The 144,179-nt window shown below is 31.9% G+C and overlaps 13 protein-coding genes and 1 pseudogene across 24 annotated transcripts; 5 read left to right on the top strand and 9 right to left on the bottom strand.

Moving 5' to 3' along the window:
* Positions 1-93: 93 nt before the first annotated feature.
* Positions 94-3,866, bottom strand: LOC123203397 (UDP-rhamnose/UDP-galactose transporter 6-like). The gene is made up of 6 exons (XM_044619761.1): positions 3,710-3,866; positions 2,018-2,265; positions 1,379-1,563; positions 1,097-1,297; positions 796-957; positions 94-711 (listed from the first exon to the last, which is right to left on the bottom strand). Exons 2-6 carry the CDS (start codon positions 2,151-2,153, stop codon positions 394-396), a joined length of 1,002 nt encoding a protein of 333 aa, XP_044475696.1. The 5' UTR covers positions 2,154-2,265; positions 3,710-3,866; the 3' UTR covers positions 94-393.
* Positions 3,867-16,696: 12,830 nt separating this feature from the next.
* LOC123203395 (probable choline kinase 1) lies at positions 16,697-20,396 on the top strand. Its single transcript, XM_044619758.1, has 8 exons — positions 16,697-16,846; positions 17,162-17,561; positions 18,391-18,512; positions 18,594-18,789; positions 19,250-19,367; positions 19,473-19,520; positions 19,939-20,039; positions 20,122-20,396. Exons 2-8 carry the CDS (start codon positions 17,211-17,213, stop codon positions 20,278-20,280), a joined length of 1,095 nt encoding a protein of 364 aa, XP_044475693.1. The 5' UTR covers positions 16,697-16,846; positions 17,162-17,210; the 3' UTR covers positions 20,281-20,396.
* LOC123203396 (dehydrogenase/reductase SDR family member 12) lies at positions 20,378-23,565 on the bottom strand. 2 transcript variants are annotated; one of them, XM_044619759.1, is made up of 10 exons: positions 23,432-23,565; positions 23,262-23,323; positions 22,487-22,606; positions 22,280-22,379; positions 22,036-22,116; positions 21,765-21,814; positions 21,502-21,652; positions 21,364-21,420; positions 20,847-20,968; positions 20,378-20,753 (listed from the first exon to the last, which is right to left on the bottom strand). In XM_044619759.1, exons 1-10 carry the CDS (start codon positions 23,498-23,500, stop codon positions 20,537-20,539), a joined length of 1,029 nt encoding a protein of 342 aa, XP_044475694.1. In that variant the 5' UTR covers positions 23,501-23,565; the 3' UTR covers positions 20,378-20,536. The 2 variants fall into 2 exon arrangements, with proteins under 2 accessions (XP_044475694.1, XP_044475695.1); XM_044619760.1 differs by lacking the exons at positions 23,262-23,323; positions 23,432-23,565 and adding an exon at positions 22,759-22,949.
* Positions 23,566-29,153: 5,588 nt separating this feature from the next.
* LOC123203394 (type IV inositol polyphosphate 5-phosphatase 3-like) lies at positions 29,154-45,372 on the bottom strand. 5 transcript variants are annotated; one of them, XM_044619752.1, is made up of 12 exons: positions 45,169-45,372; positions 36,264-36,301; positions 35,970-36,138; positions 35,749-35,808; positions 34,829-34,910; positions 34,579-34,683; positions 33,534-34,371; positions 32,486-32,670; positions 31,273-31,381; positions 30,230-30,372; positions 29,540-29,777; positions 29,154-29,436 (listed from the first exon to the last, which is right to left on the bottom strand). In XM_044619752.1, the coding sequence occupies exons 2-12, from the start codon at positions 36,297-36,299 to the stop codon at positions 29,395-29,397; spliced, it is 2,007 nt and encodes a 668-aa protein (XP_044475687.1). In that variant the 5' UTR covers positions 36,300-36,301; positions 45,169-45,372; the 3' UTR covers positions 29,154-29,394. The 5 variants fall into 5 exon arrangements, with proteins under 5 accessions (XP_044475687.1, XP_044475688.1, XP_044475689.1 ...); XM_044619753.1 differs by having other exon boundaries at positions 34,829-34,901; XM_044619754.1 differs by having other exon boundaries at positions 29,154-29,464; positions 45,169-45,371.
* A 9,030-nt stretch (positions 45,373-54,402) lies between these two features.
* Positions 54,403-57,821, top strand: LOC123202842 (annotated as a pseudogene).
* A 9,077-nt stretch (positions 57,822-66,898) lies between these two features.
* Positions 66,899-70,465, top strand: LOC123203673 (LRR receptor-like serine/threonine-protein kinase RGI5). Its single transcript, XM_044620119.1, has 2 exons — positions 66,899-69,728; positions 69,873-70,465. The coding sequence occupies exons 1-2, from the start codon at positions 66,899-66,901 to the stop codon at positions 70,253-70,255; spliced, it is 3,213 nt and encodes a 1,070-aa protein (XP_044476054.1). The 3' UTR covers positions 70,256-70,465.
* A 524-nt stretch (positions 70,466-70,989) lies between these two features.
* Positions 70,990-74,268, bottom strand: LOC123203047 (embryogenesis-like protein). The gene is made up of 2 exons (XM_044619208.1): positions 73,671-74,268; positions 70,990-71,260 (listed from the first exon to the last, which is right to left on the bottom strand). The coding sequence occupies exon 1, from the start codon at positions 74,190-74,192 to the stop codon at positions 73,683-73,685; it is 510 nt and encodes a 169-aa protein (XP_044475143.1). The 5' UTR covers positions 74,193-74,268; the 3' UTR covers positions 70,990-71,260; positions 73,671-73,682.
* An 8,577-nt stretch (positions 74,269-82,845) lies between these two features.
* On the bottom strand, positions 82,846-84,893 carry LOC123203276 (hypoxanthine-guanine phosphoribosyltransferase). The gene is made up of 3 exons (XM_044619586.1): positions 84,503-84,893; positions 83,995-84,159; positions 82,846-83,328 (listed from the first exon to the last, which is right to left on the bottom strand). The coding sequence occupies exons 1-3, from the start codon at positions 84,800-84,802 to the stop codon at positions 83,230-83,232; spliced, it is 564 nt and encodes a 187-aa protein (XP_044475521.1). The 5' UTR covers positions 84,803-84,893; the 3' UTR covers positions 82,846-83,229.
* Positions 84,894-86,461: 1,568 nt separating this feature from the next.
* On the bottom strand, positions 86,462-90,226 carry LOC123203275 (polyadenylate-binding protein 3-like). The gene is made up of 7 exons (XM_044619585.1): positions 89,741-90,226; positions 88,428-89,203; positions 88,228-88,305; positions 88,018-88,107; positions 87,570-87,869; positions 86,939-87,121; positions 86,462-86,824 (listed from the first exon to the last, which is right to left on the bottom strand). Exons 1-7 carry the CDS (start codon positions 89,958-89,960, stop codon positions 86,600-86,602), a joined length of 1,872 nt encoding a protein of 623 aa, XP_044475520.1. The 5' UTR covers positions 89,961-90,226; the 3' UTR covers positions 86,462-86,599.
* Positions 90,227-100,971: 10,745 nt separating this feature from the next.
* Positions 100,972-105,578, top strand: LOC123203775. Of its 3 annotated transcripts, none has more exons than XM_044620249.1 (9): positions 100,972-101,397; positions 101,475-101,526; positions 101,807-101,880; positions 102,535-102,636; positions 102,918-103,055; positions 103,859-103,910; positions 104,571-104,644; positions 104,847-104,936; positions 105,250-105,578. In XM_044620249.1, the coding sequence occupies exons 1-9, from the start codon at positions 101,105-101,107 to the stop codon at positions 105,308-105,310; spliced, it is 936 nt and encodes a 311-aa protein (XP_044476184.1). In that variant the 5' UTR covers positions 100,972-101,104; the 3' UTR covers positions 105,311-105,578. The 3 variants fall into 3 exon arrangements, with proteins under 3 accessions (XP_044476184.1, XP_044476185.1, XP_044476183.1); XM_044620250.1 differs by having other exon boundaries at positions 100,980-101,397; positions 102,912-103,055; positions 105,255-105,578; XM_044620248.1 differs by having other exon boundaries at positions 100,981-101,397; positions 102,912-103,055.
* A 5,215-nt stretch (positions 105,579-110,793) lies between these two features.
* LOC123202590 (ras-related protein Rab7) lies at positions 110,794-114,780 on the bottom strand. Its single transcript, XM_044618536.1, has 7 exons — positions 114,378-114,780; positions 114,237-114,263; positions 113,653-113,752; positions 113,397-113,543; positions 112,605-112,685; positions 112,382-112,527; positions 110,794-111,149 (listed from the first exon to the last, which is right to left on the bottom strand). Exons 1-7 carry the CDS (start codon positions 114,428-114,430, stop codon positions 111,086-111,088), a joined length of 618 nt encoding a protein of 205 aa, XP_044474471.1. The 5' UTR covers positions 114,431-114,780; the 3' UTR covers positions 110,794-111,085.
* Positions 114,781-128,173: 13,393 nt separating this feature from the next.
* Positions 128,174-132,211, top strand: LOC123202593 (probable F-actin-capping protein subunit beta). Of its 2 annotated transcripts, XM_044618540.1 has the most exons (8): positions 128,174-128,475; positions 128,801-128,871; positions 129,939-130,052; positions 130,275-130,357; positions 130,442-130,515; positions 130,639-130,758; positions 131,616-131,711; positions 131,830-132,211. In XM_044618540.1, the coding sequence occupies exons 1-8, from the start codon at positions 128,347-128,349 to the stop codon at positions 131,908-131,910; spliced, it is 768 nt and encodes a 255-aa protein (XP_044474475.1). In that variant the 5' UTR covers positions 128,174-128,346; the 3' UTR covers positions 131,911-132,211. The 2 variants fall into 2 exon arrangements, with proteins under 2 accessions (XP_044474475.1, XP_044474476.1); XM_044618541.1 differs by lacking the exon at positions 129,939-130,052.
* A 629-nt stretch (positions 132,212-132,840) lies between these two features.
* Positions 132,841-136,286, bottom strand: LOC123202643 (co-chaperone protein p23-1-like). Of its 4 annotated transcripts, none has more exons than XM_044618621.1 (6): positions 136,137-136,286; positions 133,977-134,163; positions 133,688-133,886; positions 133,555-133,592; positions 133,406-133,460; positions 132,841-133,151 (listed from the first exon to the last, which is right to left on the bottom strand). In XM_044618621.1, exons 1-6 carry the CDS (start codon positions 136,139-136,141, stop codon positions 133,045-133,047), a joined length of 591 nt encoding a protein of 196 aa, XP_044474556.1. In that variant the 5' UTR covers positions 136,142-136,286; the 3' UTR covers positions 132,841-133,044. The 4 variants fall into 4 exon arrangements, with proteins under 4 accessions (XP_044474556.1, XP_044474558.1, XP_044474555.1 ...); XM_044618623.1 differs by having other exon boundaries at positions 133,724-133,886; XM_044618620.1 differs by having other exon boundaries at positions 133,555-133,595; positions 136,137-136,285.
* Positions 136,287-137,632: 1,346 nt separating this feature from the next.
* Positions 137,633-143,464, bottom strand: LOC123203502 (very-long-chain aldehyde decarbonylase GL1-9-like). Its single transcript, XM_044619858.1, has 3 exons — positions 143,306-143,464; positions 142,890-143,211; positions 137,633-138,577 (listed from the first exon to the last, which is right to left on the bottom strand). The coding sequence occupies exons 2-3, from the start codon at positions 143,121-143,123 to the stop codon at positions 138,035-138,037; spliced, it is 777 nt and encodes a 258-aa protein (XP_044475793.1). The 5' UTR covers positions 143,124-143,211; positions 143,306-143,464; the 3' UTR covers positions 137,633-138,034.
* Positions 143,465-144,179: the final 715 nt, after the last annotated feature.

Here is a 144,179-nt window from a genome sequence, read left to right as displayed (position 1 = left end):
GGTATAAAAACTCTGTTCAAGCATAAATAGTACTTGAATATTATTGTACCAAATGGACTTCGGCGAAATACAAATAAAGGTTACAAACGAATATACGTATGGAAATTATTAAAATTGAAAAAAGAATAACAGTGATCGTACCTTTTGATGCTCAAGCAGAAGCAAAGTTTGTAGGGAACCTAAAATCCTAAACAAGAATATATTTTTCCCCCTTGATGGGATTCAACACAAATGCCGAAAAACTAACAATTACAGAATCGAGAAGAAATAAGATAAATTAGAATTGAGAGGGTTGGATCTCTAATCTCAAATGATGAACAAGAATGATTATAATAATACTTTCCTGAAATCACCTACCTTCGTATGCTCAAGTTATCTCTCCTGTATAAATAATTAGACTTTGTCATCATGTTCAGCAGAATCTGTTTTTTGTTGTTTTGTTATTGGAAGCGAGTGGCTGCGACGCTCCTTTCCACCAGGCTTCGTTGAGGCGTTGCTGTACCAGATCATTCCAATTACGGCAATGATCATACCCAGAACTACCTGCAAATTGAGACCCTCTTTTCCGAAGAAGACAAATCCCATGAACAACACAAGGACTGTCTTCATATGACCAACTACTTGGAATGATACGGCTGTGAATCTGCCGATGCAGATGAACTGGCTGAGGTTTGTACCTACTGCAATCGTGCATGATAGGATTATGAATACCTGCAGATAATGCAAATGGGAACTAAGCAGTGTTCTTAAAACACAAATACACAGTGAAGAATATTAAATTTGTGTTGTGCATACCACCGAAGCTGTTTGATAGTCATAGGTGTCGATTCTTTTGCCTATTAACCAATAATCAAGAAATGGGCCTATCAAGAGAAGCGTTGCAGCCTGAGCAGGAGCAGTATGCCCCAATAGATTGAAAGAACTTAACGCATACTTCCGTTGTAGGTGATGTACATACTGCAGTTAAAACATTGAAAACATTATTCATCAAACTCATTTAGAACTCAAGAACTTTATAGAGTTTTGTACAGGCAAATCTATTATTGAATTCGTAAACAAGAGAAAATAAGATAGAAGAAAAGAAATGGAAACTTACATACTGTTGCATAGACGTGCTCCACACTGCAATAAAGGCAGCTACGAAGCCTCTGGCATTGACACTCACATCAGTGATTGTGCAAACACCGACACCCAATAGAACAACTGAAATACTTAGCTTTGTGTCTTTGGAGTATCGAATTTTGTCCAATACAACTTCCAAAAGGCATGATACAGGGATCATACTCAATTTTGCGATCTAAATACAAAAGTTAGAGAACAAGTTATTCTCAAACTATTTTAAAGAACCAATAGCTAAAATTGGAGTATGAAAATCTACCTGATAGAAACCCACTGAGTTCCACATCAGACTAATGTTCATTCCAACAATTGAAAAGTTTGCACACATAATGAACTTCAGAAGCTCTGGCAAGGGTAGATGAGAGGGTTGGATGTATCCCATCCACCTTAGAACAGACGTCATCAAGGTTGTTGTAGCAAAATGCAGACCAGTTAATGTTGTAGCTGCAAGGCATTGTAATCAAACATAAATACAGTGCAAAAAAGAGTAAAACAAAACTTATAATCATAAATACAACATGAAAATGATGACAGATGAAAATAAGAATCTTCATGTTATGAGCTGATAGATTCCCAGTCAAATTCAACAAAAACACATAAAGAAAATAGAAATCATTTTGTTGATAAAAGAGATTTACAAATGGATAAATTGACAATTCAATGAGATAAGGCCTCCCAATCCAACAATTCAAGGAGCAGCCCAAATTAGCCCAAAGGCTGCCTAAAAACCCTAACAACCATTTATATACTCTTATTCCACACCAAGACTTAGGGCATATGTCCCCAAAAACCCTAGGTCCTAACATGAGCTAATGTTAGGAAAAAAAAATGCAACTGTTGCTAAATATTCATAAAAAAATGATAGACAATTTACAGAAACACATAAAGGGGAACTTACCAAAACTAAAGCCATATGTAGCCATTAAAGCTTTATTGACAATGATAATCCCAACAGAAGTGACAACATTGAACATCCAAGCGGCTGCATCTGCAGCTGCCTTCTTATCTGCCCTGCTAGCAGGAGACATTTTCATCTATTTCTTTCAGATGATAAGCCTCGGGTATTTTATCCCTCAACATTCACAAAGTGACCCATCCACCATATAGGAAGTCCAATTCATTTGTCCTTGTTGGCAATGATAGATCCTACAAAAACAAAATGGAAAAAGAATATTAATATAGCATTAGAATGGAACTGAAAATATTGCAAATAATTTTCATCTAATTAATTACAATCAAGAATTACCTGGAAAGAACAGAGAATATGAAACTACAGACACTTAAAAACAAGTTGACAATTACCCAATGATAGCAGCAAACATACAAAGAAATGTTAATACAATATGGATTTGAAGCAAAAAATTGAATGCTTGATGACAACTCCAAAGTGTCACAGGCATTTCAAATGTTGAAAAGGGAAATCTGAAACTCCTGTTTCATATACTTACCTTTTTAAACAAGGAGCTATTACCCGTCTTTCTAAACAAATCATTTTAAACAAAAGAAACCCATTAAATTTGTCAATCAACTCACATAATTATAAATTTTCAACCTCTTGGACAAATATATGATTTGCAATTAACTTCACTCCAAAAGCACCACTTAACAATCACAATGACATAAATTTTACAAGAATTTCATCTGCCCCTGTTCCTTTTCTTGTCCGAAGTTCTTTATAATGGACAATCCTAGCATATGCACTTATCTTTCGCATCTTAAGAGTCCTCCCATTGATTAATTTTATCAGTATCAGGCCTTTAAAACTTTTGGCAATACAAAAAATTTCACATATAAACTGCCTGAGACTAATAATTGTGCACATTTCCTCATAATAAAGATTATAAGAAAAATACCAATTGAAATAAAAGACTGTAAACTCTATGCCTAAAACTTCTCCTAATTACAGACTGAGCCATATCCAAAAATCTACCATCTTTATCACACTGTTTATATTTTAACTTCTACAAAGATAATATCTTAACTAACAATTTTTAACCATTCCATTCAAGCTCATGAGTCATTCTATAAAATAAAGTGTTCCATGTTATAAAGATGATTTTATACTTATGATTCTAACACTAAACGTGATAAACATAACTCTTCATGATACAAATACATTCCATTTTGTCAAAAACTAGTTGCAACCAGCAAAACAGCATAACAAATCCCCAATTTCAAAAACATTTAATAAAAAAAGAACATACTTTTGAGTAAGTACACAATTGATATTTAAAATCATTTAATCATATAATGATACATCAGTAGTGCACTCAATTCAACTATTTATTCAAAAGTGTCTACACATAGTTTCAGTGAAAAAGAACTGCAGCTCTTGGTTCTTGAACATTAGATTAATGTATTTCCCTACAAAATCCAGCAACCATAACCAAACATAATTTTTCTCATCAACCAAACAACCAGATCTGCAAAGCATCATCACATCAACCTATACCAAACAATTAACCTCTAATTTCAAAAGTCAGATCTAAAAAGTAACAAATCGAATCACACGTATATCAAATTCAAGTCAATTAAATTCAGCATCTAAATAACAGATCAGATCTAAAACATATAGAAAAATTGTACGTACTGTGGAATCGAGACGAGAAGGAGTTGGACGTAGTTGAACAGATTAAGAAAACGCAAATGTAGTTACTGTGTTTGATTGATTGTAGCAGTGAAATATGAGTGACGGACAGACTGTGCGTGCTGTTGAAGAGCTTGAGAGTATTAATTTTCAGTTAAGAAATGAGGGGCTCGTGGAATCTAGCAACGAGTAATAACCCGCCAGCAAAGCAACCCAAATCACAATGCCGACGTCGTTTTAGCTTGCATTTCCACTTGCACATGTCTTTCTTTGTATGTATGAACGCCAAAATTTTAATAATTTAAAATTTTAATTTACGTACATGAAATTTTTAGAAATTTAACTTATGATTTTATCGGGCTTGTGAATTGAATGCTTATGTTTGATTTATGAGCTGTTAGTGATATTAATTATATCGCTTTTAACCTAATAATTTCAGAGGATTTTCTGACATCAGCAATTAGATGTTAAATAACCAAGAATTTTACTATTATACCCATATGATTATTGCCCTTTACCATGATAAAAATAGAAGTATGCATAATTTGATTTAAACTATAAAATTAAATTAAATCACTTAAATATTATAATTTGATTTGGTTTATAAAATGATTTAGTTTAGATTAAAAATTTTTCAATTTTTTTTTTCCGTTTGAGCTAAAATTTATACGATTTTTAAATCGAATCAAACTGTAAATTGTATTTTTTTAAATAAATATATATATATATATATATATATATATATATAACTATATTTGACAATATTTTTAATAAATAATTAGATTTATAATTTATTTTTTATATTTATTTTGTCATTTTTTTATATGTATATCATATATATATTTCATATTTATTTTACATATTTATATTATATTATAAACAATTATAATTCAATTAATTTTATTAAATAATATATATTTAGAAGTGTATGATTTTAATAAGTTTAAATAGTAATTCAAACTAAACCAAACCATATTTTTTTAATTTAGTTTGAAACATAAAATAGTTTGGCTTTGTAACACCTGCAAGTATGTTTTAAGGGCAAACTAGTCTTTTATGTGAATTTATACTTAAGTCAATGTGATTTAAAAGTCAAAGTTCAAGTTTTGGATGACACACGAGTGTGTACGGAAAGGTCATGCATGTATGTCATGCTACATCAGTTGGATAAGTTTGATTCCATGTAAAATTTGAATTATGTGATACAAGGTCATATATGGTGGAGCACATACCTGTGTAAAACGTTACGAGTTCTAGTTTAAATAAGGCACGTTGTTGTGTTTTAGGTATTATTCCTAATCCTTAAATGCACGATTTTTCTGGAAAGAGAGATAGCGTGAGAGTTGATTAATCAAGCTCTGTGTTTACAATTCCAACGACTATTTTTCAACGATATGGAGGAGGAAAAGTTAGAGAGAAGAAGGTCTGATTGCATTGTCTTCTTGCTATGAATATGAGGTAAGTAGAGCCTGAAATTATCACCATCTCTAATGAGTGTCTTTGATAAGTTTATGATTATATAACAATGTTTAATATTGGAACTAGAATAGAACTGAATATGATAATTGTTTGAATATTAATAGTTTATTTCTTTTTTGGTTAAGTGACATGTATCAAATGATCAAGCCCTAGTATTGAGTAATTAAAGCCCTATCATGACAAGATATAGACTATATCATTATGGTCGTTTCTAATAATCAGTGTTTGGATGAGAAGTTTGGTTGTTTTGATGATCTAAGTGTGGATGTTGTTGTTTCATATGTTCATGGCGTTATACACTATTCTAATTAGGTTTGAGAATGGTATCATATTAACCTAGACTGAGTGGTAAAGATATTTGAATAGCATGTTGCTATTGATTATAAGTATATTGGTATACTTTGTATCAAAGGGAACGTGTATAGAATAGGCTTCTCGATTGGCTTTCTAGACTTACCACATGGTCGTGTGGTATAGGACACATGATCGTGTGTGCGAATCCTAGATTTCAGGCCGAGTTAGTTCAACGTTTCAATAAACGTTTGGCATCTTTGACTGGTTAGCGATCAAGTAGGACACATGAACTTCTCGTGCATAGTTTTAGTGCCACCGTGCGTAAGGGCAAAATGACCAAATTACCCCTATGAAACAACGCGGTTGTAATGAGTTTAAAAAGGAAAGTAAAATAAATATCTAAAGAGGCATATGCCCATGTTAGTTAAGATACACATCTGTGTATTTATAAATAATAGCACACAAAAAAAAAGCCATAGGGAAGTGGTCATGTGTGAGTAAACTAAGAAGACACACCCCCATGTGTCAAGACATACACACTTTGTGTATAGGGCAAAAGAAAGAAGAAAACAAAGGATTAGACTAGAGATTTAAAGGTCATCTTGAGCAATAGTACAGAGATTGCGAGTATGCAGTAGTACCCTATATGCCTAAGAGTTAAGTCATTGAATAATTCAAGATACATTTTTAGGTGAAAGCGAGAGCAACCCATAGTTAGTTAAGGCTCGAGATGCATGCATACTAGACACCATAAGATAGTTATAAGAGGGCACAGTGAGTACAAATTCCTTACATTGCCCATAATAGGGCATGTCCGCAGTAGGACACCATACCCATAGTAGGGTACTTGCTTGCGGTAGAGCCCAGTTGAGATATAGTCTTGGTGTAGTGGAATAGAAAGATAACTCAGATGGTCAAGGTGTCAATTCCTTGTAATTGATCTAGATTGATTAGCCTAGCATACAATTATAGTTACAATTTTCAGATTCAGATACTTCTATCAAGTTTGGTAGGCTCATGCTAGATAAGAATATGGGAGAGTTGTTCCTTAGTAATCGAATAGGACATAACTTGACCTAAGAGATATGATATATAGCCTAGACAACCTCTAGAGTTTAGTTTGAGTACAAAGTCAGTTTGCAGGAACCGTTATCATACATAGAGGAGTTTGACGTTGACTCCGGATGATAAAGTAAGCATGGGTCAAGTTTAAGGGCGTTTTAAGGTTTCATAAAAAGTTATCAGTATAGTCTTCTACTATTGAGTGTTTTATTACTCACTCCCCTACTTACAAGTTGTAGGTACATGTTATTATGATGGCTACAACATGAGCAGCGATCAAAGGGCATGAAATTTTGAGGGCATTTTTGTCATTGTAGTTTCTTTTTAGATTTTTCCTTTCTATTCATGTACTACACATTATGACTTTCTAGTTTTCGCTTTATAGTTTGAACATCTTTTGTATGCTTCTGACTAACATTTTGATTAAGGGCATTTCAGTAATTTTATAAAGCTTAATAAATATGGTTTTATTCAAATGCTTTTGAGTTTTTATATGTTTTAAACTAATCATATAGTCAAAATAGATAATTTAGTGATTTTTTCCTTCGGAAGACAATACTTTTGGAAAGGAGTGTTACAGACTTAATTTGAAAATTTTTCAAACTATTTTTTTTAGTTTAGTTTGAAAAAACTCTTAAACCGTACTAAATCGAATTATGTACACCCGTACTTGTTCCCATACACAAATTAAATTTTCTCATTTTCCACCATTTTCAAAGGTCGAACGCCACTTGCTTAAGTTGCATTCCAGCCAAAATCCTACTATTTTTAAATTTTAACTTTCGACTTTGAAGATTTACCGTTCTTTAAAAGTTCATCTATTAATTGTACGCAGAAAAATCGTACTGTTTTTTTAATAAATTAAACCTAGTAAAATTATGTATTATTTTTGTGTTAATTTATTGTTTATTATTACATTATTTTAATATTTAAAGGCATTTAAATGATAAAATATATGTTATTTTAAGCTGGTAAACTAAATAAGGATTTAGAAATATATAATATGAAAACAACAAATAAATTCGATGGTCGGTATAAATTTCGCTAGTTCGGAGGCTTAAAAATTATGCAAACCTCCTTATTAGATGATTTTTTTTTTTTTTACATTAATTCATTTATGTCAAAAATTATTAACTTTATATATAATATGAACAAATTAAAAACACATATCCAAAATATATATAAAATGTTATCTTGAAATAAAAAGAGTTACCTAAGAAATTAAGAAAACATGCAAATTGAGTGGATTAGGAGTTCACATAAAAACGCTTATAAGACTATTTTCTCTCTCCACCCTAAATCCTTGGTCGACCCACCCTAAACCATCTCTAACAAGAAAAGAGATCTCTTCATCTCGATGAAGCAACGAAGAGATCTGCTTTAAATCTCTTCATTGGAGATAGTACAGGGTATATTGACCAATAGTTTAGAATAAAAAAAGGGAAGTCATTGGTGTTGGAGATGATGGTTGGAGGGGTTTAAAAAAAACTTAGGTTTGGGGGAAAAAATATTACTTTTTAAAATTAGAAAATTTTAGATAGAAGTAAAGTTGTTAGTTAAAATTTAGTGAGAAAAATATAATGAATTTCATATTTTTTAATATTATTAGTAAAATGATGATTTTATCTCTACTTTTAATAGAAAATTCTAATAACAGTTAGTTCATAGGTGAAATTTTATGTTTTCTAAAACTCATTAGTGTGATTTAAGAACATATCAAAACTTGGGTGGAAATAAGTCCTTTTGCCCATAAAAAAATTATGTGAACAGGGGGTTCATGTAAATTTTTATACGAACAGGGTAAAAACATGAACTCCTGTTTGCTTTTTTTTTTTTTAAATGAAATTAATTAAAGATAAAAACGAGAACAAAATAATATTTAATTAAATTAATTAAAGATAAAAACGAGAACAAAATAATATTTAATTAAATTAATGGATTGAATGGTATAGAATTATAAGGGGCAATGTTAGTGTTTGGTTTAATTAGTGGGTGGTCAATAGACTTTGGTTTGCATTACGAATTAATATTATCAAACAGTTCAAATTTGTCATACTTATACTATATCTTATCAAAGAATAATAGAGTTTCGGCTCAAAATAAACAAATAAAAATTATCTCATGTGAATTGAATCCCATTTTAGATGGATTTCTTCACAAGATGATGGATTTACTAACACCCGTATAATTTTTTAAGAGGCCAAAAGACTTGCTCCCACCTAAGGTATAATGAAATCTTAAAGTTTTATCATTCAACTTTCAAAAACTTAAACACTTACTCATGAATAATTTTTTATAAAAATTTCAATTAAAGTTATGGGTAAAATCATTATTTAACCAAAAAAATTAAAAAGACTAAATTTTTATTATATTTTCCTCTCTTAATTTGAAAATCTCATAATTTTTTTACTAAATTTTTTCTCAAAGTTTAAAAAGTGACTATTTTCCCCTAGGGTTTTCTGTTTCGATGACTCACTCTTTGGTCGACCTTCCCTCTTTCTTCTCCCTTATCGGTTACCTCTCTTTACCCTGATTTTGCCTTTGTCAGAGACGAAGACCGTCGCCTTCATCTTAGAGAAAGACAAAGATCTTCGTTTGAGATGAGACGACGTCTTCTTCTCAGATGGAAATGATGGTCTCCGTCTCTAATGAAGGATGGAAGGAGGTGACCGACTGGGAAGAAATTGTCATTGGAGAAGAAAAAACTTAAAGGAAAATAGCCATTTTTCAAACTTTGAAGGAAATTTTGGGGGAAAATGTGATCAATGTTTAGTTTTTTAAAATTTTTATTAAATGACAATTTTATCCTTAACTCTATCTAAAATTTTTAACAAAAAAGTTATTTATGAGTGGGTATTTGAGTTTTTAAAAATTAGAATGTAAGACTTTAGAATTTTACTATACCTTGGGTGAAAACAAGTTTTTTGGCCTTTTTAAGAGTGAAATCTTTTCTATGTTATATACTATTTTAAAATAGTGTTAATATAGAATATTTATCCTTTGTTACATTATTTTTATATCGATTTGATAAAATTATTATATTCATAGGTGGAAAAATCTGAGCGTATATGAAGGGATTCAAGTAGATTTTGATTAAAGTTGACTTATAATAAAAGGGAAGGGAAATTAAATTAAATACCCATTTTACCTTTTTATTAAGTGAAAATGTCCATTTTCTTTATTCCTAAGCAAAAATACCAATTTTTCTATTTCTAACCAAAAATTCCCTAAAAATTTTTTAAAATACCAAAACTACCTTTCATTATATCTATATAAACTTTCTCACTCTCACTCTCATTACATACACTTCTCATATCATTCAAACACTCACTCTCACTCTCATTTTTACTCAATATCAATTATTATGAGTTCGTTCGAAAGAAAGAAGTTCGTATTTTAGAATTTGAGTCGAAGAAAGTCAATTCTTGAGAAAAAGGTATTTATACGAATCTTAACTCAAAACTTAATTTTATTTATTAAATCTAGATCATATGTCATGTAAAGGGGAGATTTGAATATTTGATAATAATTTAAGAGTTAAATAAAATATTAGAAAATATATGGTGGGTATTTTGATATTACACAATGTATGAAGGATTTAAATAACATGTTAAGAATAGATAGATACGTTTTGAAATAAGACAATATATAAGAGTGTTAAATATAATATTATATAATTATGAAGGGTAAATGAAATGTTAGAAAAATATGATGGTATTTTGATATTAAATATTATAATAATATTTTAAATGAAATGTTAGAAATAAATAGATGCATTTTGATATAGACAACATACAAAGCTGTTAAATGAAATGTTAGATAATTATAGAGGGTGAAATAAAATTTTAGAAAAATGAGGGGTTTTTTGATATTAAACATTATAAAACGGTTTTAAATGATATGTTATGAGTATATAGATGCATTTCTATACAAATCAACATGTGAGGGTATTATATGATATATTAGATAATTATAAGGAGTTAATCAGAATGTTAAAAAAATATGAGGGTATTTTGATATTAAATATTGTAAGACGGTTTAATAGAAAACATGTAAGAGAGTTATGTGAAATGTCGCATAATTATGGGGGGTAAATGTTAGAAAAATATATGGAGTGTTTTGATATTAAACATTGTAAAACATTTGAAATGAAATATGATGAATAAATAGATGTATTTTGATGTAAGACAACATACAAGGATGTTAAATAAAATATTAGATAATTATAAGGGGTTAAGTTAAATGAAATGTTATAAAAATATAGGGGTTTTTTTTATATTAAACATTGTAAACCAGTTTTAAATGATATGTTATGAGTAGATAGATATATTTTCATATAAGATAACATGTGAAGGTATTATATGACATGTTAAATAATTCTAGGGGGTTAATTAGAATGTTGAAAAAATCTGGAGGGTATTTTAATATTAAACATTCTAATACTATTTTAAATGACATGTTATGAGTAGGTTGAGATATTTTGGTAAATTACAGGTGGCATATATATTAATTGAATGGTCATTGTGGATTTTTTCTTATAAATGTTTAATTTTTCCCAAAAATTTGTCATTGTAGGATTTATAATTAAAATAACTGGTTATGCGTCGGTTTGTTTCCAAGGACAATGGATTCAACGTAATGACAACACAATGAAATATGTTAGAGAATGTAAACAATTGATTAAAATTCCATCTGGAACAATATTTGAAGGATTTATTCAACTTTTGGAGGAGTATTGCAGTCTTAATCCAATAAAAAACTATCTTTAACTATCTATAAAGCCAAAAAAAATTGAGCTCGATTGCCCTGTACAGATCCAAAATGATGAAGATGTCCAAGGTCTTATTGATGTGTCTCAATATTTTTAGGAATGTATTTCTGTTTTTGTTATATGTACCCCGATTAAAGGACAACAAGAAAAAGAAGAAGAAGAAAAAAAAATTAGTGAAGTGAAAAAAAAATATGATTTGGAAAATTTGATTGATTTCAGTAACGATATATTGTATATTGTAAACTCATGGGCTCATAGAGAGAAAAACAAGGTTCTCGATTAGGGTGACTTTAAGGGAAACGACATGACTGATATTTCTATTGATAAGGTAGAGTCCGAGCATATATCACCTGCTATCGGGAGTATAAATAGTTTGCAACTTGAAGATCTTATTTTAGGTGATAAAAATTATTCTGGGCCATTTTTTGAAAATGTCTCCACTGATTCATTTAAATGGCTTTCTGATTTTCCTCTACAACCATCAATATCATCAAGTGGTACAAGATCAATCCGAAGGGGGAATGCTGTAAAGTTTGGTGATATTTTTTATAACAAACAACACTTGAAAGATGTTGTGAATCAATTTGCCCTAAAGAAATTATTTCAATATAGGGTAAAGATGTCTGACACGCGACAATAGAAGATTATGTGTGATGATGAAAAATGTTGTTGGAATATATCTCCAACCAAAGCCAAAGTCATTGAAGTCTTCCAAATCATTAAAATGAATTCAACCCACATATGTTCAGTTGATCAAATAATGCAACATCATCGACAAGCTAAGGCTCGAGCTTTAGGTCAATTAATGAGGTAAAAGTTTGTGTTGATTGATCGAATTTATCGGTCTAAAGAAATAATTGTCGATATTGCCAACTTGTATAAAATTGACATTTCATATTCACAGGTTTGACGAGTAAGAAATTGGGTTTTTAAATTCACTGAGGGGCTTATAGAAAGAATTATTTATACTTTTACTAAATTATTGCTATAATTTATAGCGTACTAATCTGAGAGCTGTGATCGTTATTGAAACGGATGATGATCATCTATTTAAGTATTTTTTTCATGGTATTGGGATGTTCTGTCTGTGCATTTAGACAATATCTTCGACGTATTATTTGCATTGATGTTGCTTTTCTTAAAGGTTTATATCTAGGTCATTTATTCCTTGCGGTGGGCCTTGATGGTAATAACCAAATATACCCCATTAGTTTTAGTGTTAGTAAAAAGAAGATCACGATACGTAATGTTGGTTTCTCATTAAGGTTAAAGAATGTATCCATGACATCCCCGAGTTAGCGATAATCTCAGATCGATATCATGTTATATACTTTGTAATAGGCCAAACGATTATTTCCCACCCAAGGTTTAGCGTTTTCTCAAAAGTCTCCCCTTTAACTATGGAAACACCAAACACCCACCCATGGCCGGTTAGATTTAACCAAACCCTAACGGTGGTAGGGGTAAAATCGTCATTTTTGCTATAATATTAAAAATAAACTAAAATAGAATCTAATTTTGCCCCCCTAAACTTTAAAAACTGAAATTTTCCCCCGGCCTAAGTTTTAAAAAACTGCAGTTTCACCCTAGGGTTTGGTTTTGAAATCTCCGGCGACCTCTCCGGCTCCGTTGCCGACGACCGCTCCCTCCCGAAGCAACCTCTCCTTCCGACGATCTCCTTCCGACGATCTCTTTCCTCCCATTTGGAGGTCCGATCGGCGCCCGGAGACGTCGTGGGAGACGAAGAACTTCGTCGGGAAGACGAAGAACCAAAGAAGAAGCTTATTGTAATCAATTGATAATTGATCACTTCAATTCTTCACATTGTGTTCCTCATACACTAATTTGTTTAATCTCTGCATTAGCATCTCAAAATCATCTTCTTTTCTAAGCAAGCTCAGCCATACACAACCATCTTTTGCATTAAACATGTTGCCTTCAGTCAGTTCATTTATCTTTCCTGCTTGCAAAACTTGGTAGCAAACTTCCATCTCACCTCTGAACCATTAAAAAGTGAATCTTTGGCTTTTAGGGATGATCAACTGGTAAAATTAGGTGAGACGCGCCATATTAATAAGCTGGGGTAGGCACCAAAGCATGAGAGTTGATTTTGTAATTATGGGCAATATTTTTTCCTTTTAAGGCCAAGTGTTCATAAATTGGGGTACGCAAAAATTATAACTCATCTTTTAGATATTGGTCGTAATGGTGTAAAAATGTGGTTCATATTTACCTAAGAGTTCACTTGAAGTTCTAGAATTGATGGAATAGATGCTCCAAACAATGAAGTAATAGAACGAGGTCATTCCAAACAAGGCATGAATATTCTAGACGTCACATAAGAAAAAATGATTATTCAAGAGAATTTGTCATTGTCTGATCTAGAAGCATGTTAGTCGTTTCAATAGTTGTTCCACTGGTTGTTTCAAGCATGACAATTTGTGAGAAGTAGAATGACAATGGGAGCAACCACATTCCTAGTAGAACAAATAAGTTGGGAAGAATGGAACTAGTGTTCCATCGAACAACATTGATAAAATTATATTTTGGGTTCCATTGTATAAAAGAAACATTAGGTTATATAGTGTACAATTTTAAACTGTTTTTCTTTAAAGATTAATAAAGACAGTGACATTAGATTATGTAAGAGGACACCCATCCCACAATATAGGATGTCTCTCTCGTCGTGTTTTCAAGGCTAAAACATAATTTTCAAAGTTTAAAGGATACATTATTCCAACCAATGGTTATTTGAGTCATTTTAGTCATCTAAGCCTATAAATTGAAGGCTCTTTGATGGGGAATAGGTTATAGATTACTAATATAAAATCTTATACTCTTTTCCTCTCCAAAAGTCTCTCCAAAAGCTTATAGCTCATATCATTGAGAGACTCCCTACACTTAATATTTGTAACAACCTCATAGAAGCATTTTACACTTAATCTTTCTATATCCAAACAAACTTTGACAAAATCTCGAATAACTATTATGGTGAGTGAAATCCCAGATAATCATTGTGGTGGGCGAAATCCAAGATAACTATTAAGTTATGCACAATCTTGGATCAACTAATGAACGTAGGCGAAATCCCGAAGAACTACTGTAAAAAAAGAATTCTTTACTAATAGAACTTCAAGTGGATTGCTTGAAAAAGTTGATATAAGATGCTTAAAAGAAAAAGCTTTGAACCACTATAAATTTTGAACATTTTCTTTCCCTACTCTTTTTACATTGAGTTTTATATATTGTTGTAATGTTCTTAATTTGTTAAATATTGATTTTGTTTAATTATCCTTGTTAAAACCGCTTAAGTAATTGAGTTTGATCAAATATTTATTTGAGAGTTTTTACAATTGTGTCATGTGTTTGTGGTAAGTTGTTGAGCATAATTTATACCTATATATGTGTTGTATACTTTGATAAGTTTCTGAATATAGTTTGTGTTTAATTGTTTCGAAATCTTATTGAATTTATTTAATCAGTTATATTTGATTAAAAATTTAAATAATCCTATTCACCCCCTCTAAGATTATTAGTTATTTTGGGTTTTTCAAGTAATGTTAATATAATCTAAGTATACAGATAATATATTATCATATTATTAAATGTTATTCAATTTTTAATTTAAAATTATTAAATTATATAATAATATATTATTTGTATATATGAATTATTTTAAACTTATGAGCTATTAAAATATTTTATTATTTTAAAATCAATGATAATATATTTTTTCAAAAAGATATTCCTAAATTCTATTATCTGCAGGCAAATTGACTTGAGAATCTTACGCCATTTATACTTTTAATAAAAAATATATATATAAATATATTATAGAATAACTTTTGAAAGGTATAGTATTATTACTTTTCAGACCATTTCTATGATATTCAATCACTGAAAATCATAAGCCAACAAAAACGCATCAAGTCTACGAATTAATCTACATCACACATATTTCTTTTCCTTGTTTTAGTTAATAATAAAATTATATACATCTATTTTACCTTACGTATATAAAAATATAAATATTTATATATAATATTATATAATTAAATAATTTTAAATTAAAATAAAATAATATTTAATTATATAATAATATGTATAAATATGTATATATTTATATATATATATAAGAAGTATATATAATAATATTATTATAAATATATATATATATAATAAATTATATGAAAAATCAATAAATTTTGTAATATATGAGAAAATAAGGATGAAAAAAATAATCTACATAAATAACAATAAAACAAAACAAAGATCATGATGACAGTTTATTCTTAATTAATTGTCCAAAAAACGTTATGATGACAGTTATTTCTGTTAGGTGAACAGGAAGCAGTTACCAATGTCTTTGACTTTTGACTTTTCTTGTCTGTATGAAATACTATATAGAAACAATCCTGGGATTCATGTTTGAAATGACCTTTTTATCCCCAGTAAACATCATGAAATATCTATTAAGAGAAATTAAAAACAATAATATCATATGCATAATTTTTACACACATATAATAATATCTTATTATATAATTAAATATTATTTATCTTTAATTTTTAATTATCTAATTATACAATAATACGTTATTATTTATATATAAAATTATACATATAATACTACTCAATTAAAAATAATACCACAAAACTTATATTAATGTTATCAAATTCATAAAAACAATATTATATATACATATTTTAAATATATAAATATATATTTATTTGATATATATTATTATATAATTAAATATGACATAAAATATATATTTATTTATATATTTAAAATAGATATATATATATTTATAAAATTTTATTGCGTTTATAAATTCTACAACACATAAATGCACAACAGGATTCAACCTAAAAAAATTTGCCCCAATTTAACAAAAATGACTGTATTTCAGCAACTAAAGCCTGATAACATTATTGGTATTGCAAATGAGTAATATTAGTTTAGAATATCTAATTTATATTTAATTTAAAATTATTTAATGAGATAGTAAAATATTTGTAAGTTATAAAAATTATTAATAAAATTATAAATATATATTTTTAATATATAATTTAAATATATAAATGGTATATAATTATATAATTAAAAAATTTTGAATTAAAAATAAAATAATTATATATAAAAAATTAAAATAAAAACTATTAATAAAATAACTTTGTACTAAAATTATATATAAAAAATTACGTACACATACATTCACCAAAAAGATTGTCGCAGCAAACGTCACTGGATTTTAAGCATGAATGCTGTCCATAGAAAGTGACAACGCAGATTGATTTTTTCTTAGCAAATAAAGGCATGTTCTGTTTAATGCAGTCAAACTGACTATCCCTTCGTTTTTCTATATATATATATATGAGCATGTAAATATAGTTTCGCTATAATTAGTGCAACATTCTCTCTCCTTGTTGGCCTTCTGGGTTTGTTTTTCTTGATGCTTTCGCACTTGTTTGATTCTCAAGTTTTGACTTTTCATGCAAACGTCTAGACTGAATTCAGCTTGCGTTTACTAGGTAATTAGTTGTCTTTCCTTTTTCTTTTTGACGAGTGATTTGATTCTTTTTTTCAAAGCATTGATTTTTTCGCTTCTTTGGGGTTATATCTCAACTGGGTTTGTTGCTTTTGTGCTGCATGTCTATTATGTGATTAAAGTTTGAATTTTCTTCTTTGTTTCAGGTCACTTTTTGTTCTTTTGAGTAGTGATTTGATTCTTTTGTTTAAAGCAATGATTTTTTTATCCTTTGGGGTTATATCTCAACTGGGTTTGTTGATTTTGTGCTGCATGTCGATTTGTGTGATTAAAGTTTGAATTTTCTTCTTTGTTTCAGGTCACTTTTTGTTCTTTTTTGTAATTACTGATTTGTGCTGATAGTAAGGATGGCTATTAAGAGTAATGAATTGATACCGAGTTCTTCGCCAGAAGAATTGAAGAAAGTTCTTCAAGCTGTAGCTTCTGAGTGGGGAGATGTTATTGAAGATATGGATGCTCTGCACGTTACCCCTTTGAAAGGTGCTATGACTAATGAGGTTTATCAGATTCATTGGCCTGCAAAGAATGGTGGTCTTGTTAGAAAAGTTCTAGTTAGGGTTTATGGAGAAGGGGTGGAGATCTTTTTCAATAGGGATGATGAAATTAAGACTTTTGAATGCATGTCTAGGCATGGACAGGGACCACGGCTTCTTGGGCAGTTTGCTGATGGAAGAATTGAGGAGTTCATCCATGCAAGGGTACTTAAATCTGTCAAATTCTTTAATTATTTGATCTTTATGAATGATTTTCAAGTCATGAAATTGTAAGCATGTTTTATTAATTGGCCTTTCGGTGGTGATTCTGAGTATTTGACATTTTATTGAATTGAGATTGTCTGGTTGAATTTGTGTGATGGGAAATCTTGATCATAATTTCATCATATAAAACTATATGGCTTAATGTTGATACTAAGCATATGCTACTGAGTTTGTATTGACTCTTGTTAATTCGCTGAACTTAGAGGCTTTAGTATTACAACTCTCATTTGGAAAATGTACCATACTTCTGTAGTATAATCAAACGCCGCTGTAGGCTGATGCTATAGTTTTGTTAATTTAGAAACAATGAATTAATTTATGTGAGAAAAAGCATTTATTTATTCAGCTTGTGGCTTCTGTTGGGGTGCTCGTACTTGAGGCTTCTCGTTGCTTGGTTTTTCCTGCTGTTTTGCCTAATCTTCTATGAACACTATCAAAAAATCAGACTCATTATGCAAAAGATTATGAGCAACTTTTACAGTTCTTACAATTAGTTTAGTTTCTAAGTACCTGAACTTCAAACTGAGGACTCAACTACTGTCATCCCCCTCCCTTACACTCCATTTGATTCAATTAATAGCAACCCAGTCAGTGTCGATTTTAGTTTCCGTTGTTTCTTTCAGTTTGATTCCTATGGAATATTCAATTTGGGGATTTTTATTTACTTTATATGAGCTTCAGGAAAAATAATTCCAGGCTTATGCTCTTTTTTTATTAGTATAAGTGGTAAATAAACCTCTTGTTTTCTCCCTTTCTGTTGGATTTTCAGACATTATCAGCTGCTGACCTTCGTGATCCTGAAGTATCTGCTCTGATAGCAGCTAAGATGAGAGAGTTCCACAATCTTGATATGCCTGGTCTGAAAGATGTACTTCTCTGGGACAGACTGAGGTACTGATATGTTCGGACAAACTTGGTGCTTTCCATTTTAGAATTGATGATATTTAATGCCTTCATATTTTTTCTCCACAGAAACTGGCTAAATAAGGCTGAAAGTTTGTGCTCCACCAAAGATGCAAAGGAATTCCATTTGGATGCTTTGGAAGAGGAAATCCATATGCTAGAGCGAGAGTTGCCTCAGCCCAACCAAGAGATTGGATTTTGTCATAATGATCTTCAATATGGCAACATAATGATAGATGAAGAGACGAAGGCAATCACTATAATTGTAAGTTTCCTTGCTGTTGTTTAGTTATAACTGTGACCTCTGTATTATTGCATTATCTTCAGTGGTTATTTATTTTGATCTCTTCCTTACTGTTTTCTGTCTTTCTTTTTTCTTCAACATTGGACTTTTCCATTTAATAGTTTCCTTTTAGCCTAGGAAAAGAGCAAGTGTCTTTAATTTGTCTTTGAGGTGAAATATTTCAAAAGGAATAAGACTAATAATTTCTGTGTAAGAGAAATTTTGTGATACCTAAAAACCTTTTGGAGGGCTCAAATCTTATTGTTAATTTGATAAACTTGCTTGTATGCTGGCTTCTGTTTATGCTAATGCTCGGGTGAAACAACACCTAATGCTTCTTTCTTCTTACCCTTTCATGATATGATTAGCAAAACTATTGTCGAGGATCTGTTAAACCATTTTGATACTTATATATAGAAATATTTTTCTGTTCATTATACAGGATTATGAGTATGCAAGCTTCAATCCAGTCGCATATGACCTTGCGAACCACTTCTGTGAAATGGCAGCAAATTATCATACTGACACACCTCATATTTTAGACTACAGTAAATACCCAGGTTAGTGACTAATTATATTTGGTTATTCTTGTGTTTCATTTAATCTCGTGTCAATATGCATATTATCTAGACTGATTAGTTTTCTTGACCTGCATTTGACATTAGGACTGGAGGAGCGTCAAAGATTTATCCGTGTATATCTGCGCTCCGCAGGTTAGTCTACAGTCTCCTCTTCACTTTGCTGTTATGAAAGGCAAGAAGTCACGTTCTGAATATAGATTGATCTTTATTTCTGTATCCAAAATGTTGATGATTGATTTCTATTGAAAATTAGTTTATAATATGAACTTTCTAGACAAAGAGGAAAGCAAACTTACCTTCTGTACATTTTTGCTTGTTTGGTGTGTTAGAATTATGGCATACTAGCAACCTTAGTGAACTGTGCGACAAGCCAAGTCAGCTGTGAAAATGGAAATTCAATGCATATCAAATTATATCATCAGTGGATACTGAACGAATGATTTAAAAAATTGGCGGATACTATTGACCATCTGTTTTATTCTGCCAAGCATTCACAATTATGGTAATTCTAATTTTTTTTATATTTGGTTCTTTCCTTCTTTGTGTATAGGCAGGCAACCCAGTGAAAGTGAAGTGGATGAGCTAGTGAATGATGCAGAGAAGTATACTCTTGCAAACCATGTCTTTTGGGGCTTATGGGGAATCATTTCAGTAAGTAATTCCAGTTCTTATTCGCATGCCCTTTATTGATCTTATGAACATGTATGAATCAATGATTTCTGCCGCTCTACAGGCTTATGTGAACAAAATCAACTTTGACTACATGGATTATGCAAGGCAAAGATTTCAGCAGTACTGGTCCAGAAAGCCAAGCCTCTTGCGCTCCTCAACCATACCAAATCGGAACTGCATAAATGGTCATGTAATATCAGCCAAAAGCAGTATGCCTTAATGACGCTGAAATCTCCCTGTATATAAATATATGCTTGCATTTTTTTAACCTTTAGTATGCAAACTTCACCATGTATTAGCCATGGCCAGTATAAACATGAGAGAAGTTCAATAGTATCTGTATATATGTTTAATGTGAAATTGGCAACATAAAATATACATACATATCTATGAAGAGTTATAATTTGTAACATGGTGAAACTAAAAATAGAACTTAAATTACTATGGAAATATATAAGTTTAGACGAAAGATAGTTCTAATTTAATGGCAGGAGGTTGGCCATTGACCGAAGATTCACAACAATGGAGTCAATTGCAGCATGAGAGCCCTTGGTAGCTGAAAACTTCAGGTGTTTAGGTGCTTCAGCTCTGTCAAAATAAAATGCACCAGATGCCAGTTTTTCTTTTGGTTGTAAAGCCAACCAGACAACAGTGTCTGCACCTTCCTCACTTGTTCTAAGCTTGCCTGCAAACCTGGAATGTACGTACAAGCTTATCAATGGTTGTCGATAAAAGAAGTGAAAATTTCTTTAGTATAACCAGCAGAATTGTCAAAAAGATTCTAACCTTTCACTAAAACTGGGCAAACTCTTAGCTACACCAGGCGTCTCAGCCCAACCGGGATGCATTGAATAGAAACTGATCCCTTTCTCCTTGTAAATTTCAGACCACTTTTCTGTTAGTGCAACCTAATCAATCAAGGAGAAATAGCACGAGAAGTGTCTCCATTCAGAACAGTTAAACTAAAACGATGGATTCAGGCGAATGTAATACATGCGTTAGTTGTTACACAACTATCCTAAAAGACCTGGAATCTTTTTTAACTAGAATGAATAGGAAAGAATTGAGATTCCAAGTTTTCACTTGTCCTTTGACTAAAATTTGAAGCAAGATACTAGTCAGGATGCTAAAAAGAAATCTTATTTGACATTGGCAAATTAACATCTTGCTGAACATTTAGACCACAAAAGTCAATGGTCACGGTGACGAATAATTCCAGTGAAAAATTCAATTTATTCAATGGATGAAACTAATCAAATATATTAATTTATTATAGTGTCATATAATGTACAAATTCACAGACCTGGACCCGCTTGTTTCGAGCATATTGTTCCGCCCCATTGAATTTTCCATTGTTGAACTACATGGAAACAGTTATTTGGGAGTTCAATAAGAATCTGCGACTAAATTGAGGCAGCTGCCAGTTCACACAAACAGGTACCTGTAGATCAGTTATCAAGGGAACTGAATACATTCCACCAGAGGAAACAGTGATCACTCGAGCATCAGGTGCAGCTTTCTCCAGCAAAGGCAACAATAATTCTGTCATGGCATATGTTCCCAATACATTTACAGCAAAATTTGTCTCAAAACTGGAGTAATGCGGAAAACAAAGTAAAAGAGGATTAATTTTCAGCAAGGCCTAAACAAAAGAAACAGATTATATGTGGATTTGAACACAGAACATCAAGAAGCAAGGTGTACCCTTCCGTTGTGATAACTCTGTTTTGCTCCAGTAAGCCAGCATTATTAACCTAGAGACACCAAAATAGAGTAAAATCAGATTTTACAGCAGTTGTACAGTTAACACAACTATAGGTATTAGTTGCACCTGAAGCATAGAAAATGGAAGGTTTAAGTGACAGGAGAAATATAAATAATTCCCAAAGGAGGCAAAAGAAAAAATAGAGAGGATATCAACAAAAAATTATACATTTGATGGAGATACAACAGGCAAAGAGATAAGGAATGTTACCAGAACATGAACTGGAATATTATTTGAAGAAAACCTTGATGTGAAAGACTTGATGTCATTGACAGATGAAAGATCACACACCTGAAAGCAATTAAGATCATAATGCTCATAAATAAGACTAGCAGTTTATTGTTTGAATAAAAAAGTCATAAAAATAGACATGTACCGAGTTTTCATCCAACAAATTACTATGTAAAACGATTATCAAATCGCGATGGAATGCACTACAACTGAAGAAGGATACCTCCAGATGAATATTTGGATTTCCAGTCTTAGACTGAATTGAAGAAAGAGCAATTTCTCCTCTCTCCTTGCTACGGCATACCATATAGACAGTTGCTCCACTGCAAAAGCAATAAACTAGTCGCAAAATATAAATCTATAAGGTTGATCTACACTATTGATCTTCATGAAATCAAACAGCAATTAAAGCACCAAAGCTAATTAATACCGCGAAGCAAGACCCTCAGCAGTCGCATAACCAATTCCAGAATTCGCTCCTGTAACTATGCAGTTTTTCCCTTCTATATGTTTTTCCATATCTTCTTGTTTGAAGTTTTTGGCATGTTCCCTGAAAACCAAACAAATGAAAACTATCATTCTCATCTGCGATAACTAAAGATAGCACTCCCTCCAGTTTACTCTTTTGCAGCAACGGTTTCTTGCAAACCCATTGCACATATAATGCTACAAAGTGTTGTGAGTCTGAAAAACTAACATTACCCAAAAGTGATGATGTATTTTTTTCATCTAAAACTAGAAATCTCAATAAACCAATAAACTAAAATGAGCTACTTTGTGTCTGCAACACAACTTTTACATCTTTCAATGGGAAATTTTACTCTATCCTTCATAAGATTGGAAAAACAACTCTCTTAATGGTTTGAAAATTATCATAAACGTCCTCAAAAATTCATCAAGGCCGTCATTTAATTTTTATCAATTAATCAACCAAAACTTCCTTTTATACCACTTCTACATAAATATCCACACTTTATCAACAATTTTAAGCACAATTCTCGATGTTTTTAATTCATAAATCAAACACGCAAAGAACCAGAAGAATCCCAGAAGTCAAATAAATTATCCATTTTATTATCTCCAATGAATAAATTTCTAAAACTGCAATAAACCCAACAAATCAAACACCCACATACATCACTAACATCAATCATTTTCACACTTTAAAAAATACCCAGATGAAGACAAAGCGATAAATGGCTTACAAGAAACCATTTCTGGTGAAATTCAGGTAACCGTACACTCCAAAGGCCGTCGCCCTCCATGTCTGCTCACACAAAACCGATCAATAATCAAGCTTTAAATTCAAAAACCATCAACTATCTTTCAAAAAGATAACTTTTTTACAATATATTACGTATAGAAGAGTTTATACCTTGATCAGGAACATTGACAGCGATCTGGGTGAGATTTTAACACTAAAGTGGAGTGTTGCATTTTTCATGTTTAAACTGTAGAGGTGAAATCGTTTCTCGTTAAGGAAAATTCGTTGGTATCGTGCCACGTAGCAGCTATACATGCCACATCTTGCTTGGACTTGTACTTTATTTTATAGAATAAATTTTTAATTTCAAAATATATATTCCACAAAACATTTATAATTTATGTTTTTTAATATATTTATTGCAATGAAAATTAATTCAATTAATCACAATTAACTTAAACTAAATATAATCGGTTAATTTTTTTAATATTAAACTAATTTAACCGATAGTTCATACAATGAAGAAAATGTCTACAAATGAAGGACCCATAAAATTTGTTTTTTGTTTCAAAATTTGCATTCTCACCCCCACGTGCCTAATCTTCACCGCATGCCAGTTTTTTCATGATTTTCAGTAGCGTTTTCTCTAATTTTCGAGTGGCAAAAATGACACAAAAGGTTAACAAATTCCTTATCATGTTTAATATATTATAGTGTAGAGATTTAAGCATATTCGTGTAGATTTTGGGTGTTTAGGGTTCTTTCTATCCAGTTTTGAAATTTGCATAAATAGCTTGAATCATTTGCATTTTTGATGAAATTTGTTAGGAGTTTTGTGTTAAAATAGTTGTATAATTGATTGGTGATGAAACTGAGTTCAAAAAATCAAGATTAGGGGTGATTCGATCACCACATGTGATTAATAGTTACCACGCGAATCACATGGGATGAGAAGAGTTGGAGATGAAGGTGTTGTTGTGATTTTTTTGATAATGCAGGTATAAAACGAGGTGTTTTTGTGATTTTTCAAACAGTGTAGGGCACACGAGATCATATGAGTGGGGCCTTATTGTGATTTTTCAATACACAAGGGGTTTTTGAAATACATGACACACAAGGTCAGGTGGTGGGGGTTTTTGTAAAGTTCTAACTTAGGGTTTTCTAATATTTTCCAATTTAGGAGACAAATTGAATTTTTTTTCTATTTTATGATTTTTTTTATGTGTAGTTTTCAAATTTTTTGCCCTTTTTCCAAATAAAATATGTATTATAAAAATTTGATCTATTTCTATTTATTTTCTTAAGGAAAATGGCTTCATGACACAAAAAAAAGTCATAAAATTGAGTTAAACTGAATCACGAATTCAAATCATCAATTTAAGTTATAAATTCTAGTCAAATTAAGTCATAGATTCGAATTACCAATTTAAGCCATATATTCGAGCTGAACCAAATTAAACACCTCCTAGCTCGAGTTCATCTCAGTTTAAAATATGAATTTAATCTTTTAGCTCAAATTCAAATTAAATGAATTTGAATTGAGTCAACTTTTGAGACTAAGCTAGTTAGATTTGAATCCAACCCTAATTGATGAGCATATTCTAAAGTTTTATTAGATATCAGGAGAATATACTTTAAAAAATTCTATACAAAATTTGACAAATAAGGTGAAATAAAAATTTAGCCTTCAAACAATTAAGTATCTAATAACACTTCCACATTGATAAATATCAAGGTCAAAGGACTTATTCACACTCAAGTTTTGATGTGTTTCAAAAATCACATCAATGAGGTTTGAAAAACCCAAAATCTCACGTTAGACTGCATGGTATAATATCTATTTAACCCCTGTATAGTCAAATATTTAATAACCTTCATAGTATAAAATATTGTTTCACCTTATGCATGGTCAAATATTTAATAACACTTCCACATTGATAAATATCACGGCCAAAGGACTTATTCCCACCCAAGTTTTGATACATTCCTAAAGTCACACTAATGAGGATTTAAAAAACCCAAAATCCTACATATAAACCAATTGCCGTTAGAATTTTCTATTAAAAATAGCAATAAAATCGTTAGTTTACTAATAATATTAAAAAATATATAAATTTTATTATATTTCTCCCTAATTTTAAAAACTAACAATTTCACTCTCTGCTTAAAGTTTTCTAACTTTGAAAAGTCATATTTTTCCCCTCAAACCTAATGTTTTTTTCTTCACCCCTCCTACGTCGATAACCTCCTCTCTTAACCATAAACTGTTGGTCAGCGCACGAAATACAATGACCTCCCCTCTAGAGGAGATCTCTTCTCTAACGAAGAGATCTCCTCTAGAGGGGAGGTTGTTGACCAATGGTCATCGACGCTAGAGATAATGGTTAGAAGGGTGAAGAAAAAAACCTTAGGCTTTAGGGGGAGGGGAGAGGGAATGTGACTTTTCAAAGTTAGAAAACTTTAAATAAGGGCGAAGTTATTAGTTTTTAAAACTCAAGGGAAAAATATAATGAATTTTATATTTTTTTAATATTATTAGTAAAATAATGATTTTACCTCTACCTTTAACAGAAAATTCTAATAGTAGTAGGTCTATAGGTGAGATTTTAAATTTTTCAAACTTCGCATGTGTGTATTTGTCTTTGCATTAAAACTCGGGTGGAAAATAGTCCTTTGGCCAAATATCAATTGTGATACTTTTTATTGATGTAGGGTTGGGGATCATATAGAAGAGATGGAGGGTAATTTTAGTATTAAATTAGAGGTTTGGTCATATCCATTTAACACAAAAAAATATGGTTAATTTCATTTTGATGCATAAAATATGGTTGATATAATTAGTTTGCCTTTCTATAATTATAAAATTATATTCAAATAAAAATAGTTTGTTTGAAAAATTATTAAGCATGAAATAATTCTATATTGGATAGAATTAGTATGTATAAATAATTATTATATTTAATTATTAGTTATAAAATAATATTAAAATATTATTTTATTTAAATACCTTTTAAAAATAACTAAGTAACAATTAGTAATAAGTTTAGTTAAATTAAGATACCTTATTTTAAAGCATTTGTTTTGTGTATTTTCTAAAATATTTTCTATATTAATAATATATTAGGGTTATTTTCAAGTTGTCAAATTATTAAATTGATTAATTAAATTATTTCTTTAACTTATTATTTTATTGTTAGTATCAAAGTTTCAAGACTCAAAATAGAGCAAAAACTATTTTAAGATTTGGTTTTAGTTGAACCAATCAAACTATTTTAATTGATCAATCTAACTGAATTTTTAATTTTGTATAAGAACTTAAAATAATTATAAGTATAATTATATGTTCTACAAATTAAAGATTCGATGTTGACTAAAATACATTCATATTCACATACATAAATCTTATACATTAACTCTAACACACATATTGAAAATAAGATCAAATTCATAATAATTCTTGACTGTTCAACATCTTCTTCCATCTTCACCCTTGATTTCTTTCTCTCTCTAGATTCTGCTTCCTCTATTTCATTGTTAACTTGTTTCTCACTTTGGAACACATCAATGTTGTATTGTTATCAATAAAAGTTATCAATGTTCGTGACAGTGTGAAGTTATTGACACTTCAGTAGGAAGAGTTGAATGTTTTCGTTAGTTGGATGCAAAATTTGTTATCGATAGTTATAGGTGGCATTTGAATCGCATGCAAGAATCTTGTGTCGGCTAGATACATTTAGTTTGACGTTGAATATGTTGAAAATTGCGAATGAGTTTAGTTTTTAGGGTTGTTGCGTTTCGTGATTGTGTTGAAGAAATTTTCTAGAAAATTTGCACTTTCCTTTCTGTTTTCACTTATGTGATTGCGTTTCATGATTGCGTTTTCATAGTCTTCTAAAAAAAGCAATAGGTTGTGACTTTATTAACAGTTGAGGCAGAATATATGACAGTAACAAATAGTGCTACTCAAGTTGTATGGTTGATATGGATACTTGAGTTCTTACAACGAAAGCAAAATAGTCCAACAAAAATATTTTGTGATAACAAGTCTGCTATTAATTTGACTAAAAATCTAGTTTATCATGGTTGCAACAAGTACATTGGTATCAAATATCACTACATATGGGATTTGGTGTAGAATAACGAGATTGAGATTGATTATTGTAAGACTGAAGATCAAGTGGTTGATATCTTTATAAAGCCACTGAAGTTGGAGACATTTGTGAAGCTGAAGAAGATGTTGTGCATGCTCAAATTTTAGGAAATTAGTTTAAGGGAGGCAATGTGAGAATTAAACCAATTTTTATTAGTGTATTTAATTGATTTTTGTAGACCTAGTTTCTCAGGATTGTAGCCCTTAAGTTAGTTTTATGTTACAAAGATTATTGTCAGTTCTTTTTTGGAGAGTGGTTGGTTTCTTCCTTTTTGAGCAAGCTTTGTGGTTAGGGTTAAGTAATGCTTTTTTGTAATTGTTCAATGATGATTATGTGCAATGAATTGAAAATTAAAAAATTCTGCCTCCCAGATTTGTTTTCCTGGTAAATATTTTTATTCTTCTGATTTTATTTTTTTGTTTAGCCAATATTTTAGCTCCTTTCAACCTAACCGGACCATGGATGAACCAGAGACAAGCCACAAGTCCCGTCGTGGCTCAATTTGATTTTTAGCCAAAACAGTTTTTTTATATACAAAAGTCGTTGAAATCACCGGTTCACTGTTTGATTGATCCAGCTATAAACCTTGGTTAGTATATTTTTTTCTAAGATACTATTCATGTAAGATGTTATTATAATTAAAATTTTAATAAATATACAATTGTAACAAAATTAAGATTATTTTGATAACACTTAAGGTGGTAGTAATAAAATATTACCAAAATTTATTATCTGATAAGTCAAGTAAAATAATATTAGTATTTAAAAAGGCCAAAGGACTTATTCTCATCCAAAGATTATTTTTTTCTCAAGTTTTCACCTTTTAATTTTGAAAAACCCTTTTACCCACACATAAATAGTTAAAGTTAACTAAATCCATTAGTTTTAAAATTAATCTCTTTTTCCCCCCTTAAACCTTTAAAAATAACAGTTTCCCCCAAGTCAAAGTTTAAAAAACAATAGTTTCTCTCCTAGGGTTTACCCTTCAATCTTCAACCACTCCTCCAACAATCTCTCCCTCTAGATGTGTTCTCTCCCTCCTTCGGCTAATGATTCAAGGCAAAGAGACAAGGACTCTCGTCTTCTTGACTTGAATCACCAACCGGAGGAAGGAGAAACTGCCAGAGGGAGACAACCATCTGGAGAGAGAGATCATCGAAAATGACATTGGAAGAGTGCCCGAAAATTGAAGAGTAAACCTTAAAGGGGGAAGTGTTGTTTTTTAAACCTTGGTTTAAAAGAAAATTATTGTTTTTTAAAGTTTAGGGAGAAAAATGAGATACAATTTTATTTTATTTTTAATATTCTAGATAAAATGACTAATTTACCCTTAAAACTAACAGATTTAATATCTCATAAGTGGGTTAAAGAGTTTTTTAAAGTTAAAAAATGAAAAATTGATAGATGAGCAATCTTTGGGTGGGAATACGTCCTTTGGCCATTTAAAAAATAGATTACTTGTCCTTTGAGTAGCTTGAATCAAAAGCCCCACAATAAAATTGTATATACAATTTTATATATAAACAATAATATATCATCATATGAATAAATATTATTTTATTTTTAGTTTTTTATTATTTAATCACGTTATAATACGTCATTATTTGTACACAAAGTTAGCAGTACTTATATTAAAATTAGAGTAATAAAATCATGGTAGTCTGTCCAACAAGGCACACTAAGTATCACTTTCAAAGCATATTTTGTTTAAATGCGTGGGAATACGGCTCTGCTCTATCAGAAACATCAACCAAAGCATATTGCAATTACACCATCTCACAAAAGCAACAACCTGTCCTGTTTTAACAAGACTAGTTTCAACTTCAGTGCAATTACCAAAGGCTGCCTGGAAATGCTACCCAGTGAACTTTACAGACATTCATTTACAGACATCAACTCTAAATGTAAGGAACACAACAGCTACTATACATCCACACAACATCTGCAATATACATATATCTTAACCGAATAAATGAAAAAAAATCAAATGAATCCATCGCTAAGCTCATCCAAATCCAACGCCTCCTGCAAGTTCTGCCATTGGTTAATCTACCTGCAGCAGAATGGATACATAATAAACATAATATGTAAAAGGGACCTGGTTGAAGTTGGCTGAAGTTTCACTCACCAGATCTAGTCTCAAGTTGCTCAATCCAACATCAATGCCCACCAGGTCGGCTATGACTTCCTCATTTTCAATTTCAGCATCCGTGATTGTCAGAGCACGTTGTAGCTTCTTGTGGGAAAATTCTTCAACCTCTGCCATATATGTGGCGGTCACAGGACGATGATCAGATAATTTAAGTTCAGCCCTTTTGTATTTCAGTAGCCTCATTCCCTTACCATAGGAAAGAATGCGGTCGCACCTAAAATGATGAAAGCAAATCACAGTAAGTTTTGAAAAGAAACTAATCATAAAAATAATCGACTTATCATCTTGAACAGAACAATAAGGTATGATTAGTATCTTAATAATGAATGAGTTAAGACTGGCCTAAACAGTATCTTATAACCTATAGTGTGCAACAGTTTTAGATTTGGTCAGAAGAATCAAATTTCTCCAAATCCCGAACAAGATTCTTGGGGAAAGTCTCAAGAGTAAACATCGTTCTAAAGCAATATGAATGTCAAATCATAGAAGGCATTAAAGATAAACTATATTAGATACATGATTGAATTTCATACTACTATTTGTTAAAAAGACTATTCTCATTTCACAAATGATGCATTAAGAGAAGATAAGTAAGCAAACACAAAAATGGAAATGGGCAAAAGGGGAAGGGACCCCTTGGAGTACATAAGATCTGCAAAAGCTTACCAAGCAGGAGTCCGCCTCCCAGCCTTTGGATCCTCTCCGTAGTACTTTCCTGAGCTTAATTCGTATTTATATGTTGGTGGAAAATTTAAAGTCCCCTCATACCATCCATCAAATGGATGACCTCTCCTCAGTTCTCGTATAAGCTGTCAATAAAAAAGTACCATTTATATTAATGCAACATCAAATATACCTAAATGCACCAAAGATGGTTGGCTATGGAATTTATCTTTTAAAACAAAAACCAAATTTTAATTCTGCTGTGTGTGCTACATTTACAAAAGTAATTATGTTAAGGGAGTAAGAGATTAAGACATACACACGCACGCGCGTACACATACACAATGTCTTCAGGTCTAAGAATTCTTTATGAATAAAGGAGTTATGGTCAAATGATTCCAAAATAATCAAACATGTAGACTGCGGAATTAACCAATAACCTTCTTTTGCGTCTATAAATGATGACAACCCACATAAAACAATTTCATCACATATCAACAAATACAAAAAAAATTTCCTGCATGTGATTCCGCAAAATATAGAAAAAGAATATACAATCAGAATCTTATAGTTCACAGAAGAAGAATAGAAGAAAAAGCTTATGCGATAAGAGGTTCCTCTATGCATCATGAGACTGGATGCCTTACTGCTCTTTGGAATAGCAAGAAAGCAAGAAACCAACTCAAGGTAATTATGAACTGTGTAATTTATTTTCACCAAGGCCAGAAAAAAAATTTAAAAAGAATAGCAGAAAAGAGATGCAAGTGAAACTCCTATGAAACTTGTAAAAATATACGCACAAATCCAAACCATTTGGTATCAACTAGGCCATTCTTTAGATCTCCTAAGAGTTGACAAAGACTAGAAGATTCCACAGCAATTTGATCAAGAATCATCGAGGGGGACTTACATGGTTACCAATATACACCAATAGAAAGTTTATAATATGATAAACAATTATGAGACTTTTCCACTTTACAGTGAATGTCTGAACTGATGTGACAATATTTCCAGTAATTCCAACTAACAGAATGTTACCAAGCTACCTGGTCTTTCTCCATCAGCTTTGACCAATCCTTCTTGGAGATAAGTTCTCTTGTTTTCTCATATGGCAAATTGATGCGATAATTCAGGTCACCCAGCCAAATTATTCTTCTGCAAAAGAAATAGATTTATTTTGTAAACATTTTTCTCTTTCTCGAGATGAAGATTTAATCCCAAAACAAAGAGCAAAGTCAAGTTGACAAGGGAAAAATAAATGTTCCATAACAAAGATGTGAGAATGATAAATTAGCAAGAAATCCAAAAGTAATGCTACTGTAAGTGGTCTTCAATATAAGTAGGAATTGTTTGTAATCTATCTTGACAAATGAAAATGTAGTATTACATTAAAGGCATAACCACCTTCAGAAGGAAAGGAAAATCCAAACAAATGAGAAGATTAATATGGTGCACTCAAGTTCAATTGGCTGGAAATCAACAGAGTATGACACCATTTATAAAGCATTTCAGTCTTCTATAAAATATTAAACCAAAACTTATGACGTAACATAGCAGTGGAAGCCCATACTCATGCAGGGGAGATTAACGAATGGACTAGAAGGAAATGGCCTTGGACATAGCATTGCCACCTAAAGTACATCATGCTTCAACGTAATATATCTAAAGTGTACATTAACTAAATAATGATCAATATGATACATATTATCAATATTTTGGTTTACAATTTACCAACAACTTATTCAAAATCAGGGAATAAGTAGTAATGACATTACATTAATGTTTGACATATTTCTATCATTTTGAAGCTTTTCGCTAAATAGATAAGAATATCTAAGAGCATATTTCAGCAAATTTTCCAACTCTGATGCCTAGTCTTTTTTTTTTTTTTTCTAATTCTTCTATTTGTAAAGATTCAATTGTAAACATGTGTCTCTAAGACTGTAAACTTGTTTCTAAAATTAGCATCATTTTGGAATATCACATAAGATGTGGGAAGGCAAATTCTACAACAAATATTTATTTAAACTCCTGATATTTATATTTGCACGGTGGGTCACTAAAATGTCAAAAAATAGACCTATTTATACTTTTGATGCTTATATATACTGATGATTGTATTGGACATGCAGATATAAATTGACTTAAGTCTCACAAATCTAAAAAAATACAGAGTGAAGGAGATGACAGAACTTGATGAAAGCACAATACAGTGAAGAGAAGCCAATTGAAAACATAATGTGATGCCAATATACTCACTCATGATCGTAGATGCATTTGGGAAGTCCAATTTCAGATTGAGAATAGAAGCGAGTTCTTCGAAGTATTTCATATACATCTGCATTTCTTTTCTGTTCATCTCCCTCTTTTTCACCTGATGTTAGATGAGCACATATAAAACAAAATAGTGTCTGATATATGGACATGCTGACAGATATTGACCCCTGGAAAATTGAAATCATGTCATTCTTTCTGAAAGATAAATTTTTTCATTTAAAAGAAACTCAAAAGGAAATCAAACATCTCAAATTAAAATTTAATGAATTCCTGCATTATTTTACAACAAAGATGAAGAATAATAGATTTTAAGCCATTGGAAGCAGATGCCACCATATATTTGTATGTGAAGAAGCACCAATAATAAGCAAATTATCTCTCATACAACAATGTGTGAGATTAATAAAATACTAACTTCTATGAACTTAACCACTAAAATTCAAATTAGATATAGTCTTTTATTGAAGAAAATTCAATAATTTTAGCTCCCATTTTTGCAAAAGTCACCTACACAGAATACCTACAAAAGTACTTGGGCCGACTTCTATGAACACTGAGTTGTTTCAAACACATATCCTGTCTGGCCTTTATATGGGATATGAATTTTTAATCTTGAGCATCAGAGAGTTTGTATGATATGTGAGTCTCAAGAAACTCATGAACATTTATATAGTCAGCCACAACCTAATTAAGCACAGTGAAATAATTATATTCTGACAATTCCAGGTTGACAGAATAGTAATCAGATTTTTTTTTTTTTTTACCAGAAAGCGGGAAAACCTACCCAACTTCGCTGGACAAGAAAACCCCGGGTGTCAAGTAATTCAAGGTTTTGTTTTGTTATTGCACCTCACTATTCGGTCATAAATTAATCAGTTCAAGTTTTTCACATAAGAGAAAAATCATGCTAGTTAAACCCTAGCCCTTCACAACGGGGTCCTTAAGCTAAACCACTTAAGCTAACCCCTAGGGTCTAGCAATCAGATAATTATTTACAAAAAGTGATGTAACAGTAGAATAAGAATGATACCTTGTTACCAATGTAGCCCATTACACCAACACCAACTGTTGACACCCTCACATTTTGAATATGCCTACGCAAGCTCCTACGCACCCATACTGTGATAAAAATCCCAACCATCTGCTTACTGACTATCCTTACATATGAAGACCTTCTTTTTCGCTTCATGAGGCTTTCCAGGTCAATTTCAGCAAGCAAAGCTATCCCTGATGACCTGTCATTCATGACCGACTTGAAAGAACTATATGCCCTCAAAGATTTGGCTGTTTTGAAAGATTTTATAGATTTGAAGGAATTTGGTCTCTCTAAAACATTTTGATTTACCAAATTTAGTGGAGGTTCTGGCCAGCACAAGCCAATCCTTTCTGACCCACTAAGCATTTTAGTTAACCTGTGCTTGTTTTGCACTGACAGAGCTTCTACATTTCCTTCACTATCTTCTGTTCGCAAACAATTTAACCTGTCTAACTTTTTTGGAGAAGAAAATTGCTTCTGTATATCTTGTCCTACAGGCATGTCTACTTTAGCACCAAGCATAGAGTATGAAGCTGCCATGTCCGGTTCCTCCTTGACTTCATCAAAACTTTTGGTTTCTTCATCCAATGGATAAACTTCCTCACCGACATCACTATCGCTTTCAAGCAATACTTCCTCTTCTATGTCTGGGATATCATCAGCAGGCTTGAACTTGGATGGAGAAGGAGGATCACTGAAAGATTTAAGCTTGGAAGAGGCAGGCCTTATTCTACTTAATGTGTCACGAATAACGTTTTCCCACTTTTGAACAGGACGGCTGTCTTCAGCACCAAATATATTCCCAGCATTTAATGGTACAATCTCCTGAAGACTATAGACATAGACCATATATAATATTCAAAACTTAGCCCACTTCAACATGTAAAACGGGTTAGAAGAATATATAACAGAAATCATCTTAGACAGCGTGTTAAATTTATAATGCTATTAATTAAAATAGTATGGCAGTGTATAATTTATGTGTAAATTCAGCCACCAGAGGAAGTTCAGAACACATGTCAAAGAAACAAATGCTTACCCAAGCACATAGATGTCAGCAGGGTCATTGATATCTACCCAATCATCAATATCAAGGTCATCTGTTGGAATATTGCCTCCAACATTCCATGTACCCACGCATATTCTAGGAAGGAAAAGTAATTGAAAATCAAACACAGGCTAAAGGTTTGATTGATAGTAGTTGTAGATTAGCGCATTCGGCAGTGGCCAAATGTCGCATCCATTATCTGGTTTTGCTATGGCAAATCATTAAGGGAGGAGCATCATACCTGAGTTCCTTTGTATTTATATATTGTGCCCTGAAAGTTTCTGACTTTCGTCTTCTTAACCTTGGAAAAGGATCTGAAGTCCCTAAAATTCACACTACATATGAGTAGAAAAATGAAGCAAATAGTACATGTTAACTTCTCATTCTGTTTATTTAGACTTAAGCGTAAACTTTGGATTGGCAAAAATCATTTGTAGCCTTAATTAAGAATGAGGAAGAATTAACAAAATTTTGACAAAAGGGAAATGGTGACATAATGTAAACCGCTTGGATTGGTTATAACAGTCATAAATTTCATAACCTTTGAAGAAAAAGTCAGTTCTAAAAATCATAGTCTGGTGAAAAATTAAATTGAAATGTATTTTCAAGCTCAGTCATATTATTCTTTTCTTTTTTTACTTTTGTCAACAGACTGAGTCTTGCCTAATGCTACAGGATGTTTCCATTTCCATGAGGTAGCTCTAATTATCTTTCCAAATGTACGACATCCGAGTATCTCCAATTTTAAGCATGAAATTATAAAGAAAAACAGAAAGACTATAATAGCCAATCACCAAAAAAAGGCAGCTAGAATACTTTATTTAATTCCTCCACTAGCTAAATAATATATATATATATATATATATATAGAGAGAGAGAGAGAGAGAGAGATGCTTAAGTACCTAACTTTAGTGACTCATTCAACAAAGTATTAGTCAAGTGAACTCCTAGTTAATCATTAACAAAATACGCAAACCATATGTAGACTTCAAGACGGCCGGCAATAGACAAAGGCAGGGCTATGTTATCCACAATTCATAATTCAGTGAATATAATCTTCTTTTTTTATCCTTTCCTGCTCTCAAGTAACCCAGAAATTCCCACAACTTTCTTAGATAACTCAAGTATCCGAAATTTTCAACAGTGCACCATAAAATTTACCATTAGGGTCAACTTCGGCATCCTCCTCTTTGTTAACTCTGAGCCTTGATTGCCCAATTTCTGCAAAATCCACTTCACATTTAGCCACAAACCCAAAAGGGAATCCATAAAACTCAAACAAAGCACTTCAAGAAAATAAATAGCGCAACCCATAAAAATTCAAACTTTTGGCAAATTACAAACATAAACAAAATAAAACCAAGTGGGGTTAAAACTCTAACCTTCAGTGTTGGAATCAGCATCAAGATAGTCGTCTTCTTCGTCGGTGTCAGCACTGTAATCAGAGTCTTTAGCGGTGATGTTGAACCACTTACGCAGGACAACTCGAGGCCAAAAGAGCTGCAGGCACGAGCAATAATCCAAACAACAACAGAGTTCAGCCCAACTTCTCTGCAAAGTCTCTCTCAGTAATCCGAAATATTAAAAAAAAAAAAAAACTAAAAGTAAACTGAAAAAGAAGTGTAAAAAGCATTAAAAAGCATGAAAAGAAAGAGAGAGATTGAGAAAGTAAATACCTCTGGCTGGGGCTTTGAGCTGTGTTTAGGCTTCATGGCTGCAGAAGACAGTAAGAGCAGAGAGATTCGTGTAATGAAGAAGATGAAGACAATGAATGAAAATGAAAACGAAGAGAAAGCAGTTGAAACTTACTAATGTGAAGAAGAAGAAGAAGAAGAAGAAATAACTAACCGTGTCCTCGAAAATAACGGCTCCTGTGTAATTTATATTTATATCGATTTTTTTTAATAATATAAAATAACTTATATTATTAAAAATTACAATTAAAATTTATTAAAATTATATTTATATTTATGTATAAAATTTCCTTATATGTGACGAAAAATATTATAAAGATAATTATCAGGGAAAGATGATTATGTTAAATTCTCAATAGTTTGAAGTAATATTATTTATAAATATTGTTCAAATTGACTATAATTCGAAACCAAAATATTATTGACCAAGACTTGGGATACTTCATCAAACGGCTGACTTGTGATCCTGATGGAATGGACGGCCCAAGTGGCATATCGTTTAGACCAACTTTAAAAGCTTTTCATTTTATTATCATTTTCTGAAAAACAGAAATCTAAAAATAAAAATTTGTTATTCATATTACCTATAATACTTTGTTAATTACTTGATAAAAAAAATGCCCCGCATCCGAAACGATAAAGATATTGAAAACTATAGAAATTACAGTTGATTTAATATAAATTAAATTGAACTAATCTTACAATCAATTCGAACTCAGATTTAATCTATAATGTCAAATTCAAATTGATGTGTAATATCAAGACAAGTCAATAGAGTAAACTATATTATTGATTAGATAAATTATATCATAAAAAAATAAATTGATATCAATCAAAATTATCGAATGAAAACTTTAATTTAATATCAGTATATTCAAACCAAGTTTTGAATACGGGGCACACGAATTTCCCTTCTTTTTTTTTTTAAGAGTACTTTCTAAAAGTGGCTGTCAAGTCTATTGTTTTGTAATTTATATTATTTCAATGACAAGAAATCATTCTTTAGACAGAAAAAGAAGGCGCCCCACTCTGGCTGATTAATTAGTAATTATTGACAACATCTGCAAATAATTGTGATTTGGGGGCATAATCAACTACATGAATGCAATTCACTCTGCATTAGGGACTAAACAAAAGTTAAAATCTAATTAGTGAATTTAACAAAGTGATTCCAAAATCTTGTGATGAAAAGAAAAAAATAGAGATATGGGAAGTTAGATAATATTAATTATATCTTAAATAATTATTTATTTGTCACATGAATAATAATATAACAAGTTATGTGACAATTTTAATTACAAGAAAAATAGTTGGATATGAACACTATGAATAATATTAAAAAATGTCACAAAAGCTAAATTAGTGTAAAAAATGTCAAATTTTAGCTCAAGCTTAAAATAGCACCTCTGTTAGTTTAAAAACCTAAATACTTATTCATTAATTAATTTTTGTTGAAATTTTTTGTTTGAAATAAAAGTAAAATAGTTATTTTGCCACTAAATTCTAAAACCCTACAAAACTATATTATGTTACTTTTATAGTTTAGAAAATTAACAATTTTTTTAAATTAAATTTTAAAAATTACCATTTCTCTCGTAGGGTTTGAAAATTTTTTCCAACTAATAAATTCAATGAATCGTCGGTGGTCAAGACAATAGGAGGATGGTGTTTGAATAATAAAGTGTTGTCCATCGTTCAAACACCGAAAAACAACACTTTGTCTCATATTTAGATTGACAACAGTACTAGATGATGAAACGTTGTCGATCTAGACAATGGAGAGTGGAGAACGTCGTCCAAATCGATAATATTTCATCATCCAAAAGCATTGTCGATCTAGAGATGATGCTTCATTTGGATAACAAAATGTCATCCTTTAGTGTCTAAACAATGAAATATTGTCCTTTGACGTCTAGAGGAACAATGTTTCGTCGTCCTTTTGTCATTCTGACCACCAATGACTCATTAAATTTATTAGTTGAAAAAGATTTTCAAACTTTATAAAGAAATGATAAATTTTTAAAACTTAATTTTATAGAGAAATTGTTAGTTTTTCATATTATAAAGAAAAAATGATACAATTTTTTAGGATTAGAACTTAATAATGAAATGATGATTTTATTTTTATTTTTAATATTTTTAATTAAAATTAATTTATAAAATGAATATTTAAATCTTTAAAATATTATAAATATTATTTTGAAAAATGAAAAGGACTATTTCCCACCCAAATTTTAGCCAAATTTCAAAGTTACACCCACAGGAGATGAAAAGTCAAAACTCCCACCCATGACCAAACAATCGTCCAAATTTTCAATTAGAGATAGGGGTAAAATCATTATATTACTTATAAACTTTAAAACTTTAAAAATTTATCATTCCTCCCTCTGAGTTTTAAAAATTAACACTTCAACTCATCTTCCAAGTTTGTAAAGTTCAGATTCCACCCTTAGGGTTTGTTTCCTTCTCCGGCCACCACCAACGACCAACGCTTTCCACTGATCTCCCTTTTTTGGCTATAAAGGACGAACCTTCATTGCCCAGATCTAGACGACGAAATGTCATCTAGATCTGAAAGAACATGCAAACAACAACGCTTCGTAGTCACGTCTAGACGATGCGACAAGTGACAAAGGGCAACAAAGCGTTGTCCTTCGTCATCTTCTCTCTTCATCGCATCATACGACGAGGAGATGAAGATCTCTTCATCGCACTACTGTCGTTGCACCAGAAGAAGGAGGAGATTGAAGATGATGTAGAAGACAACGCCGAAAGATGAAGTTAAAGAGTGGGGGTGAAACTGTTGTTTTTTAAACTTATGAAAGGTGCTTGAGTTTTAAAAAATATGAAAAACCTAAGTTTGGGGGTGAAAATGTTACTTTTCAAAGTTTAAAAACTTTAGGTAAAAATGAAATATTAATTTCTAATATATTGGGAGAGTGAAAAATAATAAACTTTATAACTTTAATATAAACAGTAAAATAATTATTTTACCCTTTTCTTTAACAGAAAAATTTAACAAAAGTTTGATCATAGGTGAAAGTTTGCGTGTTGCATCTTTTATAGATATAAGTTTGAGATTGAGCTAAAAATTGAGTGGAACATAATCCTTTTCCCTATTTTGAAATTGAACTACCACAGGGGCCAAAACATAGTCCTTTTAAAGGACGTGCCGTTAGTCTCAGACAAGCGAATGTCAGAAGGCTCCTAAATGAAGCCCCGCTGATTCTAGCAGTAGGAGTCAAAATCAACCCATGTGTCAGAGAGACAGCAATGCCCAACTTAGGATTCCATGTTTATAAAATTCAACATTTCTGTCTATTTCTATAATAGTTAATAAGAATATGACCATATCCACAGGTTTTAATTATTAAGACTTTCAACACAAAAAATGTCATTATGATTCATGAAAAATTGACCCACCATCCCCACGAATGCGACAAACCTTTCAAGAGCTGATTTGATTATTATTGATTTGAGTTAACCTCGAATCTAAGTGTCTTCAATTCAACCTTTATGCTGAACCTGAGTTTATTGCTACCAGTTTAATAAATTTACAAATTTAAATATAATATGAATAAATTTTTAAAAATTTATAACCTTATATTTAAATTCCTAAAATATTTTTTTTCTAACCTTAAAGATAAAAATAATTAACAAATATATAAATTATATAATTTAAATAAATTTTTTGAATTAAACTTAAGTTAGTTATTCATATCCTAAGCTCGAGCAAAAAACTTTCTAATTTAACAAATTTGAGTTTAAGCTTTATTTTTATGCAATTTAATTAAATTCAAGTCAAACGATATTCTAATCGGTTCGATTGCAATTCTAGCATCAACCAGCCATCACTTTCAAACTTTTATTTCTATTTTTTTTCTATTTTCATAAACGACACATCTTTATTGTCATATAAACTCAATTTTGAAATTAACTTATTTTCTTTTTTCTCATTTTCAATACTCTTTTTTGTATGGAAAAATTATAAGCCTTAATCATAATTTTATTTTTAATAGCTTTATCAAAATATAGAAAGTTTATATCTTAAAATTAAACTTAGTATAATAATTGAAAAAAAAAAAAAGAACTCAAAACCCACCTAATAAATTCACATTAAAGTGATTAAATACAATTTTGCTTGACTAGGTAAAAAAGAAAATAAGTTTAACATAAAAATTTCTCATCGATTTAGATGAGCAGGGGCCAGGGAGGTGGGGCACTAAATAGACGGCTGTGATATGGGGAATCATGATTGGTTGATTTATCGCTATCACATGTGATGTACGTGCAGACTTTTGGTTCCATCCATGTCTGCCTTTTCACTATTGTTATATATACTAAATCTTATAATTGCCGTGTGGGACAAAAAGGACTGTGGAGATCGGATTGACACCCTAAATTACAGCTTGCAAGCGACATCGCAGAATTTAGAAAAACAGCCAAAAATTAAAACCCTTAATAAGAAAATTGCTTTCTTAGCCACCAACAAGGATGTCTCAAAACTAGTAACAGACATCACAAAAGTGCAAAAAAGGCTGTCTGAAATTGAAACCTTCTTTTTTTTTCTTTTTTTTTTTTGAGGAAAATAGTCGTAGGGTAGCGTATCCCAATCTATTGACCCCAAACGAGTTTTCTTTATTTAATGTTATTATATTATTTTTAACTATAAATATTATAAAAATAATATTATATATATAATTTTATACATAAATAATAATATATTATTATATAATTAAATAATTAAATATAATTAAAAATTAAAAATAAAATAATATTTAATTATATAATAATATATTATTATTTATATACAAAATTATGCATAAAAATTATAAATATAATTTTATTGATATTATAATGACACTTTAATACAAAAGCGGAATACATTCACTCACCCGATTGAAAACTTTCATTATTTAATTAATATATTTATACAAACTACAGTTGGATTTGTAACAAGTTCAATCATGTGGAGTGTAGAGCTATCAAACTTGAGTTTAAAAATGTTTGGTTTATTTGATTTGTGAGTCCCTGTAAATTTATTCGAAACAACAAAATTGATATTATTATGATTAATAAATATTAAAATTATATTATTTTAATTATAACTGAACTTAAACTTAGTTTGAGAGGAATTCACTAAATTTAAACTTAAATTAAATTAAATTTAAATAACTCTAAAACTCAAATTTAACGTAATTCAAATCTAACATTACTAGAAAGTAATTTGACAAAAAAAAAAGGATTGAATAGCACGACTGTTTAACTTTCTCTAACTTCAAATTTATTTAACCATGTTTTATCTTGTCATGACCCTTCTTATTTTTAAACTAACAAGCAACGACAACACTCCCAAAAGTAAATCACCGTCGTACAAATGTGAGAAAGACTCTGAAAAGTCAAGTCTTATCTTATCTTTCTTTTTGTAAAGGAAAATTGCTATTTTATTTATGCCAGCTATTGAAATCAGTATTTAAATAGTTGTATCATAATCTACCCCATGTCATCAAAAACGCGTTTTAATTTTCTTTCCTCCTATTTGTCGCAATTATTGTCCAGACTTGTTTAAGTTATTTAACATTATTATTTTATTTGTAATGATGTATAATCGTGAATGAGTTTTTTTTAAGGCTAAAAAACTTATTTCCACCACAGGTTTAATTTATTTTTAAATATATATTTATAAAATTTTAAAAATTTAAATATTTATTTATCTGATACATTTTATAATAGTATAAAATAAAATATTATTTAATAAAAAATTTAAAAAATTTAAAATTTATCTCATTTTTCCTCTTAGTTAAAAAATTAACATTTTATTCATTCAAAGTTTGAAAAAAAAAAAAATTTCCTCCCTAATTTTTTCTCCTTCTTCAACGATAATATTCCTTCCAAGCGACAACTAACCTTCACCAACTGTTTCTCCTATTAGATATCGATGTTTGACGATCGTCTCTGTGGTTGGACAAGAATGACGATGTCATTGTCCAAAGAAGAGACAAAAATGTTATCTTCGTCTCTTTAGGCCATGGAGACAATAGATCAATGTCAAACATCTATTATCTTCATGGTCGGATGAAGACAGTTCGTCTTCTTTCAATAACTTTGTTATGGTGGGAAGGCTAATGATGGGAGGAGAAGATGATAGAAAGGGCGATCATCAGTGGGAATGAATTTCGGGGTTAGAGAAAGAAAAAAAACTCTATAAAAAAAAATGAATTTTTTAAAACTTAATCATGTGAAAAATTATTAGTTTTCTAAATCAAGGAAAGAAAATTATATAAATTTTTGAGGTTTTAGAGTTTAATGATAAAATAACGATTTTATCTATATTTCTATCAAAAAATTTTAATATTAGTTAATTCATAGATAAATATTTAGATTTTTAAAACTCTATATATATTATTTTTGTATTAAACCTTGGGTAGCAAATAGTGATTTGGCATTTTTTTAAACGTTTTGGAGAAGATTTTATCCGTTTTATATAATTCTTTTAAAGGGAGAAGGACTATTTCCCACCCATCTTTTGATGCATTTTCAAATTGACACTCACGGCAGATGAAAATCCAGTTTTCTCACCCATGAGCTGTTAAAATGGATGATATCTGTTTGCATAAGGGTAAAATGTCCATTTTACCCTTGTTGGATGAAATGACCAAAATACCCCTTAATTTAATTTCTCAAAATTGATGTGAGGGTTTTACTATTCACCCCCCTTAGGTTTTAGAAACTAACATTTTCACCTTACCTAAAGTTTTTAAACTTTAAAAACTAACATTTTCACCCCCAAACCTAGGGTTTCCATATTTTTCAAAATACAGCCGCCCCCCATAACTTTCAAAACTAGCATTTCACCCCCATTCTTCAACCTCATCTCCCGACGTCTTCTTCGGCGTCGTCACCGGCCTCCTCCTTCTCTTGGTGCGACGGCGGTGGTGAGACGGCGGTGGTGTGACGAAGAGACGGAGATCTCTTCGTCGCACGATGCGACGAAGAGACCTCCTTTCGTCGCTCGTCGTCCAGATCTGGGATGTCTGCTTCGACGAAGGTCTCTTCTCTTCTCTCTTCGTGGCTCGTCGCATCTGGAAGACGCGACGACGAAGGACGACGAAGCGTCGTCCTTCGTCTGTTCTTCCAGATCTGGACGACACTTCATCGTCCAGATCTGGGCGATGAAGGGTCGTCCTTCGTCGTCCTTTGTAGTCGGAGATGGGAGATCGGTCAAATGCGTCGACCGTCGATGGTGGCCGAAGAAGGAGCAAACCCCAGGGGTGAAATTAAACTTTTCAAACTTTGAGGATATGTTAGTTATTAGTTTTTAAAACCTAGAGGGGGGAAACGGTAAAATTTAAAAGTTTTAAGGTTTTAAATAGCAAATGATGATTTTGCCCCTGTCCCTAACTGAAAAATTGGACGGCAGTTTGGTCACGGGTGGGAAAACTGGATTTTCATCTGCCGTGGGTGCCAATTTGAAAATGCATCAAAAGTTGGGTGGGAAATAGGCCTTCTCCCTCTTTTAAATAATTGTATCTAAGACCCGTTAATATAACTTTTCATTGAAGTTCAATCACATGGGCCTTTGAAAAACAAATGTTTAAATAATAATAAAATTAAATGTCCCAATACTTTTTACTGACTTTTTTGTATAAAGGAGTGATTAAGTAATATAATTATTAACTCTTTTTTTCCCTGTAATTTCAAATTATACGTCTAATTATATTCTATGAATAAAATAAAGTGGGTATTGGATGGGTTCGTTCTAGTGAACTTGTGGGCTAGTCAGTTTTTGTTATTTCAATGTTAGTTATTTTATAGAAAGTTTATGTTAGCAAACTATAGCTTATAATTTTTTAAAAAGTAAAGATAAATTAATATGAATGCCTTGTCACCGACCAAGGAAGCATCCTTATTATTTAATTTTGCTTTTACCCTAAGAAAATTGTTATTTATTTATCAGTAGGTATAGACACTTGACTACGCTTGCTATTTTTACTATCTTCATTCATTACCATATCTTTTATTTTTAGTAGTTAAAATAATAGTAAATTCATAATTATTTACCGTTTTAATTTAGTCAAAATTAATAATTATTTTTTACTGTATTAATCTTACTCCAGAAGCAATTTCGTTCATTTGGGGTATGTTTTCTTTTTTATATATTTCAATAGCAATTATTTACAAAATATAAAATTCATAATTAAAACTATGGCTTCGAATTTAAATTTAATTTAATTCAAACGAATTGAAAATAAATTAAATTTAAATAAATTTGAGAATTTTGAACTTTAAAATATTTAGCTCGTGAAACTCATAAATTAAAAATTTTGAAATAAAATAATATTATTTTAAATAATATATATTAAAATAATATTATTATAATAATATTATTATAATAATTAATTAGTAAAAAATTTGATTCAAATTTAAATTCAAACTTTAACTCTATGCAAATCATGCTCAACTTTAAGTTTAAGCTTGACTCAACTTAAATCTAGATTTATAATGTTAAATCCAAAAACAATTTTGATAATCTTTTTTGTATGATACAATTCAACCCTAATTCCGAGTTCTTCATGAAATCGTTATGACTGAAAAGAAAAAAAACGAAAAACAAACAAAACACAAAATTCACCAACTTAAACCGATTTTCAATTATTTTTTTAAGTCAATTCTGATTCTGAGCAACAGAAATCTCAAGAGAGAAAGTTCAGATTCGCAAAAGTGAAGTTCAGAAGTAGAATATTAAGCACCATCTCAACTCCAAATCCGATGTGAGATTCCATTTGAAAACATTTTTAATACGAAAACGAAGAGATCTTACCGATCAAACAAAAAGATCAAAACAATCAACGCAAAAGATGACAGATAATAAAAGAACCAGATGTACCTCACTGTGCAGTCGTCTGATTCTAAACGAAGCTTCTATTTGATTGTAAGTTGTCAATCTTCTCGGCGAGTCAGCGGCAAGCAAAGAAGTAAGAACGCGAGCTTTTTCTTAAGCCTTTTGGCTAATAACTATAGAGATCAATCAATAAGAAAGCGATACTTTGTAAATTGGATTTGTATGGTCAGAATTTGTTTGGATTTATTGAGTGCGAAGACACCTGTTGCTGTTGTTGTTGTTGTTGTTATATAGTGCAAGGAAAATGGCTAAAATTGATGAAGAAGGAAAAAAATTCATCTTTCTCGTCTCTGGTTTGTCAACACAGTTACACCACGTGTCGTGCTGCATTAATTACTAATTTCGAATTTTTCATGTTTTTTGAGTGTTTTTTCCAGGCGTAAGGTCTACATCCTTAACAAACCTTTGGTAAAAAGAGCAATTTGAAAAATTTATATACCGATCGACGGTTTAGGCAATTGTGATACACCCAAATGTTTTTTTATTAGCATTAAAGATAAAATTATTATTTTATTAATAATATTTAAATAATTAAAATTATATCTTATTTTTTATTTAAAAAATTAATAATTTTTCTTTAATATTAAAGTTTAAAAATTCAGTTTTTTCTTTTACGGTTTGATATCTTAGAAATCTAACTACTTTCTCTAGCCAACAATGGCACTCCTCTCCAACATTTCTCTCTCTATAGCACTTTCTCTTGATGGGGTTTCTTTCTTGAAGGACAAAACTTTTGTCTAAACGACAAAGATGTCATTTGAATGATATTTCGTCGTCTAAATAAGATAATATTTTGTCTCGTCTAGATGATGAAGGATGAAGTTTTGTTGTTTAGATTTGGATAACAAACGTTGTCTTTCATCATCGTTTATCATCCTTAGGAGAAGAGAGAGTGGAAATCGGTGGCCATTAGTAATCGGAGAGATGAAAAAAAAGAAAAGGATTTTGAGGGATGGGAGGGAAGTCACTTTTAAAAATTAAAATTTGAGGTGAAATATAATTTTTAAAATTGAGAAAAAAATAAAATTATATATTTTAAAATATTATTATTAAAAATAATATATTTACTTTTATATTTAATCACAATTCTAATAAAAGTAAAATTTGTTGAGGATATGAGTTTTTGAATTATTATAAATGAATTTTTTAAGAGCAGGCTAAAATTTGAGTGGGGATAGCTGGCAGCATACTTGTGCTGTCAAATCAATATTTTATGCACCAATTTTAACTATTTAATTAGCGACAACCAATTTTAACTATTTAATTAGGTTTACTTGTGCTATGAAGTTAATATTATATGACTCAACTTTAAGTATGATGTGTTAAAAATTATTTTATTTTTAATTTAAAATTATTTAATTGATATATTATTTAATTTTTTATTAAATAATTAAAATTAAGTAAATATATTTTTATTGATATTTTCTTTTGTATATAAATAACAAAATTTCTTTATAAGGATTAATTTAAAACTGACATAAAAATCGTATTTAGATGAATATAAATTGTGTTATGATTGATCACAACTCAACCGTTTTGTTAATGATGTTGTAATTTAACTTGCAAACTTATTTAGTGTTAATGATTAACTACGTAGTTATGATTGATAAAGAACGAATGCACTGTAAAAGAGATCTTTTATCAAGTTTACAAAGTCTCTGTTATAGTATTACATTGCACACATTTTTGGTCAATTAAATCAATAAAAATGAAGTCATATCAATCATTTAAACATTTTTTCCGTTTAGAAAATATTAAACTTTTTCACAATCAAAATATTCTAAAGAAAAATAATAATTTACAAAATTAGAAAAATAAAATAGAAACTATATTGTTAATAGACATTAAATAAATGCTGGCAGTAGCAGATTCAAAAAAAATACAAGAAAAAGACATAGTTGGATGACCAAACATGCAAGTTATTTGGTTTTTCTTATTGATAGAGTATATGAGCAACAGTTATCTCCGCTTAAGCATTGGGTAAGCCAAAAAAACGTAGTTAGAGAAAACAAGATCTCATTTAAACACTCATCGACACACCTCAACAACCAACCTCTTGTCATTTTCCGACAATAGCTATCTTGTCATTTTCTGACAATATTCATCTTGCTTTTTCCGACGACATTAACAATGATTTATTTTTCAATTAAGTAATATTCACTTACTTTATTAGTGTCTTGATTTAATCTTTTTTACAACTACTAGGAAATTTTTATTGTAGTTTAATTAGTAAAGAAATTTTGTGACTAACAAACCCTGTACAAAGCACTCTACAAATACAAAACACTAAATTTGTACAAAGTAATACAACCCTTGACTAGCATTTACAACACTAAATTTGTATTATTAAATTTTCATGGATAGAAATAGTTGAGGTATAAAATGGTTCAGTTATCCAATAATTTCGATTCAATTATAAATTGATTAATATATAAAATAATTCAATTTTAATTTATAATTTTTATAAAACTAAAAATTCGATTTGATTTATAAAACCAGTTATCCAATTCGGTTAATCGATTTTGTATTCCCCTAATCCCCATTAATTATACCAGTTTAACATAATTATTGATTTATAAGACTAATCGTTAAATAAAGTTAAAATAATATAAAAAGATTAACGTGGGTTAAATTAGTTAATTATTATAACAATAAAAAATTATAAAATGTCACATCGTTAATAGTTATAATTTGTGATAAATAAATTATTATCCAAATAAAATGAACCTCACATTTCCCTATCAAACACATTGTTGAAAAGACAGGGAGAATTGAAACTTGGAAACTGTCCAAAACATTTGTCAATTATTCAGTTGGTCCGCTACTAATGTTTGTCATATTCTTAATGTGCTGTAAATTCTGCTTTCTGTTCATTGAATTTGTGATGTACTAGTACATCACGTCAAAGTTTCAAAATACAGTAGAATTATAAATATTTATTTTTAATATATATTATTATATAATTAAATAATTTTTATCTATTAAATTTTAAAAATTTAAATATCTATTAATTTATTAAATTTTAAAAAAATTAATTAAAATAGACAATTGGTTTGCCGTGTAAACTTTTTTTTAGCAGTAATTCTTATTTTTTACCTTTTTAAGTAAATTATATTTTTCATATCAAAAATACCCCTTATTTAATTTCTCAGTTTTTACCGTAATTTTTTACCGATTAATTACTTACGTTTCAAATTATACGCATTAAGATTAAGTTTTCTGTAATGAATAAAATCTACAGATGAAAAACAGATTAATTTTTTATAAATTAATTGATTCTTATATACTTTTATACCGTTACAAAATGAAAACGGTACGTTTTTCTCAAAATGATGCATTTTCTCCGAGTGGGTGTTTGAAGGGATGCGACAATTTGGAAAGAGTGCGGGAATTTGAAAAAGGGTGCAGGAAGGGGTGTGCGGGAATTTGGAAAAGGGTGCGGGAAAGTGTGCGGATGCGAGAATTTGGAAAAAAAGTGCAAGAAGGGGTGCAGGAGAAACATATCTCCCGCACCCCTTTATAATATATATTAATATATATTATAAAGGGGTGATATATTATAAAGGGGTGCGGGATCTCCTCCACCCATTTTATAATTCCCATACCTTTCCACATACCCGCACCCTCTACCAAATTCCTGCACCCATTCCCGCACCTGCACCCGCAAGCTTTCCCGCAACCTTTTCCAAATTTTCGCATCCCTTACCAAATTCCCGCACCCTTTTCCAAATTCTCGCACCCCTTACCAAATTCCCACACCCTTTTCCAAATTTTTGCACCCCTTCACGCACCCGCATCCCTTCCCGCACCCGTCGCACCCTTTTCCAAATTCCCGCATGCCTTCCCTCACCCTTTTTCTAAATTTCTGCACCCTTTCATGCACCCGGTCCCCTTACCAAATTCTCGCACCCTTACCAAATTCCCGCACCCCTTCACACACCCGCATCCCTTCCCGCACCCTTTTCTAAATTCTCGCACCTCTTCAAGCACCTGCACCGTTTTGAGAAAAATATACTGTTTTTTACACAACGCACTGTTTTGAGAGCGCGCTACTAAAAAACGCATAGTTTTTGAGACAACGCACCGTTTTGAAAAAATGACCGTTTGAAATGTAAGCAATTAATCGACGAAAAATTACAGTAAACGCTGAGAAACTAAAAGAGGGGTATTTTTGGAATGAAAAATATAGTTTGCTTAAAAAGATAAAAAGTAAGAATTGTTGCCGAAAAACGTTTACGTGCGAAACCGGATGCCTATTTTAATTAATTTCTCTAAATTTTATTATTATTGTTAGGAGAGAATTACCAATTTTTAAAATTAAGATAAAAAAAAAAGATTTCTTTTAAATAAAATCACTAAATATTGATTTTATCCTTTATAGTAACGGTAAAATTTACAAACGGATGAATATTTATGTTTTCAAAATTTAGCAAATAAAAATTTAGAAATGTACTAAACCTTGAGTGAGAATAAGTTTTTAACCTTTTAAATTAAGAATAAAGTAATATTTAATTATATTTATATAATAACTCAAATTTATTTATATACTTCAAATAAATATGCGTAATATTGGACTTCAAAATAATACATAACTTTTATAAAATAATTGAACAAACAAATTTATATAATTTTGAGACTCAACATTGTAATTAGATATTAATTAAATTAAATTGCCAGATGTTTAAGGAAGAGTGGAATGGGGGATGGCTAATCAGCTCTAATTATTTCGTTCCAACTAAGAATTGTGTGACGTGTAGGGTCCAAATTAAGAGATAATTGTTAAATGACAAAATACCCATTGACCCAAGAAAAAATATTAGGGGTTTCGTTAATTTTATTAATAATTAATATTATTTGCATAGAATACTACCAAACAAGCCAATTTCTTTACTATTTATACCAACAGCATTGAAGTAAAGCCAAGCTTGATTATCAATTATAAATTTATTAATCTTAATCAAACAAAAGCCTTTCCTTGTCTTCAATATAATACTAGTTTTGTCTATGTAATCAATCATATGGTAATTTTATTATTATTATCATTGATCAAGGTAATCTTAGATTACCTTCCTCTGTACCCGGATCATTCATAATATATTATTTTGATATCTAATTATTTATTTAAAATTATGTATATATAATATTACTTTACTTAATAATAGTAATAAGGGTTAAAAGACTTATTTCCACCTAAAGTTTAGTGTATTTTCAAACTCTTATCTACTAAGTTTTAAAAATCTAAATACCTATTCGTCAACTATTAAAGTTAATAAAATTTGTTAGTTTGAAAAATTTAACTGTTATTTAATATTTAATATTAAAAAAATAAAATTTCATCTTTTTACATTTTTTTTAATTTTAATCTTTTCCTTCCTTCATTTTTTGGCCAGCCTCTATCTTCGGCCACCATCGCTTTCTCTCCCAATGCTATTCATCTTGGTGCACTCTCTCTCTAACCACAATTAAGAGAAAGTGCACCAAATCGTGATAAGAAGATAAGTCATACCGCATCAAATCTCTCTCTCTCTCTTCCAGTTGAATTTTTCCTAGATCTAAGTTTTTAAAAGTTATATTTTTACCTCTAAGGTTTCAATATTTTTCTTCCTTCATTTTTTGGCCAGCCTCTATCTTCGGCGACCATCGCTCTCTGTCCCAACGCTATTCATCTTGGTGCACTCTCTCTCCGACCACAATTAAGAGAAAGTGCACCAAATCGTGATGAGAAGATAAGTCATACCACATCAAATCTCTCTCTCTCTCTCTCTCTCTCTCTCTCTCTCTCTCTCTTCCAATTGAATTGTGGTGAGAAAATGAACCGTGGTGACCAGAGAGAGAGTGTGTGCTTTCTTTGAACCCTAAATCACACTTTTTCTAGACAATTCGTGTCTTGTCTCTCTTATTCTCTAAACGATCAGAGGTATGCATTACACATATTTGTCAATCGATCGGAGGTTTGTTAGATCATCGATCAGTCTTTTGGGAGGCATAGTACTGACAGAGATGGGAGTTCGACCAGCTCCGATCGCCAAAGAGGAAAGAGAGAAAATGCAAACCCTAACAAGGAAAAAGTGAAGTTTTCAAAACTTAGAGTTGAGGATAAATTGTTATTTTTTAAAATTTAGGGAGAAAAAAAGATGAAAATTTATTTTATTTAATATTAAATAACAATTATATTTTTTAAACTAACAGATTTTATTAACTTTAATAATTGACAAGTAAGTATTTAAATTTTTAAAACTTACCAGATAAAAGTTTGAGATTGCACTACACTTTAGGTGGGAAGAGTAAGTCTTTGGTCTAGTAATAATGTGCTGGGTCATGCTATGAGAAGACTGTAGAGAACATGAATGTGTGCATTTGTCACCAAGTCTAAGATTCCGAACTGCATGAATGTTTAGGGGGCTACGGCATGTGCAGAGACGTGTCACCTCAGCTTAATTATTCAACACCAAGTGAAGGAATGTCTTTTAACAATAGGCTCAAATTAAATTCAATTATTATTCCAAAATATTTTGCCTTTGGTGAGTACAGAATCCAGGAATAATGTGTCCGTCTCCAAGATTTGTCCTCTAATGAATTGCCAAATGTAACAAAATAAAACAAAATTCACCATCATCCTAATTTGTTTTTGGGCAAAACACATATTCCCGACCCAATTATAGTGAAATTACATTCCCACCCTCTAACTTTCAAAAATCCAAACGCACACCCATAAGGTAAAATATGTTAAAATTTTTAGTAAAAATCATCATCTAATAATAATATTTAAAATATAAATATTTATATCATTTTATCTTATTGATTTAAAAAACTAATATTTTTTTCTCAAATTTAAGTTTTAAAAAGTGACATTTCCTCCCACCTAAGGTTTCAAATTTTGTTGACAAATTTTCAGCGAACAATGTTTGATCTCTCTCTCTCCCAATGACATCTCTTTCTGCAGAGCTTTCCTTTCGATTGATAACATCTGGATTTGATAGAATCCAAATAAAGAGTCAAAACTTTTCATCATGGCCTTCATCGTCCAAACAAATTGGTTTCATCAAGATAACAATGACGATCTAAATGAGGAGTCGTTCTCGTTGTTTAGACGAATGTTCAGACGAATTGGCTTCATTTGAATGATGATGACTGTCTAGACAAGGAGTTGTCCTTGTTTAGAGGAGGATGACTCCTCGATTGGATCGTCATCGTCGTTTAGACGAAACTAACTTTGTATCGATAACGAAGATCCAAATGAAGAGTTTCGACTTCTCAGATTTTGTCGAATCCATACGTTGTCAATTGGATGGAAAGCTTCAAAGGGAGAAATGTCATCAGAAGGGAGAGAGATTGACCGTCGTTCGCAAATGAAATTTGAAATGTAAGGGAAAATGTCATTTTTTAAATCTTAATTTTAGGAGAAAATTATTGATTCTCTAAATTAAGTGGGTAAAATGATATAAATTTTTAATTTTTTAAATATTATTTTTAAATGATGATTTTACTCTTAACTCTAACTAAAGATTTTAACAGATTTAAACCTATGGATGAGTGTTTAAATTTATAAAAGTTAGAAAATAAAACTTTGAAATTTCATTATAACTTAAGTGGAAATAATTCTTTTGGCCTTTATTTTTTTTAAAATTATTTTAAATAAAGTCAACGAAAACATTGTTATTATTATTATGGTAAATTCTACACCTACACCTTCATCTTCTACGTGTTATAATTCAATAAATGAAACAAACATTAATTTTTTTCAAAGATAATGCTTAGCTCATGAAAAACGCCTTACTACAAAATATAAGTACCTACTCTCTCATTTTTGTCATTTTACATGAAGCCAAGTTGTCATTAGGCAAGCTTTCACCACTAACCCTAATTTTAAATGTTACCCAAATTAATATTTATTGTGACTTGCAATTAAATTAGTTAATTTCTCTTCATACATCTTCATCGTCTTCACCATGTAGGCATAAATTATAGAATGGAAGTACAAATTAATAATACAAATGATTCTTATATCCGAAGGGCTTATCCAAAAGTCATAATCGATCGAAAACGATAGTTGATAGTTACATACAAGTGATTAAAATTAAACATATTATATAAAATTGATGTACATTTGAATTTTATTCCTAAATATACATCTATTTTAAATGCAAACTTAACCGTTCAATATTTTAACTTCAACGATTTTAAAAAATAATTAAGAAATTTTGTAAGAAATGGTATATATGATATATAGGTCATTTGACACAAAACTTAATATATGGGATTGACAAAAAAAATTAATAAATGAATGGTTGAGTAGTCCTATGTATATAGTTTTGTTTACAAATAATGATGTGTTATTATGTGATTGGATAGTTGAAAATTAAAGATAAAACAATATCCAATCACATAGTGACATATCGTTGTTTATGCACGTAATTTTATTGTTAAGTTTTTTATAAGCTAATCGAATAATTTAGAAAATATAAAACAAGTTTTCTTATGAAGGTTCATGGGAAATGTTATAAAACTTCAGCTAAATTTTATTTATGATTTTCAAAAGTAGACATCTTTTTTAATTTGAGAAAGAATTTTTGAGTTATAATTTGAAAGACAAAATGGGCTTCCAAATTTGGGCCTAAAAGGCTTTACATTGAGCCCAAAAGAGGCCCAATCCATTGAACTCCTGAAAAATGATAATGCAAACCCGGAAGCGGCAATGGATTTCTTAGAGAAGCAAGCTCATGCATTGCCCAGAATAACGGAAGATGCAATCTCTTCTTCATCCTTATAAGTTTCAAACTTTTCTACTATTTCAGTTTTCTGAACGTTAACATAGTTCAGAACAAACCTAACACTCTGAAATTTTGCTCCTTTTCCACGCTTTAGTCATCTTAATCCCTTCTTGTGTTTAATACTGGTTTTGGGTTTTTCGAAGCACTCAGATTCGATATTGCTTTTAAAATATTGGTTTTGATGGTTTTTCGAGCATCCGATTGCCAAAAAGTTCGCAAGTAAGGGAAAATTAGCGAATGATGAGCTATAACTTTTGAATAAGCCTAGTCAAGTAGCCGTAGAAGATAACGGGGTTGTTTCTAAAGTTGAAAAAGAATTTGAAAAGCCTGATGAAGAAGAGGCTATGAAGCCTTTTTTGGAGTTCCTTAAGCCTAGAGAATCAGTGGAGGATGTGGAAGAGAAGGGGAATGGACTGGGAGATAGTGATGAGAATGTTAGTGTGGATGATACTGTGGAGAGAACAAGAAGATTAGTGTGGAGTATTATGAGCCTAAACCGGGTGATTTTGCAGTTGGTGTTGTGGTTTCTGGCAATGAGAATAAGCTTGATGTGAATGTTGGGCAGACTTGTTGGGTACAATGTTGACTACGGAAGTGTTGCCTTTGTATGACAGAGAGATGGATTTCTTGTTATGTGATTTAGAGAAAGATGCCGAGTTGTTTATGGTTGATGGGAATTGTTAAGGACCATGATGCTATAGGTGGGGGCTCAGGGCTGGGAAGGCATGTTGTGGAGACTGGGACTGTTTTGTTTGCTGAGATTCTTGGGAGGACTCTCAGTTGTTGGCTGTTGCATTCAACTAGAAGTTTGTTCCGAAAGATGGCTTGGCATCGAGTGAGGCAGGTTCTTTTCTTGCTTTTTTTTTTTTTTTTTCCTGTATGGTTTTGGAGGTTTTGTTAATTTGATACAGAACTTATAGCGTTGTTATATCTGAAGGTAATATATTGTTTTAGAATGATGTAATCTATCTGAGATATTTAAGTCTGATTTCATTTGAAGGTACTAAGAATTCAGATATTTTTCATCTGCTGCATGAATTGAGATACATAATAGTTTTTTTTTCTTTGCAACTATTTTAGTTGCAACCATTTAAGCTTCAGTCAATGCTACAGGAATCCAAGTTTTACTGTGCAATTTGAGTATTTTTTGATGAATATACCAACTTTTCGACAGATAAAACAACTTAGTGAACCGATTGAGGTTATAATTACAGAGCTGAACACTGGTGGTCTTCTTACAAGAATTGAGGTTTGTTGTCATCGTTGTATGTTTGTTCATTCCATGTGGCTCGATGTCAAGTGTTTATTAATTTCAGATTTTCTTTTTCAGGGTTTACAAGCATTCCTTCCCAAAGCTGAGTTTCTGAATAGAGCTAACAGCTTCACAGAATTGAAAGAAAATGTTAGTTCAAATTCTTTGGAATTTTTCTATGATGTGACTTTAGGCTGCTTAATTGGTTGTGATTTTTGTTTGTAGACATGTGAGGCTTTTACCATTGATAGACATTATTGTTACAAAATTCATGAAATAATTGCCACATTAACAATCTTTTGCTATCAGAGTTGCACTATGTTACATTATCTAGGAATTCATAAGATCACTTGTACCTGTAGTTACACTTTTTACCAGGGGTACCTTAATTGTACTGAGTTTTTTGATAATTCAGGCAAAATACTTTTTTTATGTTTATTTTTTCTCACATTTTTTTCATTGATTATAAGTTTCTTATGCAATTGTTTTCTTGATGTTGTAGGTGGGGCACTGTATTAATGTGCAAATTACTTGAATAAATTAAGCCACTAATGACTTAACACTGAGTGAAAGGGAAGCTTGGGTCAGTTTGAGTCAGTTTCAGTGTAGCACTTATGTTATTCTCTCTTATTGTTAATTGATGTATTCTTTGTTTTTGGTGGGAGGAAAAGGAGGCATGCTGATTTTATCATAAATGTTGCAGGCAGTGTTACATCTTAAGGAGGGAACACTTTTAGATGGAACTCTTAAGAAAATCTTTCCATATGGAGCTCAAATTAGGATAGGTGAGTACAATGAGTTATTCAGAAGGCAAGAGTATTCTGCAATGAAGTTTATGTATATCGCCCAGTTGGTTTGTCCATTTTGGTTGATCAATTGATGAAATACATTAGAAGACGGGAATCCAAGTTAAGCTGATATTGGAACAGTGAGGTGTGGGATAGAATAAAAATAAAAAATGGCTAATGTAATTGTTTTGAGTATAGCTACTTAGTGACGTGTAGCACCAACAGAAGGGAAAAGAAAAGTTTAAGTGAGAGAGATTGGATGAGGAATGTCAAAATAGAGGCCGGAAAGAAAAAAAGGTGCTATTGTTTTTAGTGTGGCTTTGTTGGAGTTCATTCCATGCACCAAAATGGAAAAGAAAAGGGTTAGAGAGAGCTTCAGTAATAAATAAAAAACAACAGTGAAGAAACAAAAGAAGCGGCTCTTTCATTGACCTTAGCTGGAGATTTTCACGTGTACGTTGCTTCAAATTCAAATATTTCCGAATATTATTGATAGAATGAGATGAAGTTATGGCTAAATGCTCTTCCAAATAAACAAAATAAAAGGAGTTGATGACTCAATGACAGAATATGTAACGCAAATTTGTTGTTTGCCCTGTGGATCTCGTAATTTTACACTTTGCATTGGTTGAAATCAAATAATTTTCTCTCTTAAGAAAGTTTTGCTGTACAAGATGACTTGAGGATGGTGCAAATATGTCTGTATTCTTTCCTTTACTTGGCCCAAGTTTCACGTGCAAGTCTCAAGTATATATTTACCCAGTATTTGCTAAGCAGCTTTATTAAATTCTGATATTTTGCATAAATTTCATTAGATATTGAGAGTCTGTGTCTTCTTGTGTGTGTTGAGGTAACGTTGAAGAAATGTCCTAATTTTCTCTATGATTTTTAGCAGGTTGCTTCATGTTTCATCTATGAGCCGCACCCAAGTTACTTCTGTTAGTGACTTACTTAAGGAGGATGAGAAGGTCAAAGTTCTTGTTGTGAAGTCAATGTTCCCTGGCAAAATTGCTCTCAGGCAATTGAGGTTTGGGTTGTTTGGTTTTGAATCTTTTTCATGCATGTTTGAAATTTCCAATATGTTAGTTTTGAAAACAATATTCATGACTTCCTACTTAAATTCCCATCTTGATTCAGAAGTTTTACTTCACATCAATGCATGCATCTTCGTTCATACTGTGTATTATGATGGCCTATGTTTGAAGATTGCTTTTAGTGTGGTATCTCTGACCTCAAAAGTGAGCGTGGCCTCTTTATAACAAACAAAGAGGTAAATATAGTATTTTTTTGGGCATGAAGGATGCTTTCTTAGTTCATTTATTAGATCTTAATTCATATAATTTTGTATCCTTTCAAAGAGAGTATTGTCTGAAGCTGAAGAGATGGCAATGAATTACCAGCGGAAACTACCCGCTGTTTCAGGTCCCAATTCAGAACCCTTCCATCCGACACTCTTCTTTTCCATAATGAAGCAAGTTTTTGCGCAAATTGGAAGTGGTTCAAATTTGAGAAGTAAAAATGAATCAGATTAAACTTGCTTCCATGATTTCAAACTGGGAAAAGAGAGGCAATATGCCTTCTCACACTCTGTGCAAAGGGGTGTGTGGGATATGTGATGCAATGAGGAAGATTCTTAAATTAGGCCATTGATCTTTTGGAGTATCAGAAATCAATTTTTTTTTTAGGCCAATAATTTCTGTTTCAAGTTCAGAATCAAATGGTGACTAATTAGGAAGAGAGGCATGAAATTGTTACAGACTTGTTTAAGCAATTGTTGTACATGTGTAATATAAATCCTAGTTAGTAAATTCATGTTTTATTAGTGTATTATAGGTGCTGATCGTATTTTACCATTTTAAACATGTTTAGTTATATCTTTGAATCTAAAACATATAAAATACGTATTTTATATCTATGTCGTATTAAACCCATATTATATGTTGTCATATTTTTTAATTTGATATATATAATTTAAATAACTAATTATATAATGATATATTATCTGAATACTCAAAACTAGATGTATATATATTTTTATCGATATGATATTAGCAAAGATAGAAGTGTTACTTGGAAACTTCAACTTTAAACTCGAAACAAAAACATATTTTTATATATAAATAGCAGAAAACATGATTTTCCTTTCTGGGGGCAACAAAATCTTTTGAGTTGAGAAGTGTTGAATTTAAAGATGATGGGTGTACAATAAAACTGAAGCAGGATTCCAGAAAATATGTGACTGCAGAAAGCTACACAGTCATTGACAAATCCTACTCTACTATTATATGTATAATGTATTTCATATTTTAAGTATTAGGCTGCCGCCTTCCTTCTTTTTTTTTTTTTTTGGTCTTCTTTACTTTTATTATATTATATGATAATAAATAAACAAACATTATCAATATTTAATATAAATATATAATCTAAAGTTGCTGCTTGGCATGCCCTAAACTGATTAGGGTTTGGGGCTCCATGAATTCAATACAACAAAACCATAAAATAAAAATAGAGAAAGATACCCTCAAAGTCAGTCTTTGTTTTTGACTAAAATAAAATTCAAATATGTGTATAAAATGTTTGGGTGATTACTGATTATTCACATGTTTGAATGGCACCTAAAGATTTTTAAAATATATATATATATTAAAAAAATAAATTTCTAGAAATTGGGACAATAATAACTTTAGGGCCATTTAGTCTAGTTGATGGTAAATAAAAATTATTTTATTAATCTATTTAATATTATTTATATTATTATGTTTCATTTATAAATAATAAAATATTCTGATAATATTTTATTATTAATAGTGATATGACATATAATATAAATAATAATCTTATTATTACTTTTATTTTAGGTATTAAAAAATTATAAAAATAATTTTAATATTTCATTATAATTATATTTTTATTTATTAATTTTCAGAACAAAAATAAATATTTTCAATTAATATAACAAGTAATATAAAAAAATATTTTAGAATAATTATAGTCAAAGATATTTAAGTAAAATAATATATCAATATTCTTTTGTTACTTCTAATTAAACACAATAATTATTTATATCAAACAAAATTTATCAAATTTGATCAAATATATTAATCATTTATATATAGTAATTTTTTATGAAATTTATTTTTAAGGTAATTTTTTAATTTTAGTAATAAAATATTACCCAAATCAAATGCACCCTTCAAGAACTTTAAAGCTTAATCGTGTATATACAATTAGAGCAATGTTATGTGTACACATTTTTAATCATAATTTAGATGCACAGATGATGTATTATTATATAATTAGATTTTATTTTATCTTTAATTTAAAATTATTCAATTACATAATGACACATTATCTGTATACTTAAATTGTGTATCAAAAATATATATACAGAGTTTTATTAATACAATTAATCTATTTGTAATTAGTTCAAATATAAGTAAATTAAAACGAAATTAATGACCAAATAGATTATTATATACTAATAAAATTATGTAAATAAATTATATTAACTTATTTATACAAGCTGATATGACAACAATTGATTGAGTGATATTATTATTTATTTTTTCTCTCATTTTAAAATCATTCAATAACATATTGCTAGTATAAATAACTTAGTAAGACTTTTATTATGTATATAACATATATAACATTATTCCTTATATATCTATATGTCTATATAATGTTCACTTTATTTATTAACTATCATTATGAAAACAGCAATCTTCTGTATACCTAGTTTAAAATAGATAATTAAGTACTCAAATGATATATCATCATATGATTGAACATATCATTTAAATAGATATGACAATTTTGATCATAATTTAGGGTATTTGACCTTCTCTGATTTTAATGGGTAGGAGATTCCCAATAGAAACACGAAGAAAGACTAGGACAGGACAAAAAATATCCCTATAATCAAGGAAGGGGATACATGTCATGTTCTCGTGCCTGTCTCCATCCTCGCCTTTTTATATTAATATTTTTACTTAAAATAGTAACATATCCTTATAGTTTTAGATTATTTATGTTTTTTAATTTATTAATGTTTTTATTATGTATATTAAAATGGTTAATATATGATATTTGTGACAATTAAAATAGTGCTTTGGTTTTAAATTTAGTTAAGTTTGTTATTTAATATATTTATATTGTAATTAAAGAGTACGGGATAAAGATTTTTCTCTATGAGATAAAGATGGGAACTGAAATGGAGAGAATATTTTTCTTTGTAGGAGGAGACAAAAAATTATTGTCCTCTCTGTAATAGAGATAGGTCGGAGATGAGGAGTGATAATTCCTCTCCACCTCTCATCATTGTTATCTCTATCTCTGAGTATCTAATATTGATTGTATATAGTTTTATTATTATTAAAGATAAGGGTATAGGCAAAGGCATATAAAAATTAAGAAGAATCAATAAATTAATTGCGGTGAACTGACTAATCAGAACAGGCCAAGTATTTTTTTCTCATTAACCATTAATTAATTTAAATTTATAATTTAATCAGTGGTTAATGAGAATAAAATACTTGGCATGTTCTGATTGGCCAGTTCACCGCAATTAATTTATTATCACCCACTAATCGAGAAAACAATAGAATCCTAAGTCAAACTACGGTCAAACCCACTAAAAATCAGGTGGATAAAGCATAATAATTGTAATCTTTTAAACAACAGCAAAACAAATTATTTATTTGACTATTTAATATTAGATTTAATTAATTAAATAAAGTTATAACAGTAAACATTGGAGGCTTTTTATATGAATCTTGTAGCTTTGAGAGGGAACTACTTGGGACCTTCCTAATTAATCTTATTATGGCCAAATGACAATTTCTCACCCAAGGTTTGGTATAAAGACAAAAATATATTCACAGGATTTCAAAAACCTAAACATCCAGTCATGGTTTAGTCCATCTCCACTCACCCAAGAATTTTCTATTACGATTAAAGATAAAATCATTATTTTATCAGTAATATTAAAATAAATAAAATTATATCTTATTTTTCCTTTTTAGTTTAGAAAACTAATAATTTTCTTTATAATTATGTTTAAAAAAATTTATTTTTCCCCCTAGGATTTGATATCTTGAAATTCAATCACTTCCTTTGGTGAACGATGGCCTCCTTCTTCTATATTTTTCTCCTAATAATGCTTTCTCCTAGTAGCGTTTCTCTCTCGAAGGACAAAATTTTCGTTTGGATGACAAAGAACAACACTTCATCATCCAGACAAAACATTGTCCAACAAAGGACAATGCAGACAATGCTTCACCGTCAAGATTTGGAAGATGAACGTTGTCCTTAGGTTTAGGTTGAAAATTGACAGTCACTGGTGGCTAGAGAGATGAAGAAAAAACCTAAAGATTTGGGTAAAAAAAACAAATCACTTTTTAAAGTTGACACCTAGGTGAAATATCAATTTTTAAAATCTAGGAAGAAAAAATGAGATAAAATTATATATTTTTTAATAATATTGTTAAAATAATATTTTTACTCTTATATTTAACCACAGCTTTAGTGAAAATTTAAGGATGGATATGTGTTTGGATTTTTAAAACCCTGCAGTATGGTTCTGTCTTTGCACCAAACCTTTGGTGGAAAAGAGTTCTTTGGCCTTTTATCATTAATCCTAGTTAATTAATAAAACTGTAATCCAACGCTTAATATTTATTAATTAAATCTCTCCACATATAAATTAATTAATATAAAATAAAAATAAAATCTTTGAGTAACCTAAGCAAGTTAGGTTGGACATTACTAATTAATGCAAGAGTTAATGATACTTAAAGCGTACTAAATGCAATTAATTGTAGCTTTTCAAATCTCCTAATTATTAATATATTAATAACTAAAAAATTATCATTAATGTATTTAATAATCAATTTTGCATAAAAAATTTTCTGAAATTATGGGAATTTGATAAGTGAATAAACCCTCTAATAATTAGGTAAATACACTTTTAAATGTAAAATTATGGGCACCTTAAAATATGCTCTATAATACTTTCAGAATTTTGTCAATTAAATAATCTAATATTGATTTTATAGAAATTATAAAATATATAATTAAAAAAGAAATAAATATAAATGTACCCATTACACAAAAATAAATTTTGTTAAGGCCAAGGACTTATTCCCACCCAATGTTTAGTGTATTTTCAAACACCTACTGCAAGATTTTAATAAGTTAAATACCCATCTGTCATCTAATTTTTGTTTGATTTTTCTATTAGTACTAAGAATAAAATCATTATTTTCTCAATAATATTATAAAATATATAATTTTATCATATTTTTTCTCAGGTTTTTGAAAACTGACAAATCATTTTTGTCTCTTCTTTAATGAAGACGATGTCATCGTCTTCTCATCTTCTACTAAGGAGAGAGACAATTGATGGGAGGAAAAGGGTGGAGATGGTGACCATAGAGGGAAGAAAAAAATCCCTAGGAATGTGAAAAGGGAAAAAGTCACTTTTCAAAACACAAAAAGTTAAGGTTGGAAGAAAATTGTCAGTTTTAAAAACTTGAGAAAAATAAAATAAAATTATATTTTTTTACTATTACTTGTAAAATAACGATTTTACCTTTAGTCATAATAGAAGTTAGATAATCAATGAGTATTTAGATTTTTCAAACATTATAGGTGGAAGTTTTGAAATACACTAAACCTTAGATGGAATAAGACTCTTGGCCTATTAATTAATGTTGAAAATGTTTGAAGGCCAAAGGACTATTTCACCCCCAAGTTTTAGTGCAGTCTTAGTCACACCTATGAAGTTTGAAAAATTCAAAATTCCACCTATAGGCTAATTTATGTTAAAAAAGTATTGGTAAAATCATTATTTCATTAATTATATTAAAATAACATAAAATTCATTAAGTTTTTCCCCTCACAGTTTTAAAAACTAACAAATTTACTCTTGTCAAAAAGTTTTTTAAATTTCGAAAGTAATGTTCACCCCCCCCCCCCCCCCAAACTTAGGATTTAGTTTTCAGAGGCTTTTCGACCATCGGAGAAAGAGCTTCAACCCACCATCTCACTGGCCACCTTTGAAGCTTCTAGATCGTGCACCAAAGACTCATCTTTGTCACCTCTTCTTCCACTAGAGAATGGCGACTTGGTGGCTGACGAGTAGTGGGTTGAAGTGTTGTCGTCGGTTGCCAGAGATGGTGGTCAGAGAATGTCTGAAAAATAATCCCTAGGTTTTGGAGGAGGGAATGTTACTTTTGAAAGTTAAAAAACTTTAGGCATGGGTGAAGTTATTAGTTTTTAAAGCTTTCGGGAGAAAGTAGAATGAATTTTATATTTTTTTAATATAATTAATGAAATAACGATTTTACCTTTACTTTTTTTAATGGAAGTTAGCCCATGGGTGGGACTTTGGGTTTTTCAAACCTCATGAGTGTGACTTTGAGTTTTTTAAACCCCATAAGTGTGACTTTGGATTTTTCAAATCCCATGAGTTTGACGTTAAAAATACACTAAAACTTGGGGGTGAACTGTCATTTGGCCATGTTTGAAGGATATTTGGTGCGGCTAAATTGATAGAACAGAGTCAAACCCTAGATCAAAAACCCTAATCGTAAAGTGTGCCCTAATTTATTCCCAAATCAGAGAAAATTATGTATTTCATGTGGCAATCTCCACTCCCAAAACGAACCCACTTCCTCTTCCTCGGTAATTTCATCCCTTTTTTTTATCTTTACTTAATTTCACTCCTCTACAGTAGTTTCACTGTCCAATTTTCATTTTATACTAATAACTTTCATAAATCTCATCTACACCCCTATGATTTCGACTAATGTATCATCTCTATTTGAATCGAGCTGAGCCGAGCCGAGCTCAAATTCAAGCTCACCTTGTTGTTCAAGTTTGAATTGAGTTTTTAAGTTTGATTTCATACTATAACTAAACAAAACATAACTAAAATAATGTCATTTAAATACGTATTGATTAAAATGATATTATTTTAATTGATTTATATTAAAATTTTTTAGACACACGATCTTGATGAGTCAAATGTCTGTAAAACTCAAGTTAAAATATATTTAATTTTCATATTTAAATTTAAATTTAAATTTAATAGATTTAAACTTTTCTTCTAACTCAAATAAACTCGATTCAAATATAATCTTATACGCTTACATAAAACTTAATGTGGACTAATTGAAAGGGGTAAAACACTAGAAATAATGAAATGGGGGAGATCATTGTATTTGAAATAATGAGGGGTCTATCAATGCTATTTCAAAATTTTTACAGACACTAAAATAAAGATGCTCCGGTGAAACTTTTCTCTATATGCACGCCTCCGCGTTTAGGGCCAACTGATTTATTATTAAGTATGAAATAAAATAAAATAAAATAAAAAGACAGAGAAATTAAATTAGTTGGTTGCTGTTACACTTTTACTTTAACCTTTCACAATCTCCTAAGCTTTGATCATCAAACTCTTCCTTTTCCAATGCACAACCACAGAAGAACACACTCACTCCTCATTTCTTTTCTCGGACCCTTGTCATTCGGTTTTGCCTTTCAGTATCCCGTATACATAATTTTATATATAAATAATAATATATTAGATAATTTAAAATAATAAATAAAATAATACTTAATTATATAAAAATATAGTAATATTTATATATAAAAGTATGTATATTATTTTTTTACATAGTGTTATTGTTTGCCTCTTATTTACTATATATTAAAATTGAATTATTAATTTATTTAATATAATAATTATAAAATTAATTATTATATATAAAATTTTATTTATTTAGTATAATTGATTTAATCATAAAAAAACGGTTAAACTCAAATAAGATCTTTTTGTTACAAAAAAATCAATTTCAGATTGTTTATTATTTATTTTTGGTATTTTTTATTATATTTTGATACATAATATCAATATTAGTATTGATGATTAATTAGTGTATATATCATTGATTACTGAGTGGTTAAAATTAATAAAATCAGTTAAATTTTAGAGGTAAAATCGTTATTTAATATTAAAAATAATAAACATATTATCAAATTTTCTCTCATAATTAAATTTTGAAATGTTATATTTTTTTCCTATAGTTTTTTAGTTTTTTTTTTTTCTTTTTTCTAACGCCATCACTGACAAACTCTCTCTCTCCTTTTTTCCAACGTCTTCTCTTTAACTTTGTCATTCAATGACAAAACGTCTTCAGTATTAGAAGAAGACAGTGATGAAGATGAGCAGAAAACTCCAAAAAAAGGGGACAAAAAGGGATGGAGAGAAAGTCTGCTAGTGAAAATATCGAAAAAAAGGAGGAAAAAGAAAACTTTAAAAAAAAAAATAATGTTTCAAAGTTCAATTTTGAAAAAAATTATTAATTTTAGTGATTCACGAATGAATATTTAAATTTTTAATAATTAAAGATATTAATAAAATATAATAAACTTTAGGTGGGACTTAGTCGTTTGGCCTTGTTCTTTTGGGTTATTAAGAATTTGACGGGCATTATTAATTATTTAATTTTTATGGACAAATATATTTATTTAATAATTTGTATCTTATAAAAGTAATATATTATGTATTACAATTTTGAATATATAAATGTATATATTTATTTGTATTATTAAATAATTAAATATTATTTTATTTTTAATTTAAATTTATTTAATTATATGATAATATATATAAAATATCTATTTATTTATAATTTTAAAAAATATATATAATTTTATTAATTTTATAAAGATTTAAGCACTAAGTTAATTTATCTTGTTTTTTTTTTAATAAGTAAACACATTGCTTTAAAATAAAAAGATTTTTGCTATTATAATAGGAGTAATACTATGTGTATCTATTTTTAGTATATAATTTATATACACAGTGATGTGTCATCATATAATTAAGTAATTTTAAAATATGTATCATCATATAATAAAGAAATATCTAATCACATGATAATACCTTATTTATGTACATAAATTGTGTACAAAAAATGGGTACACATAGTTTTATTATTATAATAGTTATGCTACAGACCCTGACCGTTGGATTAGTTGCATCGTTAAATGCAGAGTAAATCCTAAGCGTCAGATCCTCAAAATCAGCGATCATTTCCGTGGAGCCCACATGGCTGTTGACATCCCTCAGATCGTGACACATGGAGATGTAGAGACAAACAAGGGCGATGATATGATATAACCGAAAACATTTTAAGGCTTCATTGCCTCTTCACCTGGATAACAAAACCAAGGGCAATTTAGGCCATCGAAAAAGCAAAATAAAAATATAATTTAATTTTTAATTAATTAGTAAAATAAAACAAAATAAAAAGCAGTGGCGCCCCACTCACTCGATTAAAAATCTTAATTGAACTCTGAAGTATTTAAATCCAAAAACAATACAGAACAAAACAAAACAATCAACTCACACCCTCTCAAAAACTTACGCTCTCCAAATCTCTCCTCTCAGAACTCTGCCACCACCACCACCACCACTCAATTCTGAAACCATTCACCCAGTTTGCGTATACGTTTCATGGCATGCATGAGCATGATGATGGAGTTCTGTGCATGCTTTCATCGAGCTTGCTAAGCAGAAGGAAAGGCCTGTATTTTTTTTTTTTGTTTGTTTCTTTTGATCAGAACCTCCATTGATGAAGGTTGACGATTAAAGATTTATCTTTGTTTTGTTTTGTGAAGTATAAGTTTCGAGTTCAACTCTTTAGTGTGAAGCTTAAGTATTGTTATGAATCTCTTTCACATGGATGTTGCCTCCAAGAGTGGACTTTCACCATCTTCTTCAGTGTTACTAAGACTTCCACCATTACATTAACCTTCATTTTCTCATCAATCCCAGTTCCTGAAATTCCATTAGCTTTCAAAGTTTTTTCCTTTTTTGGTTTTGGTTAATTTCTATGGCCGCTTCTTCTCTTTTGTTTTTCTCATTCTTGTTCTTGTTGTCAACAAACACTTTGGTTTCTTCACTTTCTCCTGATGGAGAAGCTCTTCTTTCTCTTCTCTCAGCGGCTGGTCCTTCTGCAAAGGCAAGCTCTTCAATCCTTTCTTCATGGGACTCTTCAAGCTCAACTCCATGTTCATGGCAAGGCATTACATGTTCTCCTCAAAACAGAGTTATCTCCCTCTCTATACCAAACACTTTCCTCAATTTGTCTTCTTTACCTCCACAACTCTCCTCTCTCTCTTCTCTTCAACTCCTCAACCTTTCCTCCACCAACATTTCAGGCACCATCCCTCCCTCTTTTGGCCAACTCACTCATTTGCGCCTTTTAGACCTCTCTTCCAACTCCCTCATTGGCTCCATTCCTCCGGAGCTCGGCCTACTGAAATTGCTTCAGTTTCTTTTCTTGAACTCCAATAGACTTTCTGGAAGAATCCCTCCTCAGCTTGCAAACCTAATTTCACTTCAAGTATTTTGTTTGCAAGACAATGTGCTTAATGGTTCAATTCCTTCTCAGTTGGGGTCTCTTGTTTCTCTTCAAGAATTTAGAATCGGGGGCAACCCATACTTGACAGGAGAGATTCCTCCACAGCTTGGACTTCTTACAAATCTCACCACATTCGGAGCCGCAGCCACTGGCCTTTCTGGTGTGATTCCTCCCACAATTGGTAACTTAATCAATCTTCAAACTCTTGCTCTTTATGATACAGAAATTTTTGGTTCAATACCGCCTGAACTTGGGCTGTGTGTGGAGTTGAGAAACTTGTATTTGCATATGAACAAGCTCACTAGTTCAATACCTCCTCAACTGGGTAAGTTGCAGAAACTTACTAGTTTGCTTCTCTGGGGCAATGCCTTGTCTGGACCGATTCCGGCTGAGTTGTCAAATTGTTCATCTCTTGTTGTGTTTGATGCTTCTGCTAATGATCTTTCTGGTGAAATTCCTGGTGACTTGGGAAAGCTTGGGGCTCTTGAGCTGCTTCATTTGTCTGACAATTTACTCACTGGTTTAATTCCATGGCAGTTGAGCAATTGCTCAAGCTTAAGCACTCTGCAGCTTGATAAGAATCAATTATCAGGTGCTATACCATGGCAGATTGGGAAGTTGAAGTACTTGCAGAGCTTTTTCTTGTGGGGTAATGCAGTGTCTGGAATGATACCTTTGTCTTTTGGCAACTGCACAGAGTTATATGCACTTGATCTTTCGAGGAACAAGCTTACTGGGTCAATCCCAGAGGAGATTTTCAGCTTGAAGAAGCTGAGCAAACTTCTGCTTCTAGGGAATTCATTATCTGGCGAATTGCCTAAAAGTGTTTCAAATTGTCAGTCACTAGTGAGATTGAGGCTGGGAGAAAACCGGCTTTCAGGGCAGATTCCGAAGGAGATTGGTCAATTGGAGAACTTGGTCTTTCTTGATTTGTACATGAACCGTTTCTCTGGTGGTCTGCCCTTCGAGATTGCCAACATTACAGTTCTTGAGCTACTGGATGTGCACGATAACTACATTACTGGAGAAATTCCATCTCAGTTAGGAAAGCTTGTGAATTTGGAACAGCTTGATCTCAGTAGAAACAGTTTTACAGGGGCAATTCCAGAAAGTTTTGGAAACTTCTGTTACTTGAACAAGCTCATCCTCAACAACAATCTTCTTACAGGGTCAATTCCGAAATCCTTTTGGAATTTGCAGAAACTGACTCTGCTTGATTTGAGCTATAATAGTCTATCTGGCCCTATTCCACCAGAAATTGGTTATGTGACAAGCTTAAGTATCAGTTTGGACTTGAGCTCAAACACGCTTACAGGAGAGCTCCCAGAGACAATGTCTAGATTGACACAGTTGCAATCACTTGATATTTCTCACAATATGCTATATGGCAAAATTAAAGTTCTGAGTTCTCTTACTAGTCTCACTTCCTTGAATATCTCCTACAATAACTTTTCAGGTCCTATTCCTGTTACCACATTTTTCAGAACTCTATCTTCCAATTCCTATCTTCAGAACCCCAATCTTTGCATATCCACGGATGGATCTACTTGTTCTTCAGGTCTCATTCGAAAAAATGGATTGAAGTCTGCCAAAACTATATCTTTGATTTGTGTGATCCTGGGTTCAGTGACCATAGCTGTTATTGCTTCATGGATTTTGGTTACTCAAACTCACAGGTACATGGCAGCGAAATCATTGGGAACATTGCCTTCTTCCTCAAGAGCTGAAGATTTCTCCTATCCATGGACCTTCATTCCCTTTCAGAAGCTCAACTTCACTATTGACAACATCCTGAGTTGTCTGAAAGATGAAAATGTGATTGGTAAAGGCTGTTCTGGGATCGTCTACCGGGCTGAAATGCCCAATGGTGATATAATTGCTGTGAAAAAGCTCTGGAAAACAAAAGGAGATGGAGAACCAGTGGACTCTTTTGCTGCTGAAATTCAAATTCTTGGACACATTAGGCATAGAAACATTGTCAAGCTCCTTGGCTATTGTTCCAATAAAAGTATTAAGCTTCTGCTTTACAACTACATATCCAATGGTAATCTACAACAGCTTTTGCAAGGGAATAGAAACTTGGATTGGGAGACCAGGTATAAGATTGCAGTCGGTTCAGCTCAGGGTCTAGCATATCTCCACCATGACTGTGTTCCTGCTATTCTTCACAGAGATGTCAAGTGCAATAACATACTTCTAGATTCCAAATTTGAGGCTTATTTGGCAGATTTCGGATTGGCAAAGATGATGAACTCCCCAAATTACCACCATTATATGTCCAGAGTAGCTGGTTCCTATGGTTATATTGCCCCAGGCAAGAATCTTGTTCATTTCTTTATTTTATGACATTAATTCGAATATTTTTCATGTTTGCATATTGTGATTCAGCTTATTTTAAGTTCTCTGTTCCATATCTAACATGATCATGCAACCAACATTGCAGAGTATGGATACACCATGCGCATAACCGAGAAGAGCGATGTGTACAGTTATGGAGTGGTTTTGCTTGAGATCCTAAGTGGCCGGAGTGCAGTTGAGTCCCAGGTTGTTGATGGACAACACATAGTTGAATGGGTGAAAAAGAAAATGGGAAGCTTTGAACCAGCTGTATCAATTCTAGATGCCAAACTCCAAGGTTTACCAGACCAAATAGTGCAAGAAATGCTTCAAACGCTAGGCATTGCGATGTTTTGTGTGAATTCCTCTCCTGCAGACCGACCGACAATGAAGGAAGTCGTTGCATTGTTAATGGAGGTGAAGAGCCCTCCTGAAGAATGGGGCAAAACTTCTCAACCTCTAATAAAACAGTCCTCAAATCAAAGTTAGATTTCTTATTATTTTTGTTACTTTTATTAGTTCTTTCAACATTGGTAACTGAGTTACTTTCTCATCCCAGTATACAAGGAGAGGAAACTGAGTGGAGGAAGAGCAGCTTTAGATGGTTATCTTGGGGTTTCTTGTACAGTTTTAGAATCATCAATGTGGCCTTTTTTGCTTTATGTTTTTGTTTGTTTTCTTATTTCTTCGCCATGTTTTTGCTCACTGATTCGTGTTACTTTTTTCCTGAATTTTTGCCTGAATTCAGGAAACTCAGAGACAATTCCAAATCCACCAGAATCTCAGCCTGATTTTAGGTTGAATATTGTCAGGGAAAGTATTCCAAGTTCAATACAAGAAAACAAAAAGGCTACCATGAGCTATAACCTTGTAGAGCCATCTTGAAATCTAGAAGAAAGAGTAAAACAAATGTGAAACCAAAAACAATTTCTTGCATACTGGTGACCAGTGATAGCCCTAGTGATAAAAGTAGTGATAGACTTAGAGATAAAATTTTTGGGGTTAACTTATCAAAAAAAAAATTTGGGGGTTAAAGTGAAAAGATATAATGAAATTTAAGAAGGGTTAGTATGAAATTTTAGGGGTTAAGAGGATCCCTTTGAGTATACCACTGTTGGTGACGTAGAATTTAACAGATCTATCTATACAATATGAGTTATAAAGCTACCATGTGATAGATCTATCTATAAAGTATGAGTTATAGAGTTACCGATAATGTTGGATGTGAAAAAAATGTGCTAGCACTATGAGTTGCAGAGTTGCTGTGAACTAAAATGGAGAAAATATTGTAAAGGGGAAAAGCTTGAGAAAGCAACTGATAATAAAAATGGCGGAAGTAGGACCAAAGAAGCAGGGAAAAAGGAGACAAGAAGAAGCAGGGCCATGCCCACTCCCATTCCCCACATGTCAAAGCCAGACAATAGATTTGGCTTTCCCCACTTCTCAGAATCCTTCACTTCACTTGTTCTTGGTCCACACTCTGTTTTAATTTTTCTGCAAAAAAAAGATCTCATAAGATAATAATCACAAACTCATTACTCTCAAACTTTTTTCGCATAAAATACAAAACAATGCAAGATCCAACATCCAGGTGCAGTGTTTTAACCTGGCAGGACATTGTTGTTACGGATATGGATACAAAATATGGAGAAAATATGATCAGGGTTTCTCTTTTAGATGATCAAAGTAAACATGATGAAAAAGAGAAAGGTGGAGGCTTAGGATATTTTGACTCTTGTTTTGGTGCATCTTCAAAGGGGATGTTCCTAGACAAATAGTTACAAGGGACTATGGACCAATAGGCAGTAGAGCCATGAACATCACATGATCAAAGCCTTTTGCCTTTCTCAACAGGAAAACCATTTCCAGCCACATATTTATTCAGCATTAGTGGGATGGACTGAAACCTTTGTGGTTCAGGATTTTGGAAATCACGATTTTTAGATGAAGACAGGAGTAATTCTAGTCTAATTGCGAAACTGTTGGCATCTTATGTCATTAGTGAATGAAAATGAAGTTCTACTTCAAAACGAATAATATCTACTTGATTAAGTTTTGAGGCAAGTAAAAAAAGGACAAACAAAAGAAGAATGAAAATGAAAACTCAATCCTTCCACTATTGGTTCAATTGCTTAACATCTTTCTTCTTTCGCTGAAAGCAACCTTCGAAGCAACCTTTGTCCCACAAAGCCATACTGGTGCATTTTCCAATGTTCCCCTCATGCCTTTTTAGGCTTTCCTTGTCATTGAAAATCTTATCTTCTTTCAAATGTAATGTAACACAAGCTCGAAGATCTGTCTCGTCTTTTCTCAATGATCAACGTTCAGGTTCCATTAGAATAGCAATTTGGTGAGTAAAACATCATTAGTGAAGTGTGTAAATTCAGGGCTTCTTTACATCTAATTTAAATCCAATTTTAAGTTCTAATGAAGGCGATAAAACTGTCTAATCATATGTAAATATCAACAGAAATGGTAATAGATTGCAGCAAAATAGACAACTAGACAATCTACATCTCAGTCAAATGTCACAGGTGATCTCACAGAAAAATTGCTTCAAAATTCTGTGTTGTAACATTATTACACCAGGCATCCAGAACCATAAACCCAGAAAAGTTAGGACGGCAGGGTTTAAGGTTAAACTGTTCTGCAGGATTTGTCATCGTTCGCAGATTATACTTCTGCTCCTGGTCTGTTTATATTAGGCGCTGCTTAATATTATTCCTAGTAATGATTGTTGACATAAATAATTTCCCCGGCTGACAATTTAACTTGTGAACCAAACTAATATTATGGGTGGATTTGAACCAAGTCAAATCCAAACAAAGGTCAATTCAAATTCAAGCTCGAGTTAGCTCGAATGATGAACATTAACACTCAGAAGAAAATGGAGAGTAGTAAAAAAAAGAAGAATCATTAGAGAAGTAATTGGTGCTGTGACGGCAGTGAGCCCCTGAAACCAAGCAGGAGCTTTAGTTTGAGTCTGGCTCATTGAGCTGAATATAAATTCAAGCCCAAGCTGACTCGACTCATATCCACTCATAGGTACCCTACCCTAATGAACCCAGATGGCTTGCTTCTTAATGCTTGTGTCTTTAATTGGAGCCACATTCAAAAAATGATCAGACTGCTCATCTCATTAGGGTTAAGGATAGAGGATTAGAGCTGTAATGAATTTGAAAGTGGGATTTTTTGTCCCCAGTGGATTTTCATCTAGGATTATATAAATCATACTACTTCCAAAGCAATAGAAAGAAAAGCAATTGAAATGAAAGCCAAAGGGTTTCTTGCTTCTCTAGTTCAAAACCATGCCATCCCTGGGAGAAAACTAATCTCGCCATATGCTCTTTAATTTCTCATAAACCTTTCACCCATTGCAATAATTCGATCTGAGAAGAAAGTAACAAATTGAAGTTTGAATCCAATTTGCGATCAACCTATTTTTGACCGATTGCTCTCATTAAATTCTTGCAAGCACATACAATTGGATTTTAGTTTGCATGTTAATTGAGTTAATACTTAAAACAACTGGATCATTAAACTTTACTAAAAATACCAGTATTCCAATTTACATAACTAGGAACTGAGTGCCAAAAATAACATTATAATACAAAACCTGGAGTTGAGAGATCAGTAATGTAGACTCTAGAGGAAGCTCAAGAAAAATTCAAAACTTCATGCATTTTAACAAAATCTCCGGAAAGGAACTAGAAAAGGACCAGTTTACCATTGAGTACAATATTCCAATTTCAAAGAATCCATACATCACAATAATTTGAATCTCATAGAATCATGCATCACGAAACAAAATTGAATGATCAAAATTATACAATACCACAAAAGATTTCTAAAAATTTATTATAAAAAAAATCATCTTTAATTCACTACAATAAATTTTTCCAACCTCATGAGTCAATCAGTCATCCAACTGTTTAAGCTCAGCTTTCAACTGCTCAATCTTGAGCCCCATAGAACTCTGCAAAGCTTCCTTTTCACTATCTTTTAACTTCCCCAAGAGCCCCTCAAACCTATCCAAAACTTCCTTCACAGCAATTCGAGCACACTCAGCTTCCTCATTGAAGTACACCGTCTCTTTTGACTCTATTGCCATTTCTATCTCCTCTCTCGCCTCTGCAAATTTCAGGTTTATCATGTCCACTTCTTTGTTGTAATCCAACTCGGCCCCTGACTCAGCTCCCGACTCAGTGCTGTAGGGTCTAGCAAGATGGGATTTCTGCAAGGTTAACGAATATGGGATTGTGCAAAATTGACGCTTCGAGAATGGGACTGGGTCGGCGCCGAGTTGGGGCTGAGTTGGGATCTGAGAGAGTGAATTGAGGAGAAATGGAGAAACGGGTCTTGGAGAAGACCTAAAAGGGTTCTTGAAGATGGATTTAAAGAGTAAAATTTGTGAGCGTTTGAACATTTTTGAGAGGTTTTGAGTCTTTTGATTCCCAGAAGAAGAACAGTAATTAATGTTAAACCCTACTGAGGACAGTCATCAATCCCAGACCGCTGTTATATGTACGGAGCTTGTTGGCACACGTGTACTGTGGTAACGTAACGCTCAGTATCTACACAAAATTTGAATATTCTAGTTAGGCCAAACGACTATTTCCCACCCAAGGTATGCTGTAATGACAAGTTTCCCCCCTTTAACTATGGAAATACCAAACACCCACCCATGGCCAGTTAAATTTAACAGAACCCTAACGCCTGAAAATTTTATCTCCTTTTGCCCCCCTAAAGTTTGAAAACAAAAATTCCCCCCCAGCCTAAGTTTAAGAAAATGGCAGTTTCACCCTAGGGTTTGGTTTTGAAATCTCCGGTGACCTCTCCGGCTCCGTTGTCGACGGCTTCTCCCTCCCGAAGAATCCTCTCCTTCCGGTGATCGGTTTCCTCCCATTTAGAGGCCCGATCGTCGCCGGAAAAGCGGTGGGAGACGAAGAACTTCGTCGGGGAAGACGAAGTTCTTCGTCTTCCCAGACGAAGACGAAGCCGTCGTCTTCGTCTGGGAAGACGAAGAACTTCGTCTTCCCCGACGAAGTTCTTCGTCTCCCACCGCTTTTCCGGCGACGATCGGGCCTCCAAATGGGAGGAAACCGATCACCGGAAGGAGAGGATTCTTCGGGAGGGAGAAGCCGTCGGCAACGGAGCCGGAGAGGTCGCCGGAGATTTCAAAACCAAACCCTAGGGTGAAACTGCCATTTTCTTAAACTTAGGCTGGGGGGAAATTTTTGTTTTCAAACTTTAGGGGGGCAAAAGGAGATAAAATTTTCAGGCGTTAGGGTTCTGTTAAATTTAACTGGCCATGGGTGGGTGTTTGGTATTTCCATAGTTAAAGGGGGGAAACTTGTCATTACAACATACCTTGGGTGGGAAATAGTCGTTTGGCCTTCTAGTTATGAGTAAAAGACATGAATATTATTATATGAGTATAATATAATAAATAATAAAAAATGTATTTATAAAAAAATTATAAAATTTGGATAAAAAATATGAAATACATATATATGGATTTAATATAATATATTATTAATAATATATTTATAAAAATATAATAATAATAATAATAATTTTAGTAATTTTTATAAAATTTCTAATTAAAATCGATATAATAATTTATATGTAAAATATTTAATTAATTATTATAATATAATACAATATATTCTATACTATAAGGTGAATATACAATAAGATTAATGAATGATCGATGCCTCCAATCCATGATGAAGTTATAAACAAGCAAAAAGTTTATCTTTTTGGGGGATAATGAAAATGAAGAGTTGAGTTTGACAAAAAAAAATACTGATTTGATGTAAAAAAATTATGTAAAAAATATTTTTACTATTATTATGAATATGAACCTAATGTAATGAATAGAGAATTTGGGGATTTGAAAAAAAAAAAAAATTTTGTCGACGTTATAATAATTAATTGAAAATTAAAGGCACACATTTGTACTTTAAACTTAGGTATCGAAACAATGCCATTTAAGATTTTTTAAAAATTAAGAAAAAAGAAAAACGAATAAAATAGATGTTTAATATGCGTTTAATATGGAAAATATGTAAAATACATGTTTAATATGTTTTAGGTTCAAAATTTTGAAATGTCATACTTAATACGCGAATTAAATGGGAATGGAATTATACACAGTTTTACTAACTCAGTTGGCTTATTTGATTCAAATTCAAATCAAAAAATTCGATTTGTTTTTAAAATTAAACCAAACTCAAGTTATGAGGTGTTCAATCCGAGTTCGATTTGAATTTATAGCTCAAATCAGTTATTCAAATTCGTAGTTTGGTTTAGTTCGAATTCATGGTTTGAGAATTAACTTGAATTTATAGTTTGAATTGGGGTTTGAATCGTGGTTCAATTGAATTCGAATTCATGACTTCGAATAAGTGATTTTGTATAAATTTGAACTACAAATTCAAACCATCAATTCGAATAATAAGTTCAAATCAAGCTAAGTCATAAATTTGAATCGCTGATTTAAGTAATGAATTCGAATTGAATCAAATAGAAACATTTTTATTCGAATCAAACTCGAACTATATTTAATTTTGACTCAACAAATTCGAATTAAACTCAAACCAAGCTATCTTTTATTTAAACTAAATTTAAACCAAAAGATGTTCTAGCTCGACCTAGTTTGCATCCGCCCTATTTACAGAAAGTATATATTAATATGATAGTAAGGTTATGTCACTGTTGGTTATACATAGGATTGGAGAGGTTTGCCAATGGTATATGACCTTAGCATAATCAAACATATGCAAATTTTCTTTGTTGCTTTTAACATTCTCCGTATCTCATCAAATAGATATGTTAAAAATTGCTCATTTCACTTTGGTGAGTTAAATTTTGTCTTTTACCTTGTCGATAGAGGTTACATAACTTACTTATTATCTTCCTAAATAAAATATATCTAATTTTGTATACAAACAACGGTATGTTATTATATTATTTGATCATTAAAAATTAAATATAAAACAATTCTCAATCATACGATGATATATTATTACTTATATATAAAAGTTATACACATAATTTTATTTATTAACGAGAGGGGAGTATCAATGGAGGCAGTTGTCCCCTGAACTTGATTTGTTCAACCGTTCCAGGGAAACACAAGTGACCATACCAAAACCAAATCCTCAAAAGCATCTCCCCAACTTAAAGTTTCAGTATTATCAAATCCATCAAACTCTACCAAACCCATTTCCTTGACATATAAATTCCCTCAGTGTCTCAACATAGACTTAACCATCAGGCTTCTCATCATCTCATGGCTCGCCAACTTCACTTCAAACCACCAGCACTGAGCACATCTCAAGGAGGGCTTGCCGCGGCATCTCTTCTCTTGTGTGCTTTTGCATTGTTTATGTGTGCTTCTCATTCACACAAATGGCGCCGTCGCTGGAGGGCTGCCTGTTATGATTTTCTCGATGAAGATCCTGTCATAGAGCTCAACAATGAGGTTGTTGTACAGCAGCAAACAACATTCCAGGAGTATCAACTTAGTAATGGGGATGAAAGCATGTTTAGTTGTGAACAGCAAGGAGTCCCAGTTTGGCAGAAGAACATACTTATGGGAGGAAAGTGCCAGCTACCTGATTTTTCTGGTGTCATCATATATGATTCTGAGGGAAATGTTGTTACTCCTGCAAAAACTCCTCGTCCGCTGCTTACCTGGAAGTAATGAGACTGCGAAACTCTTCAGAATGCTGCTATAGTGTTCAAAGTTCTTGTCTGGAACTCTTGATCTAGCCAATATTAGAGTTATTTTCCACTGTAAGAACCTTGCAAGGTTCAAGTGTACTCGGATCTTCTTTGACAAGATGAATGTCACTTGATCTCTTATGTGCATTTGTCAACACAACAAACCAACTTCATTAGTCATAACTCTTCGACAAGGATTTCATGCTGAAGGCCATGTCGAACTTACATAATTAAAAAGAACATGAGCTGAAAATCAATCTAGACCCAGAATCACCATTCCATTACCATATAGATAAGAAATTACAAATATTACTAAGTAAACTACAAAAAATTTCATTCAACAAATTTACAAATAGAAAAAGAAAAAATTGTAATGCATATTTGATCTAGAATTTTACTATTAACTAGGCCGTTTTGATCTCTTGTCAGTCCGTCCTGTAAACCCGACAACACTTGGTTTTGAAGCACTAGATTTCCCTGAGCCGGACTTTGTTCTCTCTGTTTGCTTCCTCCCACCTGACAAGGCTTTTTTGGAGTCACTTGTGGTGGATTTTGACTTTGATACCTTAAATGTTGGCCTGGACGATTTTGCAGGAGCAGATGTTTTTCCAGAGTTTGTGGATGAGAATTTTCTTGTTTAAGGAATGGGTAGATGAAAACTAGGTAAGGACACTACAAGATTTTTCAGATGCAGATTTAGTCTTGTTCTTTTGATTTGACACTAACCAATTTAGCAATCTTCTCCTTGTCCTGCATTATTTTATCCCTGGCAACGTCCTTCCAAAAATTATCGGTAGTGAGAGATTTCAAGCTCTCATCCTTTCTGATTGCCTCCTCTGTATGCTCAGCCAATAAGCTTGTCATTTTCCCTGTGAAAGTAGGAGGATGTTTCAAATTGATGTGGAATTTAGCCTCCAATATTCAAAGATAATAAATTGCCAGGCATTACAATAATTTCTTTACTTGATCAGAAAAGTCTCTGTCCATATAAACAGAGCCAAAGAAAACATAAAAGAACTTTCCTAGTTAGAAATAAGTTCATCTTAACATGGAAAAAAAGAAAAAATTATTAAAACTGAAGATGAAAAGAGAAAAAAAAAATAAAAAAGAATAAATGTAGGCCAAGAAAACTGCTTTTTAGCATATTTCCATGCGATGCATTGTTCTTGGTCAATATTCGGTAGAATCATAGACAAAGAACATAGATCAAACAGCAAGGACTTTGTGGAGCTGAGTGTTTAGAACAATTTTGCAGAGCACACACAAAAAAGTTGGTTAACAGTATTGAAATTTCTGACTCTGATAAAAGAGAACAAAAGAAATCATTTATTGACAATAATCTCATTTTTACCTTTTGCACCCATAGAAGCAGTTCTTCCAGTAAGATGCAGGTAGTTGATCTAAAATGCCAAAGAACATGAGAAAACTTTCAACCGAGAGAAAAGAAAGGCACATTTGGAGGGGAAAAGAAAGAAAGACAGTGGAAACTAAAAAAATGACAACAGATATGATCTACATCCAAGTCTAGTCCCCCGGCAGCCAAGTCTGTGCAGACCAATGTGGGGCTGTCTCCATAATCTGCCTCCATTTTGTTGAGATTTTCAACACTCTGCTTACAAGAAAAACAGTTGAGCTTGCACATTAAAGAAACATTCACGTATGTTTGGCATCATTTTTTTTTTGTCTGCTCTCAAAACATGTTTCTGGTAAGATTTTTGCTCAGTTCATGAAATCATATAAGCTTCAATTAGTAAATTAGACACACTAAGTCACTGTGCATAAAACGTTTATTCTTTTGTTCTACAAATTGTTACTATTTTGAGTAGCTAGATATTCAAATAAATTTCAAGAGAAAAGAATTTATATTTTATATCCCTTTCCAGTCAAATTATATATTTTTTAATTAGACCACCTTATATGTCTTGAAAGTACATTGTGTTAATAGTTAAAAAACAGACATAATCAAAATGAAATAAAAACTATTTTATTGATAGGAAGAATTATATAGATAAACTAGATAGTTTGAGAAGTCCGTGACCTCCAATTTTCTGACCTTTTAAGGTGTCGAAGATCTCTCACAATCAACCAAAGCTAGCTACCCAAATAAGAGAAACTCTAATATTTTTTTTAATAAAATAAAAATTATTTCATTAATTGGAGAGTTATAAAGATAATTTAAACAATTCGAGGAGTCTAAGACCCTCCATTTTCTAGTCGTTCAAGTTGTCGAAGACCTTTCACAATCAAACAAAGTTTATTACTCTCAAAATTAAAAAGCTTAATATTTTTTTCTTCTCTTCCCCTATTTGAAACCAAAACACTCTTTTTATAATAAAACTATCCTATAGGTTGAGGACAAATGGTTTGATGCAAACCTAACCTCTCACCTGTTAATTATTAAAAATCCAAATACCCATCCGTTTTTTAAATTTTGTCGTTATTGTTAAGGATAAAATTTTCATTTATCAAAATATTTTTAAAAAACTAAAATCTATCACATTTCCCCTTAAATTTAAAAATCTAACAAATTTTCCCCACCCAATGTTTGAAAAATTAACATTTCAATTTAGGGTTTTCTAGTCACCACTGTTGCCAGTCGAAGATAGAGACATCAACAATCTCCCTTCCTTCTGGCTTCTCTCTCAACCTCACTCCATTTCCATCCATCATCGATTAACCAAAACCATTGATGAAGAGGAATTCCAAACACTGACGAAATTTTAATTTTTCCAAATGGCGACGAAACCCCCTAGGGTTTTTCCATATGCTATTCTAGATATCAACGAAACCCCTCTAAGGTTTTTCCAGATGGAGTTGTTTTTATCAGGAGATGAAGAAATGTCTTCGTCAATCAGTGATGACCAGAAATGAAACAAGATTGAGAGAGAAGTTGGAAGAGAGGGAGAACACTGTTGTCCCCATCTCTAACCATCGACAGTGGTAGCTAGAAAAACCTTAGGGTGAAATGTTAATTTTTTAAATGATAATTTTATCTTTGACAATATCAACAAAAGTTAATAGATAGTCATTTGGCCATATATGTGTGTGTGTGTGTGAACTTGCATCATGATACATCACATAGACACAATATTAGTAAAATTCCACCTAAAATCAAGTTCAAGCATCAAGCTTAAAACTTTCACCATAACCAGAAAGCAAAAATTAACAAAAATGAAATCCAAAAGAACTTGAAATGAAAAAACCAACAAAACAACTAAATAAAGATAACAAACCTAAACGAGAGGCAACCAGTAAGTCAAAGTCCTTTCAGAACCAAAACCAGAACTCAAAACAACATCATTGTCCTCCAAGACAGAAAAAATCCCAACACACTCAATTTCACTAGAAACAAAAACACCCAGAAGCCCCTTCACAGCCTTGATCACCTCTTCTCATAAACCTAGTTTCTCATAACTTGACATAACTTCGGAGAGCATTTCAATTGAACATGTGTTTTGGGGTTCAATCATTTCTGCAATTTCTTTTTCCTTTTATAGTTTTTTAAGTGTGTCTGATTGTACTCTTTGTATTGAATGCTTGCAGATACCATCACCTAAGTGGGATCACCAATCAGATTGATGTTGCTTCTTCAGTTGAGCTGAGTTCGGATGTTTGACGTGTCGTCACAACTCTTAAGAATAAATTAATAAAATAAAATAAGAGGAATTATTTAGTCGACCAGAATGTCCAGCAACAAACGCACAAAACTCATGTTTCTTTAAGTAAATGGCCAAAAGATTTATTCCCACCAAAGGTTTACCACATTCCCAAAGACATATTCGGGGTTTTAAAAACCTAAATACCTAGTTATGACTATTAAACTTAAATAAAATTGTTAGTTATGAGAGATAAAATTATTATTTTATCACTAAACCTTCAAAATTGATATCATTTTCCTCTATTTGTTTAGAAAACTAACAATTTCTCCTGAAATTAAATTTCAAAAAATTCACTTTTTCTCCAATTTAGGGTTTTATACTTTTCAATTTTTTTTTTGTAGCCGCCCCCCAAACTTTTTGAAACTTTTTTCACCTCTATTTCTAGGGTTTCATCTTCGATGGTTCTAGGGAATTTGATTGTCAACTGATCTTCTCTGTTGAATTGTGGATGATGAAGCATCTTCCAAATCTAGACAATAACACTGTCCTTTCGTCGAATTTTTAGACGACACTGATTTTGTTGGATCAAAAGATGTTGCTAGATGTCGTCTGTTTGCTGAAGTAGTTTTTCAAATTCTAAGAGGAAAATGATAAATTTTTAAAATTTAATTATGAAGAAAATTATTAATTGTTTAAATTAATGAGAGAAAATAATATAAACTTTTAGAATTTATAAGTGAAATAATAGTTTTACCCTTATATTTAACTAAAAATTTAACAAAAATTTAAAAACAGATAAGTGTTTGAATTTTTAAAGTTTCACAGGTAAAACTTAGATGTAGATAAAACTTGGGTGGGAATAAGTCTTTTGGCCTATGTAAATTAACTTGTGCCTCCCCACCATCAGATATTTAATTTATTTATAATACTACATATATTTATTGATGTCGATATGATATTCTTAAATTTTACTTTTATTTTTCACCAAAATATTTTAAATACTATAAAATTTGGCTTTACTCGGAAATACTTGAAGTCCTGATATGAATAAAACCAATCCCAAAGTCTAGTGTTCGCCAGAAGGGCCTAAACAAAAACACCCACATTCTTATTTTTGGGTGCCTGCAGCCAAGCAAACGCTCTTCTGAAATATTAAACAAAATACAGTCATTTTGAATTATCCAGACTGAGTCCGCATTTGTTATTCGCATTTGTGCAAAGACTTTGCCTTTGCATTTTGTCTTCATGCAAGAGGCTTTGGTAGCACTGGAACACCTGGGAATGTAAACACCATTACAATTCAAGGTTTATACTTCGCAAACTATTGAGACTGAGTCTTAGTATGTAGTTTAGATATATGCACCCTGCAAGGTTAAAATTTAACTAAGACGCCATATCCATGAAATCACCTTGAGCTTGGTAGAAACAATATTGAACAGTTTCAAGCCGACATAACTTGAAACCTATTAATTTAGAAGACACTGTCTGTAGTTATTCTTCTATGTTGGTCATGAATTCCTTCAGATTTGGTTATCAAGCCTTGTTGGGTATCCCATCAACCCCTGCCCAGATCAATGCATCTCTTGTGCAATAATTCATCTACCTATACCATACACATACTGTTTTGGGATACAAATGAATTCACCGCATCTTACTTTCACAACATAAGATTCGAACTCAAAAAAAAAAAAGACAATCAATTAATATCTTATCACTACACAAATGAACTAATAAAGGAAAATGAAGTAGTTATCTTAATAGAGTTCCATTGATTCTCAACAGCAAGCTGATTCAGAAGGCTACAGAGCTTGTCTAATCTTGTTGCAGATCAAAACAAGAGAGTGATATATTCAATTTCATTTTACAACTTTCAAATGAACTAAGTTTATAATGACTTCCCAGTGGGAAAATATAGAGTAGAATTCAAAATTCCAGGACTAATGATATATTCAAAGTTAAATATTTGAAGACAAATACTCAATTTAATGTAGAGACCGCTGCAACTTTGCCTATTTATCTTACCAGAAACTGATATGAGAACGACACATGGTGGCAAAATCAATATTCTATAACATTATTAAGGTTATACTTCATTGAATACTTCAACTGCTCCAGGGTAAGTTGTAAATCAAATTACTGGTAGCATTCTGGCTTCAAAACACCAACATATGGCAGGTTCCTATATAGTTCAGCAAAGTCCATTCCATAGCCTACGACAAAGTAGTCTGGACACTGCAGACAAAGAGTACAAAGAGATCATGTTCACATTAACATCTATCACCAGCCATGACTGTCATATATAATGATAACAGAGGAACAAAATTACAAGTATTGTGATTACTGATTAGTTGGGAGTTGAACAGAATCATAAATACACATGAATCATCAATGATGAATCTTAAGAGAATGAACCTAATGCAAATATAACCTTCCACAAGTAAAGTTTTTATCTTTGTATGAACAAAGAAACAGTTTAGCTTAATTATCGACGAATGATTACTATGAAGGAATAAATGAAAATGATAATTTCAATCTTCCCAAAATGAGCTGAAAGGCATATAAAATATTATTCATCTTAAACACTATCAGTACAGCCTTATTAAAGTGTCAAGATACGGTTGACATCATAAAATCACTGGTCATGTACTTGTGTGGGAAGCAGAGGTTACTTCCTAGGAAGGCCACAGGAGTCAGGACCCTAACGTAATACCATAACATAATGGGAAAGTATTGCACACATTTGACTAGTATATGGTTTCGGTCAAGTATATCAAAGAATTGGAGCAGTGTGCTTTATAGGCCACATGACTATTTTACATGAATTTGCGAAAACGCGTTGCACTCTGATACATACATGTGCTTGCACGAACACAAACACACACACACACACAATCTTACCTGAAACCCAGAATAAAATTTCCCTTCACCCACTAGCTCCACCTCAACTTTTCGTCTCGCTGGCTTATCTAGGAGAGTGCATACTGATACAGAGGCAGCTCCTTTCGATTTCAGGTGTGCAATGAGACAAGACAAAGTGCATCCTGTATCTACAATGTCCTCAACCTGAGACCATAGAATAACTATAAAAACTTTATAAAGTCCATAATATCATAAATAAGCAAAAAAAAAAAAAAAAAAATCACTAACTTTGCACTCCTAACTCCTAAGAATGTAAATATATAATAAACTTTGTCTTCCCGTAAAGTGTGTATACCAATAAATTCTTCAATGAACTCCCCTTATTAAAATTTTCAACTCAGACCTTCAAATATATGAAATCAGAAAATCCACCATAAACCACCCTGAATTTATCATAAATTTCTGTTTAAAGTTTCATAAAATTTATCTGAAACCTCGTTACAACAAAAAATATCTACTTAAAATAAGATAAATAAAGTGAGAGTACCAAGATAACGTGCTTGTCCTGAACATTGACTTTAAGGTTCATGGAAATGGAGGGGGCTTCATTAGAGTGAGTACCGGAGCCGTACGATTCAGCACGAATGAAATCAACGGACAGAGGAAGTGGTATTTGGCGGACCAAGTCAGCCAAGAACAAGAAAGCACCGGTGGCGACAGCAACCACTACGGGCGGTGGCGAAACGTGTTGGAAATCGCGGGTGATTTGAGCTGCGAGCTCGGCGACCCGGTGAGAGATTTGATCCGGCGTCCAGAGGACTTGCTCAATGTGAGAATCTAAAGACATGAGAGGAGAAGCGAGAGGTGCGATGAAGAGTTGAATTTCGGAATTTGTCAATAGGAATAAGTCTAACTGGAAATTTTCTTTCGACCTGTCACTTCCTGTCGTATTTATAGCATCCCTCACAAGTTCGACTGTTCCAGTTTTGTGTGAAAAACCTATATTAAAATTAATTTTAATATAATTTCTTAATGTTGAATTGATTCAATTTGATCTAATTTAATAGAAAATTATCTATTATTAACTAATTAAATCAAATTTTTATGATTAAATAATAAAATAAAATATTTAAATAAAAATAAAAATATAATATGAATAATTATAATTAGATAAAGATATAATTATATATAATCTATAAAGATTTCAAAGTTTCACTATAAAAATACAATATATAATTATAATTTAAGTAAGATCTTTAAAAAACATATCTACAATTTGACTAATCCATTCAATTTGTTACTATTTAATAATAAAATAAAATTTTTAAATAAAAATAAACAATAATACGAGTAGTTATAATTATATAAATATATAACTATATACGATCTATTAAAATAATATTTCTTAAAAACATTTATGTTGATTAGAGTCGTGTCAAATTACTTTCGTGTAAATTTTAGTATTACTTAATTTAATTTTGAGTCATATTAGAGTGACTTAAAATAAATTTTATATCAAAAAATTTAATTTTAATTTGATTTTTTTATTTTATATCATATTAAACCTTATTAATAGATTGTATTGAAAATTATCAAATATATTTTGTTTGTTAAGTGGAAATTGTGGGCCTAAAATGCTGCCATTTTTGTGTTCATGTGTATGCCTGAAAAAGTGGGCCAGCACAGCCCGAGCAAAGAAAGCCTAGCCGCTAAATTACGGGTCATGCCATTAGGCAGTTTTTCAATCGGCTCTTTGCTTAATCTCTCAAACAACCGCTACAGTCCCAAAAAAAGGCCAAAAAATAAAATGGTTTGACATGGCAAATGAGAGCAAGTGTTGTGTCTTTGTATTTACTACCATTGCTTCATTCACCTAACAGCTTTTATAATCATATAATCTTTCCATCTTTGTTGGCTACATATGAAGTTGAATTACATACCGATTTTGAATTTATGGATATAATTTGTTATTGCCTTTTTAATGTGACATATCTCAACTATTGTCTCGATAACCTTCATATCACAACTTCCCACTCAACGGCTTATTGAGCCTTCTTTTCGCAACTATTGCTCACCCTCAACACCTATTGCACATAAGCCACATTGCTTATGCTTTTGACCCAACACACTCTACAGTGCTGTTAGCTTACTCATTGACTAGTCTCATGCTTCATTTTCCAGCGTTTCCCAACTGTGCTATCATAGCCAAGCATTCCCTACTCATTGACTAGTCCTCTGCCCTTGCCATTTGCAACAATTTAGTGTTTGTCTCTTACATTTGAGCCTGCTCCTCAGGCTTGTGCGATGCCTTGTGCACTTGCTGTGTGTGTTGCTCCGATGCATTTGCTTTTCTGTTGGGCACGCACCTCTATGCCCTTGCACTTATGCCCCTACAAGTGTGCCTTCTCGCAGACTTGCTCAATGTCACCGTACATGTCTTTGCCCGACTTCACTCATTACCAAACATATCAAATGACACTCTAAATAGCTTTTGTCACTCCTTGGCTGTATAACATTAAAATACTATTTTACCAATATTCCAAATCAAATCCTACAATAAATGTCCACTCACATAAAAACATTCTGTAACTGTATACGTAAATAGAAAAACACAACTCCTTAGGAGAAGAAGAATCAAGGCACTTTATTCACTCAGAGCCAGCAAGCCAAGCTTATCATTGACATCAGATCTAGCTTTAGCTTCCTGGAGTACAGCCATTGCTTCAGAAACCTTTGTCTTCAGAGCTTCAGGAGACTCAATGAGATGAAGCACCTCTGTTTGGTCCATCTCCAGCAACATCCCAGTCACCTTCGATACATGAGCAGGCTCAATACTCTCCACAAGGGGATAAAGTTGTTCACCAAGCATCTGTATGTGCAGCAAGATAAGTAACCCAGTTAGGCTTTCACATTTAAATGACTACTAGAAAAAGAAAATATTGATATTTGAGATACACAAAACCTGGAAGAAAATATTGCATACCCTTGTGCGGTCAGCTGGGCTGGCAGATGCCAGAGCAGATGTCAGTGTTGAAATTGGTACAGGCCCAGGTCGTGGGGCTTCTCTAGGAGTCACAGGCATTGCAGAAGCATCAAAGGACATTGGCATCATTGAAACAACAGACGGATCAATTCCATTTCTGGCATTATTCAGGTATCTAAGTCCCTATAGAAGTAATCCAAAAGCTGAAAATGAGATGTGTGTCCAACATATATCAGAGATGAACATATAATTAACATTATTACTAAAACAGATTAGCCAAACATGAGCTGGGACTCATGATCACCTAAATATTAATCACAGAAGTTTCAAAACTAATATTGTTAGACTTCTACATACAGCAACATTTAGTAGAAACCAGCACAGCACAGAGTTCCCAGCCTATTAGATCCTTAAAGTGAAAAAATCATTTAGGAGTTCATGCAGTCCCCGCCTATTAAAGTCTTAAAGATTAAAAATTAAGAAAGTTGTGCTAAACAGGTCTTACATTTGAAAAGAAAAAAATTCGCCATATTTGTAAATTTAATAAAATAGGCATACAAATTGGCATTAGTATTTAAATCATTTGAATGATGCAGGAAAAGTAGGAATTAAAGAAAGATTTTTAACACACCTGTGACTGCTGCATTTGTTGGGGGTTTCCACTTCGTCTCACACCCCCCATCCGCTGACCTGGCTGTCCTTGCCTTTGAAGGGGGTATGGTAGTATAAAATTTGGTCCACCAGGATGCATACCAGGAAAAATTTGATGCTGAAAACTGTATCCCATGGGCTGAGAGGGCATTAAACCAGGAGTACCTTGACCATAATAAGGCTGCTGAGGACCAAGCCTAGCTGCCCCAGGATGATACCCAGGAATTCCTGAAGCCAGGGGTGCCATTGCACCTGGTGCTCTGATTTGACCAAAATGTGCCTAAAAAGGAAAAATATAATCACCGGGCTCAAACAATATAAAATATTCTTTCCACAACATGGCATGTGTAAATATTCTACTTCCAAAGAATGGCTATATCTATAATAAAGGGTCTCCAATATGACAAAACAAGCAACCCTAAAATCACCTGCAGCAAAGCCTTTCTTTCATCTTTGCGTTGGGCCACACCAACATAAAGAGGTTTCCGGCCAATCATCTTTCCGTTCATCTCATTCAACTACATCCGAAAAAAAAAAAGTGCGAAAAACTTAAATGCATAAAGTAAAAAACCAGGCAAGTAAATTATGCAAAAGCTTGGTTGACAGAAGTTTCTGAGAATAAACACTAAGAAACTTACAGCTCTTGTGGCTTCCTCTGGCGAAGAAAAGGCAACAAAACCAGAGCCTTTGCTCACCCCATTTGGATCAAGCAAGACCTGGAAGAGATATATTTGAGAGAAAAACCAACAATATATACGTACCAGCATAAGAGGCAAAAATAATAAGAACAGTCAAAAGAGGAATTAAAAACTAGGAAGTAATAATGTTAAGAGGATACCTTGCATGATGTTATAGTTCCAAATTCAGAAAATAATTCCTTCAGTTTTTCATCATTGATGCTGTCATCCAGATTTTTCAGATATAAATTAGCAGCTCTCAATTTTTCGTATCTACTGATTCTTTCCTGTTCAAATTTAGCTTTCAACTCAGCCTCCCTCTCTGATCTCTTTTGTGCTCTGCCTACATACCAAACCTTGTCATCATTGGTGGTTCCATTCAACTTCTCCACTGCAGCAGCAGCAGAATCTGCATTCTCATAATTTACAAAACCAAAACATCTAGACTTTCCATTTGAGTCCTTCATAACTAGCGCACTGTTGATGGAACCATAACGACCAAAAACTTTCTGAAGGTCCTCATCAGTGGTCTTTTCAGACAAATTGTTGACGTAAACATTAGTGAACTTAGGTAAAGCACTTTTCTGAGCCCTGTGTTGGCGTCTAACAAAAACACCAACATAAACTTGCTTATCATTTAACAACATGCCATTCAACCGCTGAATAGCATTCTGTGCAGCTTCCTCATTTTCAAACTGCACAAATCCATATCCTTTCGACTGACCAGTGCTGTCAAGAGCGACTTTGCAAGAAAGTACATTCCCGAATGCAGCAAAAGTGTCTTGCAATGCCTTGTTATCAATTGATGCATCCAGGTTCTTAATAAAAACATTGGCATATCCACTTTTGCGAGTGCTAGGATCTCGATGAGAATACATAATCCTAATAGGTTTCCCATTGATGCACGTGAAGTTCAAAATCTCCTTGGCGTTAGCAGCTGCAATTTAAATTTCATAAAAAGACCCAATACAACATTTAGAAAAGAATAAGAAAACATAACAGAGAAAACAATTACTTAAACTCGAAACAGAAGTCCCACTTTCCGCTTAATCAATCACTAACTACTTTATGTGTGCTGAACTTATATTTTGTATATCACACAGAAAAGACTAAACATAATAGATTACATAGAACCTGATGCAAAGCACAACCATCCAATTCCCATAAAATTAACGTTAACCAGCGTAGAAATAGAAATTTTTCTAGTAAAACCAACCTGTTGATATCTCAAATTCTTGGACATTTGAAAGTAAACTCAGCACACCAATAATAAAAGATGATGAGACCCTTAGATTGTTCAGTTAATTTACAACCCATATTTATAGAGAGAGAATCAACATACATTAAATTGTCATAAAACAAACAGGAAAAAAAAAAAAAACACTCAAAACGATCAAATGACTTTCATCATCAAAACCAAAATACACTTGTTTCTTAACTGAATTAAATTACATTAGATTGAAATTAAAATTACCGTCTTGTGGATTGGCGTAATTTACATACGCATAACCGAGCGAAGATCGCTTGTTTAAATCACGGCAAACCCTAACGGAAGCCACATGAGCCACCTGGTTAAACAAATCATACAATTGATCCTCGTTCACGTTCTCTTCCAGATCCCCTACGTACAGCGACACCTTTCCGAACCCCGCCGCCGCCGCCACAGTCCCCGCTGCTACTCCCGCTGTAGCCATCTCTCTCTCACTCACTCAATCAATCAATCAAACCGAACGGCAACAAGAAGGAAAAATTGAAACTAGGACAATGATCCTCAAACTGAACCTAAAAGAAAACAACCTCAAAATCAACGCGAATATAGAGAAAAACTCCGGTTTGGAGTGTGCCGTGATATAAATGGAATGTGAATTCCGATTTATGTATATATTTGTTCAACTTTTTTTTAGTTATTTTTGGTTATTTCGGTTTTTGTTTTTTATCCTCTGGATAGCGAAGGAAAGAGGAGGGAAATGGAATGGCTCGACCAGCAAAGAATTTATACACGAATGATTAAGGGACTGTGATTCTCTGGAAACGTATCCAATCTTGTATGGCAATCTAATTCATTTGGTTCATGCCACGTATAAGATTGGAAGTGTAGCTGGTTGTAATTGGTCAGATTTATTAATTAAACCCATGGCTTATGTACTGGAGAAGATCTCGGAGGGTAAACGTTGCGTTTTGAGTTTGGATCACATCGTATCGTGGTTTTTTTAGTAAGGGGCGCACGAGTGGGTGCGTGATGAGGTGGCAACGGATGATGCAGTGTGGGGTCCGATGTTGTCTCTGTTTTCTTATTTTCATTTTTTTAAATTTTCGGTTTCTGTTTAGTTGCGAAGTAGTCGAGAGATATTGGACGAACAACAAGATTCTTCAATAAGAAGTCGACACGTGTAAATCTTGAAGTGTCGTGGCTATCACTGTCTCTTATATAGTTTAGTCGGGTAAAAAGTTAATTACGGAATAAAAAGCGAAGAGAAATTTTTCATGGAATTTAATTAATTAAATGGGAAAGGACAATTTTTCAGTAAAGTTTTAATCTAATTTCAAAATAATATTTAAGATAGATAAAAAATTCAAATATTTAGTTATAAGTTAATTATTATCCAAATTTTTATTTTGACCCATAAACTCTAAAATCTAAAAAAATTATATCATTTTATTTTTTAGTTTAAAAAACTTACATTTACCCAAATGATTAAACTTTGGAAAACTTATTTTTTTTCTTTTTAGGTTTCATCTCTTGTCACTTAGAAAACTGATCGATGATCGAAAAGAAACGAAGGTCTTCTCCGACAAAAGACAACCCTTCGTCGTCTATATCAAGAAGAAAAGATGAAGGACAACATCGTCATATCGTCTAGAAGAGATAATGAAGTATCATCTTTCGTTATCTAGATGACAGGAAGAAGGATGACACTTCATCGTCCTTTGTCATTGTGTCAGTCATCCTTCATCGAGTCTTTCAGATGATGAAAGATGATGTTTTATCATCATGTTTGGGTGATTGTCCTTCATCATTGGATTTAGAAGATGGGTAAAAAGCACTAGTCGTCAGTCAGAATGATGTGGCCAAAGAAGAAAACAAACTCTAAGGTTGAAATCTAAACTTTTCAAACTTTGAAAATAGGTTGAAGTGTTAGTTTTTAAAACCTGGGGAAAAATTATATAAATTTAAAAGTTTTAGGGTTTATGGATAAAATGATAATTTTACCTCTACCTCTAACTGAAAATTTGAATGACAGTTAGTCCATAAGTGGGTATTTAGGTTTTTCATTTATCGTGAGTATGATTTTGATATTAGGCTAAAATTTGGGTGGAAAATTTTCCCTAATTAAATTAACCATTAGGATATAGCAAATCGATTATTAGACCCGAAATTTATCTTATTTGATGTAATTAGTTTTGATCTAATATAATGAGTTGATTCAAATGAAATTTCTCATTACAAAAAAATAATTAAAAAAAATAAACATAATTTCACTAACCTTATGATAAGCTAGCATTCTTCATCAACTTACTTGCACTTAAACAAGTTTATCATCATTCTCACAAAAAATATGAAATCCAATATGAAGATCATTCGCTTCTAGGCATATAACTGTAATTTTGGATTATTTATTATTTTTTAGTGAGGATTAATTAAATTTTAAGGTAATTTTTTATTAAAGTGCGAAGAACAAATTGAGTAAGATTGATTTGGCACAGTAGACATTTTTGCCCAATGAAATTCAATAAAAATTGTCATATGTTATATGAAATTAGGAGTGTTTAGTAATTTTATGTATTAGAGAATTATAAAATATTTTACATTTTAAAGGTTACGTGATATTTTACACTATAAAGAATTGCATGAAATTTTTGATGATGCAAGGGTTACATAGTATTTTACATTATAAGTGCTCTATGATCTTCAACGAATGTGGGTTATTTGATGTTTTATAGATTGGATTCATATGATAATCTACTATTAGGGTTATATAATATTTGATCGAGAGAGAGAGTTATTTGTTATATTTAGTAGCATTTTTTATATATTCAATGATTATCAAACAAGATACAATATAACAACGAGTCATAGATGTATTGGCTCTCATCCAGATATAAACCAAAGGTGAAAGTGCATCTACATAACTATGAAGGTGAAAAACTTCATCAATGGATTGCCACACAAAATTCAAGATAATCATGATGTTTGGTATGTTATTACCTTAGCTAAGAAGATGACGCAATCAACTCCTTATTATATGACAATTAGTCATAAAGAAAGAAAAGTAGCATTTCAAAAACAGGGTTCTAAAGAACAATAGACTGTTGGACCTTCCATTTCATTGTAATAGGAACAATATCATTCTCCAATTTTTAGTTAATATTGAAGTTTCATACTTGTAGTATGATTTATAAGAAGGAGGTGACGACCTTGACTAGTATGAAGAGGAATAATATATTATAAATATTAGTATCAGTTCAAATAATCTTATGGACTCTCTCGATTTAGAATTATTATTTTTTGTTAAGGATTGAGTTCATGGATAAAAGAACAATGTTTTGACTTAGGGTACTCATAATCAATAGCTATGCATTGATCCTCTCGTCGCTATTCAACCATTCAAAAAACATTTATTTATTTCATACACAAATAAGAAGATAAAGATTGTTATTTTATTAATTCAAAAATATGATTATAACATATTATAAAACTGGTGACAATTGACTCTAAGACATTATCTTAAATGTGATTAAAAAGTTGACTAATTGCATATTAGTTACAATTTTATTCTCTATCAACATGACAGAGAACTTATGGATCACACACCCTAACTCAAGTTCTTACTTTATGTCCATGCACACAATCCTGAATGTTGATAACCATAATCAACAATGCCAACATTGGTGTTACCTTCATTATATAGATTATGAACTTTAATGTTGGCCCTCATGGGCAAAAGATATTATTCTTAGGATTTATATCAATTTGCTTCATAATTGGTATATGAAGTTGCTTTTCTCAATTTGGGAGAAACCACCACACAAAAAGAATACAGTTGTGACATTTGTTTTATAAGGGTGAAGACACAAGTGATATGATGGTATCCTCAATGTTAATAGACACCTTATTGACAACATTTTTATGTTGTATGAGAATGCTCATAGTATTAGACTAAAGGTCAATACAAAGATATGCACTAAGTAACTCCATTATTCCATCATATGCCCTTACCCAAATAGGTTTGAAACATTTTTCACTTTCCCCAAAGTAAATTATAATGTTATTTTTAACCATTGTCCATTGACTTTTGTACGTAACCAATATAACAATCGATATTTTGAGAGACCCTACAATAATAATAAGGTTTACTAATAAATAAATATGATTTTTTTTTTTTAAATTTGCTAATTCATGTCAGGTTTTCATTGCATGTCAAATTTGATACACCTCTAACTTTCACATTTTTAAGTTTATACCTCTAAAACATATATGAACCCTCATAACTTTAAAATCTTACACTTGTGCATATAGTCCGACTTAAACAAACCTAAGACTTTACGCTAATAGTGTATACAACATGCTAAATTTTTCGAAACTTTATACACCCCACAGTTATAAATCTTCATTTTTCCTTAGAATCATCATAAACCTTCATTACTTTTAGATTTTTACAATTAGCCCCCAATTCAATGTTTAACACTTCAATAAAAAGTTTAGCATGCATGCTACAATGTCTATGTTACAGTTCATAGTGAAACGTGGTGCCTCATTTTTTTCAGCAGTTCATGGTCACCTTCTCTTTATTACTACCAGTTATTTTCCTATGTCTCATGCCTCAAATTTCTCAGCATTTTATGGCCCATGTTTCTTCATTAGTGGGCAGTTATTTCCCTGTTTTAATTAGGTGGAGTGTTTTTTGTTGCAATGCTATTAGTGGGGTAGGTTTCTGTAGTGTTTCTTGGCTTAAATTTCTCTTATACACCTATATAAAGGCTCCTAAAAATGAATGAAGGATGACTATTTCTTCACTTCAATGTTACTGTATATTTTTGTTGCCCTATTTTACTTCCTTGTTCAAACATAGCTCACAAGCAAAGAAATCAGATGCAAGGTCGAGGTCGTGGTTATGGATCCACAAAAAGAGACCATATCAATTTGGTATTAGAGCCAAACATGGTTGACGACCACCAAAATTCTAACTTTCACATACTCGAGTAGCAGATTGCAAGTTTGAGTGTGGGCTTAGAACAGGTGATGAAACAAGTGGTTAAAATGTCTCTTGTCGGATATGAAACTTCTATTAGTAGGCATAGACTAGCCCTGAGACGCACAAAAAAGGAGATTGCAAATGGGAGGATCACCTCGAGATTAGTAAAAATTGACTTTTTGAAGTTTGATGGCTCAGAGGATCCTATCGCTTGGATTTGTCAGGTTGAACAATTTCTTGATTTTCAGAACACCTCACCCAAAGATCAAGTTCGAATTGCAGCTTATCACATGGAAGGCGACACTTAGTTATGGTTCCAACAATTTTGCTATTCTAAAAGAAATTTAACTTAGGAAAAGTTGAAAGATAACATTAGCAAAAGATATGGCACCTTTACTTATGAGAAAGCCTTTGCTGATTTGTGTAAACTGAAACAAATAAGGACCTTACAAGAGTATCAAACACAGTTTGATCGTTTGACTAAAGCAGGAACTTGTTCTAATGCCTGAGAAGTTGGTGTTTTTCATAGTGGACTCAAAGAAAACTTGAGGGTTGATGTACAAGCTTTGCATCCACCTAATTTAACTGAAGCTATTGGGTTAGCAAGGATTTTTGACAATAGGACAAAAATAAGAGGCACAATCCAAGTAATGCACAAAACTCTAAGTGAAGCAAGCCGAGGGAATTTCATTCCTTGGGGGCTACTAATGAGTAATACAAACTCATATCCAAATGCACCAACTTGCACTATCCAATGATTTACTCAAGCTGAGCTACAAGAGCGTTGACATCGAGGCCTTTACTTCCATTGCAATGAACCATTCATCACATGACATGATTGCAAAAAGTTGTTCTTTATCGAGCTTAAACAACCAAAGATAACTTAGAACAGATTTAAGATCTTCCTTCATCGAGGACGAACTTGAAACTCTAGAATTCTCACTTCATGCGCTAGTTGGGGTAACGACACCACAAACCATATGCGTCCCCGTCAAGGTCCTCGGGATGGGTATCACTGTGCTAATAGATTCAGACTCATCCCATAATTTTTTACATGACAAACTTGCAAGAATTTTAAGACTAACCATAGAACTTGTGCCAACTCTTAAAGTTATGGTGGCAAATGTGAAAAATTGTAGAGTTAAGGTATGTGTCGACAAGTACCTCTTCTTTTCCATGATAAACCATTCTTTGTAGATTTTTTGCTACTTGCTCTAAAGGGATATGATGTTGTGCTTAGGGCTCAATGGCTCCAGATGTTGGGACCAATTTTGTGAGACTTTAAAGACATGTTTATGAAATTTAAAATGGATGAGGGCATAGTAACTTTACAAGGCATTGTAGCTCCAGAGACTCGATTAATCAAAGGGAAAACCTTTACCAAAGCAATACAACAAAATAGTGGTAAAGTAACTCTTTGAACACTTTCTATAGTATATGCTAATCTAATTAATTCGACTAAGTCAACAGAATAGGTGCAATTTCAACAAGAATTTCCAGAGGTCTTCACCCCTATAAAAGGTTTACCATCTTGTTGAGAATAAGACCACCACATACCGTTACAACTTGGAAATGGCCTAATCAGTGTTTGTCCCTTTTCGTTATCCATATTTTCAGAAGCAAGAAATTGAGTGACAAGTTTTTGAAATGTTGGAGCAAGGGATTATCTGACTAAGTCGAAGCCCATTTTCTTCCCCTGTTCTTCTAGTAAAAAAGCAAGATAGGTCTTGGAGATTTTGTATTAATTATCGAGCTCTCAACCAAGTCACAGTAAAAGATAAGTTCCCGATTCTTGTAATCAAAGAACTATTAGATGAACTAAATAGGGCCAAATGGTTTACTAAGCTTGATCTATGATCCGGGTGTCATCAGATTTGAATGAGTGAGGATGACATTGCAAAGACCGCATTTCAAACACACTATGGGCACTTTGAATTTATGGTAATGCCCTTTGAACTCTCAAATGCTCATTTTACCTTCCAAACACATATGGATTCAATTTTTCAAAAATACTTGTGCAAATTTATATTAGTATTTTTTGATGATATTTTGATATATAGTAAAGGGTGGAATGAGCATCTCAACCATGTTCGGATTGTTTTGTCCATTCTAAAAGAAAATCAATTAGTAGTTAAAAAAGAAAAATGTCATTTTGGACAAACACAAGTTAATTACTTAGGGCATATAATTGGAGCACATAGGGGTAATGGCAGATCCATAAAAGATAGAAGCCATAACAAATTGGCCAAAACCTAAGACTTTGAAAGAGCTAAGAGGTTTTCTCGATCTAATTGGGTATTACCCTCAGTTTATAGCAAAATATGGTGTAATTGTTCACCCAATAACAGATATGCTTAAGAAAAATGCTTTCCAATAGAGTGAAACTGTTGAAAAGGCTTTCTTACAACTCAAAGATGTTATGACTAAAGCACTAGTTCTTGCCTTGCCAGACTTTTCCATTCCTTTTATAATGGAGTATGACGCCTCAAGAATAGGCATTGGAGTAGTCCTCATGTAGAACAAACAACCAATTGCATATTTTAGCTCTAGCCTTCGAGGTAAGAACCTTTCCCTTTTCACATATGAGAAGGAATTAATGGCCTTAGTTCTTATAGTACAAAAATAGCACATTTACCTTTTGGGGAGGCATTTTATCGTGAGGACAAACCAACAAAGCCTAAAGTACTTGTGGGAACAAAAGATAGTCACTGAAGCCCAATAGAAGTGGCTCATTAAACTTCTTGGATATGACTTCAGCATTGAGTATAAGTTAGGAACAACCAACTCTGATGTCGATGCCTTATCTCAAAAAGAGCAAGCTACTAAAGTCTTTGCCCTTTCAACTCCAATTCCAAAATGGCTGGAGATCGTCCGAGAAGAGAATCTGAACCACCAAGAGCTTCAACAACTTTGTCAATTAGTATAACAAGATGAAGTCGTAGGACCTTGGCAATTTAGGCAAGGGATACTGTTCTTTAAAGAAAAGATTTATCTTCCCTAAAATTCCTCTTTAATTCTTTTTATCTTAGGGGAAATTCATAGAGACAGTCATGAAGGGTATTTCAAAACACTACATCATGTGCGAGAGATTTTTTATTGGAGAAAAATGAAAAAAGTGGTTCGACAGTTCATTCAGCAATGTGGTATTTGTCAAAAGCACAAGACATATTAATAAAGACCAGCTGGTTTAATTCAGCTGCTCTCTATTCATACACAAGTATGAACAAACATCTCTATGGACTTTATAGAGGGATTACCAGTTTCATACGGGAAAACCGTGCTTTTAGTGGTGGTGGATCACCTCTCTAAATATGCTCACTTTATTCCTATGGCTAATCCTTACATAGTTACCATTGTGGCTCAAGCATTCTTTGATCACATTTTTAAATTACATGGAATGCCACAGTCTATTGTTTATGATAGAGACCCAACTTTTAAAAGTGCATTTTGGCGAGAGTTGTTTAAATTATAAGGAACTCATTTCAATTTCAATTCCACTTATCACCCTCAAATTGACGGACAAACCGAGGTGGTGAATCATACTATCAAGATGTACCTTCGTTGTTTCACAAGTGACGAGCCAAAAAATGGACGAAATGGGTTGCATGGGTTAAATATTGTTATAATACCAACATTCACTCTTCCACACAGACTATCCCTTTTGAGGTCGTTTATGGAAGGTCGCCTCCTGCTCTCCTTTGATATGTCTCGGGAACTACAAAAGTGCAAGCTATAAAAACTTTGCTCCTTCAACGAGATAACATACTTTAAGAGTTATGACATCGCTTTCAAGAAGTGCAAAGTTGAATGAAACAGATCTACAGTCGCAACCATGTAGAATAAGAATTTGAAGTTGGCGACTTAGTATATGTAAAGCTTCAACCATATTGACAAACCTTGGTGCAACAACAATCCTCTACCAAACTTGTTGCCCACTTCTATGGCCCATTCAAGGTAATTCGAAAGATTAGCAAGGTTGTATATGAGTTAAAACTTCCACTAGCTGGCCACATTCATCCGATCTTTCATATTTCATTACTTAAGCGACATGAAGGCTTACCGTCCACAGGACTCACACCTGATTTTCCAAATATTGGCCCTAAAGTTTCTAAAGACTTGAAGCAACCAGAAGGCATTTTGGCAGTGCGTGGCTGAGGTCGAAATCAAGAACTACTGGTGCAATAGAGTGGTTGTGATCCATCTAAAAGTTCTTAGATTGCTCGTTGGACCTTTATCCTAGATTATACGACTTTTTCATTTCCTTGAGGACAAGGCCCTTTTCAAGGGGGAGAAGTTGTTACAGTTCGTAGTGAAACATGGTGCCTCCTTTTTTTCAGCAGTTCATGGTCACCTTCTCTTTATTATTAGTAGTTATTTTCCTATGCCTTATACCTCAAATTTCTCAGCATTTTGTGGCCCATGTTTCTTTATTAGTGGGCAGTTATTTCCTTGCTTTAATTAGGTTGAGTATTTTTTGTTGCAATGTTGTTAGTAGGGTAGGTTTCTATAGTGTTTGTTGGCTTAAATTTCTCTTGTACACTCTGTATAAAGGATCTCGAAAATGAATAAAGGATGACTATTTCTTCACTTCAATTCTACTGTATATTTTCGTTGCTCTGTTTTACTTCCTTGTTTGAACATAGCTCGCAAGCAAAGAAATCAAATGCAAGGTTGAGGTCGTGGCTGACCATATCAATCTAGCTTTAATTTTTTTTTTTTTTTGCATATAAACCCTGAAACATTAGGGTAAATTTTTTTTATTTCCCTATATTTTATAATCTTGCACTTACCTTCCAAATCAAAGTTTAGGGATCCTGCTGTGAAATTTAGCATTATCATAATATTTAACTTCTAATTTTATGCTTACAGCTTTAAAAGCTAAACTAAGTTATAGAAATTCCTGTACTTTGTCAAAATCCCATATTCTTACATATATTTCTAACAATACAATAATCTATCTAATTAGAATGAAAAAAAAAAGGTAAATATTGATATTTTTATATAGATTTAATTACTTTCCTAACTTGAATTTGTAATTTTTGTTCGAAATTTTGAACATAGGCTTTTGAATTAAAAGTAAAATGATACTTATGTTGGATAGGTTTTAGGGTTTATGTAAAATGTTAAAAATAAAAAACAAAACTGTATTTAATATAATTATTTGATCAGAAATTATTAGTCTTCCACGAATTAGTTATTTTAACATATAATTAATAACTCATTAGTTAATAAATAAGAATAATTAAATTAATTAATTAAGTAGGTGTGGGTACGCATGGCAAATAGGCGAAACATGAGAAAATGGTCCAACTTGAAATGGCCCAACTCAATACCATAGGGTTGGGTTAGGCTCGTGGCCTTTAGAGTGGGGTTTTGGGCAAGGTAATCTATTACTATTTACATAATTATTTAAATAATTAATTAATATTTATAATATAACAAAATATTTTTTATTTAAATTGTGGAGCGGCCTATTTAAGATCTGGCATGACCCAACCTTATATATAGGCATATCGTGGGTCTTATCTATTTTTTCTGATTGGCTCAATCTGAAGGTTCGCAACTGTGCAAACCTTATGCATGGTGGGTCACATCGAAGTCGATCCAACCCAGCCTACTAACACCTCTAAAGGCAAAATTGCCTCGACTATAGATACAGAGTAGTGTGTTGGCCAATCATTGATGTGACTGGTTTGAGGTGGTTCAATCTGAAAGAATAATTCAATTTGAATGAGATTCTCTTTTTTATCTGTTTTTAAAATCGTACTGATGATCGAACTGGTTATCTCACTAGTTCATAGTCCGATCATAAACTGACTGGTTCAACTTATTATTAAATTATAATAATTTTTTTAAATAATATCATATTAACCAATATATTGTGCTTAAAATTTTGTAAAACAAAAAAAATCAATCAAGATACTCAAACCTATAGAATTAGATCATATCTTTTCTAAGAGTGATAATTATTCATCTGATTTCAATAAAACAATTAAATGAAAAAAAATGTTCTCATATCATAATACAGAAAAAAATAAATATAATTATGTAAGTTATTACCTATAGAAGACATTTTAATGTATGTGAGATGCATTTATTTCTTTTTTTTCCTTTTATTTTTGAACTTATATTTTTATTACAAATCTGTAGAAATTTATTAAATCTAATTTAAAATAATCAAATTATTCGAAAATAATTAAAGTTTTAAAAATATCTTAAATTTTGATCAAATTAGGTTTTATCGATTTTGACTGATTCATCCGATTCATCGGTTTTAACCTAGTCAATAAGTAAACTACTTTTTAATATTAACCGATTTTAACTTAATCAATAAGTAAACCACTTCTTAGATCAACTGGTTGAATCGACTATTCAACTCCAATTTTCAAAAGAGTGTTCATCACATAATCCAGAGCTAACTGTTACATTTAACCATTTTCCACGAAATTGTACAAATCAGTAGTAAACAGATTCAAAAAAACCAGGCCGATTCTTTTCACAGTTGAAGGGCTGAAAACATCAAAGGCAAGGAGCCCGGTAAGAATTTATCCATATCTGTATATGTCAGCCACCATTATGGTATCAATCGACTCACTTCTCACGATAAGACAGACAGTTTTCATATAATTTGAATTCTTTGTTTAATGGAATTAAAAAGTCAGAGACAGAGACAACATCAGTTATTTTCCCTCCTTTTCTCGTTAAGCATCGTGGACGTATCCCGCCCACATGTTGAAACCCTCCCTTCATCTCGATCCCTCTCACAAAATCTCAAGACTTTCAGTTCTCTTCGTGTTCTCTTTGAATCGGCTATCATTATGTCTCTCGCCAATGTCCTCAAGACTCTTTTCTTCGTGCTCTGCTGCCTCATGATCGTCACTCTCGGCTACACCATCTCCATAGACGGTCTCCCCTTCCGCAAAGACCTCCTCACTCCGTGAGTAACTCTTTCTCCTCTCCTTCTCTTCTGCTTTCTTTAGATAATGTGTGTGTAGATGGGTTGTGTTGTTTCAGGTGGATGGCGGCCACTTTGGTTGATTTCTACATCAACGTTGTTCCTCTGGCGGTATCAATCTTCTTCTTCCTTTTGATTCTTTTAACTTATCAGTTTCAATTCTATGTTGTGAATAATAATAGGCTCTTTTGGATTTATCATCTCACCTGTTTTATGTTGAATCCTCTCAATCATTTTCGGGTTGCAACGATTGTTATTACTGTTACTAAAGCTTTTGTTGGTACTCAGTTTTTTTTCCTTGTTTAGATGAAAGAAATATAGTTTTTTTTTTTTTCGCTTCATCAAAATTTTAGTGCTTTTTACTTAATTATGGACTTGTGTGTTGTACCAGGCTTGGGTTTCCTACAAGGAACCAAACTGGATTAGTGCAATTATTTGGATAATTCTCCTTGTATGCTTTGGCAGGTAATTAATGCTCCTCTAAACACAGTATCCGGGCTGAAATTGATTTGTAATTGGAGTTTCTGGATTTGCACTTGTGTTTGTATCCAACTATCATTGTGGGCTAATTTTGATTTGTTTAAGCTTTTGAGATTAATGATGTTACAGTTTATACCAATTATATTAATGCTGTTGTTTCATTAGTAACCAGAAATAGATTTGTGTTATTCTGATGTTCTTCTTTTTGCGTCTTTCTTTTTCCCCTAACTACAATTTTTTACCAAGAAATTGTATTATGAGTTGGCTATGCTTCTTTTTTTGCATAGTGTTCAACTTTGGTGATTTAGTCAGATTCATGTAGTGGTTGTCGTAGATTCATGTAATACTAGTTGTTTTTATGACTGATTGAATGAGATGCAATTGTCATGTATCTGTTGTAACTTGTAAGTAATTAAGCCTTAGGAAAACACTCCATTTGTCAATGTGTGATTAATTGAAGTTGACATTCTAACACTATGTCTCCATACCACTCATCTCTTTCTTCTTTCCAGTGTTGAACTTATGAATTTGCTTATTAATTATTGTTAAAAATGAAATTGAAATTTATGATGAGCTTTTGGTAATTACTTATGTCATTCCAAATTTCGACTCACTTATTTGCTTTCAAATGTTTTGCAGCATTACCACCTGTGCTTACATTTTCATTCAATTTCTCAAGTTGTCACCTCAAGAATCTTTACAAGATCCCATGTACCATGTTCTGTTGCGGTATCCTATCAAGTAAGTACAAAGACCTTCAGCTATTTTGTGTGCATAGTTGTGCACCTGTGACTGAAGAAATTGATAAATATGAAAATAATCAATAGAAGTGTTTCCGTAAGAGTTTCTCTCGAGTTTTGCATTGTCAATTCCTCATAATAATGTGTTAATTATAGATTGATTGGTAAAGTATTGGGATTGTATGTACGTTGAGCATGATGCATCTTTGTGGCTTTTATTATTGTCCTTTCTTCTCTTATTGAGTTACACTTATATTTAAAAATTTCTTTGTCTAGCCATAGCCTGGAACATAAAAGAAAGAACTCTCCTGTTGTGGCTGCCAGAATCATTTTTGGTGCCCTGGGTTTGTTTATGTTGGGAACTCTAGTTTACACTATCTTGACTGATGGTTCTCCTTTTCGCAAAGAGCTCTTCACTCCGTAAGTTATTTCTTCCCCTTTATTATTTTCTTTGGTGGGGAAAACAGTAATCCTGATTCTAAAGTTGACAATCGACCTTAACTATTTGTTTCTTGTACCTATGTTGTAAATTCATTTTAATTTTTCTACGGTGTTTTAGTTATTATCATTTTCCCTTCTTTTTCTCTGGCAGTCCTCTTGTTTATTAATCTGTTAAATGAATTTTCTGTAGGTTTGTTAGATTTAGAACAACAAAAATAATATATCGGGAAATGCTAAATCTAATTTTTGACATGGAAATGTTATGCCTGGTTCATATATTAGGCAGTGTAAATCTCCCAGTTCTAATGTTTGATGGTAAAAGATTGAATCTGACTGAAATATAGTGTTTGGCAAGTATGCTTGTGGTATTGTAGGGTTTCTGGTTTGTCTTCAGAATTCATAGCAGTAAGATGTTTTCAGGGAACAATAGAAGTTATTTTCTTATTGGATATTGGCAAAACCCAGAGGGGTGCAAAATTCAATGTGCTTGATGCTATAAACTGTTTGCATAATTTGGCTGCTTGTTAGTAAAAATGGATCCCCAAACAACAATTTAGTGCTCAGTTATGCTTCTGATTTTTGAAGCATGCCCTCTATATATGACCAATTTATCTGTCCTCTGTAATTTCTCAATACTCAGGCTGGTGTTTCTGATACATGTGTTGGAACCTTGTAATTGTTTTCTTTACTTTATGCTATCACATGTTTGTCTTTGCCCTTCTGTTCACATTTTTCCTACTTCACTTTGTGGATATTTGCTTGCCTTGCTAAACTGTCTGCAGGTGGATGTCAGCAACACTAATCGACTTTTACATCAATGTCGTGGCTCTTTCGGTATGTTTTAAGCACTTACTATTTGCTGTTCTGCTTGAAAGTTAAATCTGGGTTAGATTCTGATATGGAAATCAGAGGGACTTATGAATATTCAAGAAAAAATTTTAAGCGGTTAAAACTTATGTGTGGCAAACACTGTAGCTCTAAATTTTTTAGTGATTTAGAAGGTGGCTGTCGTATGAATGCTTTAAAGAGCAGCCTTATGATTTAAGCAGTGAAATTTAGTTTGTACAAAGTATGCATGAGAAGAAAGAAATGACTTTTCCTGCACTATCGTAATTTGCCTGGACTTCATAGAAACAAATATAGTGTAAATCTATTTGCAACAAATGATGCAAAGTGCATCTTAGACATTTTTTCACCCTCGCCTATGAGATTCAAAAAAGCAAGATCTGCAGAAAAGTTTGCTTATGGCCTTTGTTATTGAGTTGACTGAATCAATGGTCAGTTACTTGAAACAGTTGTATAAATCCGAAAGCGAGAAGTGAAAACTGATATATGAGTAGAGTTGCTCAATGAAATTCTGTATTCTTCATCTTTTGATTGTTCTCTTGATGTTCTTTCTAAGAGAAGTGAAAAATTTTGATTTGAAGTTGTTAATAATAATCTAATCCCATTATTTGGATAATTAATGCATTATGCTTTTATGTGCAACTTCAGGTTTGGGTTGCCTACAAGGAACCAAGTTGGTTTAGCGCATTCCTTTGGGTGATCCTTTTGATATGTTTCGGCAGGTGATATTGTTTTACATACACTTACCCAAAAAATATATATATATATATTGTTTTACATATTTTAGTTCTATTTATTTGTAACGTTTTGAATCCAAGTGCTTAGTTTTTTGGTATGTTGTTCTTTTGTTTGTGTTGTATAAATTTGTTGATTTCACATAAATTATTTTGGAACTGGTACTGAATTATTTTTACTACTTGCCAGCATAAGTACATGTGTCTACATTGTCCGGCAGCTGTGGTGCCTGCATTCCGAAGATTCACTCTACCTCATTCTTTTGAATACTAGTAACAGGCAAGTTTAGAAAAATATACTTCAGTTTACATTTGTACACTTACTGTGAATGTTTAAACTATCCTAAAACCGATGAATGAGGCCAATTTAAAAAACAAAAGACTGCGGTGCTGTTACTAAGCGCAGGCAGAAAATTCAAGAACTTGTACTTGTTTATGATTACTGCAATCATCGAAGCACTCTTTTGCAATGCCAAAATATGGTCTTTTTGCATCAACTGCCTGTTAAATTAGTCTTAGAATTAGGTGAAGTTTGTAGCAGATTTGTATTAGTGCTTTCCTGTGTCTAAAAGCTTTATAATTGACTATGGTAGGGCAGAAAACTGGTATGATAGAACCTTTGTGATAGATGCTGCAAAAGTTGAGAGTCAATGAGCTCAACGGAACAGTTGCCGGGCGATACACAATTAACCAACAGTGCAAATTACATTTAGCTTTCTACTCTTCGCCGGCTATATCGACACGGTTATGAACACTCCTTCCATATTCAATGTAAACAATTTTATTGTTGACTGACTTCATGTATATGCATGGATGTCTGTGTACCTTATGATGAACATTCACTTTGTGAAGATATCTTCCTACATCAGTATACAATCAAAGAATTATATAAAGTATTACATACAAATTGACATGGTATCAATATCAAGAGTTAGCAAAATGGGTAAAATATTAAAATTTTTAGAGAGAAGATTTCGATTCGAGCCTTACTTATTTTCTATGGTTTTAATGTGTATATATTAATTTATCTAATTATATTTTGTCATGTTATTTTGTATGCAATATTTTATATAGATTCTTTGCATGTGTAGATTACCATTATTTAATTGAATTGGGCAGATCCGAAGCTCAGAGCAAAAAATGACTTTGGTTGAATAAATTTTGGGCTTGGGTGTGGAAAAAAATTTGGGCCGAAATGCTATTTGGGTTTGAGCTTAAACAGTATCTGTTGCCCAAAGCCCCAGTAGCCCTGAACATGGAATTATCGTAAATAGCATGCATGGGCTATGTTAATTTGTAACTTCAATTAGAACTAAGTAATACCGGGGGTGTATACGAGCCAACCCACTCACCAGTAGTTTGCGGTTTGGCTCATCTCAAATTGAGTTCGAATTTAAGTTCCTTGAAGTCAATTCTCAAGTCAAGTTAAAGTTTGATGTTAGCTGGTTCAGTGAGCTTACAACTTGATTTGAATAAAATATTAATATATGTTTAATAGTTTTAAATAAAGTTAAATTTAAATCGAATCGAGTTTGAATTTACCTAAGTTCAAACTTGGCTTGTCTTAAGTGAAGCCAAGGTTGAGCTCGAATTAACTTTAAATGTGTTTGACCTTGGCTCATTTAAGAGGAATTGAACTTTGAGTTCAATCTAATATTAAAACAACGTCGTTTTAATGTGTATTGATCAAAATAATGTTATTTTATTCTATTCATATCGAATTTTTCAAACTCACAAGTTTAACGAACCAATACTCCTAAAACTCAAGCTCATGAATATTTAATTATCAAACTTAAGTTCACTTGAGTTGAACTTATTTTAGGTTCACTCAAACAAAACTCTAACTTAAGTTTGAACAAGTTCAACATAAATTCAATCTTAGTTTCAAACATGATAATCAAATTGTGTATCAAAAATCTAATTTTATATATCGTGTATCGAATATTGTATTATATTCTATGATATAGTTTTTAAGAAATAAAATAATATAATGATACAATAAACACGTTATTATTTTAGAAAATATCACGAACACTTATAAAAATTTAAAATTTCTCATATATTTCTCTGTTACATTATATTTTTTCCTAAAAAGTGTATCGATCTGTATTGATAATACATATTATATTATATAATAGATATAATATTTTTTATATATTATTATATATAAGCCCCACATTTCCCACGGTTTTACTGTTCAAAATCAGAGAAAATTTTGAATCTCCCACGGGTTAACGGGTTTTCGTCTATTTAGTCGACTTTTTGTGTTTTCCGACAACCGAAAATGACAAATAAGGATAGTACATCATCTCACTTCTTGTTTGAATCAATTTATTGTTAGGATTATTGAGATTTGAGGGAGATTTTGAGGTTTGAATAGTTCAGATTTCGATTTTGAACAATGCATAAAATGTTTTTATTTTTGGTTGTTTTGCTTTAATTTCTTGACGGGTTTTGTGTTATTGGATGTGTAGATTTGATTTGTGTAGGAAATAGAGGCTGAAATGTCAATTTTTGATCGAAAAATGGGTTAGATTTGTCGGCGTTGCGGTAACTCCCATGAGTGCCCGTGGGGTGGGGGGAAAATTTAACGTTTTCAAAATTTTGGGGGGAGGGGGAACAAGGGGAGATCCATAGGGGTCCGTGGGAAATTTTACACAGAACTGTGGGGCAGTTCGTGAAAACCATGGGTTGGGTGGAAAGTAACTTTTTTAAAACTATAAGGTCTATATGAGATAGACTTTGAACGGTTATAACTTTTGATCCAGGAGGAGTTACAAGGCTTGTAATATATCAACACAAAGCTCATTTCGAGCTCTATAACAACAACTAGTTTGGCCAGTTGCGCCGAATTTGGAGGCCAAAATAAAACTATTTCAATGTATATTATGTAGTTTTTTTGTTTTATCAAATTTAGGATTTTCGGTTTTTATGATTTTGAGTTTGTTTGTGATCGGGCTAGACTTTTTTTTATATGTAATTTTCAAATTTGATATTTGTAATTACGATGTGCTTTTTTAGACATGTTTTACGATGTAATTACGAAATTTTTGATCGATTTTTCGATTTTCTTGTTCATAAGCTATTTAAACGTGTAGTTTTTAAAATTCAGATCTATTTTTTTAGATTTTCGAGTAATTTTTTAATTATTGACATTATAGAGTATTTCAATATATCTATTTATTTATAAGATGTTATTTTCAATGTAGTTTTTACGAATTAATTTTTTTCGATTCAAATTCAGAAATACGAATTTCTTCTTTTCAAACGAACCTATAGTAATTGATATTAAGTAAAAATGAGAGTAAAAGTGAGTATTTAAGTGATATAAAAAATGTATGTAATGAGAGTGAGAGTGAGAGAGTTTATATAAATGTGATAAAGAGTAATTTTGGTATTTTCAAAAAATTAGGGTGTTTTTACTTAGAATAGGGAATTTGGGTATTTTTGCTTAGAAATAGTGAAATTGGGCATTTTTGTTAATAGAGAGTAATTTGGCCATTTATTATAATTTCCTATATATTTATATACCCAAAATAAATATGTATAATATTACTTTAAATAATAATATATTATTATATAATTAAATATTATTTTATATATAATTTAAAATTATTTAATTATATAAAAAATATTATTATTTATTTAAAAAATTATTTATATACATAATACTACTTAAATAGTATGGAATGATAAGTGACCATTACGAGAGAAAAAGAAATGTTCCCCATTGGATCTAATAAAGTACATAACATTAGGAAAATAATATTGAATGACTAGGAAGAGTGCTGGAACTTTCTACACTGTGCGACAGAAATATCCCACACTCAACCAGCCTTAATTTTCCTCGAATATTCCCTGGAAATATCTCATGCTTCTCTAGAATTGGTTGGCTGTTGTCCCCATGAGAAGTGCAGTGGACACTCCCAAACGAGAAATTGAAATTTTTAACCTTTTTACTGTATGTATATACCGTTTATTCTAAAATTTAAATAAAATATTATAATAATATTTTATTTTTTAAAAATATTTTTATTAATGTAACTCATACAAAAATAAAGAATATCATCTCTCTTTTTTTTCTCAGTCTTTCAGTAAAGAAAAAATCTCTACAATATAAAAAAAATTTTAATAAAAAAAATACGTGATTGAATAATAAAATTTATATGTTATATATTTTCTTTATAAATAATTAAAAATTAAATAATATATGATAAATTTATATTCATGATTTCATATAAAATTTAATTTTATTATAATTTTATATTATTATATTATTTAATATTATGTTGGCGTAACCAACCCTTCACTGGAGTTATATTTTTTTTAAGTTTTCTTCTATGCATGGGCCAAGGGTGCAAGGATAAATCTAAAATTTGATAATTTAAAAAAAGGAAAATCTTTAAATGCAGTGGGACTCATTGCATGAAAGAAAACTTAAAAAGAAAATAAATCCGAGTGGAGATGCGTGGGGCTCAAAGTGCAAAGAAGAATCCAAAAATAGAAAAAGAAAAAAAAAGAAAACCTTTAAATGCTATGGGGCTCATTGCTTAAAAAAAACTAAAAAAATAAAGATTGTAGTAAGGCTGGATTCGAACTGAACCCATTCAAGCTTAAACTCGAGTTTGATTCGAATGAGCTCAAAATAAATCAGTCCTAAGCCAGCTCGAGCTCGAGCTCGAGCCAATGTTTTCAAGCTCAAGCTTAATTATCAAAATTTGTAAATTAAAATTTTTGATACAAAACAACATCGTTTTGATCAATATGTATTAAAACGACGTTTTTTTAATAACGAATATTCGAATTCGAAATGAATCGAATCGAATTCAAACCGAATTTAAACTCAAACATAATGAGCTCGACGAGCCCGAGCTCGAACTCGAGCTATATTATTATTAAATCAAACCGAACTCTAGCTTAATTCGATTCGAATCTAACCTAGATTGTAAAGGGATTGAGGTCACCTACCCCTTGACATTATAGTCAAAGGTTGATGTCGTTAACCCGTTTTTTATTTGAAAATTTTTTAGATTTAAATTTTTATACTTTATAATCATTAATATAATATTAAACAATATTATAACAGTTTTAAATAATAAAAAAATAAAATAACAATATTAACAAATCTAACAATATGAAATCACAACAAAATTAAATTTTATATAAAATCATAAGCATGAATTTATTATACATTATTTGATCTTCAATTGTTCATAAAAAAACACATAATATATAATTTTTATTATTCAATTACGTGTCTTTTCTATTAAAATTTTTTTTTCTATGTTGCAGAAATTTCTTTCTCACTGAAACGCTGAGAAAAAATGAGAGATGATGTTCTTTTTTTTTTGTATAAATTACATCAACGAAAGTATTTTAAAAAAATAAAATACTGTTATGATATTTTTGTTTAAGCTTTAGAATGGGTAGTATATATATATATATACGATAAAAACTTCCCCACAAAGAAAGGTTGCACATAGGTTGAACACTGGCAATGTGTTGCCATGTTTGTGTGGGTTGTGCTGGGACAATGCACTAAGCTTAACTACGGACTCCAGACAATTAGCTAGTGAATAAAAAGTATCAAAGGACCGGACTGAACAGGTCCTATCAAGGGCTTATGGATAAGGCTCGTAAGCTGACTCTATACAACCCACAAAAAAATTAATATTTATTAAAAATTAAAAATAAAAAAATAAAAAATATATAACATAATAGACTGACCCGCTGCTAAATACTTATATTAGCTAATAAAAAATACCAATCACTAACCCTACCCATTATAAATAATTTTTATCTTTTCATTCCCCTTTGACAAGTAAACTTTCATACTTAAAATAGAAAACATAAATTTAAAATAATTTCAATTGAAAAGAAAATACCATTTTTGGGCCTCAAACCCAACTCCCATGCCATAACTTGAGCTTGAACTAAAAAAATTTTAAAACCATGACTCAAGCTTCAGTCATGGTGACTCGTTATGGACTTGATCAAATTAAGCTATCAATCGAGTTTGAGCAATGACAACTTATTTTGGTCTTGAATCGAACTCAAATAAACTTGACTCAAATCCAACCCTAATTGTATGTCTGTACCTAATTTTCAGTGGCAGCCAAACATATAGAGGGACAAGAATTCAAATGAGCATCACATTCATGCCCAAATATTTTGATATCAACAACTAAAGACCTTCAAATCCAAATCAATATTACAAATGAACTCTACGTGGGAGACTACAATGTAAAATCTTTTTAAAGAGCAAAAAGTCCTTTCAAGATCAATATAACTGTTAAGCATGCCTCAACTGAAAAGCTTAGCATACAAATGGCTAAGAATCACAAGAACCGGCAAAAAAATTAAAACAAAAATGAAGAATTGTCAAACCAAAATATTGGGAATTAACCAGTCCAACGGGTTAACTCTGGTTCAGCATGCACAACCACCTCTTTGCTCAGTCTCCGAGACAGCCTCTGGAATTCCTTGGAAGTATCTGTATTTGAGTGAAAATTCATGAGGGTCAGAAAAGCACTAAACATCTCACGCATGTACCCATTTCTGAAACAGTGATAAGGGGTTATTTTGGAAAGGAAGCTTTGCATATTTCGTAAATAAAAAATAGTACATCGAAAGATACTAATAACCACTACAACTAGAAATCAGAGTTGAACACCAAGAACAGTATGCATTGCAAACACGAAAAATTATACCCACAATTTAAATTTAAGAACTTCAAAATGTTAAATGTCAGAAGCAGATAACTATCAAAGGAAAAAATATGATGATATACAAAAACTTTTATGCCAACCATCAAAGACCACCTTGTTCAAGAATATTTCAAAGAAGATTTCAGGCATATTCTCATAAACTGTTAACAAAAACAACATGCTCTCAGTGTGACTTCAAAAAGAGGAATGAATCTCCAGAGAAGTTAGTAAATCTCACAAATTGTAGGCACTACAGATATGAAAATAAACATCATAACTCGTGGACTCTACCAAGAAAGAAAAGAGAACATCGAAAAACCCATCACTATTAAAACAGAACAAAAAACATAGATCCCTTTTTATTTTTCATTAGCTTTCTACAGAATGCTAAAATGAGGTTAGACCACCCAATAGAACAATAATAATATAACTTTGTAAAAGAACATGCAAGGTGAAAAAGCCATAGAATCATAATTTGCAAACATGTATAGAAAACACAAAAAATATATTTGGAAACAAGCAGACAAGTAGCAAAGGATACATGCTTTCTAAGCTCAACTACTGAGAATTAACCACAAGTAAAAATAAATTGTGTAACTTCATCTTTTTGCTACTTAAAAATAAAAGCCTACTTGTTTCCAAAATAAGGTTCACATGACAGTTATGTCTACTTGAGTTAACACTCACACAGAGTTCTTAAACTGGTAAAGGGACAATAGGACAATGGATACTTAAAGCAAATACTTTTTTTTTTTTTTTTCCACAAAATAATAATAAAAATATATGTAATATCATTCCTACCCATGACAATTTGTTATAAGATTAATCAGATCCATATCTCAATTAATCCCTATCTAAAGGTGTTTGAAATGTTTGTCACCTATGACCTGTCCATGAAGATTTCACATTTCTTCCACCTAATTTCTAATACATATAACAGTTAATAAATGTATATTAAAAGATCATGCAAGAGGTAAATCTGATTCACACATGAAAGTATCATTTAATATAAACTTACATGTCCTGGTCATGCTCATTGGCTAGAGCAGTTCTAGCTATACTCAAGAATGCAGCATCAACATTGATATCCTCTTTTGCAGAGGTCTCAAAGTAAGGAATGTTCCCTTTGGAGGTGCACCAGTCCTTTGCTTTCTTCTCAGACACCTGTGGAGAAATAAATTTGATTAAATAAGAATGAACAAATTGAGGAATTTTAGGCAGCACTGAGATTGTATCCTTACCACTCGGCTGTTCCCACCATCAATATCAATCTTGTTCCCAAGTAATATAAATGGAAATATCCTGGGGTCAGCTGGATTTGCCTGGATGTCATGACAACGTGAATCGTATTAACATTCAAAATTAAAGAAGAAGGCATCTTCCAAGAAAATTCAAACAAAAATGTACAAATTTGCAAATCAACCAAAAAGAAAAAAGGAAACCATGAATTAGCCATTAAAATTCATAAAGAGTTGGTATACATCTAGACAAACATTAAATAGAATGAATCATTTATTCAAAGAAATGGAGTAATCAAAAGAAAAGATAGATAAGATTATCATGCTTTTCTTCAATCTAACTGTGTAAAATTCATGCCACAACATACAGCAGCAGGATTTCAAGAAAAGCCAGATGATTCAACGCATATACTGGTTAATGGCTAGCAGCGTGTTGAATCAAAGTATAAGGGAATAATGTAACTAGCAGCGACTATAATAACAATTTTCAGTATTTCACAATATCTCTCTGAAGTTCTAAAAATTAGTGTAAATCAAAACCTGCTATCATCAAGGATAAGAAGGCTTAAGTGAATGGAAAGGCAATCACCAGCTGCACTCACACCTTTCATCCCCGAAAGTCCTCAAGGAGTAATTTTAAGTGTCAAGCAAGTAGCATAAGATAATATATTATGCTTCTAAAATTCAACAATACATTATTAGTCAGACGATAATGTAAATCACATTGACCTGAGAAGCATGTTTTGAGCACAAAAAATTGAAATTAAAAAAATAAAAAGAAAGAATACTACAAACCTGCTTAAGAAACTCCTCATGCCAATTGTCAAGTGTATCAAATGACTTCATTACATTGACATCATAAACTAGTACACAGCAATCTGCCCCTCTATAGAAAGCAACCCCAAGACTCTGAAATCTCTCTTGCCCAGCTGTGTCCCATATCTATGAATACAAGACAAAGCCATTAAACATCATGTGTATCTGTAACTAATAAATTCATATAAAACTACACAAAACAAATAAATTCCATTCTACCAAAAGGAAAACATACCTGCAGAGTGACAAGACGGTCATCAATTTGGAGTTCTTTAGTAACAAAATCAGCACCAATTGTAGCTTTATACTGCTGACTAAACTTCTTGTGAACATATCTAAAAAAAGCAGTTAAGAAAGAACGTCGACACACAAATTACTCACAACCAAAATCACTCCAACAAAAATTAACCCATCAAAGTTTGAATGAACCATTACTTTAACAACAATACACACTGCAACCCTTCATAAGACAAAATATATAATTCCTTTTCCAATTCACCTACTCCCCAAAATCAACAGCAAAAACTAGGCAACTGAAGTTCTTTACTAATATATCGCGTAGAGTACAGCACTGTTACAGGGACTGATTTATCACAAAATTTGTCATATACAAATAAAAGAAACTGAAAAGGAAAAATTCGCGAAACTAATAGTATTTGTAACATTAACTGCGAGAAATTGCTGTAATTTTCATCACATATCATTCCACTAACGTTACCACCGCTCTGTAAGCTTAAGCTTTAAGAGATCGTAATAGAAAGAGATCATTGATAAATTAAAAAAAGAGAGAGAGAATAAGAGAGATTGCTCCAAGGATACTGATTCATCAACGACGTCTTGCCAACCCTGACATTAACAAAAACAACGACAACAAATAAAAACCTCAAAACGTAAAATCTCAATTCAGAACCTACCAAAACAAGCTCCAAATTCAAACCCTAGAAAAACACGGAGACTTACCCGCTGTCGCCGAGAACGATGACCTTGAGCAGAGTTCTTCTCCGCACCGACATGGCGCCTCCCACGAATGACGGAAGAGCAACGAGAATCAGTTACGTGTGAGAGACTGGGAAGGATATTTGGTTATGAATGAGAAGAAAACGGTGTCGGATTTTTAGGCGAAGAGAATTTAATTTGATTAGAGCTAAGAGAAAGAAGAAAGGGGCGCCAATTTCGATCTGGTTTCGTGGGGTCGTTCCGAGGACGAATATTGTTTAACCCGGGATATTGGGACCCGTTTTGAGGGCAAAATTGGCGATTTTGTTGTCGTTTTGGTAATTATTTTAGTTGGAGAAGTTGGAGGAAATCGCATGGGCGGCAAAAGAAATTGGCTTACAGTTATAGATTCGCGTTAGGTTAGATCTATAATCGAATAATTTTGGCCATAAATTCCTTTTTTTTTTTTTTACGGATAAATTTGCGGCGCAGAAGTTTTAGTAAATGAGGATGATAATAAAACAATATCAGACCAACTGGATAATTTTTTTAAGTTTAATTTTGTCCAAGTACAATTGAATCGAATAATATTTAATTTAATTAAAATCAATTCTAATCATAGTGGTTTTCTTGTCATAAAATTCATAAAAAAGAGGGTAAAAAATTATATTGATTTATTATCTTTGTGATGGGACATCTAGAATCAAGTTAAATTAAGTTAGAATTCGTTTAAATTTGAGTTCAGTTTAGTTTAAGTGAATTTAAACTTAAATTTATCTCAAAACTGTCCGAGTTTAATTTATTTTAAATAAGTCAAACTTAAATATAAAATTTTGAATTCGATTTGATATTATAACTAAACGAAAAATAATTAAAATGATAGTATTTTAATCAATTCGTATCGAAACTTGAGTTAAAACTTGAAAATATCTAATTGTTAAACTCGAGCTAGAGTTTGAGTTCATTTGAATTAAACTTATTCGAATTGAACTTGTTTTCAAGTTTAAATAAATTCGACTCAAATCTAACCCTTAATTTTTTATTATATAAAAAAAATTTTAAAAATAGATAATATAACTAGATTCGAACCAAAATTTTTTTAACTTTATTTGAATGAACCCAAAATAAGTTTGGCTTAAGTGAGCTCGAACATGAGCTCCTAAAAGTTAAATATTTTTGAACTAGAGCTCGAGCTTAAGTTTTAAGGATGTTCGACTCGTTAAACTCACTAGCCTAAAAGAATTTGATATGAATCGATTAAAATAATATCATTTTAATCAATACACATTACAATAATATCGTTTTAACTAATACAGATCAAAATAATATTATTTTAATATAAAATAAAAATCAAAGTTTGGTATGAGCTAGGGCTCAAATTGAAATCAAAGATCAATACCTCTCGAATGAATTAAATTTAAACATATTTAAAATGAACTCGATACATTACGCTCATCTCTATCCAAATTGAGTTTCGGATCCAACCATAATGGAAAAGGCACCGTAATGAATATGTGATGTGGGGATGTACCTATCAAATTAGGCATGGACGTGGACCTTAATTAACCTTTTTGAATTGGCGACAAACGAGAGGAGGGAAAGGGAAGTAATACTTTATGTCGCTTTTACATTCAATTATTAAATACCTTTTCAACGCCGCTGAGTGATTGAATAATACTGCCAATACCCAAATTTTATTAAAAGAGAATTAACGAAATAAATACATAATAAATGGTATTGAATAACATGGCTGTACAAGAGTAATGTCATATCAATTAATAAGGCGTGTTTGAATTTTGAATTTGGATCCAAGTAAGGAGGATGCAAGATTTTAAAATGTGCCAAAAGATTTATTCCCAGTATAACTCTTATTCGTTAACTTATAAAAATTTAAATACTTTTTCGTGAGTTATTAAAGTTAATAAAATAAATTATTTATAAGGGTAAAATTATCATTTAATTAATAATATTAATAATATAAACATTTATATCATTTATTCTTCTTGATTTAAAAATTTAATAATTTTTTTTCATGATTAAATTTTAAAAAATTATATTTCCTTCTAGAATTTTTTTTTTTTTGCATCTACGACAACTGGCCACAAATTGATAGCACACGAAGATGACGATGGGACGAAAGACAAAGATCTGATAATGGAAAACACCAATGGAATCAAAAAGCTGATAGAAGATGAAGCTTTGATTTGTTGAATCAAGGTTGTCGTCTATGTTTTCCATCAAATTGACAACGGAGAAGACAAGTCACATAACCGATTCCTCTTTTTCCATCGGATCAACTCTGTGGAAGATGAATCATGCGCATTGACTGGGATTTTGTTGCTCAAATTTTTTGTTTCTCACTAGCAACATTAGTCTCTTCATTGGTTCTTTGAGTTGGCAAGATCGAGCCACTCTTCCTTGGTTTTCTTCATTGACTGGAGATGAAGGGAGAAGTTGCCGAAGATTAAGGGAGAAGTTGTTGGAGATGAAGGGAGAAAATCGGAGTGAAACTATGATATTTCTAAACTTTGAGGGTGGTTGAATTGAAAATTTTGAAAAATCATGAAACCTAAGAGTGAGGTTTATGTCATTTTTCTAAATAATATACTTTTTCATAAATTTTTATTTTCTTTGGGTATGTATAAGAAATATTACAAAAAGTAAAATAGTACTTTATAATAAAATTAACTTATATGATTTATTTTAACAATTTATAAATAAGTATTTAAATTTTTAAAAATTAACATATTAGCGTTGTGATTGTATTAAACCTTGAGTGGTAATGAGTCTTTTGGCCTTTTAAATAATAATAACAATTAGCCCTTACAGCTGTAATGCTTATGCAATTAAATATCTTTAATATGAATGCACCTATAATTCTCCATAGTAAACCACCAAAAACATATACATATATATATATTTATATGCGTACGCGCACACACACATATGAAAACTGTATAGATATAATATAATAAATAATAAAAAAATATATTTATAAAAAGATCGTATAATTCAAATAAAAAAATAAAATATATATATATAGATTTTAATATGATAAATTGTTAATAATATATTTTAAAAAATATAGTAATATCAATCATACTTTTAGTAATTTTCACATATTTCTTAGTTAAAATTAATATAATAATTCATATGTAAAATATTTAATTAACTATTAAAACTAATATAACATAATATATCATATTTAACTATTATACCACCATATGAATATGTAATAAGATTAATAAAATATCGGTATCTTAAATCAATTCATATATCAGACATTAAATTAATTACAAACATAACAAAGTTATAAACAAGGAAAGAAAAAGTAATGAAAGTTTACCCCTTTGAAGAATAACGAAAATGAAGAGTTGAATTTAACAAAAAGAGAAACATTGATTTGGTGTAAAAAAAAATTTCTGTTAAAATACTTTTGTTGTTGTTATGAATAAGAATTTGGTGTGATGAATGATGCCATTTTAGATTTTTTTACAAATTCAGAAAAAAGGAAAATAAATAAAACAATTGTTTAATATAAAAAAATGTAAAATATGCAATTAATATATTTTGAATTTACAAATTCGAAATATCATATTTAATACATAAATTAAATATAAATTATTTACATTTTTACTAACTCCCTTATAATTATGAAATATATCTCAAACAAATGAATAAAAAAATATTTATTTAACATAAATTTTATATATTTAATTTTATATATATATATATATTCATTCTCTCTTAGCATCGTTGCTGGAAACATATGATAAAAAAAGATCCAAGGCTAGCAAGTTTTTCACATAACTTCAGCAAACAGTCAAGTTTCTGTGTTTGATTTGCCAATTCATTGAGGCTTCTCCTTCCACATAAATGATATCAGAAGGGCTATAACTGTTACTAAAAATGAGATTTTGGTTATGGGTTTGATCGCAGAATCCTGCAATCAGAAAATGCGAAGATGAAAAATGTCTTCTTCTTCATGGACAGTATCAGCCATCGGACATAAAAGAGCAGCAAAAGATCTATGCGGTATAAGCCAGCAACTTACTCCCGGTTACAGGAAACAAACAAAGGCCAATATATCAAAATTTAAAAAACCGAAATAAATCACAATTCCTTTTAAAGACAAACAATTATGTATATCTATAAATAGATATAAATTTAATATGTGTCATTAAATAATTAGTAATTTTAAATTAGAAATAAAATAATACGTAATCACATAATAACACTTTATATGTGTAATTATTTATATATTAAAAAGTAGATTCATATAACATTGTCAATTTTTTTTTTGTATATGTCACAGTAGAAGCTACTACTTAGAGAAATTTTATAATTAAACTGAAATTTGAACCAAGAATTATTAGAGTGTTTAATTAATTTTTTCATTTATAAGTGGTTGATCAGTTGTTATATTAATTATTTAATCATTTAAAAATGTAAATTTTTTATTATAGTTATATAGTAAAAAAACAGTGGTATAATAAATAAAATAAAAAAAGGCTAAGATAATTAACTAAAGAAATTAGAAAATATGAAAAATCACCTTTGGTTTTCCACCCATGCGAACGACAAATCAACCCTTCTACCTGAGCATCGCCCGTCCATTCCTTAAATTAAACTGGATTAGAGCACCACAACCTAGCCCGGAAGAGAAGGTGAAAATTGGCTTGAACTCGTATTTATCGAGGATTTCTCGGACCTCCAACTGGTCCCAGCCGGACAAGCTTGACTTGAAGAAGTCCATTGGACCCTTCCCCTGCCGGTACAAATGAATCTCTGCCTGGGGCACCTTTGTCTTCACAGTTTTTGGGTTCGAGTTTGAATCTTCTTCGATTGCTAGTTTCTATTTGTGTGTCCCCGTTGTGGCGAAGCCCGGAGCTGTTGGCACGAAGTGTTTCGGATTTATATATAGATGTAATGTAGTTTATGAGGCTGACTACAAATTTGACTCTTTAGTAAATAAGGTAAAACTACACTTAATTATTTTATTAAATTTTTACAATCAAGCCAATATTACAACCACGAAATCTAAAAACCAATTTGGAGTATCATTCTTTGATTGTTCATTTTCATCAATGAAGTGTATAGCGGTTAAATTCGATTTTAAAATTAGGCCAAAGGACTATTTCCCACTCAAGGTATGTTTTTTTTCCAAATTCCCCCCCCCCCCCTCCTTCCTCTCGATTAACTTTGAAAATTTCATTTATCTACTCATGGACTGTTAATAACTGAGTTCGTTAATTATATCATTTTCTCTTCAAACCCTAAAAACTAATAATTTTTTCTAATATAAGTTTTCAAAAACTGTATTTTTCTCCTAGGGTTTCCAAACCTTCAAATCCAATTTTTTCGATGACAACAAACGATCTCTAAGTACCTACTCTCCCTCTACGATAACCCCTTCTTCCGGTCGTACATCTTCCAAAGCATTGTGGCGTCATCGTCGAGACGAAAACGACTTATTTTTATCTTTGATGAAATAGTCGTTTTTGTCTTTGAACGAAGACGATTCATTTTCGTCGATGACGATGCCTAGGAGGGGAAGACGATGCACGATAGGAAAGAGGAGACGTGGGGAGGAAAAGATGTTGCTTGGAGATCGTCAGTCGTCATAAAAAAATTCAATTCGAAAGTTTGGAAACCCTAAGGGGCAAAATGTTGTTTTTGAAAACTTAGGTTGGGGAAAAATTGTTAGTTTTTAGGATTTGGGGGGAAAATAAAATAAAATTTAAGTTTATTTTTAATATTACAGATAAAATAACAATTTTGTCCTTGAAACCGTTTTTTTTAACAACTCATAAGTGGGTAAATAGGATTTTCAAAGTTAACAGAGGGAGGGGAGATTTGGAAAAAAAGCATACTTGGGTGGGAAATAGTCCTTTGGCCTTAAAATTGTCATCCTTTAAGTGAAGAGTCTTATTATAAACATTATTAATGCAATTTCTTGTTAACAATTAATTTACGTAATTTCAAGCTTTATGTAAAACAAATTACAATTGTAATGATTAGAATCTATAAAAACTCGAGTTGGTTTACTCTTGGTGCGAGAAAGGATAGTTTGAGATTAACAAGATAAATATGACAAATGATTTTTACGTGGTTCGCTCAGATGATTAGAATGCCTAAAGTCTAGATAGTGTATGTGATACCCACACGTTTATGGCTAGGTTAACTTTGATTCTTTTGTAATGTGTAAGTCGATTTTGATACATGTGACATGTACAAAATTAGCTAAGTATGATAAATTAAAAAGAAAAAAAAGGCTAATAAGCAGTTATGTATGAGTGATGAACTCTTATTTATATCGTGTCAAATAGATAGATAAGATAATGTATCATGTTAAATGAGTTTTAAGTGATAAACAATCATTTACTAAGGTGAACACTCATTTCAACAATTATCTGATTCAAATTCTATAAAGAAGATCTCGTCTCGCATGATATCAATATTTTACATAACACATGAAATGTTGGAAAACTGATATTTATCACATATTTAGCGACACAAAGACAATTCCGATAACTGAAATGTGGAAGGGAAGAGATTCGGGAACCAATCTTCAAGCTTTAGCGGCATAGTGGGCAGGACTTGTAAAATTTTTATGTTTAAAATGATTATAACAATATTCTATGTTCAAATTCACTATTGATCGAAGTATGAGTATGCTTATAATGTGAATTTAATAATATATGAACACTAACAAAGCCAACTAGGGTTAAGAAGGTCATTTAACCCTTCTTGACTTTTAAAGAAAAATTATAAGATTAAGTTTTTGCAATTTTATTAATTTATTTTACTTTAATAATTATATATATTTATATAATCTTAGCAATTTGGCGCTACATGCTAAATATCTTATCTTATCCTATAAGTTAAAGTAATATTTGAAGTATTGGTATACATGAATTGGGATTAAATTACTACATAATAATAAATAATATGAATTGGTTTTTAATTAATAACGAAAAAGAAAGACCCTAAAGAAATAGTGAATAAATGTCATGTTTTATATCAATATTTAGTCACAAAACACTTCCTTGATGTTATTAAATGCTCTAATTATGGATGATACATTTTTCATTCAAAGATAGTCACAATGCAAAATTCAAGGTATTACGATCGTGCATCAATATCTTAGATAGACACCTTCAAGAGTTCAATAATTGTTTCAATGAGGTAAACATAAAATTATTTATTTAATATATTTATGTCCAAATAAAAATTTTATTGCTTTTGATAAAGAAAAATTAATGCATCTTACTAATAAAAAATCTCCTTCTGCTTTAGACCAGACCTACACAATTATAATAAAAAATGTGTTAAAACTATTAGGAGTCGATATTGCTACGATTAAAAACTTGCAGCCTTCCTAATAGGAACGGTCCAATATGAGTTTACAACAAAGGTTGAGCTTGTGAACCAACCCCCTAAAGAGAAATAGGCACAAGGAAAGAGCAATAGGTTGGACCAACTTGCAAAAACAAAATGATCGCTTTGTAACCAATCATCTATAATATCAAATAAATCTTTTTCATCTTTAGAAAATTTACCAAGGATTTGTAGTTATAACCATCCTTCTTTCAACTACTTCAATTATTTCCGAACATCTTATGTTATGTCACTTTTGAGGTCTTTGAGGATTTGTTGTAAACTATCCCTTGTACCATATATATGTTTCAAGGATATTTTATGAGATATGCCTGCAAAATAAAATACTAACAAAGAAATGATTTGTTATTTTTCTTTTCACCAAAAGACTTATGTCCACCCAAAGTTATGTAGAAAAACAAATTCACACCTATAAAGTTTTAAAAATCTAAACACCTATACGTTCTTAAACTTTTATTAGGATTTTCAGTTAAATGTAAGGGTAAAATCATCATTTGAACAATAATATTAAAAAATATATAATTTTATCTCATTTTTACCCAGGTTTTAAAAACTAACAATTTTACCCTTATCAAAGTTTGAAAAGTTAACATTTTACCTATAAGATTTGTTTCCTTTTTTGGCCACCACCATTCCGATCGACGACCTACCTTTTCCACTCATCTTCCATATCTGACACCTTTGGAGACACTGTTGATGGCCAACGTGTGACGAAACAAAGAAGGAAGGCTAACAAATCTCGTGGTTCTTTGATTTGTCACCCTTCCTTCTTCAATTCTAGTGATGAATCTTGTGTCGGTGATCGATTATCACTGATTTGTGAAAGCTCATTTGGATCGTTCTCTGACTATGAACACGATGAAGACTTGATGACGAATGCTTTTGTTGCACGATAATTTGTTGTGTTCATGGCCAAAGAACGATGGTAGCATCTTTGTCTAGGATGTTAGATGGAGTGTTGACAAATGGAAGGTTGGCTAGAGAATGTCATTGGAAAAGAAAGAGAAGAAATGAAACACCAGAGGGGAAAATGTAACTTTTCAAATTTTTGAGTGGAACAGAATTGTTAGTATTTTAAACTATGAGAGGAGAATGAGATAAAATTTTAGTTTTTTAATATTATTATTTAAATGATAATTGTACCTTTATGGTTAACAAAAAGTTTTAACATAAATTATATAGTGGGTGGGTATTTGAATTTTTGAAACTCTATGGGCGTGAATTGTCTTGACACTAATCCTTGGGTCTGAAAAAGTGTTTTTGGCCTTTTCTTTTAAATTATTTTCCTTGGTTTCTCTCCGTGGGCCAGGCTGATGGCTTGGGCCTCCCTCGTCCTATATTAAAAAGACATTTCTTTAAGAATTATTTTTATTGGTTTTTCAATTTTTTTGACCTGTGGATGAGAAAGATATGATACTTATTCAAGTTTCTAACAAGGTATGTTTTAGAAAGCACGAAAGAAACAGTTTTCTTTTTTTAAATCCATGTCATTTATGTGTTTATAGAGCTTGTTTCATTGCATAAACCTGTTTATAAAAGGCTTAAATGCTTATTAGACCAGTTTCCCTGCAGTCTGAAATTTTCAACGCTCTTTGAGAAGACCAGGCTCTTAGTTGCTGACGATAAGGAATCACGGTACTCGAGATGTGGCAGGACAGACAAGGGGGATTCTTCTGTGGGTAAGTAAGTTAAGAGTTTGTACAGTAACAAGCAAAAATAAGTCCTGAATTTAGTATTGAGGCTTTTATTGATGACCATTTGTGTCACTCAAATGAATTATGAATGCCCTCTGAGCTACTTCATTAATGTAAACTCGTGCAAGTTCTATCATGTATGTAGATAACATCTATCTGCAGAAGACAGGATTCTAATGGACTCCATGTGTAAATGAAATCATTCTCTCTAATGCATCAGAACTTCTACACAGAAATAAAACAGGCCTAACATGCATTTCTTTCTGAAAATAAAAAGAACCATCATACTTGAAGCATTTTACCTCATGGCTAAATGTCTTGGTATGTAGCTCTTTTTACCCCATGGTTTTGGCTTTTTGCAAGTCAACTTCAGTGTTGCTTTTGGGAAAACAATAAATTTATGACACCTTCATATACAATACATGTTTCACCAGGTAATGGAGGGTGCAGAAAAGAAATTTGTAGGAGAACATGACTTTAAAAACTTCTGTAAGATGGATGCTTTAAATGTACACAACTATAGGCAGCATGTCACCTCATTCAAAGTTTCTCCCCCTGATATGAGGTTGGCATTGGTAAAATTATCTCTTGAATCTATTCTCTTTCTTGCTTTTATTATATGAAAGTGAGTTTTCATGTCATACTTGTTTGTTTGTTGTATACTTGTATGCTATACCAAGTGTTCGTTGCCAGGGAAAGTGAATCAGAGATAGAGAAAAAGAAAGGAGAGGAAGGGTTTTGAGATACCTACGTTTAGCATTTTCTCGTACTAATACAAATATTAGGAGAACCACACTTTAAAAAGTAATTATTGAAGCGGAAAAATCCAATACTGTATAAACTTCACACTAGTTGCCTATACTTTTTAATATGAAATCTAAGTCTCATGCCTTACACTTTGGATCGTAACATATCACCACACTTTGCAACCCCAACGTCCACTTGGATTGGTTATACGCTAGCTCCTCCCAAGATTATATAAACCCCACACTAGTTGACACTTGAGATCCTAACATATCGCTAGTCCCGGGAACAGTGCAATGCTAATGTCATCACCTGCACTGCAGGATTGCAATGGTGATAGCTCTGATACCAAATGATATAAATCTTGGGAGAACCATAACTCAAAAACTAGCTATTAAGATAGGAGGGTCCAAGACCATATAAACTTCACACTAGTTGTCTATATTTTTCAATGTGGGATTATAGTCTCATACCTTACATTTGAGATCCTAACACTTACACATATAGAGTGTATACATACATGAATTAATGTCCTCATTTCTCTATGATGTACATTTTACTTCCCAATAAATCAAGAGGTGAGCCTGGCCACGGTAGCATTTTTACCTATGCCGAAACATTTTGTATTAACTCTAGACTTCATTACCTACATTTGTTCAGCCGTTTTGATGTAGCTTTGTCATAGATTTCATTGGAAGTGCCTCCTGTATTGACCAGCCATTTGTAAATTACACTGAAATGTGGTTCTGTCAGCATGGATTGACAGAAAAAAATCCTGCTGAGATTTGCTAGGTTAGAGTGCCTGCAAACTCTCTCCATATATATATATATATATATATATATATTATATCATCGTTGTATTTATTATATCATCATTGATAATAAAAAATTATCAGAATATTTTATTACTTGACAAACCAAACAAAATAATATCTATTTGAATCTAATGCCCGGTCTCACCTTAATTGACTGATTTTATTCTAGTAATTAGCTATAAGGAAATACTTACTAGTTAGTTGGGGAATTAACTACTTTTGTTTATTGAATTAATAACATCAATGTACACACATTGAGTATGGTTTGCTGCTAAAAGTCCAAATTATACCAAATTTAGAAATTAAAAAAAAAAAACAAAAGACAAAACAACTATTCTCCACCAACATTTGAAGAAATGATAATTTTTATCCTTTAAATTTAGAAAAGGCCAAAGGACTATTTCTCACCCAAAGTATGTTAATTTCTCAAGTTTTCCTCCATTAACTTTGAAAATTCTATTTATCCACCCATAGACAATTAAAATTAACGGTTTCAAGAGTAAAATTATCATTTTATCTGTAATATTAAAAATAAACTTAAATTTAATTTTATTTTTCACCCCTAAACCCTAAAAACTAACAATTTTTTCTAACCTAAGTTTTCAAAAACAATATTTTTCCCCTTAGGGTTTCCAAACTTTCGATGATGATGAAGACGTTGAGGAGGACGGGAAAGAGCACGGTTGAAAAGACAAGACACTAGAGAGGAAGAGACGTTGTTAAGAGATTGTTGATCATCGTCGAAAAATTCAATTGAAAGTTTGAAAACCCTAAGGGGGAAATACTGTTTTTGAAAACTTGGGTTGGGGGAAAATTGTTAGTTTTTAGGGTTTAAAGAAGGAAAATGATATAATTAATGAACTCAGTTAATTTTAACTGTTTATAGGTAGGTAAATGAGATTTTTAAAATTAACGAGAAGAAACTTGGGAAATTAGCATACTTTGAGGTGGGGAATAAGTCCTTTGACCTTAAAAAAAATCAATTTCTCGCACATCTATCTTAATAAACTATTAGTTGTAACAGTGAAAAATATTTATGTTATTTTTTTAATATTATAATAAAAATATAATTCATTATTATTTTATCATACAAGTTTAATGTTTATAATAACACCCTTGTCAAATTGAATTGTGAACAATATTATTAGGGTGTAAATGTCATTTTTTAAAAACTTGGGGCAAATAGATATTTTCTCCCTATTGTATTCACTCTTAATTTATTGTATTATATTCGATTTTTTAGGGATGTAATTATCAATTTTAAAGTTATTGGGGGCATATCAAAATTTCAAAAAACAATTTGAAATACCCCAAACTTTTTTCTAAATTTCAAAAATCTGTTAAAATTTCATTAACACCTATATTGTTTTCAAAAATTAAGTTTATCCCAAAATATATGAAAATACATCATTGAAAGTCATAAAAAAAAAAAACATAAACAATGTAAAAAAGATATTTAATAAAATTAGGGTAAAAGGATATTTAATAAAAAATTTATTATTTTTAATTAAAAAATTAAAACAAGTAAGGTCAAAAATATTCAACAACATTTTGATGGCAAAGTGTATTTTGGATATAGGACATTTGAAAAACAAAAGGAAACCAATCATTTTGGCTATGGGTCACGTGAAAAAAGGAAAAAGGGAAAAAACCAAAGCCAGTTCCAAACTCAGAACAAATTGAAGTGCCTTAAAGCCAACTCCTCATTGCTCATCATGGCTATGGGAAAAAGTTGAACCAAAGGCCCCAGAAGACAACTAATTTTCTTGCTTTTCTAAGACATAACATGCACCACAAATGATCAAAACATTTGAAATTAATAACATAGAAATTTATTTCAAGTTTTTGCTACAAGATGACCCACCACATCTTTCTATTAGGCCTTCGATAATAGAGTTAGATTAAAATTGTGTTTATTTAAACTCAGTTTGAACAAGATTAAAACACACTAGACTCAAACAAGTTTTAGTCTTAGGGTTTAGTATTTTCGAGTTTGAGTTTTATGGGTGTTTAATTTGTAAAACACATGAATTTGAAAAATTTGATACTAATGGACTAATTTAAAATCATTTTGATCAATACGCATCAAAACGACTTTGTTTTAGTATTAAACCGAGCTCAAAGCTCTATTTGAATTTGAATTCAAATCAAACTTGAACTCAACTCCTCTCCTCTTAAACGAGTCAAACTTGAATACCTTTAAAATAAGTTCAACAAGCTTGAGTTTGTGTAGATAAGCTTAAATTTGATTCAGTTTGAATCTAACTTTATTTTGTAACTGCATAAATTTGGAATACCATTTAAAATTAAGTTATGTCCAAGTTTAAAATGTCAAATTTGTGCCATTGATTGGAGAGTTGCAGAGCCGAAGTTAGGGCTGGATTCGAGCCGAGCCGAGCTCGGCTCGCAGCCAGCTCGGGCTCGGCTCGGCTTTTTGAGGGCCGGCTCGAGTTCGGCTCGAGCTCGACTCGAGCCGAATTTGGCTCGGCTCGAGTTCGGCTCGTTTTCAGTTCGGCTCGGTAACGGCTCGGCTCGGCTCATTTTTTATATCAAAACGACACCGTTTTGTATATATATAAAAATCAAAATGACGCCGTTTTGTATAAAAAAATTTTTAAAAAAATATACCGAGCCAACCCGAGCCAGCTCGGGCTCGGCTCGAGCTCGATCGAGCCGAGCTGAGCCCGGCTCGTTTCGGGCTCGAACCGAGCCGAGCCGAGCTCGAGCCCGAGCTGACTCGGCTCGAATCCAGCCCTAGCCGAAGTTATAATGTAATGTAATGGGAAAATACATTTATTTTTGGTAAAACATTTCATTATCTTTTTTCAAGGTTAATATTACGTGTACAAATATATTATATAAATTTATTAATAAAATTATATATATTTATCTTAAATATATAAATAAATATATATTTAATATATATCATCATATAATTAAATAATTTTAAATTAAAAATAAAATAATAATTAATTATATAATAATATATATAAATATATATTTAAAATAAATAAATATTTTATTAATATCTATTTAATTGTAATATTTGATTAGATAAAGCAAGTACATAATCCACGTCACTTCAATTTTTATCCTTTGTCGGGGAAAATAGTTTTATTTTTATTTCAAAATTCAAAATTATCCTTTATTTAAATGAAAATATTGTGAGAGGGCCAGGCAGACGGGACCGATGTTTACAAAGAAAGGAACGTGGAGGTGGTTCCCAGGAGTAAAAATCGGATCAAGGAAGCCATAGGCACACAGGGACGACTCTTATCTTGTATCTTCACTCTGTTTCTTCTCCTTTTTCTCGATTAGTTTTTTTCAAGAGAGAGAGAAATGGAGGCCGCATTGGGTTTAATGAGAAGAATGCCTCCAAAGCACGCAGAAACCGCTCTCTCTGCTCTTCTCAGTCTCTTACCTCACCACTCCTCCGATCTCCTCTCTCAAGTCGATCAGCCTCTTCAGGTTTCTCCTCTTTTCTTATCTGGGTTTATTTCAATTTCACCTTTTTTGCTCTTCTTTTGTTTAGGCCTTTGCATTTTTTTTTTTGCCACATTACTATTTACCCATTTCTTAACAAGTAATTTTGGTGCCAATACCAGTACAGTTACAGATACCGATTTTATTAACTGATCAGGAATGGTTAAAAGTGAAGGTGCAGAAAATTTGACTTTAGAATCCTCCACGAAATTTTTTTTAATTGATTTGTGTTGTTAACTTGCCATAAATCATTTTGCTGCAGCTAATCACTGCTGGGGTTTTCTTTTTATTTTTTTAATTGTAACAACAGACTTTACACGATGTGGATTCTGGGAAAGAGTTTATTTTGTGTGAGTACAACAGAGATGCTGATTCTTATAGGTATAATTCTCTTTCATTTATGCCTTTGACTTGTTGCGGGTAAATTTTTTTATACTTTGGAGCTGTGATCCACTATCTAAGTTTGAATTGGATAATGGATTTGAAGTGTAGATGTCTATATTCATGATCTGTTCTGAATTTATGGGCAGATTATTGAATCTGGATAGTGGTTCACTGATTGTGACTGGGAGAACATGGTTGGCTTGTACAAATGAGGCAGTCCCAAGCACTTTAGTTAACTGATCATTGAAATTCAGTTTCATACAAATAATGTGATTATACACACACACACACAAATCACTAATGTTACATATTGTTTGCTCCAAAGTGATGTGGCATTTTATGCGATATTGTCATATTATGTCGATTCATGATTCACATAGCTTGGGTTGAAAAATATGGGATACCGCATGAAATGTGTAGCATCATAATATGCAAATATATTCATGAAACCCTACTTTGCCATAGGATGCCTTTGACATATTTAACCAAGCACAAATGGTAGTCTGATGGGCGCACTAAGGTATTTCAAAAGCAATTTTTGTTTTTTGGCTGTGATTTTTAAGCATGCCATTGCCAGCTACTCAGCATATTGTATTCCATATATTTGAGTATAAATGCATGACCTGTAATTTACCTAATTCAAGGAATGCTTGCAATGCTATCTTTTTCACTCTTGTTCTCACTTTCGCTCTTAATCTCATCTTGACATGTATACATGAAACAAAGAGAGTGAGAAGTTGATTGTATTTTTTTTCTTTCTTGGTGTCTTTTGTGGATGTCAAGAATAGAATGAGTGAGAAAGAGAATGGAGAAGAGAGTGTTTTTAGCATTTCTCTTAGTCATTCTACAACATATGGTCAGAGTTTTAGTTACCGAATTGACTCTTGATTTCCAAATCATTTATGTTTTTATTAAAAATCATCTGTAACTCATGGTTTACTTTCTTCTATGGATCAGAGTTTTAGTTACTGAATTGACTCTTGATTTCCAAATCATTTATTGTTTTATTAAAAATTATCTGTAACTCGTGGTTTACTTTCTTTTATGGAACTATATATTTGTAGATCACCATGGTCGAATAAGTATCATCCTCCATTGGAAGATGCGCTATACCCATCTTCAGAGTTGAGGAACCTTGAACTTGAAGCAAATGTTGTCTTTGAAATTTATCGTGACCAGTGAGGTTCTTTACTTACCTCGTCCTTTAGTTTCCTCAATTTTATACAATTCTTATTTTGGAGAGAATATAAGTTGGATAAACCTTTTTGGTTTTGATCATAGTATGTTTAAAATCAAAATTAGTTGAAAGTTTCCCTGTCATTGGCTTCCTCTTATAACTTATTCATTATATATCTGTTATTATTTAGTCATGGTTGCTTGATTAACCAATAAATTGATAGGTACTATGAAGGTGGTATTTCATCAGTATACATGTGGGAAGATGATAATGAAGGTTTCGTTGCCTGCTTCTTGATAAAAAAAGGCAAGGCTTCTTGCTTTTCACCTACACCAGATGCCAGCTACCAGTTTTAATTATCTAACCAATTCTTTTTTGTATTGACTGAAGATGGGTCAAAGACAGGACATGGTCGAAGGGGTTATTTGGAGGAGGGAGCATGGGATGCTATACATGTTATAGAGGTGAGTACAGGAGCCACAGCAAGATGCAGATATGTAGAGATAATACTTGTTCTGCCCTCACCTTTTAAGACTCAAGTATGCTCTTATTTGTTCTCTCAGAATGAAATTTTATGTCTTCTGTAGGTGGGCCCAGAGCAAGAAGGATCATCTCATTATTGTTTGACTAGTACCATAATGCTGTCTTTAACTACGGATGATGAGTCATCAGGCACATTCAGTTTGTCTGGATCAATTAGACGACAAGTAAGCGATTGTTAGATTTGTTGTGAGTTAAGCAGTATTTACTAATTAAAACATTTCTTTAAGAAATCACAGAGAACTAATTTTTTGGTAGTAGACTACTATGTGAAGGAGTTGATAATTCTGTATATATGTTATCTGGTGTCAATGCATACTTGAATTCTTTTCTGGTGGTTTTTCGGTCATTATTGGGATGGAGATTAGAAATTTTTTCATCCTGGAAAAGCATAGAATAGAGATTTCGGTTGTATCATCAGTGAGGAAATGTGTATCAACAAGAAGTTTGCCACAGCTAGATCAAGTAATTTATGACCGATAGAAATATACATTGACAGTGACATATTGTCAGTGTACCCATACTTTTGTAGGCCCTCTCTCAAGAGAGGGTTGTCTCTATTGCCTTGTTTTGAGGAATTTTTAGTTTTGTTAAGAATCTTGATTGACAAGCTTGCCCTAGCTTTGCCTTTGCAGTTACCTGTTTATTGTATTTTATATACAACTAAGTCCTTTTAAATTGCTGAAGAATCTGTTGGTTGAGAGTGCGCTAATATACTCTGAATTGTGCTCTGAATCCCAATGACTAAAGTCTTAGTTATTTCAAGAATGTTTGAAAATGCTTAATATTTTCCTTTTCTTTCTGAAAGCCAAATAGAATCTGGGCATAACTGAATTCTAAATCATGGTTTATAATTCCTGAGTTCAGCTCAGGACTACAGATTAATGTACTAATGACTAACCTACTGAAAATTCTACTACTAATAGATTTGGTTTTATTATTTTGATTTTCACTTAACCAAGTAATCTTTATTTTGTTTTTTTTTTTAACTGAGCTAAGTGTGTTTACTTCCCTCTGTTCATAGATGAATATGAAACTGCCCCTTGCTGATGGTCATCTTTGTAACATGGGAAAGATGATCGAAGAAATGGAGGGTAAGCTGAGGAACTCACTGGATCAGGTAAAATAGTTTTCTTTTCTTCGAATTTCCCAACTCCTCACTTTATCATCCGAATTCATTAGATCATTTATATTTAACTGACAACAGTGTTATAAATGACGTTATACACATATTGCAGGTCTATTTCGGGAAGACAAGAGAGATGGTATGCACCTTACGGCCGCCATCCGAGGTGGTCATGAAACTTCCTAGCAGTTGATTTCCGCGGTGGTCATGAAACTTCCTAGCAGTTGATTTCCGAGGTGGTTATGAGACTTCCTAACAGTTGATTTAGCTACATTCGGTGTATGAAAAAGAAGGAAGTTAAATCTATTTGTCTCTCATATTTGGATATGTAGTTTCTATTCCCAGAGACTGTAATGTTATTGTTTCTTCATTATAGACATTAAGCACACTTACCATTCCAGTTTGCCTTGGATTTTGGGTGGTCTGTCATCAACAAGAATCGTGTAGAGAACATGTTAAAGACTCTATTCTCTTATCTGAAGTTTATCATCATATACAATATTTTATAAATATTAATACATTATATAATATTTATACAAAACATACCAAATTTAAATCTTTGTTACGCATATAAAACTCTCTAACTAATTATTTTAAAAAAAATGTACCAAATTCAATTAAATCTGAACCGGACTACCCAGCTAATCAATTCAACCGTGAAGTGGTTCATGATCCCAAGTAAAATTGGTTGGTTTCTCTTGTGTATAAGCATATATAAAAAAACGAAAACCAAAACGGTGGTTGTAAATAACATTTAACGATTATGATTGGTAAGTTTACAGAGAAAAGAAATATTAATTAAAGAGAAAAAAAAATTACCGTCCAAAGCAAATAAATATTAAGGAGAGGGAGAAAAGTTAAATTAAATTTATTTTGTTAGACTTAAACAAATCAATTATCCATATAGACTTAAACATCAAATATTTTTCTATTTAAACAGATATGATTTATGCTTAAAAAAATATGGTAAATATTTGATAATATTTAGAAAACACATAATAATTTGAAACTGAATTGATTGAACCATGAATCAATGAGACAATAAGTTCGAACACCGATCCGATTTTAAAACATTACTTGATGATGAAAATACTGGCGTAGATATAAAAGAAATGGATCATAATTGGTGTAACCACTGTTGATATTCTATTTCCCAAAACCAATCCAATCCAACTCTAAGAAGAGCAAAAATTTTCAGTGAAACTTGAAAATAATAAAAAGGATTAGACGGGCATAACAATTTTTCATAAGATATGCTTGTCCAACATTTGATGTAGAATGAAAGGGCTGCCTAAAAGTGTTCAAAACACATCCAGATTTTAAAGCTTCAAGCTTTCTTGGCGTCAGCCTCAACCGATGTTGATGCTTCTTCCTTGGTGTCAGCCGGTGATGCTTCCTCCGCATTCTCATCTTCTGTGTCGCTATCATCATTTTCTGCATCACAACATTCAAAATGGTAATTCAGGCCTAACCAATTCCAAAAGAATTGATGTCCAAAACTATAGCTTTAACTTGAAAAGAAATCCACGTCCACAATGATATTGAACACCTTAATTCCAAAAAAAAAGCCGATATATATAATATTATAGCCTTGGTTCCAAAAACTCAACATACAAAATGACTATTGAATGCCTTAATTTCAAAATAATCGAAAACCAAAATGATATAGGATGCATGGATTAACTCACCATCATAACCAGCAGCATCAAGATCAGCACCACCCATGTTACCCATGTTCATTTTCTGAAACCAAACAACCAAGCAAATTGGATCTGTGTGAGTTTTTTGGTGATTTGTAACATAATAAAATTTACATTTAAAATATAGCATTACTTACAGAAAAGTCAAAATCACCAAAGTCCATATCAGCTCCAGCTGCTAATGAATAACAAATAAGTTAGCCATAGAACATATTCTTTAGTGATTAAATTTGATAATTGTCTGTGGTAAATGGAAAAGACAGGACTCACGTTTTTCATCTAATTCCTCATCCTCATCAACCACACGTTTTTCATCTAATTCCTCATCCTCATCAACCCACTTATCCCAATCAACTTTCAGAAACACAGGCGGTTTCCCCCCTTGTTTTATCAATCGGCTCCACCATTTGTTCTCTAACTTTTTGACAAGATAACAGATATTTCTCGAACCAACACTAGCCTTGCTTTCCTGCAAGTACCATAATCATACTTGATACTTGAGAAATATAGCACACAAGTAGCAGGCTATGACTAATAAAAATAATTTTTGGGTACCCACATTAACATCAACACTGTCAAACAGATCAAGGTCAACTTCATAGGGTATCTTATCTGATCCACTGGTAGCAGAAAAGACAAATTTCCCTTCAGGCTCCAGTTTTAGTTTCACATCCTGGGCATCTGGCAAGTCAATGGTTATGAAGACCTTATCAGACCTCTGGGCCCATTTTAATGAAGGGTGTCGGCTGGAATTTTCAGGAAGGATGTTAGAAGAAAAAGTAGAAAATAAAATAAGTTTATAGTTATAATAAAAAACAACACTATAATCCCACTCTAAAACAGAACTTCAAAATTGCTAACTATAACCTCAAGTTACATAGCACCGGTTATGTAAGAATTCTTGAGATTGCAAATTCTAGCACAGAGATGTGCAAACAGCAGCATTTACATCTATTTCAGTGTTCAACAATATTTTCCCATCAAATATGCTGAGTGTAATGCAATTCAGTTAATAACATTATGCATGGTGCAACAAACATAAATTAATCACATGTAGTTAAGTTGAAGAGAAGCTATCCAAGTCACCTCACATCTTAAAGCAACATAACAATCATATAACAGAACCATACACTGTCCGATTTAACATGTACAAAAACCCTGATTCTCCTAAAATCATTACCAACATAAACGCTTTCTATAAATTTAGTTTTCTGGTTCTACTGACTTTTAGAAATACATTACATCCCTACATTTCAAGTTTTTAACTCTTAATTAACCCCAAAAAAAAGGTTTTTAGCTCTTACTTCACCAGAACACTTCAGTACAGAACAAAACAAACACAATCTTGGTGAAAATCCATATGTAGTGAAATTGCCAGATTTGAGTATATTAGAAAGGGATGTATGCATGACAATCCATATTGCCCAATTTTAGTGGACATAAAAGGCATAAATTAACAATGAAACAATCTAAAGGATAATGCACATCTATCCAGTGTATGAATGTAAAATTGAAGATGTAAGCATAAGCGCAACACACAATACTTCCTATGATATACTCAATAAAGCTTATGAAGTTCAAATTCAAATAAAAGGGAAAAACAACTAACTCCGTTTGCTTATAGCTTGGCAGTAAACATGGCTACATCTACCTTAAGTCACACTCAAAGAGACTTCTAAAATCACAGATATCATAGTGAAGTTTGCTTCATCATGTCCCATTTACTAGAGAGAAGGGACCTCTTTAGTACTATCAGCAAAAAATACAGAAATTGCACAAGCTACAGCTTGTAATATGCAACATTAAATTTGTAAAGAAAAAAGAAAAAAAGAAAATTTTAAAAATATCACATTCCATGTTTCAACTGCAGCATGCATATCAAGAAAATAAGTACTACTAGCACAAAAATTTGATGGGCAGCAAACTCTCCCCCTACCCAAAAAGAACAATGGTTCATCTTATACAAGTTATCAAATCTGTCTATGGTGTTGGTCCATTACATGTGTTTTAACTGGCCAAGTAGCATTATCAATTACCAATAGGACAAGATGAACTCCACGTAAAGAAAAAATACTTACACACTTGAAAAGTATGTGTGGAACACTAACTCAATGCCGAATGGAACAACACACAAGTGAAGCAGTATATAGATTCACATATACAAGAAGTTATTACGTCTGAAAGCTGGTTCAACTAAACACAAGCAACTGAAAATGCAAACTACAACGATAAAATGCCGCTACAGAGTTGTCTCCACTTCTAACTCACTCAAGCCACGATAATCTTTAATTATAAGGATGTTCAACCAATCAAAAGAGCTTGCAAGAATCTCAAACAAAAGCAAGAGAAATACATAAACAATAAGATAGTTTTTTTCCCATCATCTTTTATAGGTAATAAAACAAGAGCTCAAAAGCAATAAATCAGAACCAATTTTATAAATTAAAAAAAAATCATCATTTTGAGAAAAAATGTAACCCTAACACTCATGCTTTGCAGCCGAGAAAGAACAAGAAACCGATAAATTTTTAAGAACGAAAAAATAAAAATAAAACAAAAAATCCAGACCAATAAAGATTGAGGCTAGAACAAAGTAAAACAGTTAAAAATAAAATAAAATAAAATAACAATGATCAGAATTCATAATCATTGTACATTTTCCGTCGTCTTCTCAGTAACCAAACAAACAATCGGAAGAGCAAAGGGAGCAGAGAAATACCTCATAGTTTGCGATTAACGAATAAAAACGGAAGAAAGTAGTTGCTAAGAGTGAAAAATAGAAAGATCGAAGCGAGGGCGTCTTGAAGAAATGGATTTGTAATACATACATATATATATATATATATATATATATATATATATATATATATATATAGAGGCAATCAGTATAAAACGAGTCTACCGAGTGTTGAGTCCAGATGATTCTTTCCCCTTATGTTATAGGTTAAGGATTGGATATTTTATTCGGGTCGGTTAAGGGTAACACCCATATACCAATATAGGCCAAATACCAATGTCCTACCCAAAGTTGGATGAACTGACATATTCCCAATTATATTTGAAAAAGCTAATTTTTCATCCGTTTGTTGAAGTTACGGGCATTTATATCATTTTTGTCTTAATATCATAATATTGAGTATAAGTAAGGGTCTAAATATTATTTTTAAAACTTACTAAAGACAAATGGATATTTCCCCTTTCTTGTTTAAAAAATTATCATATCACCCCTTATGTTTTAACATTTACATTTCTAATCTTTTCCCCTAAAATTTAAAAAAATAACAATTTATTCCAAATATATAATTATATATTATGGACACCTTTACCTAAATTTGAATTAGTAATTTTCGTATTTTTAATTCGAATTAATATAAATTATTAGTATAAAAAATATTCAATAAACTTTTGAGAAACAGTGTTTTTTAGCTAAACAAAGATTTTGTCTTTTCAATATTTTTATATAAAATTTAGCAGATTATTTTTAATAAATTTAATTTATAGGTGAAAATTTGGTTTTTTAAACTTATTTCATTAAATTTTAGTCGAAAACAGTCATTCAGCCACAAATATATCGTATTTAGACAAAATTCTCTCTCTCTCCTCCCCCCTCTCTCTCTCTCTCTCTCTCTCTCTATATATATATATATATATATATATATATATATATATATAGCCTGTCAGCCCCGCGGTAAGTGGTGATAGATTTTTTCGGTCTCAATCCCACATCCTTTCATTCACACTTCTAGGCAAGCAAGCAATTGTTTGAGCCAATCAACACACCTTGTCAACGTAACAACTTCGCGGCTGTCGCCGTGTAAATGAGCAAAGGCCTTACAACGTTGTAGGGAGTTGTGAAAGCAAAAGAAACAAATTCGGGGCGAAGTCTTGCAAGGTGAAGCCTTCAAACGCAAGTGTGATGTGGTAAACTTGTTTTATTGTATGCATGACATCCTCTAGATCCGTGGGAATGGTTTTGTTATCTGTGTTTTATGGTTTCAAATGCTTTTTTGGTTGTTTTTCAGTGTTAAGATATCATAAAAACCTTTCATTTGGCTCTCCACGAGCTACTCGAACTGGTTAAACCTATCAGATTGTGAACCAGTAAAACAATTGATTGAACTACTGATCCAATTTTTAAAACATGGGTTGAAATTGGCAGATTGTAACATTCATGCAAAAGCAAGAATACATTGATGACAATCAGATAAATGAGTATTGGACACAAAAGCATTTATAATAAAGACCCTGATTCTCCGATTCTGCAAACAACTTCCAGTCTGCTGAGCACATGTGCCTTTACTTACTCGGTACATCAATATCAACAAACCTGAGGAACTAAATTTTACATGACAAAAAGATATATTTTACAAAGCAAACAGGTCAAAACAGCACAATTACAATTCACATGGTTGGTATGCGAAATTATCATAACAGCATGGAGATTGGAGAACTATGTCAAGCAACTGGATAAACCCATAACCTCCTGCTAGAATGCTAGATTTTGACGCCTCAAACAAACAATTCTAAATCAACTTCTGAAGCATTGCACAATCTTAACTGAAAAAATTCCTGTTCAAAGTGAGCCAGAAATAGTAGAGTCAAATTGTCACATTGCACCTAGTCTTTCTTTAGCCTCGCCTCAAATCCACCTTCAGGTCGCTTTACAAGATCGTAAGGCATGTGAGTTCCAAGAAATTTATCCCATATGTTGAAGAAAGGCTGGGAATAGTTGTACTTCGTGCCATGGAGTTGATGATGGATGTCATGATATGCAGTGTTGTTCTGAAAGAATAGATGGAAGATGTTGCCAGGCAACCATAGTCCACAATGATCATCAACAGTTTTGATTACAGCAAAGCAGAAAAAGATTACAGCTGTGCGTGCAGTCATTCCTGAAGCAAGGAAAGAGATGGCTCCACCAAAAGTGTCAAGCAGGAGACCCTCGAGAGGGTGATTGTAAAGGGCACCAATTGCATAAGGGACAACCAGCCTATGATGCTGCGAATGGATGTGGCGGTACAAATATTTGTTCTGATGCATATAACGGTGCACAAAGTACTGCCATGTATCCATAACAAACATTGCAATGACAATCTGCACAAGTTGGACAGGCAAGGATGGCTGAGATGTGATGCCAGATGCATCTACATTTGAGGTCAACTGTTGAAAAGCCAGAAGATTCATTATTAGTCAGAAAGCAAATTATATATTAATTCAGAAAAAAAAAAGCCAGCCACGAAAAAGATCATTTGTCACTAAAAATTGTCAAACAATGTAATGGTTTTCCAACTTTCATATTCCTGGTTGAAGCCACATGGCACCATGAAAATAATCATTATAATCCACTTACCTATTTTCAGATTACTTAGCAAATATGATTCGAATATTATAGTTAAATGACACAAGTTTCCAGCAAGCACAAGGTTTACAGTTCAAACAGCTAGATTAATGAAGGCATTCCAAATACCACAAAGTTGAGAAAAGGCTGATAGGATTTACAAACTAAAAACTGAGCATGATAAGCAATTATGATTATTTTGATTATTTTAAGCAAACACTTAAAACAGAAGCCGGAGCAATAGAAAACATCATACATGGAAATAATAAAGAGGTTAATGCCTTGAAAGCATCTCAAGTAGAATTCAATTTTACTTCATGGTTCCACTAAATCAACATGTTTTACAATTAGCCACAAATTGTGCTTCCATCACCACCAAATTCACTGCCAACACCAAAGCCTCCACTACCATATCCTCCAGCACTAAAAGCACTTTTGAAATAACTACCACCTATGCAGCCCAAGTTATCTCCAGAATAGCCAATTGAATCCACAACAATTTCATAAAGAAGAGTTACACCAATATGTAAACCATAAAAATCCCCTAAAACTGAAAGCATGTATTTACAGGAGCAACTCAAATACAGAGAACTTACCAAAAAAAAAAAAAAAAAATCCTCAAATACAGATAAAAATGCAGTAGAATAAATATTATAAATTTCATCTCTTGATGCAAAATGATGAGAAATTCCACAGAAAACTAGCATGATGTAAACTTCTTCTTAGTCTTTAAACAATAGGATTCCCATCAAAGGGTAAAAGGACCAAGAATGTAAAAACAAATTGTTAATCGAAGGTTGTATGGAGCATTATGGGCCTGAAAATTGTTAATCTAATCATAATTTACAATATTCAGCTACTTGCAAATAAAAGGAAGCCCATATAAATTGCGATTAAGGTAATTAGCAGTATGAGTAATTAGGACTAGAATGCATGAAACATTTATGTTAAAAGACCAACACAAGGAACTAATTCAAAGAATCATAAATAAACTAAGAAATATAAGAAAAAAACTTAGGAAAAGAAGTACAAAGGTACAGTTGACAACGAAGTTTAAGAATCTAAGAAAGTTAGCTTAATTAGGTTGATGAACATCTAACAACATTCCTGCACACTCAAGAAGCATAGGTTACCCTCAACCCAGACTCAGATAGATAAATATAATGATTGAAATATTTAAATTCCATGTGTTTTTTCAATTGGTCTCTTAGTCTGACAACCTTTTCCAAGTAAACTTTCGAACATTTCTACACCTATTATAGTGAAGCTTAAAAAACCATGCATAGGAATAGGCCTAGATATGAGCCGAGCCAGCTTGGCTCCGTGTAACTCGGTTCGAATTCGTTTTTTATGAATTCGAACTGAATTCGAATCATAAAATATAGCTCGTTTAGAAAACGAGCTGAACTCGAACTAGATCAAGTTCGATTCAGTTTGGCTTCTGGGCTGACAATTGGCTTGACTCGGACCGAGTTGAATCATGGCTCATACGAGCCAACTTGGATTTTTATTAAATATGCATCAATGAATGTGCTGCAATCTCACCACTTTCCAATATTATTTATGACTTCTCTACCGTTTTGGACTGTCCTTTTAACTTTTCAAAAAAAAGATTTCTTTTTCCACCAATGTAACATTTCTCACCCTCTCTCCCTCGTTTTCCTTAGACACTTTCTCTCTTCTCCACCATTTTCTTCCTTCCTCTCTATTACTTTCTCTCTTCTCCACCATTTTCTTCCCATCGTTTTCTTCCTTTTTCTTTCTTCACTTTCTCTCATAGTTTTTTCGCTTCTCTTCTTCACACAAACAAAAAACAACAAAAAGAAGATAGCACTAAACTTTGGTGTATTGATGAAAGAGACAGAATATGTGAGAAAGAAATCCAATTGGTGGAAAGAATGAGAGAACCATTTTCTCTCCACATCTCTCCAGCCACAGTGGCTATTGTCAATGAGTGTTAAATATTTGGCAAATTCGGATTAAAAAATTGAGCCATGAATTCAAGCTATGAATTCAAATCATGGATTCAAGCTACGAATTCGAACCAAGCTACGAACCTCAAAATTTTTTTCGAACCAAACTCGAACCTTCATTCTGATTAGTTCAACGAACTCGAACTGCCTCTAAAATCATTCGAACTGAACTCAAGCTAACCTATGTTCGAGTTCGGTTTGGTTTGAATCCACCCCTACATAGGCAGCCACTCTCACCCAAATCCAATCATACAGCTAATAGATCTTGACCACAAAAAGCACACTTCCAGTAATTATGTATTTATGCTGGCAAACATCTACAGCCCTTCCTGCTCACACTTGCAACATTAGTTTACTATCAATCCAGACTCTGGTAAATACAAATGATAATCATAGAATCAAGATTCCAAGTGTTTTTTTTTTTTTTCTTGATTGGCATATTAGTCCAAGAACCTTTCCAAGCAAACTCTTTTAACATTGATACCCCTTTTACAGCAAAGGTTAAAAAGCCAAGCACATAAAACCATTCTCACCAAATTCCATTCACATGGCTAATAGCTCTTGACTGAAGAAAACACTGTTCCAGTAAATGAGATGATCCATTTAAACAATTAAAAAAGCAATCCCAAGAATATAACACTTTTTGTCACATTTTCCTTGGGCCAGTGTTGCCAACAACTCTGGCATTTATATCCCTTTTTTGTAAATAGTTGTACTGAGTAGAGAAACAGACAAAATTAACAACTATCAACAAATGTCAAAAAGAATATTGTTCTCTACCCACCCCTGAAGTCCATGTACAAAAACTCTAATATGCAATTAACTAGACACAAAACACTGATTCCCAAAAACGAAAACCGCTAAAAGCAAATTAACTTCACAGGAAATCCTAAATAAGGACAGCCCCAAAAACAAACCAAAAGCAAAAGTAAAGGCTAGGAAATAACAAATGCAATTATCTGCTCATTATACTGCTTTGCTCAGACATTTATAGACCTTATCCATAGCTGTTGCAGAAATTTGTGATCCTTCTCCTCGCCACAAAATATAAGCATGATGTTCAATTGTCTCCAACCTTGGTTCTTGGACAAGAAATTTTCACGATAACTTGGAGCCCCATAATTGATGTTAGAACTAGGTGATACAAACCTGATATTTTTCTACAACTCACAACAACAGCCCTTCTGTAACTTAATCTCCTGGAAATATAAACATTAGTCCTAACATTATGATCCTCAACCCAAGTTGAGCACATATTCTTCCAAGCATCAGTATGCAGTAACAAAACCTGATTCCCACACTGTAACATGATTTTCACTAAAAAACAATTTGGAGATAGTTTCAGTTCCACAATCTAAAATAATAAAACTTCCCGGATACTCCCCTATCCTCAGAAATGTCTCCTTTTCCCACAAGGGAAGAATAGAACCTCAGTCACCAGCACCCTCCCCAGAGAGTTCATCACTAAAGAGAGTCACAATTGGGTGTCCATCTCCATAACTCCAATTTGAGTAAACCTTCTGCTGTTGTTTCTTACACAATTCTCACTTGTGTAGCTAATCTCTGCTTTAATAAATTACACAAAATCCCTCTTTGAATCTTCCACCAGAGATCATAACACCACAAGAATAACAACTCTAATAGTCTATGAATTCCATAAAATACATTCCACATCCCACGAATCAAAACAAAAAAACAAATAAAATAAAATGAACACAAATTTTACATTTGTTCCTTTTCCTAAAATTGCAAACATAAACCACCTGGCTGTACAACCTCAAGAGATCCAACCCGCTGATTTAACTAATAACCAGAGATTAGAACACATTAGTAAGACAAACAAATCACTAATGTATTAGTATTGCTTCTGGCTGTTTTGACAGGTCGAATTTCCGGGGATTAGAGGTACTAGATATGTAACTTTAAAAAAAGATACTTAGAAAACAAAAACACTTGCACAGCTAAATATATGACTATGGAAATTAAAAAGATATTTCATTTAACTAAAAACTAATTCAAGTATTGGCTACTACAGCGGATATTGGAATGAAATTCTGCTCACACCAGACACCGACACAAATTAATAAATAATTAAACAATTGAAAATTAAAAAAAAAAAAAACAGTAGCAGAGCAAAAGCAACAGCAAAAGTAAAACTAACCAAGAAGAGGCCCTGAGCAACAGTAGCTTGAACAAGCTGTTGAAGCAAAACGCCCTTGACCACAACAGCGAGAGGAACAGAGTTCTTCTCGTCCTCCTCTTGCTTCGTATGCAACCTGTATTTATCCAACGCCGGTAACAACATTTGATAAAACCCGGCGTACAACCAATACACCACAATCGGAGCAAACGTCCCCATTACTTCATCACTCACATATCCCTCCCAAAACACCATACTTCCCGATCCAATTCCACGCACTCAACTCAACTCAACTCAAACTCGGAAACTCAGATCCACAACTCAACGCACATTCTGTTTTAAACTGAAATATTTTGAATTCAAAGTGACTATTTAAACAATAAAGAAATAATTAAATTAGAAAGAATTTGAAAAGTAACGGCGTTGACTTGACTTACAAAGGTCGGCGATGGTGGTGATTGGTGAAGAGAGGAGGAGAATGCGAGTTACGCTCAGATCGGGAGCATTAAATGGAGGCAACGGTTGTGATTCTTTTTCACTTAACGTGTGCGCTGTTAGTTTTTTCATTAGTTGTCATCGGTTGGATAATGCAGCGACTGTTGTTTTATTTATTTATTTAAGATTTAAATTCATTGACGAAACTGGAGAGGTGAGGAGTTAAAATTGAATAAAACTGAAAATATAAAAAATTAATTAAAAATAATAAAATTTTAAAAAATATGAGTAAAATTATATAAATTATTTTGACCTTTTTAATAATATTAAATTATTAATTTTTTGCATATATAAAAAATATTACATTATTAATTTTTCAAATTTAGAAAAATTATATTATTTAAATATATGTGTTAGGATTTTCAATTGTACTCCATTTATATTTATATATTTATTATCATAAAAAGGCCAAAAGACTTATTCCCACCTATGGTAATAAGTGGTAATAAAATATTTAGGATTGTATGATATATATTATTATCATAAAAAGGCCAAAAGAAAAAATTCAATTGTAAACCAAAATTCATATTTATTAATTTTAAAAAATTCAAATATTTATTCATCTGTTAAATTTTGTTGTTATTATTAAAGAAAAAATTGTTATTTAACAAAAATATTTAAAAAACTAAAAATTTGTCATATCCCTCTCTTTCAAGTTTAAAAATCTAACAAATTTTCTCTATCCAAAATTTGAAAAATAAACATTTTTCTTTAAGGTTTTTCCAACTATCACTGTTGATGCCCGAGTTCTCTCTCCCTCTCAACTCCTCTCTCCATCTTGGTCCATCCCTGACCATCACCGATTGATGAAAGCTT

Source organism: Mangifera indica, chromosome 19 (assembly GCF_011075055.1).
Source record: "Mangifera indica cultivar Alphonso chromosome 19, CATAS_Mindica_2.1, whole genome shotgun sequence".
In the NCBI taxonomy this organism is placed as follows: domain Eukaryota; kingdom Viridiplantae; phylum Streptophyta; class Magnoliopsida; order Sapindales; family Anacardiaceae; genus Mangifera; species Mangifera indica.
The sequence above is the reverse complement of the archived record's forward strand: the minus strand, read 5'-3'. Positions and strand labels throughout refer to the sequence as shown.

Bases quoted from the DNA above. Each gene is read 5' to 3' on its own strand.
- LOC123203673 (XM_044620119.1), top strand. From the start codon at position 66,899: ATGGCCGCTTCTTCTCTTTTGTTTTTCTCATTCTTGTTCTTGTTGTCA. The intron at 69,729-69,872 runs GTTATATTGCCC...CCAACATTGCAG, and splicing joins CAGAGTAGCTGGTTCCTATG to AGTATGGATACACCATGCGC.
- LOC123203395 (XM_044619758.1), top strand. From the start codon at position 17,211: ATGGCTATTAAGAGTAATGAATTGATACCGAGTTCTTCGCCAGAAGAA. The intron at 19,521-19,938 runs GTTAGTCTACAG...CTTTGTGTATAG, and splicing joins TGTATATCTGCGCTCCGCAG to GCAGGCAACCCAGTGAAAGT. The intron at 20,040-20,121 runs GTAAGTAATTCC...GCCGCTCTACAG, and splicing joins GCTTATGGGGAATCATTTCA to GCTTATGTGAACAAAATCAA.
- LOC123202643 (XM_044618620.1), bottom strand. The intron at 133,596-133,687 runs GTGAGTCCTGTC...GTTATTCATTAG, and splicing joins TGAGGAATTAGATGAAAAAC to CAGCTGGAGCTGATATGGAC. The intron at 133,152-133,405 runs GTGAGTTAATCC...GTTGTGATGCAG, and splicing joins TGATGCTGCTGGTTATGATG to AAAATGATGATAGCGACACA.
- LOC123202590 (XM_044618536.1), bottom strand. From the start codon at position 114,430: ATGTCGGTGCGGAGAAGAACTCTGCTCAAGGTCATCGTTCTCGGCGAC. The intron at 113,753-114,236 runs GTATCCTTGGAG...TGCTTTTTTTAG, and splicing joins AAGACGTCGTTGATGAATCA to ATATGTTCACAAGAAGTTTA. The intron at 113,544-113,652 runs GTATGTTTTCCT...TTGTATTCATAG, and splicing joins ACCGTCTTGTCACTCTGCAG to ATATGGGACACAGCTGGGCA.
- LOC123202593 (XM_044618540.1), top strand. From the start codon at position 128,347: ATGGAGGCCGCATTGGGTTTAATGAGAAGAATGCCTCCAAAGCACGCA. The intron at 130,358-130,441 runs GCAAGGCTTCTT...TATTGACTGAAG, and splicing joins CTGCTTCTTGATAAAAAAAG to ATGGGTCAAAGACAGGACAT. The intron at 130,759-131,615 runs GTAAGCGATTGT...CTCTGTTCATAG, and splicing joins CTGGATCAATTAGACGACAA to ATGAATATGAAACTGCCCCT.
- LOC123203502 (XM_044619858.1), bottom strand. From the start codon at position 143,123: ATGGTGTTTTGGGAGGGATATGTGAGTGATGAAGTAATGGGGACGTTT. The intron at 138,578-142,889 runs GTTAGTTTTACT...GCTTTTCAACAG, and splicing joins TTGCTCAGGGCCTCTTCTTG to TTGACCTCAAATGTAGATGC.
- LOC123203396 (XM_044619759.1), bottom strand. From the start codon at position 23,500: ATGAAAAATGCAACACTCCACTTTAGTGTTAAAATCTCACCCAGATCG. The intron at 21,815-22,035 runs GTAACATTCCTT...TGGTGTCTCTAG, and splicing joins ATATTCCAGTTCATGTTCTG to GTTAATAATGCTGGCTTACT. The intron at 20,969-21,363 runs GTCTGTGAATTT...TTGATTGATTAG, and splicing joins CTCGAAACAAGCGGGTCCAG to GTTGCACTAACAGAAAAGTG.
- LOC123203775 (XM_044620248.1), top strand. From the start codon at position 101,105: ATGGAATTAAAAAGTCAGAGACAGAGACAACATCAGTTATTTTCCCTC. The intron at 101,881-102,534 runs GTAATTAATGCT...AATGTTTTGCAG, and splicing joins CTCCTTGTATGCTTTGGCAG to CATTACCACCTGTGCTTACA. The intron at 104,645-104,846 runs GTGATATTGTTT...ACTACTTGCCAG, and splicing joins CTTTTGATATGTTTCGGCAG to CATAAGTACATGTGTCTACA.
- LOC123203397 (XM_044619761.1), bottom strand. From the start codon at position 2,153: ATGAAAATGTCTCCTGCTAGCAGGGCAGATAAGAAGGCAGCTGCAGAT. The intron at 1,298-1,378 runs GTAGATTTTCAT...TTTTGTATTTAG, and splicing joins ACTCAGTGGGTTTCTATCAG to ATCGCAAAATTGAGTATGAT. The intron at 958-1,096 runs GTAAGTTTCCAT...TTTTAACTGCAG, and splicing joins GCACGTCTATGCAACAGTAT to TATGTACATCACCTACAACG.
- LOC123203276 (XM_044619586.1), bottom strand. From the start codon at position 84,802: ATGTCTTTAGATTCTCACATTGAGCAAGTCCTCTGGACGCCGGATCAA. The intron at 84,160-84,502 runs GTACTCTCACTT...CTATGGTCTCAG, and splicing joins AGGACAAGCACGTTATCTTG to GTTGAGGACATTGTAGATAC. The intron at 83,329-83,994 runs GTAAGATTGTGT...CTTTGTCTGCAG, and splicing joins AATTTTATTCTGGGTTTCAG to TGTCCAGACTACTTTGTCGT.
- LOC123203275 (XM_044619585.1), bottom strand. From the start codon at position 89,960: ATGGCTACAGCGGGAGTAGCAGCGGGGACTGTGGCGGCGGCGGCGGGG. The intron at 89,204-89,740 runs GTAATTTTAATT...TTTAAATTGCAG, and splicing joins TTACGCCAATCCACAAGACG to CTGCTAACGCCAAGGAGATT. The intron at 86,825-86,938 runs GTATGCAATATT...CTGCACATACAG, and splicing joins GCCCAGCTGACCGCACAAGG to ATGCTTGGTGAACAACTTTA.
- LOC123203394 (XM_044619752.1), bottom strand. From the start codon at position 36,299: ATGAAGCCTAAACACAGCTCAAAGCCCCAGCCAGAG. The intron at 34,684-34,828 runs GTATGATGCTCC...TTTCCTTCCTAG, and splicing joins ATAAATACAAAGGAACTCAG to AATATGCGTGGGTACATGGA. The intron at 34,372-34,578 runs GTAAGCATTTGT...CTATGTCTATAG, and splicing joins GCTGACATCTATGTGCTTGG to TCTTCAGGAGATTGTACCAT.
- LOC123203047 (XM_044619208.1), bottom strand. From the start codon at position 74,192: ATGTTCAAACGCTCACAAATTTTACTCTTTAAATCCATCTTCAAGAAC.